General features: G+C 47.2%; 2 long non-coding RNA genes across 3 annotated transcripts; one reads left to right on the plus strand and one right to left on the minus strand.

The window, feature by feature from the left end:
* Window positions 1-2,052: 2,052 nt before the first annotated feature.
* Window positions 2,053-15,827, minus strand: LOC125129798 (uncharacterized). The gene is made up of 3 exons (XR_007135554.1): window positions 15,571-15,827; window positions 13,018-13,129; window positions 2,053-4,704 (listed from the first exon to the last, which is right to left on the minus strand). It is a non-coding gene; the product is annotated as an uncharacterized LOC125129798 (long non-coding RNA).
* Window positions 13,536-80,941, plus strand: LOC125129797 (uncharacterized). Of its 2 annotated transcripts, XR_007135553.1 has the most exons (4): window positions 13,536-13,685; window positions 75,256-75,413; window positions 79,409-79,494; window positions 80,146-80,941. It is a non-coding gene; the product is annotated as an uncharacterized LOC125129797 (long non-coding RNA). The 2 variants fall into 2 exon arrangements; XR_007135552.1 differs by lacking the exon at window positions 75,256-75,413.
* Window positions 80,942-107,384: the final 26,443 nt, after the last annotated feature.

Consider the following 107,384-nt stretch of genomic DNA (forward strand, 5'->3'; position numbering starts at 1 on the left):
CTGAGTCACTCCTAGGACGGGGAGGCCTGGGGCTGGAGGAGGGAGAGCAAACAAGGCCTCCTAGTTCCCTTTTCAGAGGCCTATTTCCGAGGGCCTCTCTGAAAGAGGATCAGAAAAGATTCCATCACAAAATAATAATCAAGTACCAGGAGCTTTCGTTTCCTCAATTGTTTCTCGTGTCTGAGGCTGTGCCTTGACTGGCACTGCTGAGCTCCTGTGAACAGGAACTCTGAGTCACGGGGAGCCTGGGCTTTCCACCCCCTTGGGGAGACAGGGGCTCTGGCACAGAGATCAGATGTGGGGCCCCATCAGGCCTGAGACCTGGAGCCAAGATGCCGCTGCTCTTTTAGATTCACCAGAAGGAGTCAAGGCAGCAGGTACCAGGCCCAGAGACGGTCCCCAAAGAAGAGGGAGAAAGTTGCGCCAGTAGAACCACAGCTGATGGCGCAGCACCTTCTCTGGGGGAGGCTGGGAGCCTAGATCCCTGGAGGTGTTTGCATCTGCCTGCATCCTGGGCATCGGAGAGTGGGGTGTAGGTCACAGCGGTTGCTGGTTCTGTTTTTCCTCTTTCTCTCCCCTCCCTGGCTCTTCCTCGATAAGATGCTGTTGGCTACACAGGGCTGCTTGGCACCTCAGAGTTCCCCGTCCACCACCAGGAACCCGTGGTTGCTCCCACTGTGCTTATGGTTCCCAGGACCTCGGGACAGACCTGGTGCCCCTCGGACCTGAGAGGGTCTCCCAGGGAATGGTCCTGGAGAAGGCTTCATGTACTGCTTCTGTGACCCAAAGTGCTAAACGTTTCCTGCAGAAAATTGGAAACGTGTAAGCATGTGGATAGAAGAAAACATAGAGGGTGATTTGAAACTGACAACCAACCTGGGGAATTCAGGAGACAGTTATTTCATTGAGCACCTACTATGTGCCAGATGCTGTTCTCGGTACTGGGGATACTGCATGAATGAAACAAAGCCCCTTTCCTCCTGGAGCTTATATTCTAGGAGAGGAGACACCTGGCAGAGCAGAAGAAGGAGCTTGGGGCTGATGGAATAGGGCAGAGGGGTCAGGAAAAGGGGATGCAAGCTAGGCGGGCATCTGGGGAAGCATGTTGAAGGCAGAAAGAACAGAAGTGTGGCAGGAGCCTGCTGGTGTGTTCGAGGCCAGTGTGGCTGGAGCAGACGAGCAAGAGGACAGCCAGGCAAGGACATGGGGGGACCTCGGATTGCAGGTGAGCGAAGCAGAAATCCAACAGAGACTCGTGAGCAGAAAAGACACCTGACAGGCATTAGGTTTTGAAATAACCATTCTGGACACGGGACGGAAAATAGCCAGGGGCTGTGGCTGAGGGTTGGCAAAGCTGGAAGCTGGGAAGCCAGTTAGACTATTGCAGTCACGGAGGGAGGCCCAAGTGTTCCTTCACTGTCTCAGGATCCCTGGCTGGGTCTGTAAATTAAGCCGACAAAGCCAGATCAACAGGAGAATTTTATGGGTTTTTCACATGTACATGGAAGGCTTCACAAGAGGATGAAGACCCGAGAAGTGACCAGAACAGGAAGCTTCTATACCTTTTAGACAAAGAAATAATACATGCGGGAAGAATCCACAAGCCAAGGGGGTAAATGGTAATGAGGTGACAGGGTTTGTGTGTACAGCCTGGAGGGCCCCCCAATTTCTGGTCTCTGGTGATGAGGTCGCCTGCTTTCCTCCCGGGACAAGGAGAGGGCTCCTCCAGAGATTCGTATTCAGTTGGCCCGGGTGGGACCTGGGAGTCTGCATGTGTAAAGCTCCCTGGTGGGGAACTGAGTTGCTGCTGGGTTGGAAACCCCCTCCTTCGGTCTCCTCGCTTCTACCCAGACTTGGGTTAAGTCTATTATCTTATCTCAGCACATCACTCCTGGGCTGAGCTACTGATCTATGAAACCACTTAGTGGTCTCAAATATCCCCCGAATACAAGCCATACTGAAGAAAAAAAAAAAATTTCCCCCTTTTCTGGCTGCCCCATAGCATTTGGAGTTCCCAGGCCAGGGATCAGATTTGAGCTACATTTGCGACCTATGCCACAATTTAACCCACTGTGCCTGGCCGGGGATCGAACCTGCATCCAGCGCTTTAGAGAAGCTGCGGATCCCATTGCACTGCAGCAGAAACTCCTGGAGAAGATATTCTTGTAGGGCACCACACATCTCACTGAGGGGGATGCTTTCAGGTGGGGTACGGCATGCTGAACAGGGGGGACCCTAAAATTCATTCCAGAACCTGGAGCAAAGCAGACACTTCCAAACAGAGAGAGAAGGGGGGGCAGCATGACTCATCTGAGAATGAAGGGTCATTTTTCTCTCAATTACCAGAAAGGAAAAAAAAAATGTGTCAACACAACTAGACCAAGAGCTATCAACAAAAAAGATTTCTCTGAGTCAGACTTCTTTCCTGGAAGCTGTGAACTTTATCCTTTAGCAGCCATTCATCTCATATTAAGCCCCTTCACCTGCTTAATTGTTCTCTTTCAGTGTCGGCTGCTTCCCTATTAGCCTTTCAATCTTTCTCATAATGTAGTTACGTCCAAGGCCAGCCAGACCCAACCCGGGCGCCCCGTGGGGGCCCAGTCTTTTCCTCTCCTGGCTGCGTGGCCCCCTTTCCACTGCTCTGGCCCGGCCTGCCCTTCTTCCTTCCCTTCTGGATGTGCTGTGAAGGCGCCGTCTGGAGTGGTGTCTGACTCTGGGGTCAGAGCTGCCGAAGCCGAAGGGATGCATTTTGCAAATGGGAGGCCTGGACCGGCTCCTCTGTTATTTCAGACGAGGCTGTCAGTGGGAGACCACAGCTACCAGCTGTCAGGGCTCCTCAGTGCCTGGGTATTTCTGTGGCTCTGGTTTTTGAGCTGGTTTTTCCTCTCTCCTGGGACGAACTCGTTGACATGATTTCTTTGGAATAGGCGGGAGCATCTCACCCAGATGCTGAAGGCACATTTGGACGCTGGCTGTCTCGGGGTCCCCGTTGTGCTCTGTGAGGGGTGAGGACCCCTGGGCTTATTCTAAGGCCGGCCCGTGGTTCTGTCTCCAGAACAGCTGACTCAGAAGGAGCCCTGGGTTCAGGTGAATTCTGGCCTCTCCTCCATGCAGTGGGTTAGTTTGGAAGAGGGCCCTTGACTCCTGGGTAAACTCCTTGGGATGTAAGCAGTCAGGACTGCGGAGGGTCTTTTCTCCCGTGGGGGATGTCGCTGTGGCACATCCGCTGCTCTTTTCCAGAAAGGACCTCAGCGTCCATTATCCAAACCCTCATTTCACAGGGAATGGGGGTCTTGCTTCAAGCTGGGGCTGCAGAGTTCAGCCAGGAGTGGGAGGGGCAGGATGCATAAGAGGGCTTCTCCCGGATTCACCCACAGCCACTCCGGGAAAGGCAAGGACGACCTTCCAACAGGGCACTGGGGTGACAGGGCTGGAGCAAGGGAGTGTCCCCGCTGAGGCCCTTCTCCCAGCCACCATGGACCCAAGCCAGCTCCTCCACAGCCCTCCTGCCAGGGGGATCCAGGTTTGGTGTGTGTTTGGGGGTTTGCATGGTGTGGACTCCCCACCAGCACCTCCTCAGGCGTCAGGGGACACCCCCCCAAATGACAACAGCTCAAAGGGTGGGGAAGAGGCAGGCCCTTCGTACATCCAGGACCTCTTCCAGCTGGGTACGTGCCCACCCCTGCCCAGAACCCCTGGGCACCAGAACCCCTGCTTCCGGGCATAGGGCCCCTCAGCCCTGGGCTGAGGGCTGGGGGAGCTGCACTCTTGCCGCTGGGCCTCCCTGAGCAGCCCCTGCCTGCAGCCCAGGAGTTCTTCAGGATGGTGTTGGGAGGTGAGGGTCCCGCTCCAAGGCTGATCGTAGCTGGGGGCACCCTGCCTTGTGCCCCGGTCTCATCCAAGTGGGATACTTCTCCAGTTTACTCCCACCTCAGGGGACTGGAGGGCAGGCTCCAGCAAAAGGAGGTTGGGGCCCTGGAGCCAGCACTGCCTCCTTCGCTCTGTGGCCCAGCCCAGTTCTGTGTGCCAGACAGCCACACACGCAGCAGAGGGGAGCTCCCACCCCGCACACCAGGCTCTGGGTAAAGGGATAGTGCCCAGCTGATGGAGGGAAGATGGCACACCCACACCTCCTGCTGGTGAGTTAACCTTCCCTGGGGCGCTCTCAGCATCCTCCCAGGCACGAGGCGCTGTCATCAGGCCAGGCGGTCCGGCGTAGCCCTTCTCGTGAGTATGGACAAGGGGGTCTCTGGGCACATTAACCTGAGGGGATCACGGGCCCTGGGGGATAAATGTTCCCCTGGGTTTGTCCAGGGGACAGGCAAATGAGGCTAAAGAAAACCCCGAAACAGGCAACTGCTTTAACAACCACGAAAATAAAATACTTCTAAATAACAAAGCGCTGCTTTTTTCATTCTTCCTCATCTGAGGGTATTTGAGGCAACAAAAGCTTGATTTTTTTTTCCCCCCTCTCATTCAGTTGTCAACTGTTCACAGTGATATCCAGAGCTGTCCAGTTTGCCTATCGCTCCAGGCGTATTTGTCCTCAAGAAGTAAGATCAAGTAGTTTGACTGGGACAGGCGAGGGGTGGGCGTGGGGCGGGATCTGTCCTCTCTCTGGGGGTCAGGGAGCAGACTGGTCAGCAGAGCCCCACCTGGGGGAGGTGCCCCACGGGCCCAGGTGTGCTCTCATGGGGCCAGATTCTGTTGGGAAGAGAAAGCAGAGGAGCCTGAGAAGGGGAAAAAGAGCATAATGAGACACCAAGCAAGTGTTTCCATTCAAATAAATTAAGGGCAAAGTCACTGGCGTTGGGATGTTTAGATTAGAGATGGGGTTGGCCAGGTGTGGTTAACCACCGAGTGAGCAGGCGGCCCTCACCTGGACTTGGAGGCAGGCAAGAGAAGGTAGGGAAAATTCCATGCTCGGGTGGAGTGATTGGTGGTGGGGGCCGGGGTGTGGGGACGTGAAGCCACACGCAGAGGTTCAGGAGAAGAAGGAGCAGAGGGGTTGGGCTCGAGAAATCGGACTCTAGTTTAAGAGATCGCACCGGGAGTCTGCAACCCGCCTCCCTCCCCGACCCTCCCGCGTGCAGCGCCGCTGCTCCTCTGCTTCTCTGCGGAGCCCGCAGCCCAGGTGGTACAGTCATTTCCATAGCAACCAATTGTTCTGTCGCAGAGACAGGATTCTGACTCCAGGTGGGTTATGAACAGAAGGAACATATGAAAACCACTGTGTGACTGAGATCTAGTTTTCCAGTAAGTGCCCCTGCTTATTAAAAAAAGAGAAAACGTACAAACTACAAGATCAATGGAAGGGGGGCCGAGCAAATGCTAAATCTTCCATGAGGCATCAGCCGTTTGCTGCAGACAACAACAGCCTAATAGGTTCAACAAGAACGATGCCAGCGGGGAGGGCCCGCAAGGCCTCTCTCAGGCTGCAGATTAAGGATGACGGCCGGGCCTGGTGGATGAGCAATGTCGGGTCTGGGAGGCGGGAGGAACGCCTGAGTGCGTCGTCTCAATCTTGCACCATCCTTCATGCTTTTGCTGGGAGAGCTGCGCTGCTGTGGTCGTGAAACGAGCAGGACCTGACAGCACCCCAGCGCCCCTGCCTGCCTGCATGCATACATTCCTGCCCGGAGGAGTCATCGGTGCAAGCTGGGGCTAGTAGCCTGGGAACAAACCTCACTCCTTAGACATCACTGGGAGAAAATGAAGTCTGAATTACAAGGTATTTTAGGAGCAAAGCAAGTGTATCATTACTCCGAAGGCATGACGGAGGCCCTGCCTTTGTCATGGCATCAGAGACTTTGGTCCAGTCTGACCTGCAGCTCACACTGTGTGACCTTGGGCAAGTCTCCGCCCTCTCTGAGTCCTCATCTTGTGGACTTAATGCCCTCCAGATGCAGGGCCTGCCTTAGTCCCCGCTTCCAAGTCCTGTCCAGTGCAGGGACCTCCTGGCAGGGCCTGAACCGTGAATGTGAGATTCATCTGCTGCATCGAGTGCTTTCCTAGAACAGAACCAAGACTGTAATCATTAGCCACTTGTCTCTGCCTCCAGTGAACGCTGATCAGCCACCTTCTATGTGGGGATCACAGGGCCGGGTATCGGCAGTCAAGGTAAGAGGTGGTGGCGCCTTTGCGGGGGGTGCGCGGGGGTGGCATGGGGGGAGACAGGCGGGCGCATGCTCAGACCCAGAAGCAGGGCTGGCCACGTGTGGATGGGGCCCACAAAGGCCTGGGGATGGGTGCCCGCGGAGGAGGCTGCCGTGTTCTCTCCATGCGCCAGGGAACAGCTGGAAGGACCCGTGTGGGGCAACGCAGGAGGGGAGGAAAGCAAGCTGCGTGGAGAGGTGGGGCTGACCCCATGCGACCCAAGACCTGGGGGCAGGAGGGGGAGAGGTGGGAGTGGACATGCCATGGACAGCTGTGCTCAGACCTCATCATTCTCACAGGGTTGGAGGTAAATGCCCTGCTCAGAGGGGAAAGACAGCAAGTTAAGGGGAAAGAAAACACGCAGAATCCCAGCAGGGAAGAGGATGAGATCTGGGGTTTGTGCCCGCAGATGTGTCACTGGAGGAGATCTGAGGTGTTATTGGAGGCCAGTGTGGTAAGGCTGTCGTGGCGGAGTGCCTGGGAAGGGGCAGGACGCCAGCACCCAGACTAAGGGGCAAGCCAGGCTGCGGGAAAGCTGGGCCCATGCCACCCAGCCCCCAGGACACAGTATACAGGTGCCCCCATCACCCCGGGCCCCACCCAGGCTTGGCAGATGGCGTGGATTTCCTGCCGGGCAATGGCAGTCTCCTCTGAGACACCCCCCGACCCCCAGGGAAGTTGGGGAAAGGTCTAGAACTGTGGTGCAAAGGTGCATCTTGGCTAAAGAGCCAGAGAGAGCAACCACCTGTCTGAGTTTTCTGTGTTTCTCTACTTAAAGGAAATTGAAAATTAACCAGTACGTGTTTATGAGCAACGACTCCGTGTTTTTTGTTTCTGAGCGGCTCAGGGCTGCCCCCGAGGCGGTTGTCCATACCCTTGAGGAGTTGAGTATCACTGTGAGTTGACACATGTATGTGCAAAGTTTGAAGAGCTGCACTATTTCTAGGTGAGGGCTGAGCACAGGCTGAGCGGGTTAGAGGGCAAGAGAGAAAGGGGGAGAAGCCGCTTGGAACTGCCTGCTCGGGAAATCTTTGGGGGAAAGTGGCCTCTGCAGGGGTCTTAAACAGATGGAGAGAAAGCGGTCAGAACAAAGCTGTGTTTGGAAGGCGGTGGAGAGACTCAGCTTCCAGAAGCATCCAGTCCGTGGCTGCTTCCACTCGTCTCAGAGGAAATGTTGACAAAAATAACCAATAATCAATAAGCATAGAAGAGGAGTTCCCATCATGGCGCAGTGGTTAACGGATCCGACTAGGAACCATGAGGTTGCAGGTTCAATCCCTGGCCTCGCTCAGTGGGTTAAGGATCCAGTGTTGCGGTGAGCTGTGGTGTAGGTTGTGGATGTGGCTCAGATCCCTTGTTGCTGTGGCTGTGGCATAGGCCCGCACCTGTAGCTCTGATTTGACCCCTAGTCTGGGAGTGTCCATATGCCACAGGTGTGGCCCTAAAAAAAAAACAAAAAAAAATCCCAACATTCTTTACGTCTGGTCACCGTGTCCTTGTATGTTTGAGAGGCCACAAAAAAATTCACGTTAAATCACATATAAGCCCGAATGGCTTTCCCACACCTCAAGAGGTGAACATTTATTTTATCAGAAGGCTGGGCACCCGCAGGGAAGGACCCCCTTTTCTGGCATTGGCAGTACCCTTCAATGTCAACCGAGACCCAGGTTTGACTCTTGGGTCTGCCATTTAGGGGCTGGCGGGGCCTGGCCAAACGCCTCAACATCTGTGCGCCTACATTTCCTCATCTGTAAAAGGGGAGCAGTGGTGCTGCTTATCCCAAAGGGCTGCTGGGGGGATGGAGCCGAACGTGACAACAGGTCAGGCACCCAGCGCGTAGCAGGGCTCTAGGAATGCGGGTCCCTTGCTTTCCAGGCCCACTGAGAACGCGCCGCATTTGAGACTGGAGGAGGCAAACATTCCAGAAGTCCTCTAAATGCCCTTGCAGGGGTAAATACACAGATTGATCAGCGGGGGAAAAATACATTCTCTGCCAGCCTGTGGGGTGAGTGGACCATGCACGCTCGTCTCCGGATGTTTGACTTCCTGAAGCTTCCCCGAACAATGCCATCCCTGTCTCGGCCCTGCTGGCAAGCAGTCCCATGAGAGCCAGGTCCTTGTCACATGTCCTTTTCCTGGAGTGAGTCACTCGGGAATTGGGCTGCAGTCATAACCTTCACCAGCTCAGGGAGGTGAAAGCGGGTCGGAATGAAGGCGAGCCCAGTCCCTTCCGTCATGTTTTGCCCCAGGCCTCAACGTGGCGACTCAGAAAAGTAGGGTCACACCATGAATGAGATAAACTGAGCGGGCCCCCTTGGAGTCCACAAACAAAAGGCCTTTCAATAGCCTGTGGCCCCAAGTCTTATCTACTGCAAGAAAATCTAGCCAGTTACCATCTGGCGTGAGAATGGGTGACCCTAACGAGACTTCTCAGCCCCAACAGAAATTGGAAAAGCCATTAAAATTCTTTTTCTTTTCAAACTGGAGTAGAGTGGCTTGACAACGTTGTGTGAGTTTCTGGTGATTCAGTTACACACACACATTCTTTTCCACATGCTTTTCCCACTATGTTTTATTAACCGGATACTGAAAGTTGTTCACTGTGCAATATGGTAGGTCTTTACTGGTTATTTATTTTATATATAGTAGTTTTTAAGGATAAGCCATTTTGATTTTTTTCCCAAGGAAAATGTATGACAGTGGACAGAGGAGGGGAAAATCTAAATAATGGATAGAAAGATGTATAGAATTAAATTTTTGTTTTTTTGGTTTTTTTTTTGCTTTTTAGGGCCACACCTGCAGTATATGGAGGTTCCCAGGCTAGGGGTCGAATGGGAGCTACACCTGCTGGCCTGCACCACAGCCACAGCCACAGCCACATCCACGCAGGATCTGAGCCACATCTGCAACCTACACCACAGCTCCTGGCAACGCTGCATCCTTAACCCACCGAGTGAGGCCAGGGATTGAACCCTCAACCTCCTGGTTCCTAGTCGGATGAGTTTCCCTTGTGCCACAATGGGAACTCCTATAATTTAAACTTTGGAAATTGACAGCATGTTTTTCTTCTTTGGTTGCAGAAGCATACAATAATTTTATGATGGCCAGGATAAAAATAAACACGCAGCTCTCCATGCAGCCGCTATGACCTTATATTTTCCAAAACTTGATGTGGCCTTGGGAATTGATGGTCTTTATCTGGACAGCTTCTGTGGTAGAGCAGAAAAATAACGGGCAGGGAACTGGGCCAGCCTAAGTGCCACGACACCCTGGTCATGAGACCCTGGGCAAAAGCCTCCTTGTTGCTCTGGGGCTGAGGTTCCTCAACTGAAAGAGGAAAGGTTTATCTAGGTAATTTAGTTACCTTTTAACCCTGCCCCCCCCAAGCTTTGATTTTCATGGCTCCTCACACTTTGATCCTTAAAACAAACAGAAAAGGGAGAGAGGCCAGCCATCCTTACCAGCCCCACTCCATTCCCTCACACAGACCCTTTTGTGGAAGGGGGACCCACATTTGTCAATTCAGATGGAGCCCAATTCAGATGGGCCATTGCGTGAGCTCTTCGAATTCATGCCCAGTCCCCAGGTGCACCTCTTCCTTGGAGCCGTAGCCCGCTCTGCAGCTCAGTCCTGCCCTTTGAACTTAGATTTGAATCCTGCCCTTTCTGAACTTAGACACGAGCTAGAAATCCATTTACAGATCTTCTGCCCCTTGGCCGGTGTCCACTGTTTGTGTCTTTAATGCTTTTCCATTCAGGTGCTCCCTTATCACCTTGTGTCTCTGTTCCAGGGGACACCTTGCCCTATAACTGTAGGGAACAAGTACAGATGAATAGCCAAAAGTCAGGCTGATGTCAACATTTAGCTGCTAGGGCATTCCCATTGTGGTTCAGCAGGTTAAGAATCCAACATAGAGTCCATGAGGATGCGGGTTTAATCCCTGGCCTCCCTCAGTGGGTTAAGGATACGGCATTCCTGCAGGCTGGGGCGTAGGTCACAGATGCAGCTTGGATCGGGCATGGCTGTGGCTGTTTCGTAGGCTGGTAGCCTGGAAACTTCCATATGCCATGGGTGTGGCCCTAAAAAAGGTGGGGGGGGGGAGGTCAAAATTTAGCTCTTGGGGAGGATGGAGGGACCAATTCCCACCCCCTAACTCTGTGGAGGACACCTAGAGGTGAAACTGGTTTTAGTAGGGTGATGGCAGGGTCAGTCGTGAGTTGTGATTCTAATCAATAACTGATAACGTTGCACATGCATTGAGCACCGTGTGCCTGGCCATGTGCTAAGCGTTTAACCACGTCATCTCACAACTACCATTTGAGGTAGAAGCTAATATTACCCCCACTTGAGAGAGAGAAACTGGGAGTTAGAGGTGAAGCCATTTGCTTACTGTCCTATAGTTAGCAAGCAGAAGAGCTGTCACTTGAATCCAGGCGTTTCTGATGCCAGGGCCATCAGCTATTAAATAGTTGTTCTTAGTTTAAAAAAAAGTGTTCCCTACAAGCTCCCTCCTTTCAGAATATACCTCTTCTCTCTGACACTGATTCCATCCTTGGTGATTTATCTGAGAAGACCCCAGCTAACAGGCTGATACTTTCTCTCTCCCAGGTGACAATATTTGAAATGTGGTGGGAGCTTTGCAGGGACATGCTGACAAATCCACTGGGGCTGGTAGGATGGGGAGAGCTCTAATGTGTAGCATTTGCCAATTTCCATGGTGTAAATGCTCCCAGCGTGATCAATTTCAAGCTGTTATGGCAGCATGTAAAATTCCTGAATATTTAATCATTGACTTCTGTGCAGCTCTTTCCAGCACACCCCTGGGGCCCAGAGGATTGTATTGTAGCTAAAAGAGTGCTCATGTTAGCTGGGAATTCTCGGCATCCAGGGCCCGACTGAGAGAGGGCGGCCCCTGGGGGGGGGCTTCCAGTGCTCTTTGAGGGGGTCCTCGGATGCTTCTCCCTAGAGGTCTGGCCCTGGGTGCTCTGGGAGACCTTGCTGTGCCCTGTGCTCAGCAACCCCTGGGCTCATATATTACCAACTCTCTGAGGCTTTAGTTCACCACCTCAAAATAGCCTCTGTGGCCAGCAGGTGGCAGCACACTCTCGTTCAACCCTCAGCGCCCAAACAAAATGAGGAGCCTTTGTTCTGAGCCAGAGGCGGTGTCACCAAGAGAAAGGCCCACAAGGGCAAACTGATCCCCTGTCCTTAGCTGACCTTGGCCTACGGAGTCAGTGGACAGCCTCCTGCAGCTTGATATAGTGAGAGCAACCTTAGCAAATGACAGAGAGAGCCCAGTCTCAGCACCACTGCCTGTCCATCCTGATGGCTTAGGCTTGGCCTGGGGTGGCATCATGGAAACAGACACCTACCGGGGAGTTCCTATCCTGGCTCAGTGGAAGTGAAGCTGACTAGTATCCTTGAGGACACAGGTTCGATCCTGTCCTCACGCAGTGGCTTAAGGATCCGGCGTTGCCATGAGCTGTGGTGTAGGCCAGCAGCTACAGCTCTGATTTGACCCCTAACCTAGGAACCTCCATATGCTGTGGGTGGTGCCCTAAAAAGAGACAAATAAAAGAAAGAAATAGGCACTGGGGTCTTTTCAGAAAGGGGGCTGAGTGCTGAGAAGGTGTTTCCGATTCTAAGAGGGACTCTACTCCTAGGTGCCACTGGCCACGAGCCACGCTGTGCTGTGACTTAGCCTCTTGACTTTACTGGATGGTCAGCTCCTACTAGGGTGACCAGCTGTCCCAGTTTGCCTGGGCCTGTCCTGGGTTTAGTACTGAAAGTCTCGTGTCCTGGGAAACCCCCAGTCCCCCAAATAGGACTGTGGGCCACCTTAGCTCCCAGGCCCAGTCCTTGCAGGATGCCTACCTAGCACACAGTGGGTGCTTCCTATTTGGTTGCTGCTGCACAATGGTCCCGAAGGAGCAGGGCAGTCAAGTGGGATCCCGAGGACTGACCAAATCCAACAGACAGAATTTGATTTCATTTCATTTTTAAAACCTGCCCCTGGAGTTCCCATCGTGGCACGGAGGAAACGAATCCGACTAGGAACCATGAGGTTGCAGGTTCGGTCCCTGGCCTTGCTCAGCGGGTTAAGGATCCCACGTTGCTGTGGCTGTGGTGTAGGCCAGCAGCTGTAGCTCTGATTGGACCCCTGGCCTGGGAGCCTCCATATGCCGCAGATGTGGTCCTAAAAAGCAAAACCAAACCAAAACAAAAACCCCCCCCTGCTCCTTTTGCTTTTTATCAGAGGAAAAGGCTGGCATGCTTGAGGGGGAAGCTCCAGAAAGTCCCTTCTTTCCCCCTCTTTCTCTCCGTTTTTGACCCTCCATCCCAGTTTCCCCTCCCCCACCCCCAATGCAGCACATATCGCACCTGGTCCAGGGCCCTCCCAGAGTCCACAACAGGGAACTCAGTGTTCCAGGGGAGGGTGGTGCCGCTTCTGCGGAAGGTGGAAGGGCTGGTGAAGCTGGCAGGCCAGGGGAGGGGTGAGGCAGGCAGAGGCTTTTTCACCCTAGACCTGGGGGTGACAGCTGCCCCAGGGAGCCCGGGGTTCCCTGGAAGCCCCGGCCTGTCCCCTCACTCTAGGCAGGACCATGGGCATTCTTTATGGCGATGTGGCTTATCTGCTTCATCACTGTCAAATCCTTTAGATGGTTCACTTCTACTCTAAGTGCCTAGCTCAGCAGGTCGGGCTCAGCAAACACTAACCTGCCCAGAAAGCTTTGCTTAAAGCAGCGTTAAGAACCTTGCAGATTCTTCTTCCCTGCTCTGGACTTTGGGATAAAGGGCAAACCTCTCACCGTGGGCTCCAAGCTCTGCACAGATGGGTCTTTGTTGACTCTCCAACCTTACCTTGTGCTGCTTTCCCCAGCCCTCAGGGTCCCGGTCACCTTGGCCATCCGCCAGTCCCTAGAAATGCCACGCTCTGTCCTGTCTCCGTCTTCACTCAGGCTGCCCCCTCTGCCTGGATCAGAACAGCAGGTGGGATCTGGCTCAGATGGGGTGGTCCTAGGACCCACTGTGGGAGGGTGAAATTGCAGCTTTTATGGGGGAGGATGCAGAGGGGTCACCTTCTCAGGAGGGATGGACGTAAGGACACTTTCGGTGTGGCAGGTAGCAGCTCTTCTCCTGTCACCTGGCTAGGAAGGAGCTATCGGTGCTGAGAAATACAGACTTCCAGGGTTTTGGTTTCCAATTTTATGAATAACCCACTGCTCCTCGTCAAAATCAATCATTCTCGGCAGGCGCACATTTATATTCCACTGGTGACAAATTAATGCAGGCATAGCCCCATTCTAGGTAAAAATTGACCATGCAGGTGAAATCCTGCTGACGCCCGTCTCCCGGCCAACATTTGGATTTGCTGGCGCCTGAATTAACCCCGGGGATGCCAGAGGGACTCTTAGGTCTTGGTGGTGGTTATTAATAAGCGTCATCGTTCACCTTAAAGAACAGAGGGCAGGAGTTTGAGTTCTTTTCAGCCAGAAGAAATGCTAGGTGTGTAACGTGGAGTTAGCCAGGTAAGCCACATCCTAAGGCAGAGTGCACAGCAACTCTGCTTCCTAAGGGAGGGGAATCTTCAAATCTCCAAAGTTTTGAGGGGGTGCTGAGAGCCTTTATTGGTGCCAGAGGAAGGACTCCCTTCATCTCTAGGGATAGAGGATCCTGACTTCCACAGCGGCTGGCACTCAGCGTAGGGCACGTGAAGAATCCCTGGAAAGATGCAGGCAGGGAGGAGATGCTGGTGCCAGCTCCTCGCGGACCCTTTATGGAGCCGTGAGATGATGCCCAGGGGAACTGGTGTGCCCTGTCCGTCTATGGAGCAGCCACTTTTGGGATCCCAGGGGGTGGGCTGGTCCCTTGGGTTTAAGCAGCCTTTATTCTTTTCAAGGAGCCAGAGTCTACCACTGTTTCCCTTCTAAGCTAGCTCCTGCCGTGTTCCCTGTCACCGCAGCTCTTTGACAGAAGTGGGAGCCAGTTTGGAAAGGGAGAAATCCACCAGTCCTTTCTTTTTCCTCCTCACGTCCGCCTCTGACTGCCCCCCACCCCCCAGACGACGACACCCATGGTCTACCTCCCACACTCTGGGACAGAATTTTGTGTTCTGGGCACAGTGGGGCAGGTGAGGCGGAAAGGGCAGGCTGGGTGGGGTGCTGGAGGAGCCGAGGGCGTCAGGGGACTCTCTAGGCACAGACAGGCAGGAACAGGGTTGAACCTGCCCAGGAGGTGGCAGGTGCCCTTTCCCCTCCATTTCCCCCTCCCCACATCCAGACCTTGGTTCCCAGCCTTTGGCTCCTCGTCCTGGGAAACCTGGAACGTCTGGATTTGGAGACAGAGATAGAGGCCAAGAGCAGCCCTGACCCAGCATCCTTGCAGCTGCCTTGAGACCCCAGACCCTGGACTGCTTCTCCAAACCCAGCCTCCTCCTCTGGGGAGGGGAGGGGAACGTGGCTGGAGCTACCGTGGAAGGGAAGCAGTCATGACACTGGCTCCTCGGAAGGAACACAGGTTAGAGGCAGGGCTATTTTGTTTGGGTCTTTTAGGGAGGTTAGGGGTTTAGGGAGCCCCTGGGCACTAATCGTGTAACTTCCATTGTGCCCGTTTTTTTCTGGGGAGAAAGCTCATACCCATCCTCCAGTCTTCATGGGCCCAAGATGCCCTATAACACAACATAAGCAGAACCTTCTCCTGAAAACCAGTCCCGGGAGACCTCTCCTTCGGAACTGACTCAACCCAACTTGCACCAGTGGGGCCCAGGGTGGGAGGAGCCCCCTAAAGGTGCTCAGGTCTGTGTGAAAGACCCGCCAGCGACCTGCCCCCTTTCTCCCGGCCCTTCCCTTCCCTTCTCTTTTCCTTTTCCCGTTTTGCCTCTTCTCTCTCCACCTTTTCTCTCCCGGCTCCTGAACTCACGCCCACATCACTTGCCTGTTCCTCTCTCCTGCGATACTGATTTGACATAGTAATCGTTATACAATGCAGCTAAGAAGGGCCCTGTGCTCCATTAATCCAGAGGAAAATAGCACGTTAGCTGATGGGCACTGCAGGGTACACTCGTACATTCTTCCCAGGGTCCAGGAGAGTGGAAATTTCTCACTTTCCACTTGTCACACACCAGGAGGCCATTCTGGAAGGGCACGTGAGCCCGGGTGTGGGGTTGGCAAGGGGAGGGTGGGACATGGGTGGGCTCCAGTCCGTGAAGGCATTAGTCACCCATCAAGGACTCGGGCAGACCTTGGGTGTTCAAGGACTCCGGTTGTAGAGGCTTGAGTTGTAAAATCCCATTGGGTGGCCAAAACCAGAATGGTGTGATTTTAATAAGGTTAAACTTTGGCATTTGTACAGCTTTTGTTAGAAGGTTCTTAGTCACGTGGGGGGAGGGAAAGGAGTAGCACGGGTCTGTCCTACCTTAGCTGGTCAGAGCTCAGGTGTGGTCGGGCATGGCCTCCTGCCAGGGGCCCGAGGCTGTCCCTTGTCATGCTTGGGTCTGGCTTTTCAGCTACGAGGTCTGCCTTGTGGGCCAGAAAGCCTGTTCCCCCAACTCTAACCACTGGGACTGTTAGCGGAAGTGGATCCAGGCAGCGGTTTTCAGACAGGAAGAGGCCTTGAGACAAACGGACTAATTTGGGAGAAGCAAAGGCCCCCATTTCCTGGCCAAAGGTGTCACCTGACCTTGGGCTGTCATCAAGCCGTCACCCGCAGCAGGAGCAGGGCAGACAGTTCCATTTTCAGAGCACTGCCGGGTTGTCATGCCTTTGGGGATACCCTGAGGCCTGGAACACTTGTCCGTCTGGACCCGTCCAGCCTTCAAACGGCCCCTCCTCTGGGGACCTTCTCAAGCTTCGTCTTCCCTTCCTGAGCCCAGGAGGAATTCACTTGCTCCCTCCTCACTCCAGAGCCCAGGCCATCCTTCTCAGCAGCACCCATCCCAGGCCATTGCCTTCGTTGTGAACACAGCTTTGGCGCCACTGGTCTCTGAGCCGTCCAGGCCCAGGGCCCACCTCTGCCTGTTTAATTTCAGTACCCAGCCTGACGCAGGGGAGGATGTGGGAATGAAGGAATGATTTCTCAGGAAGATACGCCCTTTTCCTGGGAAAACAGCCTAAATGCCATGTTTTCTCCATAAGGGTCATCTTTGTTCATGAAGGATCATAAAAAGTCTAATTAAAAAATTAAAACTTTCAAAAAAATTTATATTATTATTATTATTTTGTCTTTTTAAGGCCGCACCCGAGGCACATGGAGGTTCCCAAGCTAGGGGTCTAAGCAGAGCTCTAGCTGCCGGCCTACACCACAGCCACAGCAACGCCAGATCTGAGCTGTGTCTGCGAACTACACTGCAGATCACGGCAACACCAGATCCTTAACCCACTGAGCGAGGCCAGGAATCAAACCCACAACCTCATGGTTCCTAGTCGGATTCATTTCCACTGCACCATGATAGGAACTCCCTAAAAAAAAATTTTTTTTTTAAATCGAAGTATAGTTGATTTATATTGTTGTGTTAGTTTCTGCTATAGAGCCAAGTGATTTAGTTATATATATAACTATATATATCTCTCAGATATATATGTTTATTTATACATATGAAACTTTCAGATAATTTTCCATTATAGTTTAAGATATTGACTATAGTTCCCTGTGCTACACAGTCGGACCTTGCTGTTTATCTATTTTATATAGTTTGTATCTGCTAATCTCAAACTGCTAATTCTCCTCCCCGCTCCCCCACTTTCCCATTTGGTAGCCATCAGTTTGCTTTCTAAATCTGTGGGTCTGTTTCTGTTTTGTAAATAAATTCATTTGTATCCCTCTTTTAGATTCCACATATAAGTGATATGACATGATATTTGTCTTTCTTGGCTGGACCTGCTTCACTTAGTGTCATAATCTCTAGGTTTATCCGTGTTACTGCAAATGGTATTATGTCATTCTGTTTTACGGCTGAGTAATATTCTATTTTGTGTGTGTGTATACATGTGTATACACGGTGGTATATACCACATCTTATCCATTCATCTTTTGATGGACACTTAGGTTACCTCCAAATCTTGGCCTTTGTAAATAGTGCTGCAAAGAACATTGAGGCAAATATGTCCTTTTGAATTAGAGTTTTCTCCAGTTTGCTAAGGAGCGGGACTGCTGGAAAAGTATAATTTCTAAATAGGTTACCAGCTTCTTGAAGGTGGAGTTTTCATCAGTGCATGAATCCACAGCATCTGCCATTGTATGTCCATTGGTATAAATTTCAAATGCATCACTTGGTCTTGTCTGTGTCCATTACGTCAATGTTGAACCATTTACAGAGTTATTTCCTCAAACTGAGCAAGTCAAACGAGCAGCAGTGAGCACGTACCTACCCCGTGTCAGAGCTGACACTAGGTTGTATAGAAATGCAGAGATAAGAGGTCCCCGCCTGCCAGGAGCCAAGTCGAAGAGCTGCAGCTGTGTGGTCAAGTGCTAAGTATGTCTGAAGGTCTGGCGTGTGTGCCAGTGGTGAGCCGCCGTATGGGGCTATGGAGCCAAAGGCACAGCACGTTCCCTGGAGAAGCTGATGGCTGGATGAGCTCCAGATACCCCTGGATGAGAGGCAAGGTGTGCACAGCCCCCCCCGAATGCAGCCCCTGCAGCGTAGTGTGCGGAGCCCTTGGGGCCCCCAGCTCTGTGAGAGCAAAGAGAGTCACACAGTGTAGGTAAGAGGAGGCCAATAGGAAGGGGGATCTAGCCTGTTCCTAACACGTGGGGTCTGATGGACTTAAATGCCACTTCGTTTTTGGGGCTGAGCTGGAGGTTTCCTCTGGGGCCTCAGATGGTTGTGAACTATCAGGGGTCACTTTGAGCAGAGCTGACTCTGCACCCAGGCCTGGGGAGCATCCTTTCAGCGCTCTTTGAATGAGGAATGCCCAGGCCTGGGCTGGACCTCCTGGGGTGACCTTGGACTCTCCTTGTGGCATATTCTTGCCTCAGGACTAGCTGGACTTATGCTTAACCGTACAGAAGGAAGGAAGGGTGGGTGCTGTCTCCCAGGATGGCTGGAGCTGAGCCTGGGGAAGAATCACCCGCCCTTCAGCTCACAGACAACCTTACCCAGGAGCTTAGTGCTTTAGTTTACAGCACATGAGCTTGTAATGTGGTGGCCAAGGAGCAGGTGGCACGGGGGGCTCACCTGGGAACTGCCCTTTCAAGGTGGCTCCGATCGGCTCTCCCTCTTGGGGAGCCCAAGCTGTTAGATCACTGTTAGATCACAGCCTGAGCCACCTAGGAGGGCTTGGCCTCCCCGGGTGGGGGGTGGGGGGCACTGCTGTGGATAGTCTGTGTTTGCCCAGAAGCCTGGCAATCAGGGAGGGTCCAAGGACACACAGAGGCTCCTGCGTGGAGAGGAATGGGGCTGGTCCCTCTGCAGGCAGGTGACATCCTGGAAATGCCCCTCCTGGCTGTGTGTACCCTGAGCTGCCCGGGGGAGCCAAATCTCCTTCGCCCCGGCCACTCCCTGCTCGTGAATGGGGCTCGTGACTCACATCTGCGGGGAAGGCAGCGCAGTTAGGGGAGCATAATTCAAATGCCAGGCAGACGCAAATAGCACACTTTCCTACAAATAGCCTCCCCAGCTGTTCCGCGGGAGGCCGAGCCGGGTTCTCATCCAAAGTACATTTGTTCTTATTTATGAGTCACATCAGGTGCCATTGGCTGCCTACCTTTGGCCCCTCAAGGCCAGCTCTGTGTCCTTTGTTCCCTAAAGTCTCACCAAAGTGAAATATTAACTGCTGGTGGGACATAAGGGCCTGGGAGTCTCTGAAGGCAGGGCCGATGGAGAAGGATGCCTGGAGGGAGGGTTGTTCACCGACCTGGAATTTTCCATTCCTCTGAAGCTCACATGATCAGAGCGGTGTTCTCTTCAAGCTACACAATGAAGAGGGGTGCCAGGGTGGCAGGTGCTTAGGAACTGGACAGTGGGGGACCACTGCTGTTTATAGCATCGTGGTTACGGCCGATGCTGATCTTAGCCAAGCAGGAGGGATGGAAATGATCAGACCTGAGAGCCAGAGACCCGGGGCCTGGCCACAGTTCTGCACCTAGAACAGCCTGAGGAATCTTAGGGGAGACACACGTCAGCTTAGGGCGTCTGTTCCCTTGGCCGTAAAAGGAGGGGCTGGACAAGAACACAACAGTCTTTTCTGAAAAAAAAAAAAAAAAGAGGTGTTTTCTGGATGGGACATTTTCTGCCCTAAACGTGGCACCCAGTCATGTCCATTTATAAGCAGTAGTAGTAACGTCTTTCTTTATCGTCTGTGAGAGGTTATCAGGGCCCGGCCTCTGCTCCCTTCGCTGCCTTCTTCTTCCCCTTCTCTCCATCTGCCTCCCTGCTTCGTGCCCTCCTTTCCTTTATCTGACTTCTCTTATCTTTATCTGGGGGCTGGGGACATCTCCTTCCAAGATGGGACACAAGTCCGTCACATGTCTTCTGAGTCAAGTGGACCCACATTTGCCACTTTCTGGCTCTGCTCCTCCCCAGCCTCTCGACCTTGGCCACCGAGTTCTCTGGGCAGCAGGTCCTCACCTATCAAAAGGGAATCCTAGTAGGGTTTTTGTAAGAATTGCACGCAGTATCTCATAGATGAAGTCTCCTTAAATATAAGCCCTTATGTGATTGTAGCTTAGAAGTTGGCACGCACAAGGACCTCATCCTTAGCCTCTCTTTCTGCTAAGAGGGATATTCTCCTCCTCTTCTTGGGCTTTGGACTTGGTGTCACCTCGACCTTTCTTCTTGCTGGTTCCCTGCAACAAATATCTCAGGAAGCCTTCCTTATAGCTCCCCTGGGCCTGACAGTTGTGGACACAAGGCCTGCAGGTCCATGGCCAAGCGAGGGCTCATCCCTCTGCAGAGAGGGGGTACTATCTTGGGGACTCACTGGAAGTTTTCTCATCCAGGTATTTTTCTGGGGGGAATTTGTTCAAATCCTGGCTGATTAGCCAGGATTCTCTGAAAATGGGTGTGGGCTTCAATCCGTGGGGTCAAGTGGATCAGGCTACACTTTCTTTGGATTAGCTATTGATCTCCTTATTGTCTAGAAGCTGCCCTGGTGCAGATTCATGTTCCCTGGGCTCCGAAGTTTGTCACGGGGCTCTTTTAAAGTGACAGGAACTCGAAATTATAGGGAAGGTAGGCACTACCAGATGGCCCATATTACGTCTTAGGAAAATATTTAAAAATTGCTTCCCCTGGGGAGTTCCCTGGTGGCCTAGCAGTTAAGGATCAGTCTTGTCACTGCTGTGGCTCAGGTCACAGCTGTGGCTCAGGTTCGATCCCTGGCCCAGGAACTTCCACAAGCCATGGGCATGGCCAAAAAATTTTTTTTTAGACAAATGCTTCTTCTGGAGCCTGCTGCTCTGTGGGCATGTAGTGGAATGCCAGATGGGTTTCAGCACCCACTTGTCCCCCTTGGCCAAGAGCCTTTGCACAGGGCCCAACCTGCCCAACCTGCCCAACCTTAAGTGCAGACCTGGCACTCACCCATTACAAGTTCCAGGAAGGTACGATCCCTGTCTCTTTCATCTGTGAAGCCTGAACACTTAGCCAAAGTCCTAGCACAATGTAGGTGCTCACTAAATAGTGTTGCATATTGAGTGAATGAAGGAAAGCCGACTTCTAGCTAGAGATGCTTGGTGTAACTGGGGCCCTGGGACCCTGATACCAGCAGAGGGGGGTAGTTAAGAGCACGTGCTTTGGTGTCAGACAAAACTGAGTTTGGGAGTTCCTCTTGTGGCTCAGTGGGTTAAGCACCCAACCAGTATCCATGAGGATGCAGGTTCAAGCCCTGGCCTCGCTCAGTGGGTTAAGGATCCGGTGTTGCTACAAGCTGTAGTGGTGGTAGATGAGGCTGGGAACTGGTGTGGCTGTGGCTGTGGCGCAGGCCAGCAACTGCAGATCTGATTCGACCCCTAGTCTGGGAACTTCTGTATGCCACAGGTGAGGCCCTAAAAAGAAAAACAATAACTTTGTTTGGATTTTACCCTCTCTCTTAACAGATGCATGATGGTAACTTCTCTGAGTCTGTTTCTCCATCTTTAAAATAGGGGTAGCCAAGATGACATGAGTGAAGCACCTGTATCAGTGTGTGACAAAAAGTCATGTTGTAACTGATGCCACCTGGAGGGCACCGGGGGTAGGCCTTCCCCAGGGCCTCCCAAAGCTAAATGGCTTTAGGGCTGCCAGAGCCCTCCTCAGGGGGGATCTCAGGCATGGATTAACGTGGCTTGTGGTCACAACAATTATTCGCTTCTGGCACCCACCCCATCCACTTTACTGGGGCCTCAAAGCCCGTTAGGTACTCAAGCATTCTGTGCTTCAGTTTCCCAGAAAAAGCACGCCTCACGTTGGTTAGATGACAAATATCTTCTATAATTTACTGCTTCCTGTTACTGTAGCCCTGGTGGCTCTCTTGGTTGGGTTTGGAGATGTGCCATCCTCATGGCGTGGACCTCAGCCTATCAGCAAAGGTACGGAGAGCCCTGGCCTCCCTCCAGGGCGCTGGCCTTCCACGAGCCCAGGGACCACAAAGCCCACACGCTGGCGTGGAAAAGAAAGGCCTCTGGCTGCTGAGGCTGTTCAGCTGAGACATAGCCACACGCATATACTCGCTGGGGTTGTGTCTGTGTTTTTAAAGCTCACAGCGGTGGGTCGGAGCGAGAGCAGCCGTGCGTTTCGTCCTCCGGCAGTGTTGCAATTGGGAATTCGTACCAGGTTCTGCAGAGGAGCTGGGGAAAAGTTGGTGAATACATTCAGGCTAGAGGGGAAAAGTGAGAAAGAATTTTTTCTTTGAGTGGTTACATGTGTCTATGAGGACCTGAAAGTATCCTGAAATTGTGAAGCCTAAAAGTTTGCAATTTAAAACATCCCCATGGGCCCACCCATGCTCACTGATCAGGGACCCAAGTGACTTTTCATGGGGCGGATGTGAGGGTGCCTGGGGAGAGCAGTAAAGGGGGTGGAGTTCATAGAATAATGGAATAAATGTAGGACTGAGGGTCAAAAAACTTAGGTTTAAACCTCTGTTTTGTCCTTGGTTGGTTATGCGTTTGATGTCATCTGCCCATGTCACCAGTTTCTCTGTCACACAGCAGTGCAGGCAGGGGTGTGGGTATGGCCATCATCAGAGGTGGTGGCTTTAAGTGAAGGCCTGGCACGTGGTGGGTGGGAAGCCAGGAGGGGTGGGACCACCTGAGCCCTGCAGTCAGCCAGGCCAGGGGACTCAAATTCTTGTCCTACAGTCTCTTTCCACGGTCCAAGGGACACTTTTGAGGGAGGGAGATAGTAAAGAGATCCATAGGGGATTTGGGGCCTTTCTCCATGGGGGAGGGGAGCTGGCTTGATGATTCCGCCAAGGACCCTGTCCTTTCCTGCCCTGACAACAGGATTTCACAGGTGTTACAGAGCCTCTTCTGTGGTCAAGCAAGGCTGGGGGAGGGGAGGGGAGCCGGGGTGGGAGTGGGGGTGGGGAGATAGCACAGACTCCCGGAGAGCCAGCAGCCCCAGGGTGCGGGTTGCCCAGGCCGAGGTGTGATTCACAGTAAGTTTCAGTAAGATGTTTATTCCATGAATGAATGAATGAATCCATGGTTGTGCGAGCAGCAAGTTCAAGGACTTACAAGTTACTCAGCACCCGGATGCTCTCATAGTCCTTGTATATTCTTTTCTCCCTTTGGAGCCCCTTTTGGGGTTTTGTTGGCTCTTTATTATTTTGTGTTGAAGTAGAATTGATTTACAGCGTCGTGGTGCACAGGACAGGGATTCAGTTTTATGTATATGTATACATACACATGTGTGTCCTCTTTCAGATTCTTTTCCCTAATAGGTTATTATAAAATATTGCGTATAGTTCCCTGTGCTATATGGTAGATCCTTGTTGGTTATCTACTTTACATACCTTTTATATTCTTTTACTATTATCTATTTGGATAAAGCCATGCCCAATAAATATGCCTCATTAATTATGATCTATTATATAGGTTGGAAAAACTAGACACATGGCCTAGGCCTCTCTCAAGAACTGGGAGCTCCTTTTTTTCTTCGCTCTCCTGCCAGTTGGATCTATATAGACTCAACCCTTGAGGTGTAATAGTTGGATTATTTATTGATTATTTATTTATTTGTTTATTTATTGCTTTTTAGGGCTACACCTGCAGCATATGGAAGTTCCCAGGCTAGAGGCTGAATCGGAGCTGTGTTTGCGACCTACACCACAGCTCACAGCAAGATCCTCACGTAAGGATCACAGTCAGATCCTTAACCCACTGAGTGAGGCCAGGGATCAAACCTGCGTCCTCATGGATATTAGTCAGGTTCCTTACTGCTGAGCCACAATGGAAACTCATATGTTCTTTACAATGGGATGAATTGCCACTGTCTTTTAACTTTCAAAGTAAAACTTCTAGGAATTAAGAACTATTATACAATGGTGGACAACATCAATGCAATGATTAAGTGGCAAAAATACTTTAGTTGGTAGTTCCCATCATGATGCAGTGGAAACGAATCTGACTAGGAACCATGAGGTTGTGGGTTCGATCCCTGGCCTCTCTCAGTGGGTTAAGGATCCGGCATTGCCGTGAGCTGTGGTGTAGGTCCAAGACATGGCTTGGATCCTGTGTTGCTGTAGCCGTGGTATAGGACACAGCTGTAGCTCCGATTTGATCCCAAGCCTGGGAACTTCCATATGCCACAGCGAAAAAAAAAAAAAAAAAAAAAAGCAAAAACAAAACTTTAGTTAATATTTCCTGCCCATTCCAAACAGCTATGTTGAGTAGCAGATACCTTAATGAAGCAATTATTTATTAATCAGCAAAGTTCAAAGAGTACTGATTTGATAACACAAGAGTCTGGGAAAGTATGGCCTTAAGGTAGAGGTCACGAAAGAATCCATCATTTTTGTTCTGGGTCCTCTGTTTACTTTTTATAAATCCCTGGACAAGTTACTTATTCTCTCTGAGCATTTCTTCATCTGTCAAATGGGAACAGTAATGCCTGGCCTGCTTACCACACCAGAGCGGTTGGGAAGATCAAATAAATCATAGGAGTGAAGGTATTTTGCAAACCACATTGTGCTCTACAAATATAAAGAATTGGGTTATTCACTGGATTCACAGCTGTACAAAAAAAAAGAGAGACGAATGTAATCAGACAGGAGGCAAATGGCTAGATTTCTAGGAACATGAGCATGGCCATGAAATCCACCCTCCATGATCACTTGCCCGTCAACCCAGAACCTGAAGAGCAGGGAAATGGGAGAATCTTCTAGAAATTGAATGGGTAAAATCTGCCTCTAATGGATATGCTTCGCCAGCTGCAGTTGTAAACCATGATGATGTGTACATTTAAATGCTGGGTTTGGGAAACACTCAAACACCAATCAAGGTGATCTTGGTGTCATTGCAGGAAGATAGGTCTGAATGGGGTTGCAAATCAGAAAGCAGGAACCTAACGACTTTTTTTTTTTTTTTTTTACAAAATCTTCCCATGCCACCTGGGGATCTCTAAACATATTAATTTTATTTATTAAATTTTTATGAAGAGTTTTCCATGATTTTTTTTGTTATTATGGCTGCTTGAATTTTCCTTTAAGTTCATGTCAGTTTTTTCAATTTTCAGTTTGCAAATTTCTCAGTATAATTTTTTTTTTCCATCCGGCAGTTTTTGTTATCATTTTATAGAAGTCAGGCAGGCAGTGCCTAATGGCTTCTATGTCACGTTACTGTACTATGATGCGACACTGTGCTTCCACCTGTGGCCTATAGGGGGCCCACACTAACATTACCTGGAGACGGTGTAAGGGTAGGTGTGGGTTGAAACACACATGCCAGGGCCCCAGATCCCAGAACCATCAATCAGAATCGCTGACAATGAGGTCAGGGAATCTGCACCTTGAAGATACCCCCACATTCCCAAACGACTACTTTTTAGAGTCCGCTTGATAACAATCCACTTAGCGGCATCTCCTCATCGTAAGGCAAAAGCAACTTTGGAAAGATTTCAGAAGAGGAAATAAATGATTTAAGGAAACTGGAACTTGTTTATCAAGAAAATTAAATATGTATAGAATTGACCATATGAAGTCAGGACTATGGTTCATAAATATTTGAAAGGAACAAATTCAAGTGGTGGAATCTAGATGTTTTATGCAGGTACCAGACGGCATAAGTAGGAGTAATGGAATGACATAAGCAAAAAGAACTTGGGCCAGACACCAAGGAAAACATCCGACGGTGTAAAAAAACTGTTAGAGAATCATTTCACATGGCTAAGTCAACCAAAATATCAGTCCATCCAGTGGAAAAAAACAGTTGGGCAGCATTTGAAAAAACAACCAATTGAGTGCTTCAGTTTTCTTTTTTTCAAACTGTTGTTTTGATGTCTGAAGCTTTGTTATCCTAAGTCACAGGCATCGAGATGAGTCTTAATAAATGAAAATATGGCTCAGGAAAAAGGTTTGGGACAGGAAGCGCCTACTGGTTCTGGCTAAGAGCTAGAATGAGGAGAAGCAGGAAGTTAGCAGACAATGCCTCGAGCGTCTCTATCTTGCCTTGGACCCCTTCCTGGAAATGATGGGAACATCAAAGAAACTCACTAGGTGTTAGGCCCTGTCTCATTTTTAATTTTTAAAAAATTTTCTCCGAGTTCTCACTGTAGGGCAGTGGGTTAAGGATCCAGTGTTGCTGCAGCTGCAGGGTCATTCAAAGCTCTGGCTCAGATTTGATCCCTGGCCTGGGAACTTCCATAGGCCCTGTGTGGCCAGAAAAGGAAAAAAAAGTATTTTATTGAAGTATAGTTGATATACAGTGTTAATTTCTGCTGTACAGCAAAGTGATTCAGTTGTACATACAGATAATTTTTTTTTGTATTCTTTTCCACTATGGCTTATCACGGGATATTGACTCTAGCTCCCTATGCGGGACAATAGGACCTTGTTGTTTATCCATTCTCTATATACTTGTCTGCATCTGCTGATCCCAAACTCCCACTCCTCCTCTCCCCCCAACCCTCTCCCCCTTGGCACCTACCAGGTTGTCTTTAAAGGCTCTGTCTCCTTTAATCTGCACAGCCCCGTCAGGCAAGGTGTTATTATTCCCATTTCATGGATGAGGAAAGTCAGGCTTAAGGAGTATAAACGCCTAGGTGATGAAAGCCTGGAATTTGAACTCTCATCTACATGATTCCAAAGTCCAGGCTTCTTCTCGAGCAGGTATTGGGTACAAAGCACGGTATCCTCCTCGGTGGTTCTTCATGAACCTTAAGGCGACAAGGTGAGCGACAGAGGAATGACCCTGGAGGGATCAAACTCTCTCCAAGCAACCTTGATACCGGGAAGCCCTGTGAGAAATGACTGTCTTTGTCTCACTTCAGATCCCAGCCACTGTCCACAAAGACGTGATGTTTTTGAATGCTGGTAAAATCAGACTTAATGGAGCATCTAGTGGAAGGGAATGCCATTTGAGCTAACTTTCAAGCCAAGATCTCACAAGCAAGAATGACAGAAAGAGGTTCTTCCCTCTGCCCCCGGCCACTTTCCTCCTCCTCCTCCTCTTCTTCCTCCACCGCCAACCCCACCCCCCTCATCTCCACCACCCTGCTGGCACCAGCACCTGTTGATGAAGAAAATTTGAATATTGTGTATTTAATGCTTGTGAACATTACTCCCCACCACTCCCAGCCCCAGGAACCCAGATCAATGGTCTGTGCCAGGCACTTTGCCCTTTCATACCAGCCAGACTTTGAGAGCATGAAGCGGACCTGTTCCACCAACATAAAAGCAAAAACTGAACCATCATTCCTTACTGCAACATTTGCAAAAGAATAACCCCTGTGCTCAGCCATGTCCCTAGTTGTTAGGGCTTCCAGAATCCCCTTACATAGAAAAGGAGCTCAGCTTTCTTTGTGCACCCTTGGGGCATCCCCAAAGCTATAGAACCATTGGGTTAAGGAAAGCAGCATCTGGGGAGCCCCAGACATTGTGGTGCCTGTTTGCCTCTCTTCTTACCTGGCCCCCAGCGGGAGCTCAGAGATGTGGTCTGAGAGGGTGGCTCAGAACCTGCCTCACACCCAAACACATGACAAATACAGTGCTGTAGCCAAGGCTTTGGCCCCACGGGGAAATCTCAGACTCCAGAACCTGCTGACATAAACAAGGGGAAAGGCTAGGTAGCAAGTCAGAAGGCTTGTTTTTGGAAGCTGAAATCTGACTTGGGCAACTGCGGTTCTCCGCGCCTCCCTAATTGCACCCTGGCTGGGGAGGCCTAGGAAACCCTCTGGGGGCCCCTGGGGCCTGTAACCAGCACTGCTTAGGTCAGAGCACTGTGCAAATAAGCCCCCTTGGGCCTGCAGACATGTAAACAGCTCTGCACTGACATTCAAACACAAACTCCGCATTCAAGCGACCAGATCTCAGATCCAAGAGTGCAGAGAGGGCCTGGGCCACCCCTGTGCCCCCGGGGTGGGGCCCAGGGCTGAGCTGCAGGATGTGTGCTGATTTCCCAGTGAGCCAAGGACAAAGGATTGGGGCAAGGAGTCCAGTGGGGAGATGGGCGTAGAAGCAGCTCAGACACCAGCTTGGTCAGACGTGGAAAGGGAACGTGGAGTCGACTGGGGTTGTATTGCTGAAATCTCGGCTGCCTCTGTACACTGATACCCAATAGAAACTCGGGGGCAGAGTTGGAGGAAACAGTAAACATAGCTCTAATTGCCAGGCAGAGAGGGGAACACAGCAGGCTAGTGCCTCAAGGACTGTAACCCTCCCTCCTTGGAGGGGTAGTGAGGCGTCCTAGAGTCTTCAAGGCGCAGGGCGTGATCAGCTCATGGACATTTTCCTGATTGGTTGATGATGAGGTAATTAGGAGTCAGTGTCATCGACCCAGTCTGGGGTCGACGTGCTTATGGGTGACATACTGTTGGCTTCCTCCACCTGGTGGGGGCTTAGCACCTGCCAAACAGCTCCAAGGACATGGCTCTGAATATTGCCTACAGTCCTTATAGAAGAACTAACTAAAGGTCCTTGACCTTGTCGAATGGCTAAACTATCATTATTCTGTCTTGCTTGACTGTTTTCCTGTTTTTCTGTATTTTTTCCCTTTGATTGCATTGATTCTTTGACCGAAGTTTTTCCAGATAGAAAGGCAGGCAGGGGGAGGACATAGCGGGTGTCACAGGGTCCTGCTTGGTTACAGTTGCTCCAGTCAAGACAAGTGTTGCTGACAAAGTCAAAGGAGAGTGAAAGAGGAGGAGATTGGAGCGGCGAGAAGGGAAGACAGGGGAGGGCCAGGCTCAGTGAGGAGCCAAGGGAGCCAATCAAGTATCTTTTTTAACTTTTTTGGTGGCGAGCGTGGCCTGTGGAAGGTCCCAGGCCAGGGGTTGAAACTGTGCCACAGCAGTGACCTGAGCCATGGTGGTGACAATGCCAGATCCTTAACCCACTGAGCCACCAGGAAGCTCCCAAGTCAAGTATCTTGCAAGAACTTACTGTTGTCAGGGGCAAGGGTATCAAGGTTCTTTGCCTTCCTTGGGTCGAAATCATAATACGAAATTAAGTAGAATTAGGAAGCTATCCCCCAGTACTGAGTGTTTTGATCAATAAAAATATGAAAGAGGTGGAAGGTGAAACCTACTGAAAATACCTGGCCGCCACCGAAGAAGCCTCGTCTCTACATCTTGACATGTTAGGCAGCCCTCCGTGTCAGCAGTGGGAGAAGCAGTTTAACTGTAATGTATGGGGTTTCCGTCTCCCGTGGACGTGGTCAGCTTTGTGTCCTGACTTCCCATTCTGGGCACACTTGCTCCCACACCCTCCTCCACGTCTCTCTGATGCCTTCAGTGCTGCAGGAAATACCACCCAGCCTGTTCTCACTACATCGCGGTTGTCCCTAAAGTGAGGGGTCCGTCCTTCCTGAGTGGGGACTCCAGCAGGTCTCCCTTGTGTTAGTAAAGAGACATTGACTCCTGGGCATCGCCCTCCACAACGTCTCTTTTGCCCGCTCGGCAGCCTTCCTGCCCATCTTGTCATTTTCTGTCCTCACCAGTCAAGCTCCTAAGAGAAAGGAGCAATAGACTTTCCCAGTTTCATTAAAAAAGGGGCAGGGTGTGAGGACAGAAGAGGACATGAGAGAAGCATGAAAAGAATCCATAGTTCTTTAATTCCAGCCACCCAAAAGGACTGTATATTTTCTGAGAGTAACATTTTACAATGATCTGTCATTTACGGCAAAACAGGCATGTCAGTGAGGTTGACAGTGAAATGAGTTTTTCAAAATTTCCAAATCCATTTTTCCACTGACTTCACGTGAGACCAAGCCATGTTCCCACAAGAAAAGGAAATCCCTGGGAGTTCCCATCATGGCGCAGTGGTTAACGAATCCGACTACGAACCATGAGGTTGCGGGTTCGATCCCTGCCCTTGCTCAGTGGGTTAAGGATCCGGCATTGCTGTGAGCTGTGGTATGGGTCACAGACGTGGCTCAGATCCTGCGTTGCTGTGGCTTTGGCGAAGGCCGGAGGCTACAGCTCCAATTAGACCCCTAGCTTGGGAACCTCCATATGCTGCGGGAGTGGCCCTAGAAAAGACAAAAAAAAAAAAAAAAGAAAAGAAAAGAAAAGAAAAGGAAACCCCCCCCCAGTCATCGGAGACGAAAACTCTTCTGGTCTGGTGAAGAGGTGAGGAAGAGGTCAGTTCTGTGGCAAACAGGATAGTGTGGGATCCTAGCAGAATTACACCTGCCTGGAATCCCATGATGGGAACAGGTTAATACAGAGAAAAGAGCACAGGATTTGGAGTTGAGCAGGTTTGGACCTCAGCTCTGCCTCTTATAGATAATGCACCATTACCTGTAACATTAATTTAAATTTAATGAAGTTCTCTGAGCTTCAGTTTTCATGCCCATGAGACCATGATCTTCATACTGAGGTTGTAGGGTTATCGTGAGGCTTAAATGAGTTAATGTAAAGTATTTGGCACATCGTACCTACTCCAAAGTGGGGCTGGTTCTTACCTAATAGCTAGCTCTCTTTGCTTTAGAGATAAGAACTAACTCATATTGAGGACCTACTATGTGCTGCTCACTAGCTACAGACCCGCTACCTATCCCAACAGCTACTATTTCCTGAGCACATAGGATGTGACAGGTAAGCGCCTTATGACTGCACTGATGACCCTTACGACAACTGCTCAGCACAGTAAGTGTCCATCTCCCCATTCTACAGATGGGGAAATGTGGGTGCAGATTTTCAAAGATACCCTTATGGCCCTTGGGCCACACCAGGGAGGTACTTCTGTGTGTCTCCCAGTTCCTCTCCTGGGTGGTGGGGGTGATGTATGTATTTTGGATTAAGGGTTGCCAAATTGAGCAAATAAAAATACAGGATGCCAGAGCTCCCCTTGTGACTCAGCGGTAATGAACCCAACTAATAGCCATGAAGATGTGGGTTCGATCCCTAGCCTCGCTCAGTGGCTTAAGGATCCAGCATTGCGGTGAGCCGTGGTGTAGGTCGTAGATGCGGCTAGGATCCTGCATTGCTGTGGCTGTGGTGTAGGATGGCAGCTACAGCTCTAATTCAACCCCTAGCCTGGGAACGTCCATATGCTGTGGGTGCAGCCCTAAAAAGCAAAAACAAAAAAAGCCTCAAAAAAGCAAAAAGCACCAACCAACAAACAAACAAAACCCCAGAAAAACAGGATGCTCAGTTAAATCTGAATTTCAGGTAAACAACAAAGACAGTTTTAGAATAGTATGTCCCATGCAGTATTTGGGACATACTTACACTGAAAAGAGGATCTGTTGTCCTCTGATAACCCTTCTCAAGTTCCACGTACAAGCTTCTCCTTGTTCTATTAGGAACGACCATGTCCAGAACCATGGGGCGGGGCTACCCCACTTCTGACCAGTGGCACCTCCCTCTGTGTTCTGAGCTCCCTGCTGGTTCTCTAACTCTGAGGCATCAAGCATCCACCTGGGTGGATTTACGATGCCCGCGTGTGTTTTTTCCTTAGAAATGAGACTCTCTGCATTTATTTCTGCTGAGACCTGTAAATATTTTATTTGCTGCTGCTACCCAGTTAGAACCCACAATTTCACCAGGCTCGCTTTGGCAAATATTTGAGGTGTTCAATTTTAAAACAGTTCCCCTTCTTTTTTAATTAGATAGTTAACTTTATTGGCTGCTCGTCCATGGTTTCAGGATATTTGTTTTCAGCTTGGTGAGCATGGCAGAGGGACCCTTTGTGCACATGACAGGTCACTGGTTGTCCTTGTTTTGGGTGAACCTTTGCTCTTACTTTTCCTCCTTAATGGCATAATTACTGGCATCTCAGCAAGTTAAACATCAGGCCTGACTAGAAGCTGTTCTGATGAGCCCCCTTCTATACTGAAAAAGCCCATAGGATGTGTGTATATGTATAACTGAATCACTGGTCACACACCTGAAATGATTACAACATTGGAAATCAAGTATACTTCAATAAAACTTTAAAAAATGAAAAAGAGAGAGAGAAAATGCATAGAGACACTGATGATGGCAGAGCAGAGGATAAAGCAGGGAAGGGAATTCAGGACATCAGAGGCCCACTAGAGAGCAATCAAACTTGAACTTGACAATCTGGCAGCAGATTCCTGGACTGCCTTGGGGATGCGGGAGGCTGGGGAGGAGGCTCAGGCTGGCCGTTTGGCTGTGTCAGAGGCAGGGATATGAGGAAGGAATTTTAACTCCATTCTTCACCCTAAGACCCTCATAGTCCCAGATGCTCTCATTTGCTTTCTTCTCTGGGGAAAAAAGGGACAGGAAAGGAATTGTAAAGAAAAAAATGTTGTTGGGAGTTCCCCTTGTGGAGCAGTGGTTGACAAACCTGACTAGGAACCTTGAGGTTGTGGGTTCAATCCCTGGCCTCAGTGGGTTAAGGATCTGGAGTTGCGGTGAGCTGTGGTGTGGGTCACAGATTTGGCTCAGATCTGGTGTGGCTGTGGTTCTGGCATAGGCCGGTGGCTACAGCTCTGATTCGACCCCTAGCCTGGGAACCTCCATGTGCCAAGGGAGCGGCCCTAGAAAAAGGCAAAAAGACCAAAAAAAGGAAAAAAGAAAAAAGAGAACAACAACCAAAAAATGTTGCCTGCCATTCCAGTTCTACAAGGATCAAGCTTTTAGCTACTTTAGTCGCCACGGCCAGTGCCAGTGTGCCCTGAATGGAATTCAGGATGGAGAAAAAACAGGAAACATTCCACGCATTGGATATCCTGGCCCTAGAATAGTTAAGATACCTATCTAAGGAATAATTTCAAAAGACCCAGATTCTTGCACCTTCCCCTGATAGGAAAGCATTCACATCTTTAACTCGAGATGTCTATTGTGGTCTTTCAATGCTTGACTACATGTTTTTCTCAGCAAAAAAGTTCATATTATCCTGGCCTCTCCTTTACCTCTTTGGAGCCACTCCTCAGCTATCTGAGAGGCTGTCTCCCAACCTATAGTCCTTAATAAGATCCCCGAATAAAACTTAACTCTTGACTCTTACATTGTGCATTTTTCCTTCAGTTGACAGATTCCTGCAGCCAAACTCCTTATCAGCAATGGCTGATGGCTCGATGGTGGGCAACATTCCCTTTCCATAAGTGTGACACACAGAGGCAGGGAGCAGCTCAGAGGGACATCATCATTGGCATCAGGAATTTTTTACTGCAGAGCTAAGAGTCCAGATCTTGGTGCCTGTTAGAGTCTTTTGAGGTGTGACTCAAAAAGGTCCAGGCCTCTTTCCTGAGGATGAGGCAGGAAGCACATTCCTTCAGACTTGGCTTTTGCAAGGTCCATGCTTCCCCTCTCCCCTATAGGGTAGACACCTGTTGCTGAACTGAACTTGGGTCTGCCTACCTGCTGTGCAGCAAAGACCATTCACTGCCACCAGGCTATGGTGAAGGAAAGTACAGTGTTTATTGTAGGTGCCAAGAAAGGAGAATGGCCAGCTCATACTCAAAAGACCCAAACTCCCCAGTGGCTTTCAGGGAAGGGCATTTAAAGGCAACATGTGGAGGAAGGGTTGCAGGGGGGTTGGCTTTCTTCTGATTGGTGGTGAGGTGACAGGGTGATATTTCAGGAATCTTATTTATCAGCTTTTGGTTCCAACCAGTCAGGGGTCTAGGACTTGAGGTCAGAGTACAGTCACCATCTTCTATGTGGGTGTGTGTGTGTGGGTCTTATTTTCTACAGAACAATGTGAAGATGTGTCAGATTGTGAGGTATATCCCTTGAGGAGGAACTAGGACTCTGTTTTATTGCCAAACTCTTGTTTCTTTCTTTTTTTAAAAAAAATTATAGTTGATTTACAATGTTCTGTAAGTTTCTGCTGTATAGCAAAGTGGCCCAGTTATCCATACATATACATTCTTTTTCTTGTATTTTCTTCTATCATGCTCTAATCACAGGTGATTGGAGTATTTCCCTGTGCTATGCAGCAGGACTTCATTGCATATCCATTTTAAATGTAATAGTTTGTATCTACTAACCCTAAACTCCCAGTCTATCCCACTCCCTCCCTGCCCCCATCAGCAACCACAAGTCTATCTTTATGTCTGTGAGTCTGTTTCTGTTTTGTAGATAGGTTCATTGATGACATATATCAGATTCCATATATAAGTGATATCACATGGTATGTCTTTCTTTTTCTGACTTGACTTAGTCTGAGAATCTCTAGTTGCCTCCATGTTGCTGCAAATGGCATTATTATTATTATGTTTTTTTTTTGCCACACAGGCAGAATGTGGAAGTTTCTGGGCCAGGGATTGAACCTACACCACACAACAGCCACCAACCAGAGCCACAGCAGTGAGAGTGCAGCATCTTCAACCTGCTAGGCCACCAGAGAATACCCTATTTTCTTATTTTTTATGGCTGAGTAGTATTCCATTGGGTATATGTGCCACATCTTCTTAATCCATTCATCTGTCAATGGAAATTTAACTTGTTTCCATATCTTGGCTATTGTGGATAGTGCTACAGTGAACATAGGGGTGCGTGTATCTTTTTGAATGAAAGTTTTGTCCAGATATATCCCCAGGAGTGGGATTGCTGGTTCATATAGTACAAACTACTATGTCTTGATGGCTTTACCTTTGTTTCTGTAGTCCTTTACTTCCCTAATTAGTAACTGCTTGGATCTACTCTTTGAAACTCAGGGAAGGTCTAGGAGATTAAAGTATTTTTCTACAAATAAGAAATGGGGGACACAGAGGGGCTTTTTCACCCAGGATGGCCCTGCAGTATCCCGCTCTGTTTCAATCTCCCCTTTTCTTTGATACTCCTCAATTTTGAGGGGAACTGGGGGCAGGGCAAGAAAGAGAATAAAGTTTTGGATAGAGAGGTTCATCATAAATTTGGCAGGGGAACTTGGTTTTAGGGGGATTTGGTTCAGACCCAGTGTTCCAGCATCTCAGCGTATAGGTCTTTTCTACAAAAGACCCAAGGCTGGACCCCCATCTGCCTTTTCTGACTAGAGGGGCCTCAGGGGAGCTGAGCTGTAGGGGTGGAGAGGATCTCCTTTGTTGCTGGGGGCTGGAGTGGGGACTGCCGTGGGCTGAGCTGAGATCTCCTAAGTCCAAGAGGCTAGAATTGGGGGATTGGCCAAATCAAAGGAACCAGAAGCAGATAAAAGATCCTGGGTACAAAGTCAAAAACCTGAGAACCAAGAAGATGATGGCAAACACCAAATAGGCTGAGCGTCAAGAGAGGGTTTGCCCTTCTGGGCTGGTGTGGTTCACAAATGGGTCAGCTGAGCTCTTGGCGAAGAGCCTAAAGCCAGGGATCTCCTGAGGCCAGCCCCTCAGCTCCCCACCCCGCCTTGCCCCCCGACCCCCAATGCTCCATGCACGGGGCCCAGCCTTGGAAGAAGAGATGCTACTACCTGGGCTTTCCATCCCTGCATAACTGCTCGAATCCTCAAGACTTTCTCTCTCCAAAGGCTCTCACAGCTGAAGGAATGGGGGTTTTATTTATTTATTTGTCTTTTTGCCTTTTCTTGGGCTTCTCCCACAGCATATGGAGGTTCCCAGGCTAGGGGTCTAATTGGAGCTGTAGCTGCCAGCCTATGCCAGAGCCACAGCAGTGTCAGATCCGAGCCGTGTCTGCAACCTACACCACAGCTCACAGCAACGCCGGATCCTTAACCCACTGAGCAAGGCCAGGGATGGAACCTGCAACCTCATGTTTTCTAGTTGGATTTGTTAACCACTGCACCACGTTGGGAACTCCAGAATGGGGGTTTTAAATACCACCCTCCCTCCCTGGGCTGTATGTACCATCACATGTGGCAGAGGAGCCACCATTGTCAGCTCTGTTCCAGATGCAGTGATGGTGGTTTCTTAATGCCTCGATTCATCTTGGGGGAGGGCAAAGTGCGATGGGCTGGAGTCAGGAGGAAGAGTGGGACCAGTGAAGGTGGGGTCCATTGTCCCCCTTTCCTTCGCAGCTCCCCGACTGCCTGCAAGTGTCTGTGTGCAGGGAGGGGCTGCTGGCTGCCTGAGTTAAGATGGGCAGATCCGAACAAGGGGCCTGACTACTCCCAGCAATTTATTTTGTTTTATTTTTACAGGGGAGCATGACCCTGACAATTTAAAAATAGCAGTGGTCCGGGAGTTCCCATTGTGGCTCAGAATCCGACTAGGATCCATGAGGATGCAGGTTCGATCCTTGGCCTTGTTCAGTGGGTTAAGGATCAGGCGTTGCCTCAAGCTGCAGCATAGATTGCAGATGCAACTCAGATCGGGCGTTGCTGTGGCTGTGGTGTAGGCCAGCAGCTGCAGCTCCAATCTGACCCCTGGCTTGGAAATTTCCATATGCTACAGGTGTGCCCATAAAAAAAAAAAAGAAAAAAAGGGGGAAAAAAAAAACAAAACAGAAAACAGTAATGGCCTGATTCAATAGTAGAATCAGGGACAAAATATGGGCATGAAATTGGTCTTCTGAGTTTTGGAAGCAGGAGGCATATTTTGGAGTGTATGTGCCCTGTTCCTGAGAGATCTCACTGTGTACTGTGTGCTTCTGGGCTGCAGTGGGAACGTGCCACTTCCTGCCATGCTTGTGGGCTCTGCCAGCCTTCAAAGGAGACTCACGTTGCTGCAGATGGGGGCAGGGGCTGAGCTACCTGCTGGGGATGCCCCAGGGCTGTCTGCACCCCCACCAGCTGCAGCCTCTGGCCACGGAACTGTTCTTTACTCTCAGGCGCACATAGGGTGACCTCTAAGGCTGTCCCCGGCGTCAGGCCTGGGAAGGGGTGGGGTGACAGAGGGCTGGGATTCCATGGTCCTTGCCCCAGCTGCACCCTGAATGCCATCAGCTCAAGTATCCGAGCAGCACTGACAGGAGCCCAGCAGATGACAGGCAGCTGCAAGGCATTTGTTGTGGAAACAGAGCCGCAAATGGCCCAGCGGCCCATCCCGCGGAGCCATTCTCTTTGCACAGTTTTCATCGGGGTGAGCGTCAGAGTAGCTTGTGCTATAAATAAGCTCTAAGTCCCAGGCAGCCGCTGTCCAATTTGCTGGCTTTGCCCATGAGTGTGAACGTAGTGGCCGTGAGGAACGGGGGAGGGCAGAGTCTCCGTGGGGAGAAGGCTGGGATCTAAAGGCTCTTGCCCCTCTTCCATGGCACATGGAGGCACATTTGGTACAGCTACTGGCCTACCCGTTCTCCTCAGTCACATAGTATCATTCCAAGGATTAATATTCATATTATTATTAATCATCTCCCAACTCAGAGGTAAATCATAAAAGTCTGCTGACTCCAGGCAGCCCTGGACAGGTCAAGGTTAGAAATGCTCCCGCACGTGAGATGCGTCCACTGCAGAGCCCCGCCCAAGCAGCCAGCGTGTGACTCTGAGATGCTGCCTCTTCTTTGACTGGTCCCTAGGTACCAGCATCTCTGGGGTGTGGCGGAGGGTTGCAGTGGGCCGTGCTTCTGGGCAGCGTGTGAAGAAGCAGGACATGGGGGGAGAGGCAGCTATGACGAGAGACCTGAACTACATACACGCCTCGTGGAAGAGAACTTGGCAGTATCCAACAAAACTCTGCGTGCACTGACCTTTGACCCAGCCATCCTACTTCTAGGAGGCAATCCCAAAGATAGCAAAACATTTAAAAATGATACTCAAGGCCATTCATTGAATCACTATTACGAAAGCAAATGGGGGAGTTCCCATTGTGGCTCAGTGGTTAACAAACCCAACTAGGAACCATGAGGATATGGGTTCAATCCCTGGCCTCACTCAGTGGGTTAAGGATCTGGCATTGCTGTGAGCTGTGGTGTAGGTTGCAGATGTGGGCTCAGATCCCACATTGCTGTGGCTGTGGCGTAGGCCAGGAGCTACAGCTCCAATTAGACCCCTAGCCTGGGAACCTCCATATGCCGTGGGTGCGGCCCTAAAAAGACAAAAAAAAAAAAAAAGAAAAGAAAAAGAAAAGAAAAAAGAAAGAAAGCAAATGACTGAAAACAAATCAAAGGTTTGTCAGTAGAGAAATGACTGAATAAACCCTGGTCTATCCAGAAAATGGCACATCATGCAGCTGTGAAAAGAAATGACGACGATTCCATGCAATGGCTGTGCAGTTACCTCCAGGATGTAATGTTAACTCAAGTTAGAAAAAAAAATGTATAGAATTTTCTCTTTTATCTAAGAAAGGGGGATGTGAATATGTATATATATTTGCTTCTTTTTCTTTCTTTTGTCCTTTTTAGGGCTACACCCACAGCATATAGAAGTCCCTAGGCTAGGGGTTGAATCGGATCTGCAGCTGCTGGCCTACGCCACAGCCACAGAGATGCTGGATCCGAGCTGTGTCTGTGACCTACACCACAGCTCACGGAAATGCTGGATCTTTAACTCACTGAGCAGAGCCAGGGATCAAATGTGCATCCTCATGGGTACTAGCCAGGTACCAGTACTACTTGTGGGTACTGAGCCACAACAGGAACTCCTTGCTTATTTTTCTAATGGACAGATAAATCATAAAACAAAAGATTACCGGAGTTCCCGTTGTGGTGCGTCAGAAATGTATCCATGAGGATGCAGGTTCCATCCCTGGCCTTGCTCAGTGGGTTAAGGATCCGGCATTGCTGTGAGCTGATGTGTAGGTTGCAGATGTGGCTCCAATCCCCTGTTGCTCTGGCTGTGGCTGTGATTTGACTCCTAGCCTGGGAATTTCCATATGCTGTGGGTGCAGCCCTAAAAAAACCAAAAAAAAAAAAAAAGTAATAAAGCTTAAACCTCAGGACCCTATGGGTGTACAGATCCTCCTCAAGGCCCTAAGGAAAATCCTAGCAATTTCTTATTCCTTTTTTTAAAGAACCATAAAAAGTTACAAACAATTCTTTTTTTAGACAACAGGAGATGCCCCAAAGTACTTGTTACATGTATACACAGAATAGAACATGCTGATGATAAATCAGCCCCACCAAAGTATCACTTTTGACGCTGGTTCTAACGCCTTAGAAAAACACGGATCAACACGTTGCTCTTACACGTACCCTCCACCTGGCCTTCAGACATCCGAACACCAAATATTCTCTTCTCTCACACTCTCCATGACTCTTCGTCATGATAAGTCATGGGCATCTTCCTTTCAATCCTGATTATTTTTCTCTGAACAAGATGCGGTTTTTTCCAGACCTGGTAAGAAAGGCACCCATTAATATGGGGCCGTTGGAGTTCCCTTCGTGGCTCAGTGGTTGATGAATCTGACTAGGAGCCATGAGGTTGCGGGTTCAATCCCCGGCCTCGCTCAGTGGGTTAAGGATCGGGCGTTGCTGTGAGCTGTGGTGTAGGTCGCAGACACGGCTCAGATCTGGCGTTGCTGTGGTTCTGGCGTAGGCCGGCAGCTACAGCTCCGAGTAGACCCCTAGCCTGGGAGCCTCCATATGCTGTTGGTGTGGCCCTAGAAAAGACAAAAAGGCAAAAATAAAATAAAATAAACATAAAATGGGGCTATCGTTTCAGAACAGTCTCCAGAATCCAAATGCATAAAGATATTATCTGAGTCTAACCCTTCATGGCCATCAAAGTTCATTTTCACATCCCCAATTCTCTCATTCACTCATCTATTCACTTATTCAATAACAGTAATTTGGCACTGGCCATTTGCCAGCACTGAGTCAGCTCTGGGGCATACAAAATTGAATAAAGTCTGTCCTCCCAACTTTAGAAAACTTTAAAAATTAGAGCAGCCAAGTGAAAAAAGGCCTTGAGATACTGGCACTGGTACTTCTTGTTGCATAGTCTTGGGCGTGTTATTTAACTTCAGAGCTTCAGGTTCCTATTTACAAAACAGGTGTCAAGAACTGTCCCGGACAGGAGTTCCCATTGTGACTCAGCAGTAATGAACCCAACTAGTATCCAGGAGGATGTGGGTTCAATCCCTGGCCTTGCTCAGTGGGTTAAGGATCTGGTGTTGTGTGGCTGTGGCTTAGGCAGGCATCTGTAGCTCTGATTAGACCCCTGGCCTGAGAAGATCCATATGCAGTCCGAAAAAAGCAAAATAAAGAAAGAAAAGGAAAAAAAAAGAGGATTAAAAAAAAAAAAAGAAGAACTGCCCTGGAGGGTTGTTATAAGGATTGATGTCATGTCATTGTGCATATTGTCGTGATGGGATGTCGCTCAGTTAGTTAATATTCTTTGCCTTCTGGGGTCAGTCTGGCCCTTGGGAGCTGCTAACGGGAGTGGGGGAGGGGAGGCGTCGGTTCATTTTAGAAAACCTGGGACACGGGACGCTGTGCAGGGTGGAGGCACCTTGGGCAGCCAGAGCAGCATGTGGGTTTGGGGCACTTGCCAGTGTGAAGGTCAAGTGTGGGGGCCACCAAGGGTGCGTCTGTGTGTCGAGGGTGCGTGGGCGGGAGAGACGCCGAAGACAACATTCGCCATTTTGCTCAAAACCAGGCCGTGTTCTGTGAGCATAAACAAGGGTGGTTTGTTTTGACCTAAATAACCCGTCTCGGGTACCCTGAGGTTCTGTTTTTGTGTGTTTTCCTGGCACTTCAGAGTTTATTTCTTTGAGCATGGGCATGAGATAAAATACGACAGGGCTGCTTGTGGAGTGGTCACAGAAGCAGGGCTCCTGACGTCCCTTTGGGGCAGGCCACAGCTTGGGGCGGCCTGTGAGGGACGAGCCCACAGAAGAAAGCTGCCTGTGGCTCCTGCAGAGTGGAGGAGGAGGGCTGAGGGGTGCTGCTCCTGCGGGGAGGCGAGGAAGGAATGGCACCCTGGTTGGGGCTGCCCTCAGGCAGGCCCACCCTAAGGAGGGAGGGGCAGGAGCAGGAGGGGGATGGAGAGAGAAGAAGCTGGCTCCTCCACAGGGCACAGCCCTGCCCAGCCTCACAGGAGGATTTTCTCAGGGAAGGTCTCTGTCTCGGCCTGGCCTGGCTGCCTCACCACTTCCCACCCTCCTCCTGCCCCTCCAGGCTCCCCATGGAGCGCCTCAGATCTGGACCCTCCCAGCCTCCCGGCTTTGCTGGAGCCTCTTCTGCTCTGTCTGGACCTGGAGTTTGGTCCAGGCCTGCCGACTTCATTTCTGACTGTATTCAAGACCTGCCCTTCTGGAACTGGCTCTAGTTGCCATCCCCAGCCTGGGGTCAAGTCCAACCTGGGCCTCAGAGACACACCAGTCAGGCAGACCGGACATCTGTCTTCAAGAGGCTTCTGCCTATGCTCGGTTGGAAGCCCTCCTCCTCGTCTCTCTCCCTTCTGCCCTTTCTGTCCCTCCTTCTCTGCCCCCTTGGCATCACCTGCGTGGTTTGCCACACAGGGCTGAGCCCAAGAGGGTGACGGAGACAGGCTCCTTCGGGGGCGGGGGGTGAGGGCTGCCCTCTGGCAGTCTGGCCTGACAGGTCAGCGGAGGGTGCCTCAAAGCCGCAGTTGGAATCTCAGGAATCTTGTGAGTCTGTCCTGACAAAAAGATGCTTTTCTGGCCTGAAAGTGGGTTGTGGGCCCCCCCCCCCAGGCCACAAGTCATCCCTCGCCCCTTCCAGGTGGCAGACAACCATCTCTCCTTCTCGTCCATTCCTCCGCCTCCCACCGCCTTGATCTGCATTCAGCCCATCTCAAGCAATTTGAAAAGATAGCTGTAGGTTTAAAGTACTCAGCAGGCTGCCTGAGGTAAGTTTCCAGAAATCAGCTCTCCTCCAAGGTTATTAGCCTGGGCCCTGGGTGGGCCCCCAGACCACATTTAAGTAATCCACGGGCTCAAGTCTCAAGAGAAGGCAGTGGGGGGAGTTCCCTGGTGGTCTAGTGGTTAGGGTTTATCGCTTTTACTGCTAAGGCCCAAGATTCAGTCCCTGGTCTGGGAAATGAGATCCCACATCACACCTTAGCTAAAAAAAAAAAAAAAGAGAGAGAGAGAGAGATCTAGAAAATAAACTTAAATTAAAAAAAATTTTTAAAAAGTGATTTTTTTTCACTTTGGAATCAATCTTCAAAAAAATCAATATTTAAGAAAGAGAGAGAAAGAGGAGGCAGCAGAAATGAAAGGAGCCATTGGCTTTAGAGCCTCAGACTTGGAGAATAGAATTTCTATCTCCATCAATCTGTTTACTCATTTGTAAAGTGGGGAAAATTTTACACTGGGACAGACAGGTTACATGAGATGGGGTTAAGCATTGAGCATAGGTAGTAACTGCAACAGCTCCATAAATACGGCTGCTGGAATCGTAATTACAGTTATTTAACCTGCTGCCTGTGTAGCACTGGCCTATGGCGTCCACAAAGCTGTGGTTTTTCTCCACTGCCCTCTGGCAAGGCTTCTAGGAAGAGAGTGAGGAGAGGAGATGTTTCAGGGTTTCAAGCTTGATGGCCCAGGAAAGTCACACTGGTTCAGGATTAGCCCTCTTCCTGCCCTTGTTTTCAGGACCAGTGCTAACCTTGAGGAAGATTTAGCTCTGGGATCAAATCCTGCCTCTGCCTTTAACCATGTGACCACTTTAGGCAGATCACTCCCCTCTCTGACTATTCCTTCTCTGTCTGTAAAATTCCTATCTGTTAGGAACGGTTTGAGGATTACAGGAGAAAATACCTATGGAGAGGTTAACACAGAACTACTCTAAACAGTGTTAGGAATTAGCAGCCATAATTAGAATTAATGCTCATTTTAGGGAGCTGGAAGTCTTTTTTTTTTTTTTGTCTTTTTGCTATTTCTTGGGCTGCTCCCACGGCATATGGAGATTCCCAGGCTAGGGGGTCAATCAGAGCTGTAGCCACCAGCCTACACCAGAGCTACAGCAACGAGGGATCCGAGCCGCATCTGCAACCTATACCACAGCTCACGGCAACACTGGATCGTTAACCCACTGAGCAAGGGCAGGGACTGAACCTGCAACCTCATGGTTCCTAGTCAGATTCGTTAACCACTGCGCCACGACGGGAACTCCGGGAGCTGGAAGTCTTAAGAGAGAAACATTCAACTCTCAGAAAAAGGAAGGAAGCAAATAAAAGCAGATTTCTTAATGTATGCTAACCCTATCCTACATCTGTGGTCTTTGGCCTGCAAGTGCACAGCATCTAAATTCTCCTTGGACTGATTTCTGATTTCTGGACAAGAATTTCATGGTGTTTGAGCCTCTGGCCCATCTTGTCAGAGTAGGTATTGATACCCCCATTTTAAAGATGAGAAAACAGAGTCAGGAAATGACATATCTAAGGCCTCGTGTCTGGTTATCTAGAGAGCCGGGACCCCAGTCCAGGTCTTCACTGCTCTCTCTGCCACCGACAGTGCTGCAGATGGAGGGTGGCCCGCAGCTGGAGACCACATCTTCCCAAGGCTCCTCTTTGGGTCCGTTTCACCATCAGACGCATACTTTGGCCACCTCAGACCATTAAAATCTGACATGTCCCAGACAGGAATGATTATGAGAAATCAGAATCCTGCTGGGATTTTCTTCTATTAAGTCATCAAGCTATACCTTTGGTACCACCGTCTACTCCTGGGCACTGTATCTCTTGACAAAATCTCTGAGGCCAATACATATCTTTATCTTTGGCCCTCTGGTCTCTCGCTCTAGTCTATTTCATAGGCAGGGCAAAAGAATCTTCCAAATCCACAAGATCTCTATCTAATAAATGGTGGGGGGAGGGCAAGATTTGTCATAACGGGACTCAGAAGTGAACCAATTCCCCTGCTGGCTGAGCCTCCTAAGATCCACTGTGGGTTATTCGCTGAGCTCATAAGATGCTGGCCCTGGAAAGTAGTGTGACAGGCTGGCTATGCAGGGGAATCAGTGCTTGGGCAGAAGTCAGCGGAGAGAGACAGAGCCGAGAATGCTGGGAGGGGCCAGCCACCTGATGCTTGGCAGGGCCTCGGGTGAGGGTCTGTGGTGGGCAGAGGAGTACAGATGTACAGTGGCCCAAAGGACTCCACCTTGCAGACTGTGTCGGGAGCCTGGCAGTTCACCTTTGGTCTCTGCTGACCAGATGCATCCGACTTCGTTATTGTTTCCTCTAGGGGAGCAACTTCTCTCTTTCCGAGTTCCCGGAGCACTTCACTTGCATCTCATCGAGAGCACCCATTTCATTCATCCTGGTGTCAAAGTCACCTTTTTATCATCTTTCAGTGGGTTTTAAGCTTCTTGAGATCAGAGACTATGTCTTACTCATCTCTGGCCTTTGAGCCTGGCAGGAATGAGTGCCTCACATGCATTTGCTGAATCAATGAATTAAGGAATCAATGAACCAGTCAATTGCTTAGTAAATATTTATGGACTATGTACTATAATAGGGTTTTGGCAGGATAATGCCTTTTCTGGACTGGAAGCTCCTTAGAAAAAGACTGCCCTTTGTTACTTGACTGTCTCTTAAGGTAGTTAAAACTTCTAGGCATAACTGTAAAACTGGCTGATGCAGTGATTATGATTTGGTAGGTGGGGTTAAATTCCTGTGCTGTGGTTTAACTGTTAAGAGCCTAATTTTCTTTTAGCTAAATGTTTTTGAAAGTTTAGGGAGTTGTTTGTGCACGGCCTGCATGGTCCTTCTCATTAAGAATCAAGATGAGGGAGTTCCCGTCGTGGTGCAGTGGTTAACAAATCCGACTAGGAACCATGAGGTTGCGGGTTCGATCCCTGCCCTTGCTCAGCAGGCTAACAATCTGGCATTGCCATGAGCTGTGGTGTAGGTCGCAGATGCTGCTGGGATCCTGCGTTGCTGTGGCTCTGGCGTAGGCTGGCAGCTACAGCTCTGATTGTACCCCTAGCCTGGGAACCTCCATATGCCACAGGAGCGGCCCAAGAAATAGCAAAAAGACAAAAAAAAAAAAAGAAGAATCAAGATGAGGAAGTTCCCGTTATGGCTCAGTGGTAATGAACATGACTGGTATCCATGAGGATGTGCGTCTGATCCCTGGCCTCGCTTGGTGGGTGAAGGATCTGGTGTTGCTGTGGCTGTGGTGTAGGCCAGAAGCTGCAGGCATGATTCGACCCCTAGCCTGGGAACTTCTATATGCTGCAGGTACAGACCTAAAAAGCAAAAAAAAAAAAAAAAAAATCCAGATGGCTGATGAGACTCAGTGGATTAAGGATCCAGTGTTATCACTGCTGTAACTCTGGTCACTCTGTGGTCCAGGTTTGATCCCTGGCCCAGGAACTTCCGCATGCTGCAGGCATGGACAAAATAATAATAGTAAGGAAAAGAATCCAGGTGAAATCTAGCTGCCCCATGAGAGATAGTCAGTGATTGTTTCTGGGGACAGGCAGAAGCTTTCGGCACTTCTCTACCTGGTGTGGGCTGCTCAGGTCAAATAAATCTTTGGAAGTTCTATTCTTTCCCCACTTGGAAAGCTCTGGTTTCCCTGGATGGGACTTAGGCTATTGGAATGACCCCCCATACACACTTTTCACCTTGAGCTTGTACTCTGTACTCTTTTTTTTTGTCTTTTTGCTATTTCTTTGGGCCACTCCTGCAGCATATGGAGGTCCCAAGCTAGGGGTCGAATCGGAGCTGTAGCCACCGGCCTACGCCAGAGCCACAGCAACGCGGGATTCAAGTTGCATCTGCAACCTACACCACAGCTCACAGCCACACCGGATCATTAACCCACTAAGCAAGGGCAGGGATCGAACCCGCAACTTCATGGTTCCTAGTCGGATTCGTTAACCACTGCACCACGACGGGAACTCCCTGTACTCTGTACTCTTGTACTCTCCGCCATATTGAGTGGACTGATAAGAAACCCTCTACCTTAATTCACCTTTTGTCTGGATATCCCCTGTCTCTTTCCTAATGGATCTTGGGAGGATGAAAATAGAACTTAACTGTGCTTGTGTTTTACCAATGTCTGGGTCTGCATGTAAAGGACCATTTGCTAGAAAATTGGTTCTGAAGCAGAATTTTAAAAGAAATTATGTCATTAAACCATAAAACACCTAGAAGAAAACACAGGTAAAACATCCTCAGACATAAATCATAGCAATATTGGGAGTTCCCTGGTGGACTAGTGATTAAGGATTTGATGTCACTGCTGTGACTTGGGTTCGATTCCTAATCCAGGATCTTCTGCATGCCATTGGCATGGCCAAAAACAAACAAAAAAACACACACACACAAAAAAACAAAACCGAAAACAACAACAAAAAATCATAGCAATATTTTCTTAGATCAGTTTTTCAAGGCCAAAGAAATAAAAGCCAAAATAAACAAACAGGACTTAATCAAATTTAAAGGCTTTTGCACAGCAAAGGAAACCATCAACAAACCAAAAAGAAAACCTACAAAACAGGAAGATATATTTGCAAACAATGTGACTGATGAAGGGTTAATTTCCAAAATAAATGAGTGGTTGGAATGGTTCGTATAACTCAATATCAAAAAAACAGCCCAATCAAAAAATGGGCAGAAGACCTAAATAGACATTTCTTCAAAGAAGACATACAGATGGACATACAGATACATGAAAAGATGCTCAACATTACTAATTATTAAAGAAATGCAAATCAAAGCTACAATGAGATATCCCTTCACATCTATCAGAATGACCATCGTTAAAATATACAAGAGTAAATGCCGGAGAATGTGTGGAGAAAAGGCAACCCTCCTACACTGTTGGTGGGAATGTAAACTGGTACAGCCACTATGGAAAACAGTATGGAGGTTCCTTTAAAAACTAAAAATAGAGCTACCGTATGATCCTACAATCCTACTCTTGGGCATATATCCAGAGAAATGTAATTTGAAAAGATACATGCTTCCCAGAATTCACAGCAGCCCTGTTTACAAAAGCCAAGACATGGAAGCAACCTAAAGGTCTATCAACAGATGGATGGATAAAGAAGATGTGGGGGGGGTGTGTGTGTGTATACATAAACATACATATACACTATGGAATGCTACTTAGCCATAAAAAAGAATGAAATAATGTCATTTGCAGCAACATGGATGTACCTAGAGATTATCATACTAAGTGAAGTAATTCAGAAAGAGGAAGACAAATATCCTATGATATCACTTATATGTGGAATCTAAAAAAAAAAATACAAATAATTTGTTTACAAAATAGAAAGAGACTTACAGGCACAGAAAACAAACCTATGTTTACCAAAAGGGAAAGGTGGGAGGGAGGGATAAATTAGGAGTTTGGGATTAACAGATACACACTACTATATACAAAATAGGTAAGCAACAAGGATTTACTATATAATGTTGGAATTATATTCAATATCTTATAATAACCTATAATGGAAATTAATATGAAAGAAATATGTATAACTGAATCCTTGGCTGTAAGCCTGAAACTAACACAATATTGTAAATCAACTATACTTCAATAAAAAATAGATAACTTGGAGTTCCTGTTGTGGTGCAGTGGAAACCAATCTGACTAGGAACCATGAGGTTTTGGGTTTGATCCCTGGCCTTGCTCAGTGGGTTAAGGAGCCGGCATTGCCTTGAGCTGTGGTATAAAGTCACAGACATAGCTCGGATCTGGCGTTGCTGTGGCTCTGACGTAGGCCGGCAGCTACAACTCTGATCAGACCCCTAGCCCAGGAACCTCCACATGCTGTGGGTGCAGCCCTAAAAAGACAAAAGACAAAAAAACAAAAACAAAAACAAAAAACCCAAAAAACCCAAAAAACAAAAAAACTCATGTATTGAGGTTTTTTTGTTTGTTTGTTTGTTTTGGTTTTTTTTTTTTTTTTGGAAGGGCTGCACTTGAGGCATATGGAAATTCCTGGGCTAGAGTTTAAATTGGAGCTGCAGCTGCTGGCCTACACCACAGCTCATGGAAATGCCAGATCCTTAACACACTGAGAAAGGCCAAGGATCTAACCTGCATCCTCATGGATAGTAGTCAGCTTCTTAACCTGCTGAGCCACAGCAGGAACTCCTTGAGTTTTTAATCTACCAGTCACTGATAAATACTTTGCATGCATCATCTTCCTTTAATTCACCAAGTTCCATTATGAGGTAAGCACTTTAATTCCTATTCTGCAGATGAAGAAATGGTTCATGCACAATAGGTAAGACATAGAAACAACCTAAATGTCCATCAATGGATGAATGGATTAAGAAGATATGGTATAGGAGTTCCCATCATGGTGCAGTGGAAACGAATCCAACTAGGAACCATGAGGTTGTGGCTTTGATCCCTGGCCTTGATCAGTGGGTTAAGGATCTGGTGTTGCTGTGAGCTGTGGTGTAGTTTGCAGACATGGCTCAGACCTGGCATTGCTGTGGCTGTGATGTAGGCTGGTGGCTACAGCTCTGATTAGACCCCTAGCCTGGGAACCTCCATATGCCATGAATTTGGCCCTAAAAAGACAAAAAGACAAAAAAAGCAAAATATGTGGTATATATACAACAATGGAATACTACTCAGCTATAAAGAGAACAAAATAATGCCATTTGCAGCAACATGGATGGAATTAGAGACTCTCATACTAGGTGAAGTCAGAAAGAAAAAGACAAATACCATATGATATCACTTATATCTAAAATCTAATATACAGCACAAATGAACCTTTCCACAGAAAAGAAATTCAGGGACTTGGAGAACAGACTTTATGGCCAAAGGGGAGGGGGAGGGAGTGAGATGGACTGGGAGTCTGGGGTTAGTAGATGCAAACTATTGCATTTGGAATAGATAAGCAATTAGATCCTGCTGTCTGTCTTCCACCTCACTTATTTGTTCCTCTGCCTCCTGTATTCTGCTGTTGGTTCCTTCTAGTGAATTTTTTATTTCAATTATTGTATTTTGGGAGTTCCCGTCATGGCACAGTGGAAACAAATCCAACTAGGAACCATGAGGTTGAGAGTTCAATCCCTGGCCTTGCTCAGTGGGTTTAGGATCTGGTGTTGCTGTGAGCAGTGGTGCAGGTTGCAGACACGGCTCAGATCCGGCATTGCTGTGGCTGTGGTGCAGGCTGGCGGCTATAGCTCCATTAGACCCCTAGCCTGGGAGTGCAGTGCTAAAAAAAAAAAAAATTGTGGTATTTTGCATTTCTGCTTGCTTATTCTTTACATCTTCTATTACTTTGTTCAATGTTTCTTGTGATTTATCAGTATTTGCCTCCAGTTTATTTCTAGGATCTTAAATCATTTTTACTAGCACTAGTCTAAAGTCTCATAGAGGTTAGTAATGTCCTGATTACCTGTTTTTCTGGGTTTTTTTCTTGTTCCTTTATCTGAGTGATAATTTTTTGCCTTTTTGTTTTGTATAGATTTTTAGTGTGGTCTCCTTTTTTCAGACAGTAGGGTTGTAGCCTCTCTTGCTGCTGATGTCTGGCCCCCTGGTGGCTTGAAGTTGATATGGGATCTTGCTGCAGGCTTCCTGATGGGAGGGACTGGTGCCTGTCCAGTGGGTGGAGCTGATTCTTATCCCTCTGATGGGTGGGATTTTTTCTCTGGGTGTGATTAGAGGCAGTTATGTGCCTGGGGGTAGGGTCTTTAGGAAGCCTCTTTGCTGATGGGTAGGGCCAGATTTTTCCAAAATGGCCACCTCCAGAGGAGTTCATACTGATGATTATTCCTGAGAACTTTGTCTCCAATGCCCTTCCCCCACAGTGAGGCACAGTCACCCCAGGAGATCCTCCAAGAACCTCAGGAAGGTCTGACCCAGATTCTTAGGGAATTTCTACTTTGCCCTAGTACCCAGTGCACACAAAAGCCCATGTGTGCCTTTTAAGAGTGACGTCTCTATTTCCCAAGTCCTGTGGAGCTCCTGTACGTAAGCCCCAGTGGCCATCAACGCCAAATGCTCTAGGGGCTCCTCCTCCCAGTCCCAGACCCCCAAGCATGGGAACATGATGTGGGGCTTGGGACTCTCACCCCTGTGGGTGAGCTTCTACAATATAGTTACTTTCCAGTCTGTGGGCCACCCACCCAGCGGGTATAGGTTTCTTATATTGCATAATCGCCCCTCCTACTGTCTTGATGTGGCCTCCTCTTTGTATTTTGGAGTAGGGTATCTTTTTTGACAGTTTCCATTCTGTCTTGTTGAAGGTTGTTCAGCAGGTGGTTGTAAGAGAAAGTGAGCTCCAGTCCTTCTATTCTGCCATCTTAATCCCATCTCAAAATTTAATATTGTTCAAATGGCCATACCACCCAAAGCAACCTACAGATTTAACGTGCTCCCTGTCAACATGGGTATTACCCATGACATTTTTCACACAACTAGAACAAATAATCCAAAAATTTGTATGGAACCGTAAAAGACCCAGAATTGCTAAAGCAATCTTGAGAGGAAAAACAACAAACAAACAAACAAACAAAAAACTAAGCAGGAGGCATAACTCTCCCAGATTTCAGACAATATTACAAAGCTACAGTAATCAAGACAGCATAGTACTGGCACAAAAACACAAATGGATCAATGGGACAAAATAGCTCAGAAATAAATCCAGACACCTATGGTTAATTAATCTTCAAAAAAGAAGGCAAGAATATAAAATGGGAAAAAGACAGTCTTTTCAGAAAATGGTGCTGGGAAAACTGGACAGCTTCATTAAATCAGTGAAACTGGAACACAGCCTCACACTTGCACAAAAATAAACTCAAAATGGCTCAAAGTCTTAAACACAAGATGTGACACCATAAAACTCCTAGAAGAGAACACAGACAAAATATTCACTGACATAAACCATACAAATGTTTTATTAGGTCAGTCTCCCAAAGCAATAGAAATCAAAACAAAAATAAGCAAATGGGACCTAATCAAATTTACAAGCTTTTGTACAACAAGGAAAGCATCAAAAAAAAAAAAAAAAAAAAAGAAACAACAACCTATGGAATGGGAGAAAATAGTTGCAAACAATGCAACCAACAAAGGCTTAATCATGAAAATATACAAACAACAACAAAAAAACACACAATCCAATTGAAAACTGGGCAGAAAACCTAGACAGACATTTCTCTGAAGAAGATATACCAATGGCCAATAGGCATGCAAAAGGATCCTCAACATTACTAATTATTAGAGAAATGCAAATCAAAACTATGAGGTACCACCTCACACCAGTTAGAATGGCCATTATTAATGTCTACAAGTAAGAAATGCTGGAGAGGGTCTAGACAAAAGGGGACCCTCCTACACTGTTGATAGGAATATAAATTGGTACAACCACCATGGAAAACAATATGGAAGTTCCTCAGCAAGCCGAAAATAGACCTACCATATAATCCAGCAATCCCACTCCTGGGTGTATATCCAGACAACACTATATATAACTCAAAAAAGATACATGCACCCCAGTGTTCATAGCAGTACTATTCACAATAGCCAAGACATGGAAAGAAACACTGACAGATGATTAAGAAGATGTGGTACATACTTATGAAGGAATACTACTCAACCATTAAAAAACAAAATAATGTGATTTGCAGCAACATGGATGCAACTAGAGATTATCATACAAAGTGAAGTCAGAAAGACAAAGACAAATACCATATGGTATTACTTATATGTGGAATCTAAAATATGGCACAAATGAACCCATCTATAGAACAGAAACAGACTCACACACATAGAGAACAGACTTGTGGTTGCCAAGGGGGAGGGAGAAGGGAGTGGGATGGACTGAGAGTTTGGGGCTAGTAGATGCAAACTATTACAATTAGAGTGGATAAATGTCAAGGTCTTACTATATAACACAGGGAACTATATCCAACCTTCTGGGATAGACCACAGTGGAAAATATCATTAAAAAAAAGAATGTATATATATGTATGACTGAGTCATTTTGCTGTACAGCAGAAATTGGCACAATATTGTATTGATCTTTGAAAAGGTGGACTTCTGCTCACACTGCTATTACTACTCCTCACATTTGGATGGGACTTTACAGTGTGTAAATCAATGTGCTACCTTATGTCATTGCGAATGCTCACAGCAGTATGTGGGGAATGCCGTAGTCATGTCTCAGTTTATGTAAAGAGACTGAGAGCAAGAGGATTAGAGTGACTTGTCCAAGGACAGCAGATGACAGAAATAGAACCGAGACCCAGATTTTATGGTTAAAGTCCAGAATTCTATCACTATAGCAGAACTGCTTCTGACTTACTCATATGCATACACTGAGCTGTAAATGGTCATTATCCCCAAAGCTAGTCTTACTGGTAGGAAAAGATGTCCACAGCCTTGGTACTCAGGTAACTGCAGGTAGCGGGTCTCCTGAAAGGACGCAGGTGGAAGTAGAGAAGATGCAGGGAGGGGGAAGGAGCATCCTAGGAGACCTCTGCTAGCTTGACACCCCTGCCAAGGAGTGGGTCTGCTTTTAGCTTGCAGTGGACACAGAAACCTCTCCTAGTCCTAAAACCCTGTAAAATTTTTCTGTTGTGGTTTTAGGACTTGCCTGGAGTGGTGAACTTTTTTTTTCCAGCTAAGCAATAATGGAAGACAGTGAGCAAGTGGTAGCTTGGTGATCCCTGGGGGAACTTCTGGGCAGTGGTTTTTACATGGGATGAGATCAGAAGAGCCACTACCAGTGGGGCTGCTGGGCATCCAGAGCATGCCGAGGGGGCTGCAGAGTCTGGAGCCTCGGGTATAGGATGCAAGTCAGTCTTTCTCAGGCAATGAGAGGCATGATGAGAATTAATTCAGTTTCTTGCCCTGGTTGGTTAAAAGCAGGTTAATAGCAGAGCACTGGGTATTCTCAGCAGGAAGAATGGTGGAAGGAGGAACCACCACTGCACTGACACGCACTGTTTCTTTGTGCATTTGGTCCAGAGACATTTCGTTTCTCTGTGTAGCTTTGCGCTGGGTGAGAGCGCTAGGATTCTTGCCTCCTGTCCTCGAGTAGCTCACAGTCCAGGTGCAGAGATGGCTATGTCAGTAAAGGAATCATAATTCCGAGGGTTAAACATCAGTAAAGGAATCATAATTCCGAGGGTTAAACACCAAGAAAGGGACTTCCTATTGTGGCTCAACGGGTTACGAACCCAACTAGTATCCATGAGGATGTGGGTTCGATCCCTGGCCTCACTCAGTGGGTTAAGGATCTGGTGTTGCTGTGAGCTGCAGTGTAGGTCACAGACGTGGCTTGGATTCCTACTTGCTGTGGCTGTGGCATAGGCTGGCAGCTGTAGCTCAGATTCCACCCCTAGCCTGGGAACTTCCATGTGCTGCAGGTGAGGCCCTAAAAAGCTAAATAAATAAATAAATAAATAAGATAAACACCAAAGAAAAAAAAAAAGCAGACTGAACCAGGTAGAGTGGCCACAGGAAAGGCACAGGATTAACGCTAACAGAAGGTGATCACGAAAGCCTCCTGGAGGAAATGTTGTGTGAGCCGAGCTCTCATGTGAGTTTCAACGGACCGAAAACTGCATAGGTTGTTGCTGTACAATTTGATGAGTTTGGAACAAACCTGTGCAACTAGCACCCAGATCAAGAGACATGACCAGCATCCCAGAAGGCCACTCTTGTCCCCTCCCTGTTGCTAACCCCCCTTTCCCTGGTCCCCCAGAAGTAGCCACACTCCCTAAAGCATGGATTTGTTCTTCCTGTTTTGAACCTTTTTTTTTTTTTTGGTCTTTTTGTCTTTTTAGGGCCATGCCCAGGGCATATGGAGGTTCCCAGGCTAGGGGTCTATTCGGAGCTGTAGCTGCCAGGGTATGCCACAGCCACAGCAATGCCAGATCCAAGTGGGCTGGAGGTCAAGTTTAGGATCTCACTGAGTTTAGGGTGCTGCTTGGCTGGAGGATCTTCTCCAGGCCAAGGGCAGGCCACGGTGGGTTAGGAAAATACTGCCTATCCTTTCCAGAACTTTTGCCCCGAAATACCCGAGGCGGTTGGAGCACAGCCTTGACCCCCAAGGGTTCTGAGTGACCTCCAAGGGTTCTGAGTAACCCTTGCATGTGTTGAATTAGACTGGGGCAAATCTAGAAATGGACTGGACAATTAGCACAGAGTTCTTTTTTTTTTTCTTTCCTTTTTGAGGGCAGCACCTGCAGCATATGGAAGTTCCCAGGCTAGGAGTCAAATTGAAGCCAAAGCTGCCAACCTACACCATGGCCACAGCAACATGGGAGCCGAGACAAGTCTGTGACCTATATCATAGCTCATGGCAATGCTGGATCCCCAACCCACCAAGCAAGGCCAGGGATCGAACTTGAATCCTCCTGAATACTAGTCAGATTCGTTTCCGCTGCATCACAACCGTAACTCCCAGCACAGAGTTCTTCAGCCATGTGCAGTCAGGAGCGTAAGAGAGCTCTGCTTCGGGGTGGGAGGAAGGGGAATCAGAGCAGCTCAAGACCCACATCACACCCAGAGGGACCTTCCCCCAGCCCTTCCCTCTTCCTGGCAGCCTCAGAGCCCTTCCCTAGCAAGAGGCACTTGGACATCTAGGACACTGATTTACTGAAAGAATTCATCACAGGGATTGTTGGAACAAGCACTGAGGAGACGAGAACCTGGATTATCCACACTCAGGGACTGAGGTCAGGCAGGGTGGCAGGGTGGCAGAATGGCAGGATGGCAGGATGGCAGGAGAAATTGTTCATAGTCAGTGCTCACATCCTGCTTTCAAAAGGGCCAGGACTCTTCATCCAAACCTACAGGTTGGGGGCCACCTTGCAGAGGAGCGGGAGGGCGCAGTGGCCTCACACGCCCCCTCCCTGGCTGTCCTTTCATGCCTCTACCCACTTCTGGGCAAGGTCTCCTGCCGTCACCATCACAGCAGGCCACCAAGGACACACTGCCTTCCTTCCAACCCCCACTCCCAACTGGCTCCTAGAAAAATCATTTCTCTCAGAGCCTGCAGGACGCTGAAGATGCTTCAAGGGAACGTACCCTAAAGAAAATCCTGGGAGTTCCCGTCGTGGCTCAGTGGTTAACGAATCTGACTAGGAACCATGAGTTTGCGGGTTCGATCCCTGGCCTTGCTCAGTGGGTTGGGGATCCGGCATTGCCGTGAGCTGTGGTGTAGGTTGCAGACACGGCTTGGATCCCGAGTTGCTGTGGCTCTGGTGTAGGGTGGCGGCTACAGCTCCGATTCGACCCCTAGCCTGGGAACCTCCATATGCCCAAGAAATGGCAAAAAGACAAAAAGAAAAAAAAAAAAAAGAAAATCCTAACGAGAGGGTAAGAAGACAAAAGAATGGTAGGATAAATGTCTGAACTGGAAAATCTGACATCAAGCCATGTGATGGGGCTGCTGTGACTTCCGTTTTAAAATGGTCACTGCTGAGGTGTTCTCGTTCTGGCGCCCCAGGCTTGGTGGTGTCTCTGGGGCACTGGGACACAGGTTGGATCCCTGACTTGAAACAGCGGGTTAAGGATCTGGCATTGGCACTGCTGCTGAGTAGGTTGCAGCTGTGGTTCAGATCTGATCCCTGGCCTGGGATCTGATCCACATGCCATGGAGCATCCAAAAAAGAAAAAAACCAGCTCGTTGCTGAGAAGTGACTCAGGGAGGTAACGGAGAGCAGAGAGAGAAAGAGATACATCCAGCTGGGATCTGGTTTGTTGGCATGTTGCTCCCTTTTCTTTTCTTTCTTTCTTTCTTTTTTTTTCTTTTTTTTTTTTGTCTTTTTGCCTTTTCTAGGGCTGCACCTGCAGCATATGGAGGTTCCCAGGCTAGGGGTCGAATCGGAGCTGTAGCCGCCACCCTACACCAGAGCCACAGCAACTCGGGATCCAAGCCGTGTCTGCAACCTACACCACAGCTCAGGGCAACGCCCGATCCTTAACCCACTGAGCAAGGCCAGGGATTGAACCCACAACCTTATGGTTCCTAGTCAGATTTGTTAACCTCTGCGCCATGACGGGAACTCCTGCTGCTCCCTTTTCTGCATAAATCCAGGTATATGTTACTTAAAGTCTCCAACATCAGGCTAACAGGAGTTTCTGAAAGAAATAATTAAACCAGAAGAGAGGCGATGATGTAAAAAATGGTACAAGAAAATTTCCCCAAACTTAAGCACCTGTCATTTTTTTTTAAAAAAAATTGAAGTATAGTTGATTTACAATGCTGTGCCAATTTCTGCTGTACAGAAAAGTGACTCAGTCACATTCTTTTTAAAAAATATATTCTGGGAGTTCCCGTCGTGGCGCAGTGGTTAACGAATCCAACTAGGAACCATGAGGTTGCGGGTTCGGTCCCTGCCCTTGCTCAGTGGGTTAACGATCCGGCGTTGCTGTGAGCTGTGGTGTAGGTTGCAGACGCGGCTCGGATCCCGCGTTGCTGTGGCTCTGGCGTAGGCTGGTGGCTATAGCTCCGATTCAACCCCTAGCCTGGGAACCTCCATATGCTGTGGGAGCGGCCCAAGAAATAGCAACAACAACAACAACAACAACAACAAAGACAAAAGACAAAAAAAAATATATATATATATATATATATTCTGGGAGTTCCTGTTGTGGTGCAGCAATGAGGTCCTTCCGACTAGGAACCATGAGGTTGAGGGTTCGATCCCTGGCCTTGTTCAGTGGGTTAAGGATCCGGTGTTGCTGTGAGCTGTGGTGTAGGTCACAGACATGGCTCAGATGTGATGTGGCTGTGACTGTGGCATAAGCTGGCAGCCACAGCTCTGATTTGACCACTAGCCCAGGAACCTCCATATGCCATGGGTATGGCCCTAAAAAGCAAAAATTAAATACATAAATAAATATAAAAGCCACTAAGTTTGGGGTGACATTAAAATTATATATATATATTCTTTTCCTCTGTGGTCTATCCCAGGAGATTGGATATAGTTCCTGTGCTATATAGTAAGACCTCACTTCTTACCCATTCTAAATGTAACAGTTTGCATCTACTAACCCCAAACTCCCAGTCCATCCCACTCCCTCCCCTGCCGCCCCTTGGCAGCCACAGGTCTGCTCTCTGTGTCTGTGTGTCTCTTTCTGTTCTATAGATAGATTCATTTGTGCCATATTTTAGATTCCAGATATAAGTGATATCATATGGTGTTCATCTTTCTCTTTCTGACTTGCTTCACTTAGTATGAGAGTCTCTAGTTTCATCTTCGTTGCTGGGAATGGCATGATTTTGTTCCTTTTATGGCTGAGTAGTATTCCATTGTGTGTATGTACCACATCTTCTGAATCCTTGAAGTACCTCTCTTCAGAATAAAAGAGGCCATGGAACATCTACCACAATGAATGAATAAAATCCGTACCAATGCACTTTATTGTTAAACTTCAGAACACAGCAGATAAGGAGAAGATTCCTATATTCTCCTGGTGAGAAAAAGAGGTCCATGCAAAAGTTCAAGAATCAGAAAGTTATTGGCCATTTCAATAGCAACACTAACAGCTAGAATACAATGAAGAAATGTCTTCGTTTCTTGGAGGGAAAATTATTCGCAGCCTAGGTTTCTCTATCCAGCTCCACTATGAATCAAATATGAGACTAGAATCATTCTTTTTTTTTTTTTTGGTCTTTTTGTCTTTTCTAGGGCTGCACCTGCAGCATATGGAGGTTCCCAGGCTAGGGGTCTAATTGGAGCTGTAGCTGCTGGCCTATGCCACAGCCATACCAATGCAGGATCCTTAACTCACTGAGCAAGGCCAGGGATCAAACCTGCAGCCTCATGGTTCCTAGTTGGATTCATTAACCACTGAGCCACAATGGGAACTCTGAATGATCCATTTTGGGACATTAATGGATTTAAAAATCACACATATTCTTTTGAAGGAAGGCGCTGGAGAATGCACTCCAGAAAAAGAATTAAATTAAAAAGAAAAAAAAATTGGTATTTAGGAGAGCATTGAAAGGAAGTCTTAGAAGAACAACGGTGTCGCAGTCCTGGAGAGCAAGTCGTCCAGTTGGAAAAGAATACAGAGGACTTTCCTTAGGATTTAGCTGGGAAAAAATGGAAGAGGTGTGCTTGAGGATATGAAAAGTATTGCCAGGAATTTGGTATAATTGTTAGAGGATTTAGTTAAAGGAGGTAATATGGACATAGACCAATTTTTAAATTTTTTACTTTTTCCCGCACACCTTCAGCATATGAAAGGTCTCAAGCCAAGAATAATATCCAAGCTGCAGCTGCCACCTACACCACAAGCTATGGCAACACCAAGTCCTTAACTCACTGCACCACAGCAGAAACTCCAGACCAAAACATTTTTGAAGGCAATAAACTCCAGGGGGACATTTTTTTAACGTGACAGGAAATGTAAAACCAAGCAGGACGCAGACATGCCTACTGTATTCTAGGCTTTCTTCTGAAAGCTCCATGAGTCCATGAACAATTTCTGTTTTATTCATCATTGTATTCTTAGTCCAGAGTGCAGTGCCTCGCACATAACGTGAACTAAAAAAATATTTGAATGTGCTAGAAAAGTGCTAGGTTCTAGGAAAAATTAAAGGCAGGTAGACATAGTCCCTGCTATCTAGAAGGTCATAACCAAAGACAAGAACTCCTTGTCCAAGCTCAGTGTCCTGCTTTATTGGATTTTGTGGGTCATGAAGAGAATGGAATGTGAACTTTAAGTTTTCTGTGAGTTCTTCTGGTGCAAGAAAATTGTCCTAATGTGACCAGGGCTACCTGTTTGAGCCTCAGGAGGCCTACTTAGCTGGTTACTTTACTCCTCTCTGGCTGCTCTTTCTTTGTTTGAATATTAAAAAGTTGTCTTCATGATATATAAAGAATACTCAAGGAGCTCCCATCATGGATCAATGGTTAACGAACCTGGCTAATATCCATGAGGATGCAGGTTCGATCCCTGGCCTTGCTCAGTGGGTTAAGGATCCAGCATTGCCAGCAGCTGTGGTGCAGCGTCCAGATGCAGCTCGGATCCCATGTTGCTGTGGCTCTGGTGTAGGCCGGCAGCTACAGCTCCGATTGGACCCTGAGCCTGGGAACCTCCATATGCCGCAGGTGTGGCCCTAAAAAGCAAACACAAAAATAAAAAAGAGAGAAAGAAAATAAATTAATAAAAATATATTTAGACACTATTGTAATCAATTAAATAAAAAACTTATTTTAAAATCAGCTTTACCTTTTATATATTTTCAAGTATAAAGGGACTTTGTACTTGAGCAATCAGTGAGCAGATGTCTGGCGGGGAAGCGGCTGCTTGGTACTTGGCCCCTGTTGGTTGTGGCGGCAGTAACAGTAATGGTAACAGTAGCGGTTACAGTCATTATTGCTGTTGTAACAGTATTTCATGTGCATTGTTTTATTTGACCTTCACAGTGGTCCCTGCTGGGCCAAGGGCAGAGATCAAAAGCCCCATTTTACGGTGAGAACTTGAAGGGTTAGAGAGGGTGCCTGCTTTGCCAAGATCTTGCGGTTTGAAGGTGCCAGTCTTCCAGCTCTGATCGCCTGGCCTAGAGAACCGGGGAAGGCAGCTGTCTTAGTCCCCTCAGGCTGCTGTAACAAAATACCACACTGTGTGGCTTCAACAACAAACACTCATTTCTCATAGTTCTGGAGGCCGGAAGTTCAAAAACAAGGTGCCTGCAGATTCGGTGTCTGGGGAAAAGGGGTTCTTTTCTTGACCTGCAGGCAGCCACTTTCTTACTGTGTCCTCACATGGTGGCAAGAGAGAGGGCCCAGGTCACTGGATGGTCAGACCACCCAAGATGGCTCTTCTCTTGCTCTCTGGACCTCCCCTGCTCCTGCGAGTGGGTGTAGTGCTTGCTTCACCTACACCTACTCATAAGACTGACCTTCGGACATACCTGCCCAGGCCCCAGCTCGCAACTGTTCTTATTAAAAGACTGGCAAAGGGCACCCCATCTATAGGTGAGCCCACCTGATGTCAGTTCCCCCCATGACTGGCTGTCTCCCCCCAACCTCTGGGAGCAAAGCCTGTGCCATGTCCTGCCTGCCCTCTGCCACACAGAATGCGGTGTCGCTCCAGGACCTTATTTCTAGACACGTAAGATCCTCCTACTTGTTAAACATTGACGTTTCTGTTGCTGACTCTGGGCTCTTAGGTTCTGAAGCTGGGAAGCACAAGCCTTGCAGGCCTGGGAGGTGCAGCCCCAAAGGCACAAATCTCATCGTGGGGACCCCACCCTCATGACCTCATCTAAACCCAGTTACCTCCCAAAGACCCCACCCCCAGAGGCCATCACATTGGAGGCTAGGGCTTCAATATATGAATTTGAGAAAGACACAAACATTCAGTCCACAGCAGGAGCCTCATCAGTATTGAGGGATGGTTTGACATCCAGAGAGAGTGCACTGCAGAGGTGACTGATCCCTCAGGGCCCCACAGCCAGACGAGGTCATCCTGGGAGTGACCTGTCTCCTGCATGGGACTTGAGCAAGGAAAGCCACCTGCTTTGGAAACCAGTCAGGCAGGGCTGGGAGTCCCCCTGGTGAGAACTCTATCTTCACGAAGAAGCCCTTTCCCCTCGGGCTGCTCTGGGAGGTGGTCCAGGCCCCGAGGCGGGGCTGCTGTAACAGCCAGGTTCCTGGGGCAGCTTGGCCCTGCTTCCAGGGAGGACACCGCCCTGGGGGCAGGAGACCTGGGCCCTGTGTGGCTCTCTCTCTGACTCCAGTGCCTCTCGCTTAAAACAGGGGCTGGACTTGCTGAACCCCTGTGCCTGAGATCCTGGGGCCTGCAGCTGTGCAAGGACCCCTGTAAGCAGCAGACCAAGGGCAGGGCTGGGGTCGCCCGACAAAGAGAAGATGCCGCCCAAGGGGGTAGCAGAGGGAATGCCGTGTCATCTGATCCATAGCTGATTAAGCCTTTGAAAATGCGCTCTGGGGGACATGTCCGTGAAAGACGTCACTGAGGTGGGGGAAGAATGTGGCCTGTTGTCTGGGCCCAGGACACAAAGGCCTGTCTGTGTGCACGTGGGCACTCCCGACCCAGGCTGGATCAGCTGCTCTTGTTTCCTCCTTCGCCATCACAATACAACTACAGAGCTACAGTTGCGGCCCTTCTACCCCGGCCCAGGGGGCGGGGCCCTGGGATCGCTGCCCACTGGGTGCCCGCTGAGCCCAGCCAGTAACACCAGCCTGCCGGCCCAGTTGGCTCTCGGCACGTCTAGGATTTCAATCGCCTGCTCCTCCCTGCCCTCGTTCACTGCCCTCTCTCGTCTTCTCTTTCTGTCACCCTCCCTGGCACACGTGTGAGTGGCAGATCCAGGGTGATCTGGACCCAGCTGATGGCCGGGGAGCCAAGCCTGGATGCTGGAGAGATAACCAGCTGGGCAGGGGCCAGCCGTGGCTCAGGGTCACTCTAGGAACGCTTTCCTTGGGCAGTGGAGAGGCTGCTGCCCTGGGCCCCCACCCCCGATCCCTGGGAAACCAGGTGAGGACCGTTCTCTCCCAGACGGGGCCCCTGCCAACGCCCAGCGAGGAGCCAGTACAGCATCGAGCAGAAGTGACCGTGGACCCTGACGGTCTGGCTCGCAGTAGCCTCGGCGAGGTGGTGAACCTCTGTTGAGTCTTGTGGCCTCATTTATGTCGAATGAAGACTGTGGTTCTTACACTGTGGGTTGTGGAGAACATCGGAGGCGTCAGGCAGCGCTTAGCATGGGGTGGACATGTCATCAAGCACTGAAGTGTGCGCACGCACACCCATGCACACACACACACACACGCACACACGAGCTGCTCCACATCATGCATTCGCTCAGGTAGGGCGTCCCTTCTGTGTGCCAGACACTGTGCTAGGCACTTGGGACACACTGGGACACCAAAGAGACAAACCTCTCCCCGAGTAAGAGGGTGACTTCTCATGGGGGGCTGGCAAACAAGAATCAATAAAGGTAATAATTCAGGAAAGTCAGCGGTATGTTAGAAAGTGATCAGCGCCAGGAAGGGAAAGAGCCGAGTAAGGAATTCAAGCTACGAGTGGAGGGACGGGTTCGCTTTGTAGCAGGTGGTGAGGAGAGGACGTTTTTTGGTAAAGACTTGATGGAGGGGAGGAAGAATGTTCCAGGCAGAGGGAACAGCTCTGCGAGGCCCCTGAGGTGGAGGCGCCCCCGTGAGTCTGCAGAGCGGGAGGCGGGCCGTGCTGGGGGGAGAGTACAGGGGGCAGATGGCCTGGGCCTTTGTGCTGGTTTGTGAGGGTCGCAAAGCTGGGAGGCTTAATCCACAGCCATGCATGGAGTTCTGGAGGCCGGAGGTCTGCGAGGCAGGTGTCAGCAGGGCCAGGCTCCCATGTCATTCTCCTGGTTTGTGTATCAGTGCCCAAACTTCCCCTCGCCTTTAGGGCCTAGCCCGATGCCCTGCTTTTTTGCTGGCCTCCGCAAAGACCCTGTCTCCAAATAAGGCCACGTGCTGACGTGCTGGGGGCTAGGACTCCAACTTATCTTTTTTGAGGGACACAGCCTACCCAGACCAGCCCCGCAGGCCGCTGTAAATGCCTCAGCTTTTTCTCTGAGAGCTAGGGGAGCATTTGAGGGTCTGAAGCCAAGAAGGCAGGACAGGTTGTGACTTACATGTTACATGGATGACCAGTCTCTCTAGGGGCTCTCTCATGCTCGGTTTCCCCAGCCCCCCGCCTCACACTCCTGGCTGCTGCTTCCAGCCCTGCCACAGGCCAAAGTCCGCCTGGGCCCAGCTCACTGGGCATGAATCTAGGAAGAAGCGCCCAGGAAGGACCTGGCCACTCCTGGGGGGGCAGCCTCCCTGCCCCCACCCCCACCACCTGGTTATTCTCCACCACAGGGTTGCTTGAAGCTCTATGGGTCCATCAGCACTGGAAAACCTTAAGAGGACCTCAGTGCGGTGGTGGTGGGGGATTTCTTTTTCTTTTTTGGGCTGCACCTGCAGCATATGGAGGTTCCCAGGCTAGGGGTCGAATTGGAGATGCAACTGTCAGCTTATGCCGTAGCAACAGCAGTGCAGGATCTGAACCACATCTGTGACCTACACCACAGCTCACAGCAGTGCCAGATCCTTGACCCACTGAGCGGGGCCAGGGATCAAACCCACATCCTCATGGATACTTGTCAGGTTCTTAACGTGCGGAACCACAGCAGGAACTCCAGGAATTCCGTTTTTTTTTTTTTTTTTTTTTTTTTTTTTTAATTTCTAAACTGTTGCTCCTCCAGAGCAGGGAACAGTCCCCAAGAAGATCCTTGGGCCAGCCCGCACCCCTTCTTCTCACCTCACTCTCCCCTCCTGGGCCAAGTCCTCAGATCCACCTCCTCCCAAGCACTGCGTGACTGATCTCCAATCAGTGGATTCAGTGGGCTGACTGCTCCATTCACGGTCTTTACAGGGTGGAGCCTGTAGCTGGGGAGCTTGAAAACACACACATGCACATACACACACCCTCACACCCTCACACTCACACATTGATTTCCTTAGAAGGAATGAGATTGTTCAGGGGAAATGCATCTTTGACCCGCAGAGGGAAGAGGTGTCTTTCGCTTCTCGTACTGCCATGCAACCTGCAAGCCCGTTACTGCCCACAGCAGAGCTGGCCCATCACCCAATCCAGCTCACCTATCAAGAGAAGGACTGGCATTTGTGTAGCAAACACACAGATTGCAAGTCACACAGCCGTGAGAGGAAAAGTGTTTCCTGGGCTTGTTGGAGTGATCCAGGAGAGCCCCGCCTCCCCGCCAGCACCTGGCATCATTTGGGTGGTTTTTATTGATCTTCCTCTCCCCAGCTCCCCTTTCAAATTATACCCTCTGGCTTACAGACGAGTCCTTCCTTGTTCTGCGTTTCTGGAGGCAACCCTGTCTTTCTCCCTCCAAGGTTGGCATCTCCTGTTGATCTGCCAGCCTAGGAAAGCCGAGCCCAACTCCGGGGTGAGGCCACCCCTAGGCCCACCTATGTTCCCTGGGGCTTCTGTCCCCTGGGAGGTGAGGGTGCAGAAGGAAGGTGTGGTTCTTGCCAAGGTTCTTGCTTTATCTCCCCAGACCCCCTTTTGTGGTTTCCTGAAGGTCTGAGGTTATTTGCCTGGGTGATAGGATCCTGCTTGTCATTCTGAGGGTAGGTCCCAGGAAGATGGACCTCTCCCTCCAACACTGCCCCCAGGGCTCTGTCACCAGTGCTCTCTTAGCCCTGGGTGCCCCTCCAAGCTCAGGGCCATTTCATAAGCCAACGCCATCCAGGATGGCTTGGGCCTCCTTGTTGTGGGTCAAGCCACACAGGCCTTCTAGAAACATGGCCTGTGTTCTGACCTGGTAATATCCACAGAATGGATATTTCAAGGGGGGTATTTGGGGCCATTGTGTTAGTGCAGGTCCTCTGAGAAGCAGATGGTAAGACATGATTAAATTGCAAGGAGCAGGAATTCTCTGGTAGCCTAGCAGTTAAGGACTTCGGTGTTGTCATTGCTGTGGCGTGGGTTCAGACCCGGGCCCGGGAACTTTTGCATACCACAGGCACAGCCAAAAAATTTTAAAAGTTGCAAGAATTGTAGCAGGGGAACTGTGTGGGTAGAATAAAATGGATAGGGAGTCAGCGAAGGCTGGAAGGCTATCCCACTCCGCATGCCTGACCCCAAGGGAAAGAGAGAAAGAAGAGTGGAAAAGTCTTGGACAACCCTGCCGTCTAAGGAAGGTTCAGCAAGGCCATCAGTGGGTCCTCGGGCCAAAGTCAGCTGTCAGAGGAGTCTGGGTGTCCCAGGACTGGGTGTGTCTTTGTATTCCTGTGTGCCTGGTCACTCCACAGGAACGGCCTGTGGGAAGGGCAATTTGGTACAAATGTAGCTGTAGATTTCAGACACAGCACTGGGACCCTTGGTTAATTATGGCCCAGTAATTGGAAGTCTGCAAGCTACATTCTGAGGGTTGGCCCCAGACACAGCCTCTATAGATGGGCCCATAAGCCCCGACTCTGGCATGGCCAGGACCCTCCCAGAAGCTCCACATTAGGTGTATGTGAGTGTCAGACTCAACTTCTAGGGTCACCACGCTATCCAGAGGTCTCACCAAACACACAGCATACACGATTCTCAAAGGGCAGCCTATTGATCACTTACAGCAGAATCATCAGGAACGTTAGTTTAAGGCACAGATCTCTGGACTCCATTCAGTCCTACCCCAACGCCTAGGAACTGGCATTGAACCAACAACACATGTCTAACCCCCCGCCCCCCAATACATGATTCTTTTGCCTTCTAAATTTTGAATGTCACTTCCTCCCACCATGAGCAGGTGACTGATGCTTGGTCCCCCATGTCTTGGTCAGTCCCAATTTTTAACACTTTGCGCTGTTCCCTGAGAATGTGTCTACATATCAGAACTTGGGTCTCTGGGTCTGGATTCGAAATGATGGGTGAGGACCACAGCTTTCTGAGCTCTGGGAGTGCTGGGAGACCTGTGCCTTCTGGCCTAGCCACGCACAGGTGCCTACACATCACCTTTCCCCAAACAACATACCAAGGAGAGAATATCTCAGGACCTCCAAGCTTAGAATTTCAGTTTCTTGCTTTCTCCCTCTGTACACCCTATAGCACTAGGTCTTTTCGGTCTTGGGAAAGTCTCCTCCTTATAAGGGTACTGGGATTCTACACCTCCCAACAGGTCTTTTTCTCCTAATTTCTCCAAGGAAAAGTGTGCTTTGGGGACCATTCCTTTCATCCCTAGCCTTCTTCTCCTTCCTCTTTCTCTCCCTCCCCCCCCCCTTCCTTCACTATGTGATTCCATTAATAACCAGTTCAAAAACAGACAAAATGAATTCATAGCATTAGAAGCTTAAATAATGGTTATTCTTTGGGAAAGAGAGTGGCTGGAAGTACTCATGAGGAAAATATGGCTCTGTGTCTTCTTTTTATGGAAATGTAGCAAGTTGTATACTTTCGGTCTGTATACTTTTTTTTTTTTTGTCTTTTTGCCTTTTCTAGGGCCGCTTCTGCGGCATATGGAGATTCCCAGGCTAGGGGTCGAATCAGAGCCGTAGCCACCGGCCTACGCCACAGCCACAGCAACGCGGGATCCAAGCCGAGTCTGCAGCCTACACCACAGCTCACGGCAACCCGGATCCTTAACCCACTGAGCAAGGCCAGAGATCGAACCCGCAACCTCATGGTTCCTAGTCAGATTCGTTAACCACTGTGCCACAATGGGAACTCCACGGTCTGTATACTTTTCCACACACATGTTATACTTAGGCATGGATTACATTAAACCATCACTTTCATGGTTTTTTCCTATTCTTTATTTGATGCGTTTTTTTCTATAATTTTATTGCGAAGCTTCCCATGTCTTTTATTTATATATTTTAATTATTATTTTTTTAATTGACTTGATTTATAATGTGTTAGTTTCAGGTGTATAGCACAGTGGTTCATTTATACATATACCTTTTATCCCTCTTACACCTGCTGACTGCCAGAGTCCATGGGCTGGGCTTCCATGAGCTTTCCCCACCTGTCACCTGCCCTTCCTTCCTTCTCCAGCACCGACTAGCTACTCAGGACTCAGGGATTTCTTGTCTTATCGTGCTTATCTGCAGCACTCCTAGGGGGTCAAAGTGCATCCTGCAGCCCCACTCCTTGCAGCTGTGAGCACCTGGGAACATTCATGCCTTTTTCAGTCTCCTTATCTCTGTCCTTCTCCACCCTTTTGTGCCTTTGGGTTCATTCCAGCCCAGTTGCTTGGCTCTACCCTGTTCCCAGCTAAACCCAGCCCATTCATTCTCTGGACGGATACTCGTAGTAGGATAAATGCTACCAAAAAAAAAAAAAAAAGTCAAATTATTTTTTAAAAACCCCAATAATACCAAGTTCTAATGATGGTACTGAAAATCTGGTCTCTTTGTGGCCAGTTGTGGTGGATTGTTGTAATTCTTTAGGAACAGAATTTGGCAATACGGATGAATTACGGAGACATTTAAGAGGGTTTATACACTTTGATGTAGGAATCTAACTTCTGGGAATTTAGCTAAAGAAAATAAACCTGAAGGGGAAAATGTGCAACATAGAGACTTATAATATGAATATGAAGAATTGAAAATAATAACAATGACTCAGATTTATTACTTACTGTATACTGGGCACCATGAAATTTTTAGCATTATTTTATCGAATCCTCACCACATCTCTATAAGACAGAAATAATTGCTACCTGGTAGGAACTGCGGTTACCTCCATATACCTTCTGTGATTTCCTCCCGAGACCTAGTAAGTGGGAGCTGTGCTGTAGTTGGGCGCACTGGCCTGGGACTGCCCTACTGCTAGGTTCATTTCTTTGGACATAATCATTTTCTGCCCTCCTTCTCTTCAGTAATGAGAATACAACAGGGTAAGTGTCATTGCATAGCCAATTAATTACATAAATCACTACTACGTGAGCTCCTCCTCGCCTCCTTATAAAGTTGGGTTTATGAATATGACAAGATTTTATTTTTTTTTAGGACTGTACCCGAGGCATCTGGAAGTTTCCAGGCGAGGGGTCGAACTGGAGCTGTAGCTGCCAGCCTACACCACAGCCACAGCAACACAGGATCCAAGCTGTGTCTGTGACCTACACCACAGCTCATGGCAACGCCGGATCCTTAACCCACTGAGCAAGGCCAGGGATGGAACCCGTGTCCCCATGGATCCTAGTTTGGTAAATTACCTGTGAGCCATGACAGGAACTCCCTCTGACAAGACTTTAAATGAATTGGTTTAACTTGAATAAATGGGGGGTGGGCCTTATTTTAGATCTAGCTCCTCATTTAAACCCTCTAGATCTTCTGGATCTTGGTCCTTTCACTTAGTATAGTTACTCTCTCAAGTTCTGTTGTTGTTGTTAATACAGATCCTGTGACCCATGCTCTAAGTCTACATTCCAGATGTTGATTAGCTTAGGGCCAAGGAGGGCAGTGCCAAGAGACCCTCTCTGGGTAAAGGATAATCCTGCCCGAACTCATACATGCCCACCTTAAAAAAAAAAAAAACAAAATAAAACAAACTGACATTACTTATAAACTCCTTATCTGTTAGCTCCAAACCATATTCTGAGTAGTGGGTTCTTTGGAAAACTGCCTCAACTTCCTTACCTGGAATAAGACTGGTCTTTCTTTCTTTCTTTTTTTTTTTTTGTCTTTTTGCTATTTCTCGGGCCGCTCCCTCGGCATATGGAGGTTCCCAGGCTAGGGGTTGAATCGGAGCTGTAGCCAACGGCCTACGCCAGAGCCACAGCAACATGGGATCCAGAGCCGCGTCTGCGACCTACACCACAGCTCACGGCAACGCCAGATCGTTAACCCACTGAGCAAGGGCAGGGACCGAACCCGCAACCTCATGGTTCCTAGTCGGATTCGTCAACCACTGCGCCACGATGGGAACCCCAGACTGGTCCTTCTAATATCACATCATTGCTGGGAAGATGATGGAGAAATGGGTGCCTCCTGCAGTACTTGGCAGGGACATGGCCCTTAGTACACATTCATTCATTCAAGCCAGCTGCTCCTTCTTCATTCATTCACTCAACATGTTGGGAATGTGGGCACAGAGCTGAACCAGTCCCGAGCGCTGTCCACCCCATGGGGAGCTGCTGGTTACTGTGGAAGCCCCAGCAGGGAAGCAGAGCCCAGATTTGACTGAGCACTGGCAGCTCCTGAGTTTTCTATCAGGAAAGGCTGGCTCCCCGACACCCCACACTGCCGCAGCTGGCTGCCTCCTGCAACTGAGAGAGGGAGGCTCTGGGGAAGTGATGAAGAAAGAAGTGCTATCCCCTGGCGCTGCTGTGGCTGTGGTGTAGGCCAGCGGCTACAGCTCCAATTAGACCCCTAGCCTGGGAATCTCCATATGCTGCAGGAGCGGCCCTAGAAAAGGCAAAAAGGCCAAAAAAAAAAAGTGCTATCCCAATGAAGACAAAATCTTGATCTGTATGGTGATTTTTGGCTTTGAGTTAGTAGCTTTTTGGGGGGGTAGGGATGGGAAACTGACCTTTATTGAGTATATGTACTTTGAAAGCAACAAATGTTTTACAATTCAAATTAACAGTCCTTTTAAAGAGTAATTACTGCCCATGGGGTCTTAGAACATGCTAAAATCACAATCTCCTCCGTAGTTAACATTTTTTGAAAAAAAAAAAAATGAATGTAACTAGAGAGTCTTATACCAAATGAAATAAGTCAGAAAGAGAAGGACAAATACATATGATATCACTTATATGTGGAACCTAAAATATGGCACAAACGAACTAGTCTACAAAACAGGTTCATGGACATAGAGAACAGACTCGTGGTTGCCCAGGGGAGGGGGAAGAGGTGGGATGAACTGGGAGTATGGGGTTAATAGATACAAACTATTACATTTAGAATGGATAAACAAATAGGTCCTATATAGCACAGGGAACTATATCCAGTCTCTTGGGATAGAACAATGGAAGATAATATGAGAAAAAGAATATATATGTATATATATGTATGTATGACTGGGTCACAGTGCTGTATAAGAGAAACTGACTCAGCACTGTAAATCAACTATACATTTATTTTAAAAAATAAATTAAGGAGTTCCGATTGTGCTGCAGCTGAGATGAATCTGACTGGGAACCATGAGGTTGCAGGTTCGATCCCTGGCCTCGCTCAGTGGCTCAAGGATCCAGCGTTGCTGTGAGCTGTGGTGCAGGTCACAGACACGGCTTGGATCCCATGTTGCTGTGGCTCTTGGCGTAGGCTGGCAGCTACAGCTCCGATTAGACCTCTAGCCTGGGAACCTCCATATCCCGTGGGTGCGGCCCTAAAAAGGACAAAAGACCAAAACAAACAAACAAACAAACAACAAAAATTAAGGAGTTCCCATCATGGTGCAGCGGAAACGAATCCAACTAGGAACCATGAGGTTTTGGGCTCGATCCCTGGCCTCACTTACTGGGTTAAGGATCTGGTGTTGCCGTGAGCTGTGGTGTAGGTCTCAGATGTGGCTTGGATCTAGTGTTGCAGTGGCTGTGGTGTAGGCCGGCAGCTGTAGCTCCAATTTGACCCCTAGCCTGGGAACCTCCACATGCCATGGGTGTGGCCCTAAAAAGCAAAAATAAATAAATACATTTTTAAAAAGGAGTGGGTCATTTCCTGAAGGAAGGTGCTGTTATACTCATGTAAGAAAATTCTTCTTCCAGTCGTGCTCCCTTCCTTTCCCGATTTTTTGCCCCCAACACATCTGACTTATGCTTATTCTGGGCATCGAGCTGCCCTTGACGTTGGTGGAGGGTCAGGGACAAATCCCTAGAGTTGGTGTCCTAAGGGAATGCCAGGATCCCTCATTTGTTTGACAAAGGCCTTGGAGGTAGATGCCCTTCTTGGTCTTAAGGATCTATCTGTGAACTAGACCGGGTACATCTCTGCACTCCCAGAGCCTCCCTTCCAGGGGAGAGAGGGTGACAACAAACACGCCCTGCAGAGGGCGAAAAAGGTCATCAAGAGGAGAAAATGGGGTTTTGGTGAATCACATAACATGCCTAGTCGGGCACAAAGCCAGGACACAGCATCATACTTTTCTGCCCCCCAATTCACGTTCCTGACTCTCTGCTCCCCAGGCTGTCCTGCACAGCGGCTCCTTCCATCACAAATGAATGAGGATTAGAGCTCACCTCTGCCAAGCACTGTATACTCTTCCAAGCTATTTCTGGCACATCACCTCATTTCACCTTGGGACACTATTATTTCCAGTTTCTCCTCCGAGGCTTGCCACAAAGGCGAAGGAAAATGGCAGGAGCAGATCGTCCAGCAGCAGAGCCAATTAAGCTTCCTGCAAATGTAGAACGGTTAAATTCCCAGGACATGAAGGACCGAGAAACGCCTTGAGGTGGTCATGTTTAGAGCAAAACCTTGTGGGTCAGAATTTAAAGAGGAAAAGACTTTGCCTTTCTCCTCCGGTGACTCACAGAAATGAGACCTTATTCAGTCTCCTCGATGTTGAAAGAACGTACTGGTGGGAAGTCTGGGTGTTTTCAGATGCTGTAGGAACAGGAAAGAATGGCAGCCAGACTCCAGCTTTCCCCACATCTCCAGGGAAATGACACCGTCCGCCCTGCAGAACAGTGCTTATTCCTTCAAGCTCCCAGTCTTAGCAACGAGGTCAGCACTTGTCTCTTTACAAAGTATGTTGATATACTCGATTGTGTCTGATGCCCACACGAACCCCATTGGCAGGTTTTAATATTCTTCTTGACTACAGATGTGGAAACCAAGGGCCCGAGAAGGCAACCAATTCAATGTGTTTCTGTGGGGCCTGCAGGTGAGATGGGCCTTGAAACTTCTGATGCCAAGTTGCCTCGTTCTGCTGTGCTGGTACTTGCTTTTGTGAAGGCTTTGAAAGGAAATCTCTCTAAAATATATGTATGTGCCTGTCCCTTTTTTTTTTTTTGGCTGCACCTGCAGCATATGAAAATTTCCAGGTCAGGGATCCAAACTGTGCCACAACTGTGACAACACCAGTCCTTAACCCACTGAGCCACCAGGGAACTCCTACTTCCCTGCTTTTCAAAGCAGAGGACACTGGGGGTGGAGAGCGTGTGCTGTGGTGTTAACATTTTCTTGATGAATAAAGGTAGCTTGGTGAAGGCAGGCCTTTCTGTTCTGCCCAGCAATGTGCCTGTTTTATCTGTTTTTCTTACTCTGCCTTTTGATGTCATTGGGCATGCTCATATTGCAGTCCTTGTCTTCTCTTTTTTTTTTTTTGTCTTTTTGTCTTTTTAGGGCTGCATCCATGGCATATGGAGGTTCCCAGGCTAGGGGTCTAATGGGAGCTGTAGCCGCCGGCCTACGCCAGAGCCACAGCAACGAGGGATCCGAGCCGTGTCTGCAACCTACACCACAGCTCACGGCAAAGCTAGGTCCTTAACCCATTGAGCAAGGGCAGGCATCGAACCCGAAACCTCCTGGTTCCTAATCAGATTCGTTTTCACTACGCCTCGACGGGAACTCCGTCTTCTCTTTTGTGCTTTGAAGCTTTCAATCAGAAGTTGAGCTTATTACAAACTGTAGGCAAATCCAGTGGGAGTGTAAATCGATACCACCCTTCTGAGGGGCAATTATGCAATGGGTTTAAGAGGCTTTAAAAATGTTCCTAACTTTTGATCCTTTCTAGGAATGTATCCTAAGAAAATATTCAGGAATGTGCAAAAATATTTCTGTACAGATTACATCTCATCATATCACTTACACATTTACAAATCGAAAGTAGCCAATATAAGGAACATTGGGGCATTGATTACATAAAATACATTAAGCCTATGTGACAGACTAATATATACAAGCCATTGATATTGCAAAAAAATTATGGCATTGTGATATGGTCATAATGTGTTGAGCATGCTGTAAGACATTGTGTAGATTCGGATGGTGATCTTGGAAAAAAGTCATAAACAGAACAACAGCAGAATATATACCAACATTTTCCACGAGTTATTTCTGGGTGTGAGTTTTAGATTTTTTTTTTCCCCCAAGCTCATTTTATTTATTTATTGCTTTTTTTTTTCCCAAGCTCATTTTATTTATTTATTGCTTTTAGTGGCATGGGGAGATTCCCAGGCTAGGGGTCGAATTGGAGCTGTGGCTGCTGGCCTTTGCCACAGCCACAGCAACGCGGGATCGAGCTGCGTCTGTGACCCACACCACAGTCACGGCAATGCCAGATCCTCAACCCACTGAGCAAGGCCAGGGATCGAACCTGCGTCCTCATGGATCCTAGTCGGGTTTGTTACAGCTGAGGCATGACGGGCACTCCTAGATGGTTTTTATATCTTTCCTTATGCTTTTCTTATTTTCTACATGGATTATGCATTGCTTTTAAAATAAAACACTTAAATAGTATTTTAGCCTGCAATGTTGGCTCCACGTTAAATACCCATGGCGGCTCTGAGTAAGGGCCAGGCTTGTGGGTATATTAGACATGACTGGGATTTCATGAGGCAGCGAAGTTTCTGCGGATTTCTGAACTGGGGACTGGGTTCTGAAGGTTTCAGGAAAGCTGTTATGGAAAAAGGAACTCTTCTCAAGTATTTTATTTTTCATCCCCTAAAAGCAAGAGAGAAGGCAGGAGGGAGGGAGGGGCCGTATAGGTACAATAGGATGCCCCCCAGGGGCGGCTGGGCCGGAAGAGCCCTCGGGAAGCCAGGGGGAGGTGGGGAGGGGAGTGAGCAGATCGCCTGGGCGGGAAGGTGTTTCCTTCTGCTCCCCTGTAGGAAGGCCAGCCTCCTGCTGAAACTCTGCTCAGACCAGTGAACCCCGCACAGCCGCGCCCCTGGTTGTGAGACCATCTGTGCGGAGCCTGACCTGGGTGTACATGCACCAGGGCACCTCGTGGGAGAGTACGGCCCTGCCTCGTACCAGCTGGGAGGGCACCTCCCCCCGCCCACTGCCCTTCACGAAGCTGGGTTCACAGCTGCCAAGGCAGCTGGCCCTGTACTTGCGCTGTGCTGTTGGCTGAGCCGCCCAGGCCCAGTCAGGGTAGGAGCGTGGGTGGTGCACGAGGTGCATGTGCAGGCGGGGGCCCCAGAGGCTGAGACCTCTGACATCGGGATGAGAGCTCCAAGTCCCCGCGCAGCCCTCTGTTACTGATAACACACTTGGATTATGGGTGGCGACATGCTTATCAGAATGCTAAGTGCACGTGGGGTCACCTCAGGCCACCACCCCATACCTGCCTCTTCCCACCCAATACGCTTACATTTAGGGCCCTCGTAGTCCTCGCCCAGCATCCCTTAGGTTGGTGGATCAGAGGAATGCCGCCCCTCCCCATCTCCTCTCCCCTTCTGCAGCGCAACTCCTAGGTGCCATCCTTGGGAGAGAGCCCCCGCCCTGCCTTGTCCCATGGGCTCCTGGCAGCTCCATGTCCTGGAGTGAGTCTGTCAGATGGTGGGGGCTTCCCTGTGCTGAGAACCTGCAGCGTCAAGACAAGCCTCTGCTTCCTGGGTGGGTCGGCAGGTGCACACTCATGTCCACCCACCCCAGCCTCCTCAGCTTCCCAAGAAGGGTTGGGGTAGTGGAGGGATGGACCCCAGGCTTACTTCAACCTAAATGAGCCGAGAAGAGAACTGTGATCAGGTTTAATGGCCAGTAGTAGTAAAAGTTGGTGTGCTTTGCAGTAACCCCAAACACATCTTCTAAGAAAATGAGATGCCTTTAATTCATTCATTTTTTAAAACCAATTTTCATTCACTCACCAAATTGCTAGGAGAAATGGAGATTAAATAATAAAAGATTCAGGAGTTCCCACTGTGACTCACCAGTAATGACCTGACTAGTATCCATGAAGATGTGGGTTTGATTGCTGGCCCTGCTCAGTGGGTTAAGGATTCAGAGTTTCCATGAAATGTAGTGTAGGTTGCAGATGTGGCCATCTGGCGTGGCTGTGGCTGTGGCCAGCAGCTGCAGCTCTGATTTGACCCTTAGCCTGGCAACTTCCATATGCTGTGTGTGCGGACCTAAAAAGAAAAAATATAAATATATATAAAAAAATAAAAGATTCAGCAAAGATTTACTCCTTGGCATATACCCAAGACAATTGAAAGCATAGGTCCATACAAAAACTTGTACGTGAGTGTTCATAGCAGCATAATTCATCAAGTTGTAACAACCCAGCTGTCCTACGAGTGTTGAATGGATAAATAAAATGTGGTATACCCATACCGGAATAATATTGGGCCCCCCAAAAAGAATGAGGTATTGATAATTCTACAGAATGGATGAACCTCAAAGACATTATGCTAAGTGAAAGAAACCAGACACGAGAGGTCTCATTTTGTGATTCTGCTTGCATGCAATGCCCAGAATAGGCAAATCTCTATAGATTTCTATAGATGGAAAGTAGACTAGCAGTTGCATAGGGTTGAGGAGGCAATTGGAAGGGCCAGGAAGTGATAGCTAAGGGGAGCAGAATTTCTTTGGGGGGGTGATAAAAATGTTCTAAACTTAATTATGGGGTAGGGGTGAATGGGGTTCTACCTCTGTGACCTCAGCTCCAGGTTGTGGGGCGGGGGTGGGGGGGAGTAGGAGCATGTCTCAGTTGGCTGGGCTCTGCCCTCATTGTTCCCTTTGGTGGTCCCACGGGGTGGCCTGACTCCAAGCAGGCTTGTTGCAGTGGCTGCTAGACCACAACAAAGCCTTAGTCTCTGCACACAAAGGCTAAAGCATGAGATCAGACCACACGCAGGGTCTGATTCCTCTAATTGCTGGAAAACCAGGCTACAACAGGCATTCACTCCTCCCTTGGCAGAGTCCTTGAAGGATGGTTCTAGAGGCAAAGACAGATAGAGCGACCCGATAGGATACCTCTCTGCTCCACAGCTACACAGGGTCCGGCAGGTTGATACCTGGGCTGCCCATCACAATCCAGCCCCAGCCTCCCTTTCTCCGGCACTGTCATTCCAAGGAACTCACCCTTCCTCCAAACACCCCTGTATTTTCTAGCCTTCATCCATTTGTTCTTACTGATTCCTCTGGCCTGGTGCCCCTTTTCCATCATTCTCTGTTAAAATCCCACTCCTCCTTCAAGATCTGGACCAAATGCAGTTCCCTCCACCTGCCATGTGTCCCCACACTGTTTGCTTCCCTCCTGCCCTCCAGCATCGGACTGTACCTCCCCCTCCTCTATGATGCCACCCCACCCTGTGATCCTCTGTGGCTGGGTGACAGCAGCACCCCATCTGCCTGCGGTGGATATTTCAGGAAGGTGATCTCCTTGAGAGAAGCGACTCTAGATGATGCCACTTTCTACCCTCCCTGGTGCCCAATGCCATGTCTTGTCCCCAGTATGCCCTCAGGAAACGTCTGCTGGATTATGGCATGGCATTTTTCTCACCAGATGGGCTGTGTTCTGCAGAAACTCACTGTGCAGGGATTCACCATTCATGAGTCTAAAACTCAGAGAACTGATTTCACCGATGGAATCTGTCTGCAGAATTTTCCACTCCCTCAGCCGATGTGTGCATGTAGGGCCATGTTCGGCGGTCACTTCTGCAGGTCTGTATTCTCTGTGCCTTCCCTCAGATCAGTGAGTACATTGCAGAATGCCAGCAGCTTCTGCAGAGCATCCTGGGAACAGGGTTTGTGCACCACTGAGGGTGCTGTAAGGACTGGGGAGGGAGTTGTTGAGCCGAGAGATGTTCGGTTCATTCTGTTCTGTTCAGTTAAGCCATCGTGATATTTCTTCTTTAGACCTTTTCTGCTTTTGTGCCAAACATAAAAATATTCCAACTATTTGCATCCATATTGGTGAGTTTCAGAGAGCAACACCACGAATCTTTTAGCAGAAAACTGTTGTTTTTCCCTCGGTGTAATTTTCAAAGGTCTGTTGTCCTTTGGCACAGAATTTTATTAGGCGTTGGTGCCAATTTGTTTTCCAGAGGCGCACATCTCCACATTTATAATGAAAGGCAAGCAAAAAAGGACTTCACGGCCTTGGCCGGATGCCAAGTAATAGCTAATTTTTGCAGCAGGGAAGACAAAATAACAAGTCCCTGAATTGTAATTTGGGTTTCTCCTTCCGTTCCCACACAAAAGGGTTTACATCACAAACTCCTGTCTTAATCATAATTATTGGTTAATGAAAGTATGTCTCTATTTCAAAGGTATATTTTTTGGTTTTATTTATTTATTTATGTATTTATGTATGTATGTATGTATTTATTTATTTATTTATTTATTTATTTATTTATTTATTGTCTTTTTAGGGCCGCACCCTCAGCATATGGAGGTTCCCAGGCTAGAGGTCTAATCGGAGCTACAGCTGCCCACCTATGCCACAGCCACAGCCACAGCCACAGCCACAGCCACAGCCATTCAGGATCCAAGCTGCGTCTTCGACCTGTGCCACAGCTCATGGCAATGCCGGATCCTTAACCCACTGAGCGAGGCCAGGGATTGAACCCACGTCCTCATAGATACTCGTTGGATTCGTTACCACTGAGCCACAATGGGAACTCTAAAAGGTATATTTTTGGTTTTTGGATCTTAAAGGTCATCCTAGAATTGGTAAAGACTTGGGGGTTGTTACCTTTGATTAAGGCAGAGGACGCTAGTTAACTGAATTAGCCGTTCCTTCAACCTAAAGAACTGGAAGAACAAACAGAAACCCGGTGGACTAATAGTTACTCTTTATGGTTGACACTGGCTGCCATCTAGTCTTTAGCCAGCACACAGAAATGATAAGTATGTCCACTTTGCAGACTGAAGGAGTAAGAGTTATGCTTGCAGCTATATATTTGATACTTAACTACTTACAGTCTCCCAAATAAGGAACGTCATTGTAACCTAAACTCTGTCAATCCTTTTGGAATCTTGTTTGCCTCCAAGAACAAATGAGGATAGTAACTAATTTATCATGTCAGGACAGAAACTTTATATAGCTTTAGAGCATGCCTCCTCTGTCCCCATCCCCTCATCTCTCTGGGTGATTCTTGGTTGCTCAGACCTCTCCTCATACTGTGTAGACTCTACCTTGCACACGCATGCGCGTGCACACACGCAAACTATCTACACCCAGTCTTTCCTGCTCTTCTCCTAACCAGGCTCTTCTCTGAAGGTGTCCGTTCTCTGTGGATTCTGATCTCTAATTCAGCCTTCAAGGATACGAATGGTTTAATTTATTTCTCATCTCCCTAAGTCCCAAACCATATTTCTTCAAATCTAAGATGTCATTGATTACAAGATGCTCCAGCAGTTTGTGTGCCGTTAAGGAAAAACAGTCATAATTGCAAGATTCTAGAGATTTAAAGTTACATCCTGATTTTAAAGAGGTGTAAGTATGGCACCACCTCAGCCGTGGATGCAGCGACAAATGCTAATTGAATTTTGAAGGAAGCCTTCTTGAGGCAATGTCTTAGTGCCTCCTATGGTGGAGTGTCAGGCATCATGGTAGGTTGGTGGGGAGAAAGGTTGGAGTCGGATGGTACTTGTGTTGGCACATGAGTCACACCATGTCATAGGCTGCCTGTTCCAGGTACAGAGTGGCTATGAGTGGGAAGACCCAGTACATAACAACAAAATAAAACATAAAACAAACCATGAAGGAGTTCCCGTCATGGCGCAGGGGAAACCAATCCGACTAGGAACCATGAGGTTTGGGGTTCGAGTCCCAGTGGGTTAAGGATCCGGCGTTGCTGTGAGCTGTGGTGTAGGTCGCAGTCACGGCCCGGATCTGGCGTTGCTGTGGCTCTGATGCAGGCCGGCAGCGTAGCTCCGATTTGACCCCTAGCCTGGGAAGCTCCATATGCCTCGGGTGTGAAAAGACGCAAAAAGACAAAACAAAAACAAAATTAAAAACCATGAAAATGCAGGGCTAGACCTGCCTGTAGGAAAGCCATAGGTGTTCTGCTGGGGAGACCTCATTGATGGCGGGGGCAGGGAAAGCCCATCTGTACAGAGCATTCTGAGCTCACAGTAATCTCTCTGTAGGCTTCTGGGTGAAGGCTGCAGACCCGAGTTCTCATTTTTGCTTTGCAGCTCTCCAGCCCAGGAGTCCAGTGGTCTGGATCTCCGGTTGCCCAACTCTGGCCTCAGTGCCAGAGCCTTTCAGGTGAGGGAAAAGAAAAGGAAGCTTGGATTTCAGTCAGAACAGCTCTACTTTTACGTGTCTTGAATATTAAATGCTACTCTTTCCTATTTTTAAAAAGAAGAGTCCTCTGATGAAAGAAAGCTTGCACATGATTGATAGAGATGAACCCTGCACTCTCGTCTGCTGCTAAACTCTCAGTTTATTATTTCACTCCAAGAAGCTTATAGAGAAATACTAAAATCTCACTCCTTGGCCAAGACAAGACGGCTGTCTTAGTCAGTTGGGACTGCTATAACACAGCACCGTAAACTGGGTGGCTTATAAACAGCAGAAGTTTATCTCCTATAATTTTGGAGGCCAGAAGTTCAAGGTCAGGATGCCGGCATGGTCTGGCTCCGATGAGGCTTGCAGACTGCCATCTTCTCATACCCTCAGGTGGCAGGAAGAGGATGAGGAATCTCTCTGGGACCCCTTTTATAAGAACACTAACCCCACTCATGAGGTCTCCACCTACATGGCTTAATTACCTCTCAAGGACCCACCTCCAAATTCCATCACACTGGGAGCTGGGATTTCAGTATATGAATTGGGGTGAGGCGGACACAAACATTCAGTCTACAGCAAGGACCAAGGCTAATTCATTGGAGAAGCTGTACCAATTGCTTTCTCCTCATTGTTCCCGCTGAGTCCTTCTTCCCCTATAAGTGACCCCTTGGGAATCACTAAGGAAGTGGAATTGGGGTTCCCTGGTGGCTCAGTGGGTTAAGGATCCAGCATGGTCACTGCTGTAGCTCAGGTGGCTGCTGTGGGGCAAGTTGGATTCCTGGCCCAGGAACTTCTTTTTTTTTTTTTTTTTTTGTCTTTTTGCCATTTCTTGGGCCACTCCTGCAGCATATGGAGGTTCCCAGGCTAGGGGCCCAATCGGAGCTGTAGCCACTGGCCCACACCACAGCCACAGCCATAGTATCGTGGGGATCTGAGCTGTGTCTGCAATCTACACCACAGCTCACGGCAACACTGGATCCCTAATCCACTGAGCAAAGCCAGGGATTGAACCCGAAACCTCATGGTTCCTAGTTGGATTCGTTAACCACTGAGCCACAATGGGAACCCCTGGCCCAGGAACTTCTGAATGCCATTGGTCACGGCCAAAAAAAGGAAAGTGGAATTGCTTACCTTGTAAGTTTCTCATTGCTGCTATAACATATTACTGTACATGTCATGGCTTAAACAGTACCATTTATTATTTTACAGTTTATTGTTTCATTTTTAAATTTTACAGTTTTGTAGGCTGGAAATCTGACACAGGCCTCACTGGGCTAAAATTCAAGTATGGTCAGGGCTGCACTCCTTTCAGGAGGCTCTGGTGGAGAAATCATTTCCTTTTTTATTTTATTTTATTACTCAAATGAATTTATCACATCTATAGTTGTATAATGATCATCACAATCCAATTTCACAGGAGAGAAATCATTTCCATACCAGGGCTGGATGCCCTCTGTATTCCTTGGCTTGTGGCTTCGCCTTTCATCTTCAAAGCCAGCTAAGGTGAGTTGGGTACTTTTCACAATGTGTCGCTCTGATCCTTTTTTGTAGTCACAACTCACTCTGATTCTCTTCTGCTTCCTTATGTGTGTATTTATTTTTTAGGGCTGTACCTGGGGCATATGGAAGTTCCCAGGCTAGGGGTCGATTCTGAGCTACAGCTGCCCACCTACACTACAGCCACAGGAACGCCGGATCCGAGTTGTGTCTGTGACCTACACCATGGCTCACGGCAACACCGGATCTTTAACCCGCTGAGTGAGGCCAGGGACTGAACCCTCATTCTCATGGTTCCTAGTCGGATTTGTTGCCACTGAGGCACAACAGGAACTCCCCTATTCCACTTTAAAGGTTCCTGGTAATTACATTAAGCCCAGGATAAACATTTGGAAAATGCTCAGGTAAATACTAGCATATGCACCCAATTAAAAAAAAAAAAATCGTCGTTAAAAGTTATAGTTAGAAAGCGTCTGTAATACCATAACAAAAATATTTGTTATGAAAGTGAAAACAATCCTTGATTCACATTAGTAGGTGCATTTCATCACAGCTATGTAAAAATAAATTCGTAGACATAAAAGTGGAATGAAAATGTATGCCAACAGCAAGAATTGTTTGGTAGAATCGCTCTTAAAATAATTTTATTGTTCTCAGTATTTTCAACGACGTGATGACTGGAAGGCATCGGCGCTGCACTACAGTTTTAAGTCTGGCGAACACGCGGACAAGGACTCTCCAGCCAGCCGGTTCCCAGCATGACTCTTAGGAATATGTGGGAGATTCTCTCCGGGTTCGACCAAGGTCAAGTGGGGGCTCTGAGCACAGGAGCCCTAGCGAGGGACCAGCGGGGCGGGGACAGAGCTTTCCTCCCGGAAAACCCTCTGCTCTCTCCGATGCGGGCCCGCCGAGGCCCGAGCGGGGTTGGAAGCCTAGATAAGCTTCCAGCGGCAACCGCCGGGTCAGAAGAACAACCGCGAAGCTCCGGGCTCTGCGGCAGGACCCTCGGCGGCCGCCGTACCGCAGAGCCGAACCCGCGCGCCCTGAGCGCAGCGGCAGCTGAGTACTCAGACCAACCTGGGCGACTCCGGAGCATCCTTAGAGCCTCGGGATCTTGCTTTCCTCACCAGTAAAATGGCTTCCTGTCTCACGGGCTGTGTGAGGACTGAATGAGGTAATGCTTATGCAGTCATAAAGTGCTTATCGCAATGCCCCAAGCCGATGCGGGCAGTCAGCCTAGAGAGGCAGTTTCCTCTTCCTTACCTGATAGGCATATCGCGTCATCTACACCCCTGGCACTACCTGGGGGACGGCGTGGGCTCTCCAAAAAGACCTCAGATCCCTTTACTCTAGAAGGAGGATGAAGCTTCTGGAATGTTAAAAGAATGCAGCGAGACTGTCTCTAAAGGGGGTTGTCCCCTGGCTGATGCTAAAATAAATTACTTTCTCTGCCGCTACTGCCCTTTACAACTGGATGTCTGCAAGCCTCACGGTGGGTCTCCTCATTTGTAAACTGGAGTTAATAGGGAGAAAATACACATACACAGAACCCGCATTTAATTAGGCCCTGGGAAATGGTACCAGCTCTTTTTTCACTACACAAGTAGCACTATTGGAAACACCCACCCTGAGCACCTGCTTCTCTGAGTTCAGGTGGGCGGAGGGAAAGCAGAAGGTGCCTGGGTTGGGAGAGCCTGCGGGGGAGCCAGCCACACCCAGACAGCCAGCAGCCTTGACCCTCGTGAGTGTGTCTGCTCTATGCTCCACCTTCTGTTTGCATTTGCTGCTCCCATTATTTCCCCCACCTATGCTCCCAGGTGCTCACGCGCAAGGACAGCTTGTCCTGAAGGAGCACGATGAGTGCAGCACAGACCAACAGCAGTAGCCCTGGAAGTCAGCAGGTGAAGGTCCCATACCCTCCAAGTGAGTGAGGCCCCCCAGGTTAGCTTCTTGGAAATAACCAACTCAGGGTCTGTTGAGGTCAGGCCCTCCTTTCTGCAGTAATTTAGACTTTCTAAAGTACTAGAGAAAAGAAACAAAACAAACAAACCTTGACATATCTTTATTCCATTGCCCAATACCCAAAAGAAAGGCGTTTCGCTTGCCTTTAAAGTGAACTGTAGTTCCAGCTACATTTATAGAACCCTTTCTCTTTACAGTCATTATACTAAGTGCTCTGCAATCTCAGATAATTCTCACCACACCCTCACAGTATTCTGTCCATTGTACATGTTGGAAAACCAAGCCTCAGAGATTGCGAGCCTTGTTGAAGGTCACAGCCAAAAAGCAGCAGAGCCAGAGTGGAAATCGGGCTGATCTATAAACAGTGTGCTCTCAACAGCTACACTACTCTAAATATATACCCTATTCTCTGGTTTAAGTAAAGTGCTTTTGGTGTCTTCATTTTCAGGGCCTCTAGGTTCTCCTCCACCCCCTGAAACCCATCTTCTTTCTCTAACCTTTTATTCATTGTAAGCATGTCACGCATGCTGAATTTGTGAGCTCAGCACCACACTTAGCAGGCTTTGGTTAGGGAATTCAGCTGCAAAACACCCTCTGCCCAGCCAAGTCCTCAGAGCTAAATCCAGGGATGCAAGGCCTCTTGGCTCTGCAGTTGTAGTGGCACCATGATATGGCCTCTCTGGGTCCTGCCTCAGAGGCCTCTCCATCCACCTGTTCTAGTGAACACACTTGTCTTCCCCATCGGTTGCTGGGTTAAGATGTCCTATGCTTTCACCTTTATGTGGCTCCAGGTGTTGGATTTAATTTAAAAAAAAAAAAAAATCTGCAGCAGAAATGTGGTTATGAGTCAGGGATGCGTACGTGTGTGCTCGTTTGTGTGTGAAGCCAGTCTCTCAGCAGCAGCTAAAAATGTGAGGCAGCCAGTCTGCGCCAGGAATTGAGGACACCGTATGCTTGCATTTCTAGGTCTTCCTAAGAGTTATATAACTGCCCCTGAAGCCAGGGGGCAGGAGCAGGGCCAGCCGTGGGAGATGTTTCCAAAGAGGAATGCTGAGGAAGGACTGACCTTGAGAAGACGGGGAGTTGGCCAGGCCATGGAATGTTCCCAGCCTTGGGGCTTAAACAAAAACTGTATTCAGAGGGTGAGGGCTCTGTTGAGAACAAACCCTGTCTGTCTCCCTGCTTTGTCTTGGGGGCCTATCAAGGTGAGCCCTTACCCTGTGGGGCACTGGATATTGAATTCAGAGCTGGGCACAGCTGCCACAACAGGGCCCTGGTAATCCTCCCAGCCATCTCTAATTAGCAGACTTTGGGGCCCACGGCGTCTTGAGGGCCAGGCAGAGGTGAGATAAGAACTCCAGCCTCATCTGTTCACAGAACAAGGCTGCAGAAAAGCATTTCAGGGGAGGAGAGCTGTGGGAGGGGATACAGCCAATCAGCGAAGGCTTATCAAGGGCTCACTCTGTGGTCATCCTGGGGAGAAGGAGGTATCTGATTGGTCCCTTCCCCTTGGGGCCTTGTAGGAAAAAAACTCTCTTTGCCATTCTCCCTGCCCACTGTCTTAGATGACTAATGCTTATTTTTCCTTCAGGCCTCAACTCAGAGGGCTGAGACCTAGAGCGGTGTTTTTCAAACTGTGGGTCATAACCCATTATTCACTTGCTTAATCAATTTAGCGGGTCACACATAGCATTACAAGAAAGAGAATAGACCATCGAATCACATCAGATGTAATAAAGATGCCTGTTATTTCAGTTATGTGTATGAAATGAATTCTGATTGGTGATTATAGTTTAAAAAAATCAAAAGCCTCTGGCTTAGAGACACTGTCTGTCCTTATCTTCACTGCAAGCATCAGAAACCCTGGCTGAATCTAGTTTAGACAAAAAGGATGTTTATTATTTCACTTAAAAGGAAGACCAGAGGTGGGACAGGCCCCAAGATATGGGCTCCACTTTGACACAGGCTCCACAATGCCCCCAAGGATGCCAAGCCTTCATGGGGGTAGTTATCGTCAGGGTGGTAGCAAGATGGCTACAGAAGCTCCATGTCATATTCAGGGAACACCATGGAAAGGAGAGACCAGCTCTTGTGTCTCTGAAGAGTGAGGAAATCTGGCCGACTTCCCTGCCTTAGTGGAGAATTGGTCCCAGCTCTATTCCTAAACCTGTACTGGCGAGGAGTCCATGACTCCCTTGAATAGAGAGACTGAGCAGGATATCACCCTGGAGCTGGTGAGGGAAGGGACGTGTGGCTACTGGATCAAAAGTAGGGCTCTGACCACGGACGGGATGACAGAATGGGCGAAGATGCTTGCAATGTGGAAAATTGACAAGGGTCTGATAGCTAGACTATACAAGAAATTCCTACAAACCAAGAAAAAGGAGAACAACCTTTTAGAAAAATGGACAAAAGACAATGACTGTGCAATTTGTAGACCAGGAAACACTAAAAGCTAACACATACACGACAAAATATACAAAATCATTGTTCATCACTAAAGAAAACAAGAATTCAAATGAGTATTTTTTAATACCCGTTAGGTTAATAATCAGAAAGCTGGGCAAGTCCAGGTGTTGGCAGGGTGTGAGGACATTGAACCGCTGCGTGTTCCCTGTAGGAAGGACTGGTGCAGCCACTCTGGAGGGTGGTCTGGTCTTCTCGGTCAAATTATGTAAATGCTCATACCATGTGACTAGCAATTCCGCTCCCTGGCAAGTTCTCACACAGGCCACAGGAGACATGTGTGAGAATGTCCCCTGCAGCTTTACTTGTGGTGGAGGGAAGTTGTCCAAAGCCTGGTGTCCATCACTGAGAGAAAGAAGAGGGCAAATTCAGGTTCCAACAAGGCCCTAGGCTAAAGCGAAAAAGTGATGGTTCAGAGGTAACCATGGCAACATTCTTTAAAAACAATGTATTTGGGGGTGGGGAGGAGAATCCACTTGGTGATTATGAGTTTTTTAAAGGTCATTTTCTTTTTCTTTTCTTTCTTTTTTTAAGACCTGCCGCAGTTGGAAGTTCCCAGGCTAGGGGTCCGATCGGAGCTGCAGATGCCGGCCTATGCCACAGCCACAGCAATGTGGGATCTGAGCTGCATCTGTGACCTACACCACAGCTCATGGCAACCCGTGGTCCTTAACCCACTGACTGAGGCCAGGGATGGAACCTATGTCCTCATGGATACTTGTCGGGTTTGTTCACTGAGCCATAGCAGAAACTCCCTAAAAGGTCGGTTTCTGTTGGAAATGCGTACTGAAGTATTTCTGGGCAAATGACACAATGTCCAGAATTTGTTTTCACATACTCCCGAAAGAGAAAAGTGGGCATGGAGGAAGGAAATTCGATTTTTAAAAATTGGCAAAATAGTGGTAGTTGTTCAAACTACCAGTGGCTACCATGGACCTTTGTTATATTACCTCCACTTTTGTGTACCTTAGAGATTTTTCATAATTAACGTTTAAAACAACACACAAAAATCAATACCCATGTTATGGGAACACATTGAAATAATAAGATACACATTGAAACAGTACCTACACAACAGAAGAAAGGAATGGGAGCTGGATATGGCGGATATGATAAAAGGGAGAGGAAAAGGGAGAAAATATTTGGTGTTTCATCAGGAAGGCCCCGAAAACTCAGGCTGCCCCGGCGGAGTGTGGGACGTGAAAAGGGCAAAGTGAGAGGCGTATGTCTGCAGACAGACAAAGGCGCAAAAGCACGGTGTCTGTGTATATTTTTAATTTTTAATTTTTTTGTCTTTTTAGGTCTGCACCTGCGGCATATGGAGGTTCCCAGGCTGGGGGTTGAATCGGAGCTACAGCTGCCGGTCTACACCTCAGTCACAGCAGCTCGGGGGTCCAAGCCGCATCTGCAACCTATACCACAGCTCACAGCAACGCCAGATCCTTAATCCACTGAGCGAGGCCAGGGATCAAACCTGCGTCCTCATGGATGCCAGTTTGCCTCTGCTGAGCCATGACGGAAACCACCCCCCCCACGTTTATTTTTTCAAGGAGCCCCAATTCCAACCTCTGAAGGTGTGGTTAGGCTCCTCCGTGTTTCTTCAGCATGGAGGTCCGGTGCCAGGCACCGGGTGGATCCTTTTCTGGCACTTACTTCACAACACAACCCCACCGGACTGGGAGCTACGGGGCGTGGGAGTGTGGGTTGTGTTTTGCTCGGTAGTGCACGCCCAGCAGGCAGCACGGGGTCCATCACCCCAGCTGCACTCTGCCAGCTATTTATTAAAAAACCATAGTCAAGGCTTGTTGAGCAGTGTCTCATTTTATTCTCACAACAGCTCTGCAAAGTAGAAAAGAGTATTTCCCCTTACTTGATCAACAAGGAAATGGAGGTTCAGAGAGGTTAAGAAACGTGTGCAAAGTCACACAGCTAAAGCTGGGCAGGGCAGGATCCGATTGCCATTGGAACCAGTATTCTCTCTCTCTCTCTTTTTTTTTTTTTTTTGCCTTTTCTAGGGCTGCTCCTGCTGCATATGGAGGTTCCAAGGCTAGGGGTCTAATCAGAGTTGTAGCCGCTGGCCTACGCCAGAGCCACAGCAACTCGGGATCCGAGCCAGCCACGTCTGCAATCACCGCAGCTCACAGCAGTGCCGGATCCTTAACCCACTGAGCAAGGCCAGGAATGGAACCAGCAACCTCACGGTTCCTAGTCGGATTCATTAACCACTGTGCCACGATGGGAACTCTGGAACTAGTATTCTCAATCACTGTGCCATACTGCCTTGAGGGAGAGATTGAGGCCCCGGGTGTTACCAGGAGAAGCGAACACACCTGAGGCACTTCGAGAGAACTGGCAGACACTCTCAAACTGGGAGCTAAAGGTGGTGGAAAGGCTCTGGGGTCTGGGCACAAGCAAGACAGAAAGGGCCTAAGCCAGGTGATGGGAAACCAAGGAACAGATCTTGCTGAAGACAGCAGCGGAGGCCAACATGTGATCGCCTTCGAACCCAAGCACTCTTCTCGAAGCTGTTGTGGGGCTGAGATGGTGGGCGGAGCCTAGCCCTCCTCCTAAGTGTATCTCTTCCCTTCTTAGCGCTTAATCAGTGCTTCTGCAGGGGAGGTGGTGTTGCCCTCAGGGAGATATTTGGCAATCCCTGGAGGGAGAGGGGGAGATTCATGGCATCTAGTGGGTACAGGCCAGGGATGCGACAGGGCACTGGGCACCCCCCCACAACCGAGAAGGATCCGACCCCAAATGTCAACTGTGCCAAAGTTGGGAAACCCTGCCCTGAACCTATCAATCACTCAACAGGTAAGAAATTTCTTCTGACCATCCACCCTCTCTGCTTCCTACTGGTCCCCCTCTCTCAACTTCCGAAAGTACTAAAAACAAGGACTTGGCCAAGACTGGCTTTGTCAAGAGAAGCCCGAGTGCGGGCCGGGTCTAGGGAGCCTCACGTGTTGGCGGCCTTTCCTTTGATGGTTCATGACAGCCCAGGGGCGGTGCACCAGCCTACCTCCTCTGATACTTGGGCCTAACAGTATGCTGGTTAATGTTTAACAGCTGGCTTTCTGGGAAAACAAGCCCAGACTTGCAGCATTTGACGCTTTCCATGGTGTAAATATTCTAGCCTTGGCCAATTTCAAGCGACCCGTGTGAAGTCCCCTGGCTTGCAAAACTCCTGAAAAGGGATCAAATGAGCTGGTAGGAGCCAGCTCTTACACACCCCTGCTTCATCTCACCTTCACGTGTTCCAGCCTCTCTCTCAAGCTGTGCAAACACTGACCTATTGAACCAATGGCTTATTTTTCACTCATACTCCAACACGGGTATTCCCGATGCAGCAGCTCAGAACCAGGCTCCTTCTGTCTGGTGGCTTACTTTCCTCTAGGACAAGTAAGTGGACATCAGAATCAGCTGGAAGGCTGAAAAGGTGATTTCCCCAGAGTTCTGACTCAGCAAGTCTAGGCTGGTGCCGGAGGATGCGCGTTTTCTCACACCTCCCTATGAGATGCTGATGCCGCAGACAGGGGACACATGCTGAGAACTACCCCTCTAGGGCAGGGCTCCTTAACCTTGGCTGCACAGAGGAAACTCCTAGAGGCTTCACAACTCCTGAAGGCTGGCTTCCACTTCCTGAGATCCTGGTTTCATTAGTCTGGGAGGCAGCCTGGCTATGGAGAGTGTGAAAGCTCCCACAGGTGATTTCTTTGCACGACCAAGGCTGAGAACCACTGCTTTAGGCCTTAGCATCACCTCCTCCATTCAGCAGACGGATGTGGAAAGAGCTGAGGGCTTTGCGTGGAAGGGTTTATGGGCCAGGCCTGGAGGTAAGCTCCCAGCTTCCCCTCACAGAGCAGGCTGGAAAGTGGGGTCTCACTGGGAGCTCAGGAGGAAAGGGGCCCATGATTTGCTGAAAACTAGTGAGTTGTGACCATAACTCCTTACTGCCTGCGGCTTTGGAACAAATATACCTGGATGGATACTCACATGTGTGGATCTACAAGTGTCAGTAAGCTGACGTGAGAGTGTGTCCGGGGAAGAGCTTCCAATGGCACCCCGGGGTGCTTTTATGTCTCTGGAGGAAGGCAGCCTGGTGTGGTGGAAAGAGGCAAGGCGTACAGGTCTGTGTTCCCTTCCTCAACCACCTTTTACCAGTTACAAATCTCTCCAAGCCTCCGTTTCCTTTCCCTGAAAATGGGAATACTATCTATTTCAGAGGTTAAGTAAAATAAGCATAAAGCCCACAGACAGTGCTGTTGGCATATAGTGTGTGTTCAGTGAATGTTAGTTCCCTTTCCTTTGGAAAATACTATCGTGTTGGCACCAGAGATAAGGGAGCAGAAACAGGTGATCCGCCAAGACTCTGGGTTCCTCCCGGCACACGCATGTGCAGTGAGGCGCTGGCTGTGAGTGTTTTGCTGTGTTTGCAGGGAGAAAACCCCACGGAAGATTCATTGTAGTAAAGGATGCAATTATCCTTCTGGGACAGTATTTATGTGTCCTCATGTGTCGGTCATTACAGAAAGAAATGAAAACCTTGCAACCCTGTTTTAAAGGGAGAAATTAGTAGTTAGTTCCCTTTGTGGCTCAGCATTAAGGAACTCGACTAGTATCCATGAGGATACAAGTTTGATCCCTGGCCCCGCTCAGTGGGTGAAGGATCCGGCGTTGTCGTGAGCTGTGGTGTAGGTCACAGATGCAGCTCAGATCTGGCGTGGCTGTGGCTGTGGCCGCAGCTGTAGCTCTGATTAGATGCCTAGACTAGGATCTTCCTTATGCCGCAGGTGTGACCCTAAAAAGACCGGAAAAAAAAAGTAATTCTTTATACTACTAAAAGATTCTTTCCATTACAAACAGCTTATTTAAACCATTTTGCTTTCCTGCGCACACAGGGGCTGTCTGGAAGCTGGAGGGGAAGGGACCCCTGCTTTCTACAGCAGGCAGAGCTGGGAAGGTGGTGTCAGAATCCCTGACCACCAAAAAGCAGTCATTAACTTAGAGCCTGTTAACTCAGGGAGGCTCACTTCACAGCCCTGCCACCAGCCTAATGGGAGAGGCAGCTCAGAGCTGGCCTGGAATGAGAGCCACCTGTCTTCACGCTGCCTACTTATGCAAATTGCAGTTTGGTCACCCAGCAGCTCCTGGGGGCAAATCCGTTTGAGTAACTTTTCAACAGCCTGTGCTTAATTTCCAAGAAACTTTCCATGATCTTATGTTTTAACACCAACTCTGACCTTTCCTGTTCTTAGTTTTTCATAAAAATACTGCCCGTCTCCAGTTCTTGGCCCCCAGCACTGGCAGCTCCACAGCTCCAGCTCCCCCCTGGCGTCTGTTTATATGGGCAGGTGCAGAGTTTGGGCTCCAAGCGCCAATGTCCGGGTTTGAGGCAGACTTGCCCACCTCTGCTGCTATGTAGCTGTGTGACTTCAGGCCAGTTCACTTCTCCCAGCCTCGGTGTTCTCGTTTGGAAAACGGTTGACGTTTCGACCCTGCTGGACATGAGTACCTATTTCTGTTCTGGGAACACCAAGTCTGCTCTCCTGGGTTTGTCTTCAGGGGACGGGGGGAGCAGAGTTACAGTGCAGATGTGCGTGGGGGGCGAGTCTAGGAAGTGAGCTACCCCTTAATGAACCCTAACAAAGAGCCTGGTTCTCTCCTCGTTTAAACTTCACAGCACCCTCAGATGGCAGGAGTGGCATTCGCCTCCATTTTGCAGACAGAAAGTTCTGGAGAAAGTCAGTTCCTTGTCCGGATTGCCCATTTCATAAGTTAAGGAAACAGGCTTCCCAAACCACTTTTGGAACCACTTCCCTCCCGGCACACGGGCTGAGGGGAACACGGAATAAAAAAGACACCCAGGAGTTCCCACTGTGGCTCAGCAGTAATGAACTTGACTAGTATCCTTGAGGTTGTCGGTTTGATCCCTGGCCCTGCTCAGTGGGTTAAGGATCCAGCTTTGCCATGAGCCCCGAAACTCTGATTCCACCCCTAGCCTGGGAACTTCCATATGCCATGGGTTCAGCCCTTAAAAAAAAAAAAAAAAAAAAGACACCCAGCGCCCATATGCCAGGCAGCCCCACACCTAAGCCTGAGCCCAGCCTGGAGTGCCCTGCATGCCCAAGTCTGCCTCCAGGAGGGCGAAGTGCAGGAGACCCACCAGCTAAGCCTTGCCTTTTCTTCTCAGCTACATGAGCTTACAGACAAGTCCCTTTGCCTCTGCCCTTCTCTTTATTGCTTGATTGATGCATCCAATGATTTTATTTTTATTGAGGTATAAGAGACATAACATTATATTAGTTTCTGGTGTACAGCATAATGATTCGATATTTGTTTATACTGTGAAATGGTCGCCACAATGTCTATTTAGACTCAGGCAGCATTACAAACTTGTTTTTCCTGTGATGAGAACTATGAAGTTAGACTCTTAGCAACTTTCAAATATGCACTACAATACTATTGACGCTAATCCCCACGGCTTATTTCTTGAATCATTGGAAGTTTGTACCTTTTGACCCCCTTTACCCATTTCACCCCCCACCACACTGCCTCTGGCTCCCTCTAATCTATTCTCTATCTGTGAGCTGCGTTATCTGTTTTGTTTTGGTTTGCAGATCACACCTTTAAGTGAGGAGTAATTGTCTTTGAGTAATTTCACTTAGCCTAATGCCCTCAAGGTCCATCTGTGTTGTTGGGAATGGCACGATTCCAGTCTTCTTTTTGGCTGGGTCATATTCCACTGTGTGTGTGCCTGTGTGCATGCACGCACACACAAGTGTGTGCGCATATCAGTGGACACTTAGGTTGTTTCTGTATATTGCCTATTGTAAATTTAGCAGTATAGGTTGAACTGTGCAGGTCCGTTTACATGTGGATTTAATTCCACTAAATGTATATACAATACTATACCATCTGCAGTTGGTTGAATCCACAGATACAGAACTTGGATCCAGAGGGTCAACTTTGATGTTTTACTGAGATTTTTCCACCCTGGGGAGGGTTGTCACCCAAACCCCCAATTTGGTCAAGGGTCAAAGGTGGTGCTGCAATGAACAAGATTATGGACTCAGGACTTATCTTTTCAAGTTAGTGTTTTCATTTTCTTTGGGTATATAACCAGAAGTGGAATTTTGGAATCATACGGTAATTCTATTTTAATTTTTGAGGAATCTCCACACTGTTTTGCATAATGGCTACACTAATTTACATTTCCACCAACAATTGCACAAGGATTCCCTTTCATCCGCATCCTTGCCAACACTATTTCCTATCTTTTTGATAATAGCCATTCTAAGAGGTGTGAGGTGATATCTCACTGTGGTTTTTGATTTGTATTCCCTGATGATTAGTCATATTGGGCACCTATTGGCCATTTGTATGTCTTCTTTGGAAAAAGGTCTATTCATGTCCTCTGCCTATTTTATAATTGGATTGTTGATTTTTTTTTTTTTTTTTGCTGTTGAGTTATACGAGTTCTTTATATATTTTGGATATAAGCCCCTTATCAGATACAGGATTTGTGAATATTTCCTCATTCAATAGGTTGCCTTTTCCATTTTATTGATGGTTTCCTTTGCTCTGCAGAAGCTCTTTTTAGTTTGATGTAGTCTTATTTATTTTTGTTTTTGGTGTCAAATCCAATGTATCATCACCAAGATTGACATCAAGGAGCTTACTGCCCAAGTTATCTTTTAAGAGTTTGATGGTTTCAGGGCTCTTTCAAATTTTTAACCCATTTTAAGTTAATTTGTGCATGTAGTATAAAATAGTAGCCCAGTTTCATTCTCTTACATGTGATTGTTCAATATTCTCAACACCATTTCTTCATTCTCTTACATGTGACTGTTCAATATTCTCAACACCATTTCTTAAGAAGCTTTTCCCTGTTGTACATTATTGGCTCCTTTGTTAAAAATTAATTGACCATGTATGCATGGATTTATTTACGAATTTCTCTTCTGCTTCATTGACCTATATGTCTGTTTTTATGCTAGTACCTTACTGTTTTATGACTACAGCTTTGTAATAAATTAGGAAGCATGATACCGCCAACTTTGTTCTTCTTTCTCAACATTCCTTTGGCTATAGTGGGTCTTTTGCTGTTTCTTGCAAATTTTAGGATTGTTTTTTCCATTTCTGCAGAAAATGCCTTTGGAGTTTTGATAGAATTGTATTGAATCTATTGATTGGGTACTATGGACATTTTAATTGCTCCAGTCCATATGCATGAAATATTTGTCTACTTATTTGTGTCTTCAGTTCCTTTCATCAAAGTCTTATAGTTTTCAGGGCACAGGTCTCTCACCTTCTTAATTTTATTCCTGGGTATTTTATTATTATTATTTTTTTTTGCCTTTTTTTTTTTAGGGCCCCACCCAAGGCCTTTGGAAGTTCCCAAGCTAGGGGTCAAATTGGAGCTACAGCTGCTGGCCTATGTCACAGCCAAACCAACTAGGGATCTGAACCACGTCTGTGACCTACATCACAGCTCACTGCCATGCCAGATCCCCGACCCACTGAGCAAGGCCAGGGATCATACCCATATCCTCATGGATACTAGTCAGATTCCTTTCTACTGCACCACAGGGGAACTCCCAATTCTTTTCAATGCAATTGTAAATAGAATTGTTTTCTTAGCTTCTTTTTCTGATGGTTTGTTATTAGTGCATGGAAACAACCGATTTTAATACATTGATGTTGTATTCTGCAACTTTACTGAATTTATTAGTTCCAACAATTTTTGGTGGCATCCATTATAGGATCTTCTATAAATTATATGTCATCTGTAAACAGGGCCAGTTTTACTTCTTCCTTTCCAATGTGAATGCCTTTTTGTTTTTTTTAAATTATTCTTATTTTTGTGCCTCATTGCTCTGGCCAGAACTTCGAATACTACGTTGAACTAAAATGATGAGAAAAGGCATCCTTGTTCCTGATCTCAGAGCAAAAGCTTTCAAATTTTCACTGTCGAGTGTGATGTTAACTATGGGCTTGACATATATGGCCTTTGTTATGTTCAGAGATATTCCCTCTACACTTACTTTCTTGAGAGTTTTTATCACAAGCGGACTTAAAATTTTCTCAAATCCCTTTTCTTCATCTTTTGAGATAATCATTTTTTTTGAATTAAGGTAGAGTTGATTTATAATGCTATACCTATTTCTGCTGTACAGCAAGGTGACTCCGTCACACATACATACCTTCCCTTTCTTATATTATCTTCCATCATGGTCTATCCCAAGAGACTGATATAGTTCCTTGTGCTATGCAGTAGGACCTCATTGCTTATCCCTTCTAAATGTAATAGCCTGCATCTACTACCCCCCAAATCCCATAGTGTTTTCCATAGTGGTTGTACCAATTTACATTCCCAGAAACAGTGTAGGAGGGTTCCCTTTTCTCCACACCCTCACTAGAATTTGTTATTTGTGAAAGCCATTCTAACCAGTGTGAGGTGGTATCTCATTTTGATTTTCATTTCTCTAATAATTAGTGATGTTGACCATATTTTTATGTTCCCTTTTGCCCTCTCTATGTCTTCTTTGGAGAAATGTCTATTTAGGTCTTTTGCCCATTTATTTATTAGGTTTTTTTTTGTTGAGTTGTATGAGTTGTTTGTGTATTATGGAGATTAAGTCCTTGTCAGTTGCAACATTTGTAACTACATTCTCCCATCCCATAGTTTGTCTTGTTTTTTGGTTTTTTTGTTTGTTTGTTTTTCTTTTTAGGGCTCCATCATTGGCTCATGGAAGTTCTCAGGCTAAGGGTTGAATCAGAGCTGCAGCCACCAACTTACATCACAGTCACAGCAACGCCAGATCTGAGCTTAATCTGCAAAATATACTGCAGCTCGCAGCAATGCTGGGTCCCTAATTAACTGAGAGAGGCCAGGGATTGAATCCGCATCCTTATGGATAATATGTTCTTAACTCACTGAGCCACAATAGGAACTCCTACCTTTTTTTTTTTCTTTTGGTATGCAAATGCTTATAAATTTGGTTAGGTCCCATTTGTTTTTTATGTTTTGATTTCTATTGTCTTGGGAGACTGAAAACATTTGTACAGTTGATGTCAGAGAATGTCTTGCTTATGTTCTCTTCTAAGAGTTTTATGGTGTCTTGTCATGTTTAAGTCTTTAAGCCATTTTGAGTTTATTTTTGTTCATGGTGTGAGGATGTATTCTAGTTTCGTTGATTTAATGTGGCTGTCCAGTTTTCCCAGCACCACTTGCTGAAGAGACTGTCCTTTTTCCCATTTTATATTCTTGCCTCCTTTGTCAAAGGTTAATTGCCCATAGGTGTATGGGTTTTTTCCTGGGCTCTCTATTCTATTCCATTGCTCTGCATGTCTGTTTTTGTACCAGTGCCACATGGTCTTGATTACTGTAGCTTTGTAATATTGTATGAAGTCTGGGAGAGTTATGCTTCCTGCTTGTTTTTTTTCTTTATTCCCTCAGAATTGCTTTAGCAATTCTGAGTCTTTTATGGTTCCATGTAAATTTTTGGATTATTTAGTCTAGTTCTGTGAAAAAAGTCATAGATAATTTGATAAGGGATCACATTAAATCTGTAAATTGCTTTGGGTAGTATGGTCATTTGAACAATATTAATTCTTCCAATACAGGAGCATGAGCTATCTTTCCATTTCTTTGAATCCTCTTTAATTTCCTTGGTTAATGTCTTATAGTTCTCAGAATATGTCTTTCACCCACCTGATTATGTTTATTCCTAGGTATTTAATTTGGGGGGGATACAATTTTAAAAGGTTTTTTTTATACTCCTTTTCTAATATTTCATTGTTAGTATGCAGCAATGCAACTGACTTCTGAATGTTATAATCTTGTATCCTGCCACTTTGCTGAATTTGTTGATCAGATGGAGTAGTTTTTGTTTGGAGTTCTTAGAGAGTTTTCTGTAGTCTCATGTCATCTGCATATAGTGACAATAATACCTCTTCTCTTCCAATTTGGATATTTTTTATATCTTTTGTTTGTCTGATTGCTGTCGCTCGGACTTCCAATACTATGGAAGAGAGTGGGCATCTTTGTCTTGTTCGAGGTTTTAGCAGGAAGGCTTTCAGCTTTTCTCAGTTGAGTATTATATTGGCTGTGGGTTTGTCATAAATGATGTTTATTATGTTGAGATCTGTTTCCTCTATACCCAGCGTGGTAAGATTTTTTATCATAAATGGATGTTGAATTTTGTCAAATGCTTTTTCTGCATCCATTGAGATGGATTGTGTGGTTTTTGACTTTTGTTAAAGTAGGGTATTACACTGATTGGTTTGCATGTATTGAACCATCCTTGTGAACTTGGGATGAATCCCACTTGGTTGTGGTGTATGATCTTTTTTATGTGTGGTTGGATTCAGTTTGCTAAATTTTGTTGAGAATTTTTGTGCCTATATTCTTCAAAGATGTTGGGCTATAATTTTCTTTTTTGGTATTATCTTTGCTTTTGGTATTAGGGTGATGGTAGCTTCATAGAATGTCTTTGGGAGTGTTCCTTTTTCTTCAATATTTTGGAAGATTTTAAGAAGAGTCAGAATAAGTTCTTTGTATGGTTTATAGAATTCGCCCGTGAAGCCATCTGGTCCTGTACTTTTGTTTGTAGGAAGTTTTTTTTTTTTTTTTTTTTTTAACATACTCAGTTTCATTTCTAGTGATCAGTCTGTTCAATTGATCTATTTCTTCTTAATTCAGTTTTGGTGGGCTGCATGTCTCTAGAAAGTTGTCTACTTATTCTAGTTTGTCAAATTTGTCAGCATATAATTGTTTATAGTACTCTCTTACGGTTTTTTGTATTTCTGCAGTGTCTGTTGAGATTTCTCCTTTTTCGTTTCTTATTTTGTTTACTTGGGTTTTCTCTTCTTGATGAATCTGGCTGGAGGTTTGCCATTTTGTTTACCATTTCAAATCTCTATTTTTATTTTATTTTATTATTTTATTTTTTTAGTACTGTACCTGTGGCACATGTAAGTTCCTAGGCTAGAGATCAGATTAGAGCTACACTGCTGGCCTATGCCATAGGCACAGCAATGCCAGATCCGAGCTGCGTCTGTGACCTATGCCATAGCTCCCGGTATTGCTGGATCCTTAACCCACTGAGCGAGGCCAGGAATCAAACCCACATCCTCATGGATACTAGTTGAGCTTCTTTCCACTGAGCCACAATAGGAACTCCCTTATACCCCTATTTTATTGATTTTCTCTCTGATCTTTATGATTTCCTGCCTTCTGCTGACTTTGGGTTTTGTTTGTTCTTCTTTTTCTAATTCTTTCAGGTGGTTGGTTAGATTGTTAATAAGAGATTTTTCTTGTTTTTTTTTTTTTTTTTTTTAGAACTGGCTGTATCACTATGAACCTCCCTTTAAGAACTACTTTTGAGGCATGCCATGGATTTTGTATGGTTGTGTTTTTATTTGTCTCAAGGTATTTTTTAAATTTCCTTTTTGATTTCCTCATTGACCCACTGGTTTTTAGTAGCATGTTATTTAGTCTTCATGTAGTCAGTTTTTTCTCATTTCTTTTCCTGTTTGTTGATTTCTAGGTTCATGACTTTGTGGTATTTTGAAATTACCACATTGTGGTATTATGTGGTATTATTTATTGAAATAATTTCTATACTCTTAAATTTGTTAGTTTTGGGCCCCAGTATGTGGTCAATCCTAGAGAATGTTCCATGTGCACTTGAAAATAATGTATATTCTGGGTCTTGTGGGGTTTTTTTGTTTTTTGTTTTTTTGCATGTAATGTCTTGAAAACATCAGTTAAATCTAACTTTTCTGTTGTGTCACTTAGGATCTCTGTTAAGTCAAGACTTATTGATTTTCTGTCTAGGTCTGTTCATTGATGTGAGTGGGGTGTAAAATCTCCTACTTTTATTGTATTCCCATTAATTGCTCCGTTTCTGTCTGTTAATATTTGCTGTGTGTGTGTGAGTGCACTGACATTAGGGACGTATATACTGGTGAGTGTAATAGCCTCTTCTTAGTCCTTTTGTCATTAAATAGTGTCCTTTATCTTTCTTTATGACCTTTGTTTTAAAGTCTATTTTGTCTATATGAGTATTGTGACTCTCACTTTCCTATCCTTTCCATTCTCATGAAATAACTTTTTTCATCCCCTCATTTTCAATTTATATGTGTCCTTTGCCCTATGGTGGGCCTCTTATAGGTAACATATTGTAGGCTTTTGTCTTTTTATCCAGTCTGCCACTCTGTTTTTTATTGGAACATTCAGTCCATTGGCATATATGTATTCATTACCATTTATTTATTTTTTTAATTTTTATTTATTTATTTTTAAATTTTCCCACTGTACAGCAAGGGGGTCAGGTTATCCTTACATGTATACATTACAATTACATTTTTCCCCCAGCCTTTCTTCTGTTGCAACATGAGTATCTAGACAAAGTTCTCAATGCTATTCAGCATATTCATTACCATTTAAAACCTTGTTTTCCAGTTGGTTTTAAGCTTCTCTTTTGTTCCTTTCTTTTTGAGTGGAGGGCGGGTTGAATGATTTGCTTTTATTTTATGCTTGTATCCTCTTCTTTTTGGTGTTTGTGAATATATTATTTGTTTTCGATTTGTGGTTGCCCTGTTTTCAAGTATGTTAAGCCCTTCCTATATCTACTTGCTTTAAACTCATAGTCATATATGCTCAAACACATTAAAAAAATAAGAGTCTAGATTTTCTTACTCTGCTTCCTCATATTTTATGATTTTGATGTCTTTTTTTAATCTTCATGTTTATACTTTTGCTATTCCTTCTCTTTATCATCACTTTCACAAATAGCTTTTTTTTTTTTTTTTAATCTCTATATTGGCTTGTTTAAGTGATTACTTTCCAATTGTGATTTCTGCCATCCTATGTCTTCTTTCCTATTTAGAGGAAACCTTTCAGTATTTCTTTTGGAATGAGTTTAGTACTGCTGTATTCTTTTTGTTTGTCTGAGAAATTATTTCTCTTTCTATTTTAAATGATAATCTTGGGGAGTTCCCGTTGTGGCTCAGTGGTTAATGAATCCGAATAGGAACCATGAGGTTGCAGGTTCGATCCCTGGCCTTGCTCAGTGGGTTAAAGATCCAGCATTGCCATGAGCTGTGGTATAGGTTGCAGACACGGCTTGGATCCCACGTTACTGTGGCTGTGGCGTAGGCCAGCAGCTACAGCTCTGATTCGACCCCTAGCCTGGGAACCCCCACATGCCGCGGGAAGAGGCTCAAGAAATGGCAAAAAAGAAAAAAAAAGAAAAAAGAAAAAAAAATGATAATCTTGCTGAGTAGAGTATTCTAGACTGCAAATTTTTTTCTTTTAGGACTTTGAATATATCTTAACCCCTCTCTTTTGTCTGGTAGCGTTTCTATAGAGAAATCAGCTGATAGCCTTAAGGGGGTTCCCTTATAATTAACTCTTTGTTTTCCTCTTGCTAGCTTTAGAATCCTCTCCTTTAATGCTTGCCATTTTTAGTATAATATATTTTTGTCTGTTTTGATTCAGCTTGTTTGGGGTCCTCTGTACTTCCTGTATCTGGATATCTGTTTCCTTCTTTAAATTTGGAAAGTTTTCAGCCATAATTTCTTCAAATATGTTTTCAATTCCCTTTTTTTTCTCCTTCTGGAATCCCTATTATGCACAGATTGGCATGCTTTATATTATCCCATAGATCTCTTGTATTTCTCTCATTTTTTTTTAAATTTGGCTTTCTATCTGCTGTCCTGATTGGGTTATTTTCATTATTATATCTTCCAAGTCACTTATTCATTCCTATGCATTATTCATTCTGCTGTTCAATGCCTTTAATTCAGCTTTTGTCTCACTCTCAGGAGTGCTGTTCCATCCCTATTCCTTTTTTCCTCTTCTCTCTATCTTTTGTTATACCCAGTTATGTGGAGGGTTTCTTGCCCTTTTTGGAAGTCTGAGGTCTTCTGCCATTGTTCAGTAGATGTTCTATGAGAATCATTCCACATGTAGACAGTTATTTTTTTTTTTCTAATGTGTTTGTGGGAGAAGGTGAGTGCCACATCCTGTTCCTCCACTGTCTTGGTCCTGCCCCAATCATATGTTTTTAATCCCTCATTTTGTTACGGTGGTATATCACATTTATTGATTCAGGATGTTGAACCATCTTTGCATCCCTGGAAGAAATCTTCTTTGATCATAGTGTATGATCCTTTTAGTATTGTTGAATTCAGTTTGCTAAATTTTTTGAGGACTTTTGCATCTGTGTTCAACAGGGTATTGACCTGTACTTTTACTATGACATCCTTGTCTGGTTTTGGTATCATGGTAATGCTGGTTTCACAAAATGTGTTTGGAAGTATTCTTCCCTCTTTTCATCTTTTGGAAGAGTTTGAGAAGGATTAATATTCATTCTTCTTTAAATGTTTGGTAGAATTCACCACTGAAGCGTGTTTGTCCTGGACATTAGTTGGGAAGTTTTTGATTACTGATTCAATCTCCTTATTGGTAATAGGTCTGTTCAAATTTTATATTTCTTTATGATTTAGTCTTGGTAGCTTGTATGTTTCTAGGAATTTATTCATTTCTCCTAGGTTGTCCAATTTGTTGGGGTATAATTTTTCAGTGGTCTCCTATGGTACTTTGTATCTCTGTTTTATTAGTTGTAATCTCTCTCTCTCTCCTTTTTTTTTTGCTTTTTTAGGGTTCCCAAGCTAGGGGTCGAATCAGAGCTGTAGCCCCTGGCCTACACCACAACCACAGCAATGCCAAATCTGAGCCTTGTCTGCAATGTACACCTGCTACAACCTACTCATGGCAAAGTCAGATCCTTAACCCACTGAGTGAGGCCAAGGATTGAAACTGCATCCTCATGGATCCTAGTCAGATTAGTTTCTACTGCTACACGATAGGAACTCCCTCCTCTTTTATTTCTGATTTTATTTATCCAAGTCCTGTCTCTTTGTCCCTTGATGGGTCTAGCAATTTTGTTTATTCTTTTAAATAAGCAGCTTCTCAAAACAGACTTTTTTCAATTCTCTATTTCATTGATTTCTGCTCAGATCTTTGTTATTTCCTTTCTTCTAATAATATTTATTTTCTTTTTTTTGTACCTTGAGGTATAGAGTTGGATTGTTTGAGATTTTTTTCTTGATGTAGTCATTTATTGCTATGAATTTCCCTTTTAAAACTGCTTTTGCTGCATCCCCTGAGTTTTGACATGTTGTGTATCTATTTTCATTTGTCTCAAAGTATTTTTATATTACTCTTATAATTTTATAATTTCTTCTTTGTCCCATGGTTTTTCAGTGACATGTTTAATCTCCACATTTTGTGAATTTTCCAATTTTCTTCTTATAATTATTTTCTAATTTTGTATCCTTATGGCCAGAAAAGATGCTTGATATGGTTTCAGTCTTCTTAAATTTATTAAGACTTGTTTTGTGGCCTCACATATGGTCTTTTCTGGCAAATGTTCCATGTGCTCTTGAGAAGAATGTGTATAGCTTTTTTTTTTTTTTTGGTCTTTTTGTCGGGCCACACCCACAGCATATGGAGGTTCCCAGGCTAGGGGTCTAATCAGAGCTGTAGCCACTGGCCTATGCCAGAGTCACAGCAACAAAGGATCCGAGCAGCATCTGCGACCTACGCCATTGCTCACAGCAACGCCGGATCCTTAACCCACTGAGTGAGGCCAGGGATCGAACCTGAAACCTCATGGTTCCTAGTTGGATTCATTAACCACTGCACCATGATGGGAACTCCGAGAATGTGTATTGCTTTTGGATGGACTCTTATGTATATGTCTGTTAAATATCCTTGGTCTTACATGTTGTTTAAGGTCAATGTTTCCTTATTGATTTTCTGCCTGGATGATTCACCCATTGATGAAAATGAAGTATTAAAGTCCCCTACTGTTATTATATTGCTATCTATTGCTCCCTTTAGGCTTGTTAATATTTAGGTGTTCCTATATTGCGTGCATTGCAAAAATATTTACAAATGTTTTATCCTCTTGTTGGATTGATCCATTTATATCATGCCCTTCTTCTTTTCTTATTATAGTCTTTGTTTTAAAGACTATTTTGTCTGAGGTAAGTAGAGCTACATAGCTTTCTTTTGATTTCTGTTTGCATGGAATATCTTTTTCCATCACTTCACTTTCAGTCACTTACATCTAGAATGAGTCTCTTGTAGGCAGCATATAGACAAGTCTTGTGTTTTTTTGTTTTTTGTTTTTGTTTTTTGTTTTTAAATCCATTCATTCACTCAATTTTGATTGAAGCATTTAGTTCACTTACATTTAAATGAATTATTTACAGGTATGCATATATTGCCATTTTGCTAATTGTTTTCTGGCTGTTTTGTAGTTTCTCTTTTCCTTTTTTATTTTTTTGTTCTTTTGATCCTCTTTTATGATTTGATGATTTCTTTTAATGCTACAGTTAACATCCTTTCTTTTGTGTTCTATGTACCTAGGATAGGTTTTTGCTTTGTGGTGACCATGAAACTTACATATACAAACTGACATTTATTACAAGTCTATTTTAAGTTGATAATAATTCAAGTATGAACACATTCTCAAGGTGTACATTTTTACTCTCCCCCTTGTGTATTTTATGTTTTCAATGTCACATTTTACATCTTTTTCTCTCATGTATCCCTTAATTAAAATAAGTCATTTTACTACTTTTGCCTTTTTTATTAGCTTTGTGATTAATCCACCACCCTTACAACATTATAGTATTCTAAATTTTGTTATAGATTTACATTTACTAGTGAGATTTATAATTTTATATGTTTTCCTCTCATAATTAACAACTTTTTTTTTTTCGGCCTGAAGAAATACATTTAATAATTCTTGTAAGGTCAGTTTTGTGGTGATGAATTCGTTTTAGTTTTTTCTTGTCTAAAGAACTCTTCATCTCTCCTTCAATTCTGAATGACAACTTTGCTGGATGGAATATTCTTGTTTAGAAATATTTTTTTTCTCAGTGGTTTGAATATATCATGCCACTCCCTTCTGGCTTGCAAAGTTTCTGCTGAAAAATCTGCTAGTAGTGATATGGAGATTCCCTAGTACATAGCATGTTTTTCTTTTTTTCTTTTGCTGCTTTTAAAATTATCTCCTTGTCCTTAACTTTTGACATTTTAATTATAATGTGTCTTGGGTGTGGGTCACTTAGGGTTCATCTTATTTGGAAATCTCTGGGCTTCCAGGATCTGAATCTTCATGTCCTTCCACAAGTTAGGGAAGTCTGCAGCCATTACTTTCCATGCTGCTTTCTCTCTCTTCTCCTTCTGGGACATCTATAATGTGAATATGAGTTCACTTGATGTTTTTCCATAAGTCCTTTCAGCTATCTTTATTTTTTAAAATTCTTTTTTCCTTTTGTTGCTCTGATTAGGTGAGTTCCACTACCCTATCTTTGAGTTCATTGATCCTTTCTTTACTCTGTCAAGTCTGCTGTTGAACATCTCTGGTGTATTTTTCAGTTCATTTATTGTATACTTCAGCTCTGACTTCTATCTGGTACTTTCTTATATCTCTTTGTTGAGGTTCTCACTGTGTTCATTCATCTCCCAAGTTGAGTGAGCTCTTTATGACCATTATTTTGAACTCTTTATCAGGCAGTCACTTTTCTTTGTTTAACTAAGGAATTTTTCTGGAATTTTTACTTTATTCTTTCATTTGGAACGTATGCTTCTGTTTCTTCATTTTCCTTGACTCTCAGTGTTGATTTTTTTTTTCCTTTTTCTTTTTAGGGCTGCACCCATGGCATATGGAAATTCCCAGGCTAGGGGTCGAATTGGTGCTGCAGCTGCCTGCCTACACCACAGCCACAGCAATGCCAGATATGAGCCTCAACTGTGACCTACACCATGCCTCATGGCAACACTGGATCCTTAACCCACTGAGAGAGGCCAAGGATGGAACCTGCATTCTCATGGATACTAGTTGTATTTGTTTCCACTGAGCCACCTTGGGAACTCCATCAGTATTTATATTTATGCATTAGATAAAACAGCCTCCTCTCCCAGTCTTGAAAGAGTAGTATTGTGTTAGGAGATAATTCTTATTGTTCAACTTTGCCCTAGTTCTTGGTTTTCTCTCAAACCTTTGTGGTTGCCTCAGAAGCCTGTTTTTAGTGGCTCCTAGTAGCTGAGGGTGTGCCAAGTCCTGTCAGTGTCCCAAAGGAAAGGATCTTAACACCTAGATTCAGGGTGACTGGAAGTCAGACACTCAGGCAGTGGCTTTTAAAGTACGCAAATAATATACAGTCCTGTGAGACTGCATGCCTAAGTCCCACTGGCCATTAGAGCCAGGTGATGTGGGTATGTCCCCTGGGTAGCTGTTGAAAATATCAGGGTGCTACCTGATTATATAAGTTCCTTTCTGAGAAAAACTGGTTTCTGAAGCAAGGCAGAGGGAGAGAGCAAAGATGGCGGCCATCATCTCTGGAGTATACCTCAGCCAGCTCCTAGATGTGTGCCAAACCAGAAGTCTGTCCCTCAGGCTAAAGCTCCGGCACAAGCAAATAAGTCTCTTTCTCATGAAGAATGGGGTATATTTCAGTCTGCTGTTTGCACTGTGCCCTGAGGGTGGGGGGTGGGGGTAGTCAGCCAAACACTATCTCTCTGACTATTACAGTCTTGTGGGACTCAGGAATGCAAGCCTTCCTGGCCACGAGAATCAGGCAATCCTGGGGTGTCCCCTGACCTGAAACCTGGGACACCAGAAACATAAATCTCCCCTCTGGGAAAGAATGATGCTCTAAAGTGTGGCAGAGGAAGAGCGTGAAGAGAGCACCCATCTTCCAAAGCCTCCGGAAGGGATTTCTGTAGAACCTTAGATGTGTGTCTAATTAGAAGCCTGACCCTCAGGCCATAGCTATGAAGATAAGCCTAGAGGCTCTTTAACACAATCCTTGTTCTTTGGACTGGGTTCCTTGGACTTTTGTCTCACATTGTGCCCTGGGGAGGGTGGCTGTTTAAAAACTCTTTAGTGGAGTTTCTGTTGTGGCTCCATGGGTTAAGAACCCAACTACTATCCATGAAGATGTGAGTTCAATCCCTGGCCTCACTCAGTGGGTTAAGGATCTGGCATTGTTGCAAGCTAAGGCATAGGTCAAGGATGCAGCTCGGATCTGGTGTTGCTGTGGCTGTGTTGTAGGCCGGCAGCTGCAGCTTCAATTTGATTCCTAGCCTGCGAACCTCCATGTGCCAGAGGTGTGGCCCTAAAAAGAAAAGCAAAGCTCTTTCTCCTTTGGTTACGGTTCTGTGGGATCCTTGAGCATTAGCCCCACCGGCTACCAAAGCCAAGAGGTCTAAATGTATCTTTTTGGGTGGCAGTCACAAAAATAAGGGCATCAGAAGAGGGTACAAGTTCCTGCCCTGGAAACACTAGCAAGCTGGAGCAAGGCAGACAGAGAGTGCCAAGATCGAGCCTGCCAGCTTTATCCCCAGAGAGCACCCCTGCAGCAGGCCAAGGCTGTGTGTTAAATTAGTTGTCTACCTGCAGGCTGATGCTTTAAGATAAGCAGATAAGCCTCTTTCACAGAGCCCCTCAATTGGCTGCTTCTGCGCTGGTTTCTGGTGAGTCCAAACCTACAAGGCCCTTGAGAGCTGTTTCTTAGTTCACTGTAGCCTTGTGGGTCTCGTGGACGTGAGCCCCATTGGTTTTCAAAGCTAGATGTTTGGGGGGGCTGTCTCTCAGGTGCAAGTCTTAACATTGGGGTGCCTGACGTGGGGTTCAGATCCTTTGCTCGCAGGGAGAAACTCTGGGTTATGGATCCCCTCCTGATTGGAGGTCATTACATTATGGCAAGACTGTGTCCCAGGCTTTCTTACCTGCTTCCATGTGTGTTTTTTCTTGTTTGTCTGGTGTGTAGGCGTTGCTTAGCTAGGTTGGAGGTTTTCTTCCCAGAGGAAATTGGAATTTCCATATAGAGCTGTAGGTTCAGCATGCCTGTGGGAGGAGGTGGATTCAGGATCTTCCTGCATCATAATCTTGAGCCGAACCTGCCCTTCTCTTTAAATGGGGAGGGTTGGCCACCGTGCTAAGTGGCAGCTTCTCCTCTTAAGGCACCAAACCGAGCATCAGAGATAAAATGGAAAAGAACAGACCTGGTCTTGGACCTCATGGAGCTTGTAGGTTAGCAGGCAAAAGTGGAAATTAAATTTATTATCTAATTGAGTAATAGAATTGTGAGTTCTATGAAGAAGCAGATACTACTTAATACAGGTGCTAATAGGAGATTCCAACCCAGTTGGAGGGTAGGGTTTCTTGTGCGATCATTTCAGGCCCAGGACAGGGATTCGAAACCTCTGGAGCCCAGGCTGGTTCAAGGGTATGACTCTCTCTGTGTCTCTGTGTCAATCTCCTCACATTCTCTGCCTTCTGGGTCACTTGCCTTAGGCTCCCAGTCCATGTCTTGCCGTCCTAATTCATTCTTAATAATCCCTGATTCGTTCTTAATAATCCTTGATTTCCAATTTCAGAGGCTTGAGAGATGGAGAGAGGCCCTAACTCATAGATTGCTGGCAAGCCTAGGCACGCATTTCCTCTGGGTCATGTCAGGGCTGATCCAAAACCAAACTCAAGGTGTGGGTGAAATGTTACAAACAAGTGTGATAATGAGTATTCGTTCATTCATTCAGTCATTCCGGAAGCTCTGACTGTGCCAGATGTCAGGGAGGGTATGGCCTGGACCTTGTACTCAGGAACTCTATCTAGTTCCCTGGGAAGGGGCCACGCCAAGAAGCAGAGGCCTGGGGGGGCCACTGAACCTTTCCCAAGGAGCAAGGCCTGAATGGTACCTGGAAAGGAGAGTTGATTCACCAAGAGAATACAGGTTGGGCCACAGTTGGGTTGGAAGAGGGATGCCAAGGGGACCGACTTGTAGGATGGCAGGGGAAGCAGTGTGGAACACATTACAACAGCCTAGGGGTTTGAAGGGCTGGGCAGAGAAGGGTTTATGTGCCAAGGTCAAGGGTGAAGACGTGAATGGTGAGAGGCAGCCAAGTGGAGCTTGGAGGAGGGGGTAGAGCTTTGGTGTGCAGATTTTGACACACGTCAGAATCACCTGGAAGGTGTATCCAAACAGATGGCTGGTTCTCCCTCCCCTCCCCAGAGTTTCTGATTCAGCAGGTCTGAATCAGAATGCATGTTTTTGTTGTTGTTGTTGTTATTGTTGTTGTTTTTTGCCATTTCTTGGGCTGCTCCCGCGGCATATGGAGGTTCCCAGGCTAGGGGTCGAATCAGAGCCGCAGCCACTGGCCTACGCCAGAGCCTCAGCAATGCGAGATCCGAGCCGCGTCTGCGACCTACACCACAGCTCACGGCAATGCCGGATCGTTAACCCACTGAGCAAGGGCGGGGACCGAACCCACAACCTCATGGTTCCTAGTCGGATTCGTTAACCACTGCGCCACGACGGGAACTCCCAGAATGCATGTTTTAACAAGTTTCCAGGTGATGCTGGTCTAGAGGTGACGCTCTGAGGGCCACTGCTGGAGAGGAAGGTGGAGAAGAAGGAGAGTGCCCAGAAGGCTGTTGCAGATGGCCCGAAGGGAAGGGCAGTGGTGGCAGAGGAAAAGGTGTATATCGCACCAGCTGTGGTGCTGATCCCTTCGCGTGTGAGCTCACATAATCCTTTTAACAACTCTGAAACCCCACCTTTATTCTAGAGTAAGTGAAGCACAAAGAGACTAAATTCTGGGACGTTCCCGTCGTGGCTCAGTGGTTAACAAATCCAACTAGGAAGTGTGAGGTTGTGGGTTCAATCCTTGGCCTCGCTCAGTGGGTTAAGGATCCGGCGTTGCCGTGAGCTTGTGGTGTAGATCACAGATGCGTCTCAGGTCCTGTGTTGCTGTGGCTCTGGTGTAGGCTGGCAGTTACAGCACCGATTAGACCCCCTAGCCTGGGAACCTCCATATGCTGCAGGAGGGGCCCTAGAAAAGGCAAAAAGACAAAAACAAAAACACAAAACTAAATTCTGTGCCCATGGCCAGTCGGTGACAGGGCCACTGTGTCCAGGCTTTTATGACACAAAGCCCATGTTCTCAGCCACACACTGGAACCAGCAGATGTTGGGGATTTGGTGATGGGTGGGGTAATGAGGCAGCAGCAAAGTCAGAGCGAGGTGCCTCGGTGACTTCCAGGGTTCTGAAGTGGGAAGCAGGGTGACAGATGTCATCGCCTACAGCAGGTCGCTTTTGAGGGAGCTCAAACTCAGGTTTGTCACTGGGGCTGAGACTACAGTGTGCTGTGCTCTTTCTGAACAAATACAGATGTCAAGGCGACAACCGGATTTACAGGACTGGGGCTCAGGAGGGGGGACCAGCCTGGAGAGTTGCAACGCATCACCTAGGTGGTTGATTGTGAGACCCCAGGCCGAATATGAGTCAGGAGAGGGGTGGGGACCTCTCGGAGGAAACTAGCAGCCAAGGGGCAGGTGAAGATGAGGTACAGGGTAAGGAATGGGCAGAGGTGACAATGGAA

The sequence above is a fragment of the Phacochoerus africanus genome, chromosome 6 (assembly GCF_016906955.1).
Source record: "Phacochoerus africanus isolate WHEZ1 chromosome 6, ROS_Pafr_v1, whole genome shotgun sequence".
NCBI lineage: Eukaryota > Metazoa > Chordata > Mammalia > Artiodactyla > Suidae > Phacochoerus > Phacochoerus africanus.